A 112,497-nucleotide genomic window follows, 5' to 3' on the forward strand; every position below is an offset into this window, starting at 1 on the left:
GGACTGCGGGCGGGCGGGGCGCGGGGCGGCGGCCGTGCCCTCGGGGCGGCTTCGGGCGGCGGCGGGCGCGGGTGCAGTGCGGCGCGCGGCCGGCAGCGGGCGCAGGCGGCGGCTGTGGCCGCGGCGTTCGGCGGCTGGCGGGCGGCGCCGGCGGTGCCCCGGGCGCGCTCACACACGCGCTCACACACACACATACACACGGCCTCGTACACACTCACACACGCTCCGGCGCGCACACGCGGCGCGCAGGCCGGAGGGAGGAGGCTCGGCGCTGCTCGGCGGCGGCGGCAGCCTGCTCCGCGGGCGGGCGGGAGGGCTGGCGGGCGGCCCCCGCTCCCCGGCTCCGCGGCTAGGTGCAGCCCGCTCGGCCCCCGCCCTCGGCCCCGCCCCCGGGGGTCGCCCGGCCCCATGCCCAGCGGCGGCGGCGGCGGCGGAGCAGCGCGCGGCCGCGGGCGGCTCTGAGGAGCCTGGAGGGAACCGGCGACGAGGGGACCATGTACCGGGACCCGGAGGCGGCCAGCCCAGGTAAGCGCGGCCCCGGCGGGCTGGGTCGCCCCGCACCGGCGGGCAGGACGGCGGCAGCGCCGGACGCCGTCTCGGAGCCCCAGCCTGGGGCTGCTGTCCGCCCGGAGCCGCACGAGCTCCCCCAGGGGTCATCCCAGCCCCGGGGGGGCGGGATCGAGTGGCAGCGGCTCGGACCCCGGTCCCCCGCAGTCTGGACACTGCCAGGCTGGATGTCCGGGACCGGCTTCTCAGTGTCCCCACAAGGACCTCTCCCCCACCCCCCAACAGCCCAAGGACAACGTGTGTGTCGGAGCGAGGAGCCGCTGCCCCTGTGGGAGCCGGGCAGTGCCCTCAGAGGCACCCGCGGCTCCCCAGCACCGGTGCCCTGGGGGTGCCAGCGCTGGCGGACCCCAGGGTGAGGATCCCGGCAGCTCTTGGCCAAGGTTGTGGGTACAGGGGAGCGGAGTGGCATCGCAGTGCCAACTGTGAATTGAGAGGGTGCCAGGGGGCAAGTGGGAATCTGGTGCGGCAGCTGGGCAGGGAGGCTCTGGGGGGTGGGGAACCGCAGGGGCGTTGATGGGTGAGACGGGGGTGCTTGAAGGGAAAGAGAGCAGGGGCTCATGAGAATGGGGGTGCCAAGAGAATGTTCTCCTAGGTTTGGGGAGGGGGAAGCAAACAACCCCAAACTCTCTCCCGTCCTGGGGGGGGAGGGCCGAACTCCTTTGCCTTCTGCTTCGCCCGCCAGGGGAGTGGCCTGGGAGCCCACTGTCTGCTTGGTATCCTCTAAGCCAAAGCCGAAGAATCTTCCCGTCTTCCTAGGAAATTGCTCTGCCATTTCCTCCTTGGCTCCTGATGCCTCCTCACCCAGTGCCCACCTGTAGGCAGGTCCCCTGCAGCTCCTGCCCAGGCTCCATCCCCGCTCCCACCTGGGGTGCTCCACCCAGTCCCAGCACCCCCAGTCTGCCATTTCTGGCATCAGGGTCTGTTTCTGGGCTTCTCTCTGATGCTAAAAGCACGACTCCCCAGCCCAGGATGTGCTCCCAAACGAAGAGCCTCCGGGCTCCCTGCTGCCAGCCTCCTGGGGGCGGCGGTGCTGTGGGGAAGGAACGGCTCTAAGACCCTGCACAGAAGGAGCCTGCAGCCCTGAGGCTCCTGAAGGCAGTCCAGTGGGTGCTGGCTTTGCCCACTGTTGCCCCAGCCCCACATTTGCTCTTTCCCCTCTAGGGGCAGCCTCAGCCTGTCCCTGCCTCCTGAGGAATCGGCTCCCACCCCCCATCAATTCTTTTCAGCCCAGTCGATATTGAGGACGACCCACTGGGCGCCAGACACTGCCCTCACTCAGCACTTGGATATGAGGGTGAGAGATTCAGTCTCCTTCTCTGGAACCTTGCGCCCTTTTCTGAATGTCCTCTAGGGGAGGGCTGAAGGGGCATTGCCTTTGGAGAGCCCTCCCCTCATCTGTCTGGACCTAGGTCACCTACCCTGGCATCTTCGTCAAAGAGGCCGCCGGCTTCCAGCCCATGGCCTGTGGCAGGAGTATTCTCTTGCTCTACTCACCTTCTTAGAAGCCAGTAGCTTAGTTCAGAAGCCAGCTCTGGGGTATGAAGATGGAAGGTAGGGAAGCAGTAAGGACACTCTCCGCCCCTCGCCCACCAGGCTGGCAGCCTCCCCTCTGTCCTGTTAGGCCGCTGTCCTGGGGCCATGTCCTCTCCCCTCTCCCTCCCTCCTCTTCCCTCCCATGCCTGGGCACCATGACATCACCACTCCTCCAAGCACCTCTGCCCTCACCACGGAGGCCAGCTTGACGTGCTTGGCATCTTCTAGGCAAAGGGTCTGGAGTCCAGTGCCATCCCTGGTGTACTAGCAACCCCCAACTCTTCCCTCACCCCCTCCTTGAATGGGCCTCTCTGGCTGCAGTTGGGACCTGTCTTGCCCACCCCAGTTGCAGCTGCAGGACCCACCAGTGCCTGTGGTAGGGCAGCTGTGACTGGGAAAGGGGCTGGCCTGAGGCTGACTCCTCTCCGGTGTGGGCATGGGGCTGGGTGGGGTCAGACATAGGCTGGAGAGGGCACAGTCTGCCTTTGAGCCTAGTCATCTGGGGTCCTTGAGGAATCAAAGATCTCATTCTGGCCTCTTCCCTCTGGCATCCCTGCCCACCTTTGTAGGCTCTATAGTTCCAGGTGAGATTTCCCTTCCCCCCAGCTCCCCCGAGGCTCCCCAGACTCAGCTCCCCAAGCCAGGGCTCTGTGTCCCCCATTTCTGCCTCCCCATCTCCCCTTGGCTGGTACTGGTTGGGACTGAGATATGCAAATTGACTTATGTGTAACTCAGGCCACCCCTCCCCTCCCCTCTGGTCTCCCAGGGGCCAGTGCCTTTTACATCCTGATCCTCTCATCCCACTCTCAGGAACACCTGCGACCCAATCCTTTAAAAAAAAAAAAAAAATCTGTCCTCTCCTGCTCCCCTTTGCCTCATGCTGGTTCCAGAAGATCCCTGTGGTACTCCCTCCCTCATCCCACTTACTGTGTAGGTCCCTAAGGGCTCAGCTACTGCTAGGACCTTACCTGACAGGTGTGGTTCTCTCCCTACTTGGGCCCCAGGCCCCCAGGCCCTTGGTTTCCTGATCTATTGTGAATGAAGAAAGGGACTGTGGGAAATAATCGGAGTCCAATGAAGAACCCAGACCAGCCCCCTCCCATGCTCACCCAGGCTCCAGCTCCACGCTCTGTCCAGCCTCCCTAGGCCATACCTGCAGCCTCCCTTCTGCCCCCTCCTAGACTTCAGGACCTCTCCCTGCCCTCAGCCTTCACCCTCTGATTCATCCTGAAGTCCCTGTTTCTCTCAGATCGCTTGTCCCCAGGCCAGGCAGGCCCCAGCAGGCCTGCAGGGGTCAGCGTTGCAGTGGGCAGGCAGGACAGCGGCAGGAAAAGAGAGAGGGAGGGAGAGGTGACCTTGCAGTGAGCTGGTAAGCAAGGCCAGAGAGGGAACCACTGGGACAGAGGTTAGGTCCTGAAGGCTGCCTGCCCTGCCCCCAGCCCTCTGTGAGCTTGTCCCTGGGCGTAGTAGTGCTTGAAGCCTTCTTTTGTCCCACCTGTTAGTGGGCTCTGTTCCCTACAGACACTCCACCAGGCAGGTCATGCCTTGGGGACATGCAGGGCAGGGGGCCTTGGCACAGCGGGCCTCCTCTCTCAAGGCGAAGGATCCACTAGATTGTCCAGGCCAACCCTCCACTCACTGGGCACAAGTTAGGGGCAGAGGCTGATGGCGGGTGAGGGAGTGCAGAAGTTAGGGGTGTGGCTGAAAGGGCAGATCAAGGGTATGCCCTGAGGAACAGCTGGGTTAGAGGCCAGGCCTGGAGCATGGGAAGGTCCAAGGAGGCCTGACAGTGTCCACCCATTTCACCAACAACCTCTCTCCTCCCACCTACCTCCCCCAAAGCCTGCCCCATCGGCACATGCCCGGGCCTCCCTGGCCTGCATCCTGGGCTTGAGTCAGAGTCCGGACTGAAGATCGAATGATCTCCCCACAGGCCAGGACACAGTGGAGGACCTGAGGCTGGGCAAGTCTAAAACCCAGAGGGGGCGAGGATGGTTTCAATGGGGCATGGGCCGGGGTAGCCAGTGCTCCCAAGCTGTTGTGTTACCATGGAGACAGGCCCCCTCCATGGCCCTGGTTCACACTGTTCTGTGGCCTTGCAGGGAAGCTTGATCAACAAGCTGCCCGCTTGAGGGCTGGGGCCTAGTGGGAAGGGAGATAGCCCCAAAGCCCCTCCTCATACTGGGGAGGGGGTTAGAGCAGGCGGATTGAGGTGGGAACATACAGGCCAGTAGGTGACAGGTAAGGGGACAGCTGGAAGGCAGGTCAATAGGTGGGTGCTGGGTGAGCAAAGACAGGCCCTGGGCAGCTGGATTCTGCTCCTGGCTGACCCCAAGCTCAGGCTTAAGGGGCATTGGGGGCAACATGGAGTGCCAGTGGGGGCTGTCTCCTTGTTACACCCTCTAGCCCGGCCATTGCAGGATGTTGTGTGGAACAGGCAGAGGAGCCGTATATGGTTCCCTCCCCCTCCTGCCCCTCCTGAGTCCCCCCATCCCACTCCTCACCCACCCCCTATTCTCTCACGGACTTGGAATCCTTATTGAATCTGATGGACCGTTTTCATTTTCAATAACTGGTTCCCCCAGGGGAGTGAGCACAAGAACAGCAGGGAGAAGAGCTGGGAGGGGTCATGTGGGAGCGGGAGGCCCAGTCCGGAGCTGATGACCCCCAGCTGGAGAATGAGTTGGCTTGCTGGCTCCTCAGAGCACTGTGGCATCCCAGGTGGGCATGGGCAGCCCTGTATAGAGCTGGTCCTCTGCTCCACAGACAGTGCCCGGTAGGTGGCATATGTGGCCGAGAGGTCAACTTTCTCTCGTCGGGGCAGTCACTGGTCTGGCCAGGTGCTGGCACCAACCTGTGCCAGGCCCAGCCCGGGTGCCTGCCTGCCTTGCCAGGGAACCCCAGCTGGTGAAGCCAGGCGAATTCTGCCAGTTCCATGGGCATGGAGGTCCCTGACCTTCCAGGCAGCAGGGGCAGCCCTGCTGGGCCCTGTCCAACTAGTGTCTACAGGGCAGGGCTTTGGTCTCACCCAGCAGAATTCCCCAAGGGCTGGAACAGAGTTGGCAGACAGCATGGGACCTGTGGAAGGGGCTGGACTGTGCCCAGAGCTTCGGCCTGGAATTCCAGGTCCAGTTGGTTGGAAGGTGGGAGGGTGCATCCGGCCTGCTCTGGGGGGATCTCTGCAGCCTCCACCTGGAAGGACCCCTTGGGATAGAATGGACCAGGAGCTGAGGTATTGTGAGCTGGAACCCCTGCAAAGCTGCATGTTTGGGGAATTGGTATCTTCATGTGATTGAGCCCGCGGGTGGAAGGGGAGGGCGGAGCCGGGGGGAGAGGCACTGTCTGTATGTGTACCTAGTGTGTGTGCGGGTGGCAGCTGGATGGCCATAATATCTGTGCTCATTGAAGTGCCGGGACCGCTGTAAACAGCAGCTAATGAGTGTATTTGTAGCGAGGCGCGTTGAGGTGCGTGGGGAGCTATGACGGAAAGCTTTAGGGGAGGGCCCCTCCCCCGGCCCTGTACCTGGCCAGGCAGGGCCTGTGTGCCAGGGACCCTGCCTAACCCCTGCCACACCCTCCCACCTGCTGGCATGGCCATGAAGTCCTCGTCTGCCCGGAGCAGGGCCTTACCTGGCTGTATGGCATACATGGGTGTGGACGGGGCTGATCATGGGAGCTTTCATATGTAAGATACAAGCATTTCCATGACAGTGTGGGGCTGTTAGTATGTGTGTATGTGTCTGGGTCAAACTGAGCTCACCTGTGTGTTTGTAACTAGGTCTGGTCTGTGCGTGTGTTTATGCACTGCTTCCCCAGACCCTAAGAGGAGGGCTGCCCATCGTCTCTGTAGTGACCCTGATAGTGACAAACCCTGATAGTGACAAAACCAAAGATGCTGGTAAAACAGGCATATGCTGCTGGCCCTGCTCCTTCAGTGTCCTTCCTGGAGTGCAGAAGGCTGGTGGCTTCCATGGCTGACCGAAGGAGAAAGGGGGGTGACCACTCTGCCCATTAGAGGAGACAGGAGGGAGAGGTCTGAGCTCTAGCCCCAGTGGGCTCCCATAGTTGCTGCTTGCATCAGAGATTGGGGAGAACCTGGGACCTAGAGAGCCCTCTGGTTCTAGAGCCCCCAGGAGCCCCAGGAATGAGAGAGGAACGGTGCCTACCTGTTAGTCCTAGCTGGTTGGTGGAGCATGCACCCTGCCACCAGCCTGGGTAGGGTGGCATGAGGGGTGGGAGGCAGAAGGGGCGCCTGCATGAGGCTCTGCACGAGGGGAGTGGAGGAGAGAGCATGCAGCTAATGTGTCCAATTAAATTACTTCAAACCCTGCCGCGGCAGCTGCTCCCGGCGGGGCCCTGGGTACAAATTGGATCCGTCTCATTACCATGGGGTGGTGGCAGCGGTGCCAGAGAGCGGCGGCCAGCATGGCTGGCACATAGCAGGCTCTCTCCCGCTCTGCCGGACCTGGGCCGGGGAGGGACCCCTCAAGCATTTGCTTGCTCCAGCACGCCTCAGAGGAAGTGCCCCGGGTCCAGATACTGGGGCTCCCTGCACACCCCCATCCAAGGATGGGGGTCAGGGATGGCAGCCAAGGGACCCTTGGAAACACTTTCTCCAGGAATGGGGGTTTTGTGCTTTGCAGAGGGACCAGCTTAAGGAATCCCATCTCCGGTCACCAAACACGTCCTGTGTCCTCCCCTGATAATAACAATAGCATGATAATAGCAAGCCTTGTGGAGCACTCAGTATGTGCTGAGCACTTTACATATGTGCCTCCAGGGACAGCTTGCTTGAGCTAGCGCTCTAGGGTCAAACAGCTATTGATTTGAATCCTGGCAGAGACACTTGCTGCTGTGTCTCTGGAAGCGGGTCAGCCCACCTCTCTGGCCTTGGGTTTCCTCTTCTGTTAAATGGGTATGATGATGGTTCTTACCTCCCAGGTGGTTGGAAGATGAGGTGAGATAAGGCAGAAAAAATATTTAGCAGAGAGCCAGCCCATAGTAAACACTCAGCCAGCGGCAGCTGTTCTCAACATTGTCCTGTACCAAGCAATTGATGTGTGGGATGAGGGTTCTGGATCCTCCAAGGAGAATATGCCTGCTACCTCCATGGTGGAGGAGTTGGGGAGGACTTCATAGAGGCAGTGTCAGTTAAGTTACCATCAGAATAGCAGAGACATGTTGTGTGCTCACTATGTGCCAGGTGCTGTTCTAAGCACATAACATGCGTTAGACCCTCCATCCTCAGAACCACCTTGGGAAGTGCGAACTTGCAGTTAGAAGTAGGTCTGGGATCCCAGCCACACTGCCAGACCTAAGGGTGTGAGCTTCAGATACAGGGCCTTGAGTCCTGAAGGAAGAATAAGAGCTTTGCCATGTGAGCGAGTGGAGGTGAGGCGGTCGGTGAGGTGGGGACAGCACATGCAATGGCTCAGAGGTTCGAGGGATCTTGGCCAGTTGAGGCAGCAGTGAGTGCTTGAGCATGGCCAGAAGGGAGACCTTTGGGGCACAGTAGCAGGAAGTGAGGCTTGGGAAGGTGTGTTGGGCCAGATTATGAAGGAGTTGGCATTTTGAAATAGGAAAACTGAAATTCTTTTAAGAAGTAAGGCATGGAGTGCCATGGATGGCTTTTGAGCAGATCTCTATAAAGAACTTTGACAGCACGGTAGTGTGGAGGGGTGGGAAGTCAGGAGGCAGGTGGGTAGATGGAGCTAGAATCTCAGCCATTAACATATCTGTCCCTACCTCTGCCAGGATATCTGCAGTGTCCGGCCAGCCTGGGCCCCTGCCCTTGGAAAGCTTGCAGCAGATTATAGGCAGTAAGGGGGTAGCCGGGTGCAGGTGGGCATGAATGAACACCCTGAGGGGGCTTCCCAGGTGCCTAGGGTATCAGAGAAAGCCTCCCTAGTGAGGGATATAGAGCCAAGATGGGCAGGCCCAGGGCCCTGTGGACACAGTTAGTCCTCTTGAGGATGTGTTCTGTACCCACATAACCCCCCCAGGCATCAGGGCCAGGCCCGGGAGGGGCCACACAGCTCCTGCTCCAGCTGCCAGGCCTGAGCTCCAGAGCCCCACCAAAGCCAACCTGTCTCCATGGCAACTAGGCAGGCCACCCCCCTCTCCATGCCCACGGCCCCTGGCACAGGGACCCATTCACAGCGGGGCCTGGGTATGTCTTCCCACTTCCCTTGGGGGTCGTCCCAAGGCAAACGCCCTCACACTGAGGTGCTGGCAGTACACATGCATGTTGGCATTTGGGTACGTGTGCACATATGATGTGTATGTGTGTGTGTCCTGCAGCAGGAAGCAGGGAGGCGGGGACCGTCTGTGTTGACTACCCACCTTAGTTGGAAATTTGTTCCCCCTGAACGGGGGTCAGATAGGTGCCAAGGGCCCTGATGCCAGGATGAACTGTGGGCTCCTGTCTTGGAGATTGCAGTGAGAAAGCCAGCCCAGAGAAGGGGCAGCTAGAAGAAATGGAAGGTCAGGGAAAGCTGCAAGGGAGAGGCTCCCAATGGTGCCTGGTGGGTCCACAGACCACCTTGTTCTTTCCATTCATCATGTTATGTCATCTTCACAGCTGTCTTGCAAGAGAGATATCCAATTCACTGCAGTGCAGATGAGGAAACAGAGACTCAGAGAGGTTGAGTGTCTTGCCCGGGTCACTCAGTAGAGCAGGAATAAGATTGCAAGTCGGCCTCACTCCAAAGCCTGGGTCTTAACCACTGGGCTGCATTGCCTGGTGCCTCCTTATCCTACTAGGCTCTAAGCCAGCCTGTCTCTCAGCCCGTCTCTCAGAAGGGAGCACTACGAGTTGGTACTGGCTGCAGAGCTGGACTCAAAGGGTGTCCCAGTGCCTCTTCTAATTCTAGGGTATCCCCTAAAGCCTTTGTTCTTCCTGGAGTGGAGGGGAGTCTCCTTACCACCCTGTCTCCATTCTCTCTACTGGCAAGGTGGAGGGATCCTCTCACTCATGCAGGAGGTTCTCAGGAGAAGGGGAGGAACCCCTCTCTCCCTCCTTGGCACCTGCCAGCCCTGGAGGAGCCTGATGAATTGTCTGTGTGCCCCCCCCCCAACCTCATTCCTCCCTCTCCAGCCCCCGCCTGGTTGGGGAGGTGCGAAGGGAGTGATTTCACAGCCTGTCAGCTGAGGCCTAAAAATACCCAGAACTCTAAGATGCTTGGGCAGGGGGAGGAGAGAGCAGGGACCAGGGATAGGGTGGTGAAGGGTGCAATGGTAACTTGGTCAGAGGAGCCCAGGTGGCACCACAGTCCTGCTCAGGAATGATGGGAGACCCTCTGTCCCCGAGGTCCCCATCTGACCCCATATCTGGCAATGACAGAGAGGGCCAGTGTCTCGAGGGTCTTGAGAGCTCAGCTCTGGCACTCAGACCTAAGGGAGGGCTTAGTCTCAGACAGGAGCCGTTGTGGACCCCAGGGTCCCTGGAGCCTCTAGTTGATGCCTCTCTCTCCCTCTCCACCCCCAGGTTGGCTGGCATCTTTGGGCCGTGGGAGCCAGGCTGTGCCTGAGTCTGCTTCCTTCCTGGAGAAGGTGCCCGCTTCTGCTAGGGGAGAGGCGTGAGGAAGGCAGTGTGGATGGGGGTGCCGGCAGGTGCGGGATGTGACGTGCCAGCCACCCAGGCACTAGAAGGAAGCAGAGGAGAAGGGGTGTGGTGGTCCACGTCACTGCCACATGGCTGTGTGCTGCAGCATGGCACATGGCCCCCACAAGTCAACCAGTGCTCAGAGACGGGAACACGTGTATATGTGTGTGTGTGCATGCACCTGCTAGAGTCGGCTTGTTCTGGTGCTGGGATGCTTGTGGACGTATGTGACCCAGCCTGGCTACTTCAGGTAGCAATGGGGTGGAGGCACAGGAGTGGATGTGGGAGCATGAGCTAACACACCTCACTTCATGCAGATGCATGACTGTGTGTGTGCTTCCCACGTGGAAACACGATGGTAGGTGTGTCTGTGCAGAGGCACATGGGCACACGTCACTGGGGCGCCAAGCAGGGGCTGAGAGGGTTCTTAGGGAAAGAATGCAGAGTGGTGGCCAGGGCACAGGGGCTCTGGATCAAAAGTAATGAGGCTCAAATCCCAGATGTGTCTTGTGCTGACTTGCTTTGTGGCCTTGGGCAACTGACTTAACCTTTCAGTGCTTCATTTCCCACCTGTAAAATGGAGGGAATGATAGCACTGTCATGGGGCTGTTGGGAAAATTCGATGAGTTAATATCTGTAAACCACCTAGAACTGTGCCTGTCACAGAGTTAGCACCATGTACGTAGTAGTTCTTATTATCTGGTCCTACCCTTTGATGGTACAGGTGGGAACATGAAGGCCCAAAGAGGGACAGTGACCTGTCCAAAGTTACACAGTAAGTTAGTGGCTGAACCAAGACTAAAAACCAGACTCTAACGCCTTAAGACAGGGCTTGTTCAAGTCTTGGACCTCATGGATTGCAGTCCTACTGGAGTTTGGGGCTTAGATTGTGCCAGGGCTGTTCTGGGACCTTGGGAACTCAGGGACCTGCACATCTTCAGATAATGTTGAGGGGTCTTCAGGGCAGTGGCCTCAAAATGACCAGCTGCATGAGTCAGAACCATGCCACTGGCTAGCTGTGTGGACTTGGCCAGGTCACCCAACCCTCCTGAGTCTCAGTTTTTTCCCTATAATGGAATAATAATGATACATACTTTATAGGGCTGTTGGGATCAAATGAGATCCTGCATGTAATGTCTTAAGTGGCTGGCACACTGTACCTAGTAGGTGTTCAGTAATGTTTGTTACAATTATAACCCTTGCAGAACCCTCTCACCCTGTGCTCCATAAACGTGAGTTCCTTTGGTTCCCTTGCAGCCCCTGGCCACCCTCACTCCCTTCTGCCTGCCACCCCACACTCCAGAGGGCTTTGATCAGGACTGACTTGCTGGCAGCCATGACTTGTCTTTGTCTCCTGTTGTTGCCCATTGCCCAGAAGGGAACAGGACCCACCAGTAGGACTTAGCCCCTGAGCCCTCTGCGTCTGGCCTCGTCACTCACTTGACCTTGGACAGGCACTGTTTCCTCTCTGTGCTTTGATCCTCCCTCTGAAAAGTAGAGAGGCTGGACACAGCCCCAGAAGCTCCTGGTCGTGTTGCTGTGTGGCCCAGGAGGGCCCCTGGCTCAGCCTACTCGAGGGGGTGGCAGGTTGGCAGGGAGGGAGGTCAGCTGGCTGCCCCGGGTGAGTGGAGCATCTGGGGCCTGAGCCGGCTGGTGGCCTGCCGTCATGCCCGCTCGCACCTGTGGCTGCGTAGGAGGGTGTGCAGGCCCAGCTGGCTGGGCACTGACATTGGGGGAAGCTCAAGGACAATGACGTAGAGAAAGCCCTTCTTGGGGCTCTGGGAGCTGCCACTCTAAGCCGTCCTCCCCCGCTCTCCTCCCCCTTCACCCTGGGGTTTTCCTTCAGCAATTCCTCCTTCCTCCCTGTCCTTCCTCTCCCCTTCCCCTTCCGGAGTCTTCCAGTATCTGTCTCTCTGCCTCTGCCCCTTCTGTAATCTTGACCATTTTCTGGGGCACCTTCTCACTTTCTCTCTCTCCATAGAGGGGAGATTCCTACCCCTTCCTCTCTCTCTGGTTCCTGAGATTCCTCCTTTCTTCCTTCGATGTGTCCCCATTTTTCTGGCTCCTCCTGGCTCCCTCTGCTGCCCCAGAGCCCAGGTCTTTCTCACTTACTCTGCATGGGCATGTTCAGGCTCCTTCCAGCTTTTTGTCCCCTTGCTCCCTCTCACTTCAGAGTCCCTCCCTCCCCAGCATCCCTGCCTCCCTTCTTCCAGTTCTGTGGAGCTCTTTGCTCCTCCGTCAGCATCCCCTGCCCTGACAGAACCCTGACCCAGGCAGTTTCTGTGGCTGGAGCTGCTACCCAGTACCTCCACAATCCCCCTGCCCTCTGTGGGTTGAGAAAAGGGTCAGTCCAGGGCCCAGGGACTGGCAGCCCTGCCTCCTAATTAGCAGGAGGTAATTGCCTGGAAAAAAAAAATTCATTTAGAATGAGACTCCGAGACTCCAAGTTAAAGCTGAGCCGACCAGTGGACCCCAGGGAGGAGGAGTGGGGAAGCAGCCCAGGTCATGGCCTCAGGAAGCCCCTCAGGAGATGAAAGCCCCTAGGACTCCCTGCCTGGCTTGTCCCCAGCACACCAGCCTTGGGGAAGTGGGAAGAGTACACTGGACTGGGTGTCCCACCGTCTTTGCCTGAGTTCTGGTTCCACAGCTCACTGTGTGACTTGGGGCAAGCCATTTATTCCTTGGAGCCATACTTTTCTCTCCTACAAAATCAGAACAGGGCCATCCCTGCCCACTTCACCCCTCAAGATCATGAGGGTCAATTCAGACAGTGGCTCTGAAAGCATTTGGCAGGCTGTAAAGTGCTACAGAGTTCAAGGTGTTACTCTCTTCCTCCATGTGGCTCTCAGCCGAGAGGTGAGGATGGTGGGGGGCTGGAGTGGTCTTGGAGAAACCTGAGGGATAGTGTGGCCTCTAGAACATGGAAGGATGGTGAGGTAGATCCAGCTGAATGGCAAGAGTAAGGGCAGATGGATATGCTCTCCCATGCCCGTCTCAGCACTCACTGGCTGCACCAGCCTGAGTGGTCACCTCCCTTTCTGATCCTCACTTTCCTCATCTGTAGGAGGCTGAGCATGATGCTCCCTCCTGGGGAGGCAGGGTGGCTGGAAGGCTAAATGAGATCATGTTTGCACAGCTCTTAGCACAGTGCTTGGCATACAGTAAGTGCTCAATAAATGATACATACCAGGTATGTCTACTGTAATTGAAGGCTATTATCTTGACTCCCTTAACTCCAGAGAAGCTGTGGTTTTGGGTGCTGTCTTTTCAGGTGGTATTATTTGTTTTGCTTTTTGTTTTTGGAAGGGGGAGAATCTCTACAACCCAGTAAGGTTCATATCAAGCAGCCCCTAGAAACACCAAGCAGATCTGCCCTTCAAAGAGCCCCCACCTGTAGGGTGGGGGAACAGAAGTGGGCTGCAGTTATGGCATTCTCCCTCAACCCCTCGCTTTTTCCTGGGGCGGGTGTGGGCAAAGTTCTTGTTTGGGTGGGGGAGAGGTGTGGAGCCTCTGCCCTGGGGGAGGCCTTTGTGTTCATCTTGGCGAGACTGGCCCTGCCACAGAGGAAAGATTGGTGTTTGTTTAAACAAGCCTTCTCCACCCACCTTGGAGGAGGGAGCAGGAAGTTTTGCCTGCCCCAGGTCTGGCCAGCTGGGTTAAGCCTGCACTGTGACCCAGGCAGCCCCAAAGCGGCCAGGACGCAGTCAGACAGGCTGGAGTGTGCGGGTGTCGGGCAACGCCGCAAGCTCTGAGCGCCAGATTGCCCCGGGAGCGGTGAGGGGGCGGCGGGGACCGGAGAACCGTCTGCCGCTGCTTCCCCGCCGGCCCAGGCCGCCGCTGGGAACTGTCTGTGCGCCCGCCGGGGTGCAGTGCCCGCGCCAGCCACCAGGAGGCAGTGCGGCGGGCCCCCGGGAGGGAATGGGGCGTGGTATTTACCACGTTCGCCGGGCGGCCCTTTTTGTCCTGAGTCAGGACTGGGGTCTTCAGCATCCGAGGACCTAACTCGAGGAAAGGGGGCTCTTGAGGTCGCTGGTTGCTGCCATAGCTTCAGCTGAGGGTTGATCAGGCAGGCATTGGCAGAGGAAGGCGGAATCACTATGCAAAGTCTCGGATCCTGCTCGCTGGGAGCTGAGCAAAGGGCGACCTGGAAGAGGGCGCAGCCCAGGACTGAGTTCTGTTTCAGCACCAAGGACAAGGAGCCGCGTGGCCGGCAGCTGTTTCAGCACCTTGGAAAGCTCGGGGGGGGGGCGGGGCGCTCAGTGGCTCCATCCTCATATTTGCCGTGTAAATGATACCCCTGAATATGATAGAACGGCATCTCGTAGAGGGAATCTTAGACCCTGCATTCCAGCCAGGAGGCTTAGGACCAGAGAGTTGAGTGGGTAGCCTAAGGTCACACAACTGGAAGTGACAGAACAGGATTCAGATCCGCAGTGGTCTCTCTATCCATTTCTCCCGCCCCTGGATTCCCACTAGTTATCTCTGTCCTGAAACCTCTCTGGGAGCTTCACATTATGTTGCATCCCCAGGAGCCTTTGAGCTTGCAAAAATTAAATGCACTCCCCTCCCCAACCGTAAGCCCTGGCCACGGATTTGAATTCCAGGATGGAAGATTTCTAGCCCTGGTGGCCTTCGCGGCTCCAAGCCTCAGGTGGAAGGGCATTCGGGCAGGTGGCCCGTGAGGAAGCCTATGACTTGGGGAGATAAAGTTGAGTCATCAGCATGAGGAGCTTTTAAGTGCTCTGAGATCCTCAAATGAAACATAGCATACAGTTCCAACCCCAGCTTCTTTGCAGCGTGTATTATTAATAACAATAAGATGCTGATTTAGGCCAAGGCACAACAATGCATTATTCATAGGAGTAACTAGTGGTCAAGGCCCACACTTAATCATCACACATCCCTGATCCTGCCTCTGCTTCGCATTCCCGGCGAAGAGCCCCCTCCCCATTCTGAGCCCCTCATTTCTTGGGCTCCTGCTGCTCTGACGGACGTGATCATTTTCACAGCTGCTCAGGTGGCTCATCAGCTTTGGGATCAAGGTGGGTGGGGAGGGTGTCAGGTTCCGAGCTAACTCCTGTCTAGCCACTCTTCAGCCTGGGCTCCCAGCTCAGAGCTGGCACCTGGCCCTTTCCATCCTGAATGGCTTTGGCCTTGATGACTTCTGGGCTTAGCAGCTCTCTGGGGTCTACAGATGGCCAGTCTCCCCTTCCTCCTCTTTTGAGGCTGAATACTGAAGCCAGATGCACCAGGCCTCCCTAGGCCAGGAATTGTGGGAGGTAGGGGTGGCTGTGGTGAGGTGAGGTGAGGGGGTCACTGAGCAGAACATACTGTCACCTCCATTAAATTCAATAATGCATGTGAAACCCTCGGTAAACTGTGGAACACTTTATAAACTGCTCTGCACTGTACAGATGTGAGCCATTATTACCAAGGCCATGTCTCGACTGGAAGAGGCAGCAGAGGTAGGGAAGGCGTGGACAAGGTCCTCATAGCTCACCAGGCCTCGCTCTCTGATAAGGAGTAGGAGTGCTTGTGGATCCTGACATGTCCCTGTCCAATTTCTTGCTGGAACGGCTGCTGGCCCATCCAGATAATCCTTCATTTGCTGTTTACTCACTTGGCATCTCCTCTGAATTCTAAAGCGTCTGCATCCAGCCGGCCTCTGCGGCCCCAGCCAGCACACTCTCCCTAGCTCACTCACACATTATCTGTTTTTGTTACAGTCAAGGTTGAGGAAGCTTGCTTGTGCTGAGCCCCTATTTTCAGCTACTTGTAACTTTCCAAAACAATTCCCCTTGGGCTTCCTCTTTTGCTAGCCTAGTTCCCACCCTGGGTGAAGCCCGAGGGGTTGTGGGCACCTCCACGGCTTTCCAAGGGACACTCAGAGAATGTCCGGAGGGCATGGGGTGGGGGTAGGTCCAAGGCCCTGTTTTTCTGGGAAATAAGTGCTGGGTGTTCTCCCTTCCTTATTCTTTTTTCCTTCTCGCGTATCTCAATTTGTTTTTCCTCTTGCAAGAGAAGAGCTGGCCCTGTTCCCCGGGTGGGTGGCCTGGAAGGGAGAGTCTTACAGTGGAAAGAGGTCAGGAAATTCTGCAAGATGGCAAGACCTGGAGCTTTGCCTGGTTGTCTGGGGTGCAGGGTTTAGCTCACTGCCTTTCTGTTCCTTTCTCCCCAACTCTGCCTCTTTCTGGCTTTCTTGTGTGTGTTGGATTGAGGGGAGGGAGGGAAGCAGGATAGGCACCAAAAATGTCCCCCTTTCCATGCCCAGATCACCCTGGAGCTGGTAAGCTCTGCCCACTTGTAAATGCCTGCCATCTTCCCCCATTTCCATCTGCTCAGCATGCGCATGGAGGGCGCTTCCTATGGAAACCTGTGACTCCAGCTTTCACTGTTTCCCACCTTGAACGTCATCGGGAGCCACCAAAAGATGGGGGTGGGGAAGTGCTGGGGCTTGACGTGTATTGCAGAATCAGGTGGGAGGAGGCAAGCTCAGGATGGGGACATGCTGGCAGATGTAGCCCCAACCACCCCCAGCAGCACTCTGCTTTATCTCCGGAGTAGTGGTTGCACCCTGATCAGTACCAGAGACAGAGCCCTGGGCAAGTCCCTGGGACACCCCATTGTCCTCCTCTTTGCACTCCTAGACTGTCTAGTGCCAGATACCCAACCCCCAACCTGTCCTGGGACCCTGAGGCCAGCTGAGACTCTATCTATTGAGGGTGCTTCTCTGAGGCCAATGCCTGGGCCAGTGGATGGAGGAAGGAGCCCCAGAAAAGGTGTGTGTGTCAGAGGAGTCTTTGAAGTACCTGGGGTAATTTGGGCATGGCTCTAACTGGTAAAATTCTTGGGAGAGTGGGAGCCCTTTCCCTGACTGCTGTTTGTGTCCACTCAGGTTCTTTCTTCTTTTCTGTCTATTCTCAGAGTGTCCTATTTCAAGGCATGGCTCCCCTAGGGTGGAACAAGAGTAAGAGCCACAGGGTTTGAAGTCTTACAGACCTCCAATCTAATCCTGGCTTTACCTCTCTTCTGCCGTGTGTTCCTGGGCAAGCATTTAACCCTCCTGAGCCTCAGTTTCCTTCTTTGTAAAATGGGCATAAGAGTATTTACCCTCAGAGGGGTGCTGAAGTCTGCGGACGTGATTCAGTGCCGAGAATACATTCGTTACTGTGATGAAAGACACTTGGGAAGAAAAGCAGTGGCCTAGGACCTGTGAATGCCTGTAAGAGCCTCCAGGAGCAGAAGCAGTCTAGGTTGGGAGGGCTTGCGGGTGATGGAACAACTCTGGAAGGGCTGGGTGTGGGGAGTGTGCAAGTCACCATCCGAGAGTGTGAGCACACATGAATTCTGGGGGAAAGAGCCTATAGGCACGGATTCCCAGCATGTCCAGCAGCTTCTCTGTACCTTGACCTAGGCTACAGGCTGTGGGAGACCCTGAGCAACTGGGAGACAGGATATTATCCTGTTGCCCCTGCTTGTGGGGGTCAGGTCTATCCCCAAGAAAAGGGGGTTGACAAATGGATCCATTAATTCAAGTTTGGAGAAGGAAGAGACTGCTATGAGTGCCAGTCATTGGGGAGGGCTTCTTGGGGGAGGTGGGCTTATCTGAGACCTTGAATGATTTCATGAATTTGTTTAGCAATTACTTCTCCAACCTCTCCTGTGTACCAGACTTTGGTCTTCAAAGCTGAGTGAGCTGGGGGTCTCAATCCTCTAGGTGCTCCCAGTTGGGGAAGGACACAGAAGGAGCTAATTATTGACCCAAAATAGTTAATTGTCATAGTTACTAGGGAGGCAGAAAGGATTGTAGGAGGGGAGACCATCTTTGTCTAGTTGCCTTGAAGACAGAGAAGGAAAGTCATTCCAGGAAGAAGGAACAGCCTAGGCAAAGCATCATAGGTGTGACAAGGGTTGGCCTGCTTGTGGGAAAGAGGAAAGTGTGGCTAGGTTGTACAGTCTAGCACATTATAGAATGCCATCACATTCGTCAGCTCAAAGGGAGGCCACTGTGGCCAGGCAGGAAAGGATGGGCTCAAGCACCTATTATTCCACATGCCTTAGTTTCTTCCCCTGTGAAATGGAGATAATAATAGTCCGAGGTTGTGGAGATGGTACATGTAAACTTCATGGCACTGTATCTGCCACATTGTGTGCACTCAACTAATGTTAGCTATTATTTGATGGTGACCTCCCCAGCAGGGGAGGTCAGGGGTCATGATCATCATTTGAAGGTAGTGTTCAGGCCCAGCATGGGCCTTGCCCTGGGTAATGTAGTTGGCCAGGGGCAGGGCTGGGGCGTAAACCCAGGTCATCTGCCTCCAAGTCTACAATATATCCCACTGCTCTGCCTCAGAAGGACAGACAGAATCTGAGTAGACAAGTGATGGCAAATTCACGGGGAGAGAATTCCAGGCTAGAGGAAGCGCATGAATGCCTAGAGCTCGTGAATGGCAGAGCTGGCTGGGCATCTGCTTGTGGCCACGGCCATGGGTGTGTGTGCATGGGTGTCTGTGCCAGGGTGAGTCTCTGTGGCTCGTGTCTGTGGCCTGTGTGCATGTGCCTACTGCTCCTGCGGCCCCCCTCCCGTTCCCCTCTGGGCAGCTGGTGAGCTTGCCCTCAGAAAGCCATTCCCTCTCCTGCAGCTCCCCAGGGCATCCCAGCAGCCAGCAGCCCTGTTTGATTCTGTTCATCCATAAATCATGGCTTGCTGAGGAGATGAGAAGGAGTTGGGAGTCGGGGCTGAGCCCTGGTAAGGGACCGGGTTGGGTCGGCATTTCACACCTGAGGCCCAGCCTGGCTTCCAGCTGTCGCCCCTGATCCCATATCCCCATGCCTTAACCCTCCCTCTTCCATACCGTAGGTGCTCACTGATGCTTGCTTTGGTCAAGCCCTGCAGGTCCTGGGAGGGGTCAGGGGTGCACAAAATTGAGTAAGATGTGACCTCTGACCTCTGCCATCCTGTAGAGAAAACTAGAGTGTATCCAGTCCAGTATTTCATTCAACACCATTGAGTGCCAACTCCGTGCCCCAGATATCTCTAATCCAGGGCACGATGTGATAATGCTATGATAATAGCTAGCATTTAGTGCCTACTTATTCCATGTCAGGCACTGTGCTGAGTGCATTGTACATGCTAATTCCTTTAAACCTCACCATAGTCCTATGAGACTATACTATTATCAGCCCTCGTTTACAGATGGGGAAACCAAGGCACACAGCGATTAGGTTATATGGCTTGGACGAATCAGAGCCAGAATTTGAGCCTGAGCAATCTGACTTCAGAGGCCTAGCACTAATCACTATTCTCTAAAAGAAGGATGTAGGCCCAGTATGCTGGGAACTCAGAGGCAGGAGAAATTAATTTCCACTGGGCAGACTAAGGGAGGCTTCCTGGAGGAGGTCTTTTCATCTGGGCCTAAAAAAATCAGGAGTTTGTCAGGCAAAGTTGAGCATGGGGAAAGAACAGAAGGGGTCCTAGTGTATGTGTGTGTGTGTGTGTGTGCGCACGCACGCGTGTGCGTGTGTGTGCCTATGTGTGTGCGTGCATGTGTGTGCGTGTGTGCGCACACACATGCTTATAAAAGAGAGCTCTCAACTCATCACTGCAGCCTCTCCCATCTCTTCTCTTCCATCTTATTTGGGTGACAAATGAGATGACATATACAAGCATTGAACATTCAACAAATATTTGCTGAGCACCCCCTGTGTGTCAGACGCCGAGCTCGTCCTAGAGGATACTGGAGTGAGCAAAGCAGATACAGCCCCTTTCTTTGTGGACCCGGTAGTGTGGCATATAGCAGGTGCTTAATAAATAGTAGCACCTATTATTATCTTTGTTCCTGGAGGCCTGGGATTCTTCCTCCTTCATTCTTTCAATAAGCATTTATTGAGCACCTATTAAATGCTCCACCATTGGTGCTCAGAATACAGTGGTGAACAAGAGACTAAGCCCTGCCCAGATGCTAGAAGGGAAGGCTGTGCATGGACATCTTGTCCACCCTCAGAGGCAGGCCGCTTCCTGGGGTACACAGACCTTACCCTGAGATCTCCTTGGGGGGTGGCATGGCCAGGAGCATAGGCTGTGCCCACAGGACCCAGCAAAGCACACAGGACTCAGTTAGACCCTTCATCCTGAGCTCTAGTCAGCTGATATGCCTACTACAGGCGTGGGCAGAGGGGCAGCAGCCTGCCCCAGCTCATACCTCACTCCCAAGACATCCCGGCATTGGACCTAGGAGGTCTGGCTCTGCCTAGCTCCTGGTTCACCCTGCCTTCCAGGTTTCCTGATGTTGCCTGTCTGCCCTTGTCTATGCTGTGCCTTACCCGCCGGGACCCAGGATGTCTCCTCTGCCTCAGGATAGGTTGTGGCACTCAGCCCTGTCAAAAGGCTGACTAGGGCTCCAAATTTTCTTTCCCCCAGTGTTAATATGCTGACAGTAAGGGGACTTGAAACCATGCATGTCATCTGAGGAGGGGTTAGAGGGCTGGGGCGGCTTTGCCTGGAGAAGACTTGAAGGGGACATTAGAACTGTCGGCAAGGATTGAGAGGCCTGTCATGTGGTAGAGGCAGCCAGCTCGTTCCTGGCAGCTCCAGAGGGCAGGCTCAGGACCAGCAGGGAAAGTTCTAGGGAGACAGATTCAGCTCTGCGAGAGGTACAGCAGCCCTCCCTAACAATGCCCATCCAGGAAGGACCTGCTTCCTGCCTTCTGCTCCCTGCAGAAGCTCCCTGTCACCAACAGGGCTGCCCATGGGCTTTGTGCATCCCTGGGGCCTGACTTCATGACTTTCAAGGTCCCTTCCAGCTGGAGACACAGTGACTCCATATGCAGGGAATGGTTCACTCTGGCTGGTAGGCGAGAACATGCTTGCACCCCTTGATGGCGACATCCCCCTTAGGATCTCCTTAGGGTGTCGGCATGCTGGCCGAGGACATCATGTCACTATTATTCACAACATCAATGCAATTTGCAGTGGCAAGTGTTTGTTTCACCCTGCCTTTGAGGGCTGTCCGAGGGAGGCTGAAGGGTCTGGGGAATCTGTGGGGGCCGTACCAGCTGCCTGGAAGATGACAGCAGCCACCCACACTGTAGGGGACCCTGGGGTCACTCATCCAGAAGAGTTCAACTTTCCTTAGCAACACAACCCCTTCTCCAAATGGAATTTTTTGCAAAAGCTCAAGAACACAGAAGGAAACAGCGCTACTGTGGCTGAAGAGAGCTTGAGGGATCACAGCCTTATCTGCTCAGCCTCCACTCCCCAGAGCCCCAGAGCGACTCCAGGCAACCCTAGGGATTCCAAAGACTACCTCTTGAAAACCAACCACGTACCTCTAGTTGGTGTGATGTCAAAGCAAAGAGTATAGAATCTAAGCCGAATTGCCTGAGTTAAAACCCTGGCTTTGAACTTGGACATGGTATTTGACCCCTCTGTTCCTCAGTTTCCCCATCTGTAAAATGGGGACAACTCATAATGCTTATCTCTGTTGTTGTTGTGACTGCATGTGGAGCACCTGGAATACCTGGCTTGTCCTCTGAGCGGGGAAGGGTCACGGTCAGCTCTTCCACAGATGAAGGCACTGATATCCAAGAGTCGAGTGTCTTGCCTGCCACGTGGCTGGTTAGCAGCTGGACTAGGGTCTCAGCCTAGTTCTCCTAGACCCCAAACCTAGGGCTTATTCTGCTGTGCCCACAGAATGCTAATTGCTTAAGATGAGTATTCTGTTGGGTTTCTGGGGACCTTTCAGAGTGTGCCCACTGGAATCTGGGATCAACAGGCTTTTGTCCCTAGGGACTCTCTGACCTGCAGCAGGGGTTGAGGATTGGTTTTTGAGAAGGATCTTGTTCGACAAAAAAGGAGGGAGCTCCAGGAAGGTCACCTCTTGGAGAATTCCCAATGGCAGAGAGGTATATGGGGGAGGGGGGAGTGTGGAAAGGGCACCAGAGCAGAGGAGCCCACCTGGAGTGTGGCTGTGACCTCCAGCTGCTTCCTACTGTAGCTACCAGATCATGAGCTTGTGAAACACTCCTCTGATCCCATCCTTCCCCTGCTCAAAAGCCTACCGTGGCTCCCATGGTCTACAGAACAAAACAAGCCCCTCAGCTGGATAGACAAGCCCCTTCCCCATCAGGCCCTCCTTTCCTTCCAGGCTGGTCTCCCTGAATTCACTCCCCATACCCTAAGTCCGGCTCCTCACACAATGTGCCTGACACTTTTCCCACCTCCATGCCTTTCCCTCTGCCTGGAATATCCTACTTTCGCCTCACTTCCATCTTCAGACTACGCCAAACACCACCTCCTCAGGGTGGCCTTCCCAGATAGCTCCCTAGTCCCACAAGATGGATAAAGTCCTCATTTGTGCTCCCAGGGTCCTTTGTTTATGCCTGGGATAAAACAAACACCAGCAACCATACTAATACTACCCATCTATTGAGTGCTAACAGCAACCCCTTGGGAGACACTGAGTGGTTAATACACTTGTCCAAAGTCACACAGCTGTTAAGAGGCAGAGGTGGGGCGGGGTGCAGTGGCTCATGCCTGTAATCCTAGCACTTTGGGAGGCCGAGGTGGGTGGATCACCTGAGGTCAGGAGTTCAAGACCAGCCTGGCCAATGTGGTGAAATCCCATATCTACTAAAAATACAAAAAAATTAGCTGGGTGTGGTTGTGGGTGTCTGTTATCCCAGCTATTCAGGAGGTTGAGGCAGGAGAATCGCTTGAACCATGGAGGTGGAGGTTGCAGTGAGCTGAGATCACGCCACTGCACTCCAGCCTGGATGAAAAGAGCAGAGCTCCATCTCAACAAAAAAGAGGCAGAGGTGGTACTCACACTTGGGTCTTTTTTCTCAGGTCTTTTGGAGTCTGGGGCCCCCTGGCTGGGTGTCCTGCTGTTTGATGGTTCTGGGGCACCTAGCATGCTAGGCTGGGTGTCCTGCTGTTTGATGGTTCTGGGGCACCTAGCATGCTAGGAGATAACTTAATTCTAACCTGTCTTCCCCACTGGAGTGGTAGTTCCTTGTGGGCAGGGCCTGTTCCCCAACAAACACACACCCTCATAATTTATATATATATATATATGTGTGTGTGTGTGTGTGTGTATGTGTATGTGTGTGTGTGTATATATATGTGTGTGTGTATATATATATATATTTTTGAGACAGAGTCTTGCTCTGTTGCCCAGGCTAGAGTGCTGTGGTGCAATCTCAGCTCACTAAAACCTCCGCCCCCCTCCAACCCCCATGCCAGAGTTCAAGCCAAGCAATTCTCATGCCTCAGCCTCCCAAGTAGCTGGGACTACAGGCACATGTCACCATGCCCAGCTCATTTTTTGTATTTTTAGTAGAGATGGGGTTTCGCCATGTTGGCCTCGAATTCCTGACCTTAAGTGATCTGCCCGCCTCTGGCTCCCAAAGTGCTGGGATTACAGGCATGAGCCACCATGCCCACTCATAATATATTCTTAATAGATAGTTGCCGAGGAAAGCTCAGCGTAAGAATGGAGTTTACTTTATTTCAAAGTGAGTTAAACAAAGGAAAGTGTGGGCTCATCTGCTTTCAGCCCACACAGCTCCCCTAGCCCTTCCAGTGGGGCTGGGCAGGTTCCATGGGGAGAGCTGGGAAACAGATCTCGTGTCCAGAAGGTACCTTTGCCCATCCCTTCCCTGGAGGCCTGGCCATGGGCGGTGGGGCTGTGGTGGAGTGCCCTGCTCCTATTCTCCCTCGGAAGCTTGGAGATCAAAGTCCTAGTTCTCCCATTTGGCCTGAGAACTTTGACAAATGTGGCCCCTCCAGCCTTGCAGAGCTGTGCTCCTCAGCCCAGGAGAGGGAGGGGCAGGACCTTGGTGATTGCAGGTAGTCCGGGTCCGAGCTCATGGGTGCTGTGGGCCCTGAGGTTGAAAGTGAACTGGGTGCAGGGGCTTCCGGGGGATTGAGGCAGCAGACTTGGTACAGGAGGGGGCTGAATTTGCCTGGCAGGTGGACAGGTGGGAGCCTCACAAGTGTGGTCTTTCCCCACAACTAGGAGGCTCAGGAAGTCAGGAAGGAAGAGGTGGAGCCCAGAGAGGGTTCTAGTAGAGCAGGTAGAGAAAGGGCTGCCCAGGGTGCTGGAGTGGAGGAGGGAGGGAGCCCAGAGGCCCATGAGAGCCGATGAGAGTCATCCCTGAGGGTGACTGCTAGGCCCTCCTCCACCAGGCTCCATGGCCAAGCAAGAGAGACTGGGAGAGGAAGAAAGGCAGAAGCTAAAACCGCAGGAACCAGAACCAGACAGATACCATCAACTCTTAATTACCATGATCACTGGCACCAAAAAGCCCACGCAGGCTCCTCTGTAAATAAACAGCATCTCCTTGGCTTTAGGATGCATCCCAGCACACACAACAGATTGATAGTGCATGTGTGATCTATGTGGGTCTCCACTCACTGCCCCACATGAGAATTTGTCCTCAAAGTTTTTGCCTTCCTTACGTTTGGTTTGGGCTAATGTTTACAATCACCTATGAGGAGGGCGGGGGAGGAGGTCTGATCTGCATTTACAGAGGAAGAAACCAAGTGCTTCTGTGACTGGTGGAAGCCACACAGCCTGGGAAGGGATGGGATTCAGACAGAGGCCTGAGATTTTCCTCCCAGGACAGGTCTCATCTTTGCCAAGGGTGCCAAGGTTTCCACTTCTGAAGTTTATGGCACCTCGGCACTTGGGATGAGAGCATTTAGGAATTACAGATGGGCTGTAGCCATGGCGTGGTGGGGGTGAGGTTGGGGGATAGGGATGTGCAGAGGCCAGTAGGTGGGCTTCCAGACCCATGAAAGCTGGGCTAAAACGGGCAACAGCAGGCCAGAGGGTTCCAGAGATTCCTTTGACTACACATATGGCTGGTGAGTCTTGGGAAACAGGACGACCGGCTAGTGCCATGGGGCAGATGTCCTCAGAGGGGCTGTCAGAGCTAATAAGGACCCTTTGGACAAATTTCACTGGAGTTGCAACTCAGAGTGTGTGTGTCGTCAGGGCAGCGGGTGGAAGAGTGCTGTGTGAAAAGGCCATCCAGGAGCAGTGGCCTGTGGAGGGATTTGATGGACGGGTGAAGTCTGGCTGAGCTGAGGGGCACATTTGGCCTCTCCCTTTGAGGGTCTCAAGTTTGGAGGACGGCACAGATCCCATGGACTCACACAGGGTCCGTGCAGGGAGAGACAGAGAAAGATGCCAACTGGCACAGTTTCCCCATTTACAGATGAGGAAACTGAGGCACACAGAGAGGAAACCACCCAAGTTCATCCAGCAAGGCAGAACTGGGAGTAGAACCTGGGTTCAGAGCTCCCAGTGAAGGGGCCAGATGGAGGGTAGGGTGGTGGTTCTGGAGGGCTCTGGGCTGAGGGAGGGTGGCAGGCCCTGGCCAATAAGGGTGTGACCTGTACCTGTCCTCCCCAGGGGCGCCCTCGCGCGACGTCCTGCTGGTCTCTGCCATCATCACCGTCAGCCTTAGCGTCACTGTCGTCCTCTGCGGCCTCTGCCACTGGTGTCAGCGCAAACTGGTGAGGCTCCTGAGGGCCCCTTGGAGGGTGGTGCCTAGCCCTGCACACTGCCCCCCCCCCCCAACAATTACAGGCTCGGGAATTTTCCCAAGGGTGCGCACAGGTGACTCACCTGTCAGCATAGTCAGGGGCACTTCCATAGAAAATCAGACCACGTGCATACGCATGCATGCATGCACACCCTGCGTTTACCCGGGTCTCGGCCCTATACTTCTGTTTATATACCCAAAGCCATGCATCTAGGGACACATTCGGGGACAGACTTAGGACTCACAGGCATTCGCACGCGAGCAGCTACACACACACACACACACACACACACACGTGCCCTGCCTCCCGCATAAAGCACCGCAGGCACACACGCGCAGACTGAGAATCGAGCCCCCCCACTCTAAGCACCGCGCCCCCTCCCCTCTGCCCGCTCCCCTCCATGGGCGTGGCCGAGCCGGTGGCCAATGCGGAGGCGCCGCCCGCCCCACCCCCGCACATCCATCCTGGCTCTTGGGTTTGTACAAGCACAAACGGCTCCTTTTCATTTTTAACGAGGGCTGGGGAATTAACGAGCAGGATTAGTCCATCAATAAGTAAAGAGACCGTCAGGAGGGACATTCATCCCCTGAGGGCGCCGGTAGGCGGAGCCGGGCTGAGCCGCCCGCCCTGCATCGCGCCGCCCCGCCCAGCCCGCAGCCCGCAGCTCCCCGGGCCGCTGCTCCGCAAGACCTCCACTCCCGTCCCCATTCCTGCCGCCCGGCCCAGAAGTGTGATGGGACTTTGGGGGCAGCAGGGGGCGGGGGGGGGGGCGACGGTGGGCCCGGGGGTGTCCTAGGTGCGGCGCCTTTGGCGGAGTCAGATGAAGGAGGGTCACTGGCAAGCATCCCCCATCTCCCCGGGCCGAGAATGGTGGGAGTGGGAGCAGGGCACCACCTCTGGGAACCCCATTCTCTTCCTGCGCAGCCACAGGGGGGCCTTAAGGACAAGGGGGGAGCACTGTGGCTGTGGGCACTGGGTGGGTAGAGGCTTCATGCCCCACTCCTCTGTAGGAAGAAAAGGGGCAAATACCCCTGGGAAAGGGGTTTGGGGTCTTGTGAGAGACCTGCGGGAAAGACCGGAGAGTCCCAGAACCCAGTATGCCTCCTTCAAGAAAGGCAAACTCAGGACTTGGGAGCATGCGGCTCCATCCTGGGTGTTGAACTTCAGGCAGCTCGGACCCCTGGGGAGGAGCCATAGTGGAGGCCAGCTCTGCTCCCTGTGCGAGTGTGTGTGCATGACCCGATCCCCCTCTGCCTGCAGGTGTGTGGAACCGGGCTGGCTGCCCTGCTTTGTTCCTGGGTCCCCTGTGTCTGCATCTGTCTCAGAATTTCAGGAAAGGTGGTGGAAGAGGCTGGGCCATGTGTCTCTGTGTGTGAGTGTCCTCGGAGGCTGGAGGAGTGGCTGAGCATAGCTGCAGCCCTGAGCATCTTGTTGCGGGGCCCCTTAGGCTGTCTTGCTGTCTGTCTGGATTTGAAGGCCAGGGAAGAAGGCTGCATGAGCAGGCGCTGCTGGCGACCTTGTGTGTGTGTGTTCCATGTGGGGTCTGTGCTGAGTGTGTTGACTTTGAGGGTATTGGTGCACTGTGTGTGTGTCTGTCTGTGCGTGTCCGTTCACCCCTCAGTGGCGGGATGTGCATCAACTCATCAGATCCCTGTGTGAGCCAATGCTGGGGTCTGCCCCACCCTCCTGGCCTCCTCTGCATATGTGCTGCCGTGTGTGTGTGTGGGGGGGGGTGTGGGTGTGGGTGTGTGCGGCGAGAGATGACTTCCAGGACCCAGGTACAACTGAAACTGGTCTCTACCCCACCCCCATGCACCTCCAGTCAGGGGCAGGGCCTGGGGACAGGAGTTCAAAGATAACAGCTTTTGCAGCAGATGGGGGGCTGTCAGCACAGGAAGGACCTTGGGAGCTGAGAGATGCAGAAGCAGCCTCTTCCCTGGTCCCAGTCCCTCCCCACAATCCCCAGCCAGGAACCCTCCCAGGGTCCAGACCACAGGCTGTCCCTCTTGACTTGCTGTGGATAGAATGCTACTCTCCCCAGTCCCCCAAGTCCTGCCACCCCCTCCCCTCCGCCTCAGGGGTTCCAGAAGCCAGGGAGCTCGTTGATCAGGCTGTCTTCTTGCTCCATGGAAGGGACTTTAAAACGCTGTCCCCTCCCCCAACACACACAGTTGTTGGGCTCTCCTTGCCTGCCTGTCCCCTCAGCAGCAGTGACGTGATACCCTGACAGCCCAGATCCCATTTCCAAACATTAATAACTTCCTTAATCTCCAGCTGGCTTTTTCCGGCTCAGCCTGGCCACCCCTCCCTGAGAAGCAGGCTGGTGGTGTTGGGCTGCTTTGGAGCTGCCTAACGTCACCTGGACCCTGCCTGGTTTCCTGTTAACTTGGGTTGTCCCCCTGCCCTCCAAATCAAGTCCTGGCCTGGTTCCTGTCCCCCATAGCGCCTCGGCTCCTGCTGCAGAGCAATAGTCGAAGCCAGAGGGGAAGGTTCTCGGAGTTGGGGAAGGAAGAGGGGCAGACAGAGGCTCCCAGAATGTCTGTGGGGGCACGGCTCGGAAAGGGCTGACCGTGCCCTTCCTGGCCTCGGGGAAGGGGCAGCGGACCTGCCTTATGAGAGGGTGCTGGCCGGGGCAAGCTCTCCTGCCAAGCCAGAAAGAAGGAAGAGAAGGGCAAGGGGTGGCATGGGATGCCCTCAGCAGCCCTGCTCTTGACCCACACTGCCTGTGTGCTGGAGAATAGTGGGGCGGGGCTCCTGCCTGAGGGTCCTGCCAAAGGGGGCCTGAGGTCACTGTGGCACAGCCGCATAGGATCTTCCCAGTTGGAACTGGGAATTGTTTGAGATTTGGACCTCTGGGTAGTGATGGGAGGGATCGGAGATGGAGCTGTGAGTGGCTGCTTTTGTGAACCCAGGGTGTCCGGCATCTCTATATTTCAACTCTTAAACTTCTGACTTAGAGGTAGCTGCTGGAGGCCCAGACTCTAGGGTGGGCGGGGCCGTAGAAGGGACACTTCCAGGTGATGATTTCTGAGAACTGCCCAGTACCAGGTTGCACCCTAGGTACCAGAAACCCACAGCCTTGCCTCTGTGGGAGCACGTGCCGGGAGATAGGAGCTGAAGTAAGTAAACAGAAATACTCATATCTGTGATGAGAGCCTGGAGGGATGAGGAGTCTTCCTTCTAGGGGTTCATATGGTGACACCATTTCAGAAGGGAGGAAAGAGGCCAGAGAAGGGAAGAGACTTGGCTAGGATGAAGGGGGAACATGCAGCATTGCTGGAGCCAAGCCCCAGGCAACCCTGAGGTGTAGGGCACTGCTGGTGGGATGAGGGAGCTTTGCTGCCGGTCTCCCTAGATAGGTGGCTCCCATGCCTGGGAAGGGGCTGCCCCTGGCAGGAGCATCAGGGAGCATGGCTGTGACAGGAATCATGGCAGTGGCAGTGACAGCTCTTACTCTGCTTTAGAGAGGATGGAATAATTGACTGTTGTGGCTGTGGTGCTGGTGCACATGACAGGGTGTTGGGAAGCATTTGTGCGCGCACGTGTGTGTGCGTGTGTGTGTGTGTGTGTGTGTGTGCAGCTGGGGAGGGGCAGGCCAGTGCTCAGTGGCAGAATGGGCTGGGAGAGGCAGCCCCAACCCCCACACAGCCCCTGTCCCCCCACTACCCATATCAGCCCTGGACCTGGCCTAGGTCCGTGGCCCATGGGTGTGTGTGAGGACGCTTGGTGGCAGCCAGGAATGTTAATGGGGCTAGGCTCTGCATGAGCTAAATTTAGAAACCCAAACTGAGAAGGTGAATGGTGCTCACCTTCCCGTCAGCAGGCCCAGTTGCCGCTGTGGCCACGGACCTTCCTTTAGCTGGAGGACCTGGGGTACCCACCCGCTGCCCTGCCCCCTCCCTCCCCCTGCTAGTGTGAGGGACTCTGGGGGGCAGGGGCCCAGGCTGCCTCCCCGCAACTGCCTCTGAGTCAGCGGGCAGTCTCTCTTCCTAAGACTGCCTTCCTAAAACAGCCTTGCTCCTGCCTCACAGCCCCAGGGCACAAGGACCCCCCAGAGAACCCCCAGACAGTGGTGGACACAGCCCCGAGCAGGACTGGGGACATGGCCTTCTCCCCGCCCCCACTGCTCACATCACTGGCCACTGCCAACCTTGCCCTGCAGGATGCCACCCCCACCATCTGGGGGCGGTGACGTGGACAGTGTGACGTGGCCAGGCGCCTGAGAGCCGTCTGTCCGTGGCAGAGGGAACTGTGTTTCTGGGAGCTAGGCCAGAGCCCCAGGAGATAGGCAGACAGGAGGGGCTGATCCCTGGGAGTCAGGGATGAGGTTTGGGTCGAGGTGGGTGGGGCAGGTCCTAGAGCCCGATGGGGCCCAGGAGCTGCCAGCCGGGGAGCAGGCATCCAGGGGATTGGCCCCCACCGCGGTGACAGCCTCGCACACTGGCCTTGTTGCCACGGCCCGACTCCAGTCTATCTCCTTCCCCCCCGGGTCCCTGTTCTGGGGAGGTGGGGAGGGTACAGTCCTGTTCCCCAGGAGTGACACCAGTGCTATCTCCACAGGGCAAACGCTACAAGAATTCCTTGGAGACGGTGGGCACGCCAGACTCAGGGCGTGGGCGCAGTGAGAAGAAGGCTATCAAGTAGGTGCCAGCCTGCTAGTTTGGGATGGGGCCACACAAGCAGCCCAGGTGGGAGGAGCCCCTTCTCTCCCCCAGCCCCACAGACCTGACCACACTCTTTCACTTCCCCCACACCCTGATGCCATGCTCTCTACACCCTCCACACACCCCCAACAACTCAGGGGCCCCGTCTTTTCTGCCTGTGCCCAAGCCCCTCACAGTGCTCCGGAGTCCCTGGCCTCCGTTTCCGCTGCCCTCACCGCCAGCACCGTCTGCGCCCACCTCAACCCTGGTTGCCGCTTTCTCATCCCACCCTCCTGTCACACACACTGTGCCCACCACCCGCCGGCTTCCCTGGACCTCTAAGACCCTCTCATGAGGCCCCTGCTGCTAGGCCGGGGAGGCCCCTCCCTAGCGGGCCCCAGGTTCTTTTCTCAGATCCTGCCAGTGTTTGAGGATGACCTGGAAGTGGGGAGGCAGACACACCTGTGTCTGGGCCACTCAGGGAGCAGAGCGCTGGGGAGCAGTCCCTCCCTCCCCGTCAACCACACCGGCCGCTGCGTGTCTGGCTGTCTCTGCCTCACCCAGGTCTCCTTGTTCTGCCGTAGAGCCCTCTTCAGGGAGTCTGCCCTCCCACTGCAGACCACCTTGGCCAGCCCTCTGCTGAGGTCACTGGGAGACACCAAGAGAAGTCCCCCACCCACCTGGCTGGGGACTCAGGCCACCTGGGCTCTGGAAATGGAGGCTTTTGCTTGGGGGGAGACCTCTGTGCCCACTGGCCAGTGGCCCCAGCCCCTTCCTCTCTGCTGAGCCCAGAGGTCAAGGTAGGGGTGGTTGCCCCACATCTCAGCCTGGCCTGGACCAAGCCTGCCAGCCAAAGGGCTCTGCCTGGAAGCCGAGCGCCCCCAGCCCTCCCTACCTCCACTCTTCCTCTCTCTGAAGGCCCAGCCACCCTCCCCCTGCCCTCTGGCCCCTGCCCACTGCTGGTCTAGCCTGCCTTCCCCTGTGTCTTTCCCCTTCCCTTCCCTTCCCTTTCCTATTTCTCCACCTTCTCTTCTAGATCCTCTTCTGCCCCATTTTGTTCATCTCTTGCACTGATCCTGTTTGGGGCCTTGGTAGAAGCTGTGTGCATGTGTCTGGGGTGGGGCAAGAGGAGGGGTGGGCCAAGCTGAAGCTAGGGGAGGGCGGGAGGCTCAGGAGGAGGCTGCGGGAGCCTTTGAAGCTAGGTTGGTTGCGCAGGCTCCAGTCTTCAAAGCCAAGTGCTGGCAGGGCCCAGGGGCTCTTGCAGAGTGCAGGCCCGGGCTTTCTGGAGGCGAGGGAGCACGTGGGGGAGCGTGGCCAGCCCAGCACCTGTGCCTTCTCCAGGACAGGCCGTTTACAGCCGTGGGCCAGGGCTGGGGGCCTGCCTCTGCCAGGTGATCATAACCTTCCTGGATAGGGGTGTGTGTGGCAGGGCCCGGAGTCCTGGAAAGGGCCCATGAGAGGAGACAGGATTCCCAACCAGGGGGAGGGTGGGCAGCAGGCTGTGCCAGGCTGGGACCAGTGCCCATGAGGGCTCTCTAAGACAAAGTGAGGCAGCAGCAGCCATCCAGCCTGCCTCTGTGTGGTCCTGCAGCCCCTACACTCACAATCCTAGCCTGCCCCCGATGCTGCTGAGTGGTCAGGCCCTCTGCCCCGAGGGACGGAAGCCACCGTGTGTGTCTGCATGCACCTAGGCCTTTGCTTCTTTCCAGAGAACAGAAAGATCCCAAGTCAGTGGAGTCACAGGAGGTGGAGCCTCCTTCCTGCACAGCCCTCCATGGGCTTAGGACCCCTGACAAAGGATCGTCTTATCAAGGATTCTGGAAAACTGTGTTCTTTAACAGTGCTTTCCAAACTGTGTTGTTCCTCAGGGCCCGTGTGCCCCACAGATGAGTCATAGCTATTCCACGAACCAAGGGTCTCATGGCCAACTAAGTTTGGGGAACAGTGCACACTCTATCTCCCTCTTGGTGATACTGATATTCCTGGGCACATTAAAGGCTCTGAGAAGTCCTGTGGTAAAGGAATCAGTGTTTCCCAAATTTCTTTAATCAAAGATCCTTTTTTCCAGTACCGCAGTGGAAAAACCTGAGAGACCCTGGAGCGCTTCAGAACACAGGGTGGGAGACAAGTCTGGCAGTGGTGACTCTGGGTGGATTTTTTTTCTGGGACCTCAGGTTGGATGGCCCTAGATTCTGGAGATCTGGAGGGAGCGGGAAAGAGAGACTCCCACCTGCTCCATCTTTGTTATACCTGACACAGGGAGACCCCATCCATACCCTCGTGTGAGGCTCTGCTGGGAAGGGACATCTGTGGTGGGAAGGGGGTTTTTTCTCAAGGGATTAGGTTCCCCTGGAGCCTGTCCTGCCTCCTCCATACCCACCACGTACTGCCCCTGTGAGCTGGCTCTGCGCTTTGGCTTTGAACCCTGTACACAGAGTCCCCTGTGAGACATTTCCAAGGTCTACTCTGGACAGAGAAATCTGTCTACAGCAGGGATGCCCAATGCCACCATCTCATCTGGGCCTATGGTGGCAGCTCAGCCTCTCTTCATCTTTCTCACTTTTGTGCCTGAGTCTGAGGTTGAGAACCAAGGTCAAGGTCAAATTCTAAATGGAGGAAAAAGCAGGTCCCACAAGAACATGTTTGCTTGATCCTGGGGGTGAGTTGTGCCCCCGCCGGCACCCTTCCCCACACTGCCCCACCTAGGCTTTGGGGAGCAGCACAGCCTCAGTCCTCCCCAGGCCCACCCCAGCGCTCTTCCTGGGGCCCGTTCCCTAGAGGCATTCCCGTGCCTGAAACATGGCTGCCTTCCGGAATAGTCACTGTCTCTATTCCCCCTGTACTCCCAGTCCTGCTTCTTGGGGTCCCAGTAGCCTGATGAGCTGGTGGCGCCCCTTGTCCTTGGCTCCCAGGGTTTCCAGGCCATGCCCTCCACTGGCCAAGGCTTCTGCCACCCACCCCACCTGCAAGTCCCCACGTTCTCAGGAGAAGGTGGAGAGTCCGGGGCGAGGGTCCCTTCCAGACCCAGCAGCTCCACCTTGGAAAGGGACAGGGACCCAGGGAGGGGCTGCCCCAGCAGGCAGGCCAGGGACACACCCAGAGAAGGACAGGTTCCCGCTACACAGGCCCCAGAACAAAGGACCGAGGGGCCCCCTGGTTACCTTAGTGACACCCTCAGCAAGGTCAGAGGCCCGGGAATGCTCCCCTTTCAGGGGAGTGGGGTGACCCAGCTGCCACATTTGCAAGGAGTAGAGATGGTCTCCAGCTCAGCTGAGATCCCCCAGTCTTAGGTTAAGGCTGCAGCCCAGCCTCACGGGGAGTAGAAAAGTGCAGAGGAAGCCAGGGAGCCCCTCAGGCCAGTGGGAAGAGGAGGAGAAAGATGGGCAAGGGGCTGGGCCTGCCCCAGGAGGGCCTCAGTGGAGAGAAGATGGAAGACAAGAGAACCTTGAGTTCTCCAGTACTAGAGCTTTTATTCTGCAGTGAGAGAGTTGATAGTATAGCAGTTACAGCCAGTCTTCTCCTTTGACAGGCAGGGAAACTGAGGCCAGGAGAGGTAGGGCCCAGCAAGTTGGCACCTGGGCCTGATCTGCCTTTCAGCTCCGTCTAGCCAGAAACCAGCACTCTCCTTCTCCCACTCCCCCTGCTCACCCCAGGCCTCATCCCCAACCCTTCTCCCCTCTGTCCCCCTCCTCTCATCATTTTCTCTCTCCCACCAGCTTCCCAGGTGCGAGGCTCCGGTCTGCCGCCTGCCGCTTGCCTCCTTTCTGTGTGGCTTCCCGGCCCTCGAGTGCGTGCGTGTGTGCGTGGGTATGCTTGCACATGTATGCGTGTGTGTGTATGCGTGCATGTGCCAGGCACAGACTGCGGTGCCCGCCTGCCTTTCTTCCTCCCGCAGGAGCTGACCCACGAAGCCCCGCCCACTGTGTGCCCGGCCCCGGGGTCCTGGTCCCTTCTGCCCCCGCAGGACTTGCAGTTCTTGTTTCTTCTTGTATCTCCCTGTTTTCTCCCCTCTCTCTCTGCCCCTCCAGTGATCTAGACAGAGACTTTTGGAATAACAATGAGAGCACAGTGCAGCAGAAATGGAGCTCCTACCCTCCCAAGGAGTTTATTCTAAACATTTCACCCTACGCCCCTTATGGCGACCCACGACTGTCCCTCAAGTGAGTGACTTTACCTGGTTTGATCATATGTACCGAGTATCCGCGCACGCCCTTCTTCCCTCCTCCCGCCCCCACCCACCTCTGGCCCCGCTCACTCCCTCTCTCCTCTCGCTCCTGTCCCCCAACTTCCCCACTCATCCACCCCATGGGCAGGCCGACCATGGAGACGAGCAACCCCACCTGCCCCCACCCACCTGCCTGCCCGCTCCTGTCCCCTCCCCCAGGGCCAGCCTTGCAGGAGAGCCCCCTCGGCAGCCATACCTGGCCCCCCCAGCTGGTCCCGGGGCCCACCCCACCTTCTGTGCAGTCAGGATGGGGTTGCCCGTTTGGGTCCCGCCCCCTCGGTTGTGGTCGCTTCTTCCTCCCCGCTGTGTGCTGCCGTGGCTGCTCGGTGGTCGGTGGTCGGTGGTCGGTGGTTCGTGGCGGTGGTGGCGGTGATGGTGGTGGTGGTGGTGATGAACTCTGACTAACACGGCTTTCTCTTTCTCCCTGCCTTGGGGCCTCCTGGCCTGGACAGCCCGCTCTTCCTCCGTCGTTAACCCTTCGTTGTCCTGTGGGATAGAGTTGGAGGTGGCTGCCCTCCCCCAACCCCCGCCGCCCCTGCCCCAGGCGGTGGGGAGGGGCCCCCCCTCCGTTGTCGTGGTGCGTTGTTCTCCAACCCCCAGCCCGCCCGGTCCCCCTCTCTCCTCTCTGCAGGCTCCGCTGTTAACCCATTTGCAGTGCTGATGTCTCTCTCTCTCTCTCTGTCTGTCTCATGTCCGTCTGTCTCTCTCCTCCTCCTCTCTCACTGTCTCTTTCTTCCTTTTATCTGTTATTGTTTTTCTTCCTCTTCCACCCCCCGACCCCCACGTATGGCCTGCCCTCTCTCCCCCACCGCCACCCCCGGTGCCCCTCTGGCCTGGCTGCCTCGTGCATGCCTCCAGTGGCACCCTCCTGTCGGGCGCCAAAGTGGCCGCCGCGGCGGGGCTGGCAGTGGAGCGGGAAGGCCGGCTGGGGGAGAAGCCGGCGCCGGTGCCGCCACCCGGAGAGGACGCCTTGAGAAGCGGCGGGGCTGCCCCCAGCGAGCCGGGCAGCGGTGGCAAGGCGGGGAGAGGCCGCTGGCGGACGGTGCAGAGCCACCTGGCCGCAGGGAAGCTCAACTTGTCCAAGTGAGTGATGGCGCCCCATGGCTGCCGGAGCCATGAGCTCAGGCCTGCCCTGCCAGGGTGGACAGCGGGACCCCTGGCATGCCCGCTGCTGCCCCCAGAGGTGCCGTCCTCGGCCCCTGGCTCATTCCATCCCTTCATGAGACTCTCTCATCATCTTTGCCATCTGGCACGACGAACTCAGCCATACAGTGATGCATTTCAGCCTCTGGCTGATGCCCCATCAGTCCCTTCCTTTGCCAGTGACCAGGTCATTCCATTTTCTGCCCCCAGGGCAGCTTCATTTCAGTCCCCGGGTCATCCCATCCTCTTTGATTGGCCACCCCATCTCAGCCACCAGGTCATCCCTCCATGGGCAGCAGGCCTGTGGTTGTTCCATCTCATCCTGGGTATCTGGCCCACTCTCAGCCTGACAATCACCCATCAGCTCCCAGGCTTTCCCTCTTACAGCCAGCAGATGGCTCTAGACCCAGAAGTTGAGCCATTCCATTTTTGACCATCGGGTGACTCCAATGGCTGTCCCAGTCTTGCTTGAACCATACATCATCTGTTGTGGCAGCCACTCACGAGCAGCCGCAGGCTGCCCCATCTGTTCATCCTCATCTCAGCCATCCCCGTTGGCTGTCCCAGTCTTGGTCACCGAGCTATCCCACCACTGGCTGTCGGGACCGTGTATTCCTGGAGGTTGGGTTGTCAAACCCCAGCTAGCTTCACTCACCAGATGTCATGGGGTGTTCTAGACATCAGGCAGAAGGAGCCGTCCCCTCTGTTAATAGCTGTCTGAGCTTGTCCAACAGTCAGGCCCACTCTTGGCTGATGGACGTAGGATTGGCCCCTGTTTTCCACAGACAGTATATCCCCTCTCATGGGGCAGCTTTATTCTCATCTTGGCCTTTGGAAACTTCTGATTCCCCTCATCAGAGCCCTTCTAGGCCCTGAGTCCTTTGAGCTGTGACCAGTCTCCCTTGGGGTATAAATTCCATTTTCAGAAGTTGGAACTCCCAGCTAATGGAGCAGCCTCCCACTTAACAGGCCAACAGCCCTGCCCCTTCCTACCTGTTGGGCCATCCTGTTGCCTCAACTGAGGGCCCTCCTGATTCTCTTCAGAAGACCTGTGGTTCCTGCCATTGGGAGCACTGAAGGCCACCGTACCGAGATCTCTTTCACTAGTTGGCTTGAGTGCACACAAGCCAATTTCTCCCAATGTCTGGCCCCAGGAGGGTCCCACAGGGAAGCCACACACCCCTTCAGAGAGCCCGGCCCAGTGCCCCACCCTCCCAGTCTGCCCCAGCCAGTCTCCAGGCCGGTTAGGCCTCCATGCCATCCGCTGGCTCCAGGCCTGGAGGAACCAATTTTAGTTTCCTGTGACTGAGAGGTTGTAAATTGGACTAATTTTGGATGTGATAGGAAACCAAAATGAGGTCACCAAGGAGGGGGAGGAGGCAGCTGCCAATGTGCCGCCCTCCCTCTGCCTTGACCTGCCCCCAGGGAGCTGTGGGCCTACCTGGCCGGCCAGACCTGGGCCTGCCCCTGGAGGTAGCCCGGATTTCAGGCCTGAGTTAGGCAAGGCTGCCACCCCTCCAAGACCCCAGCTAAAGCCACATTTTGCTTTCTTCTCTCTTTCTTTCGCTCTCTCTTTACTATACTCTTTCTCTCCCTCTTTCACTCTCTCTTTTTCTTTCTCTCTCTCAGCCCACAGGGGTAGCCTAACTGTTGTCTTTTGGTTCCCAGGGTAGGCTCAGAGGGTGAGCAAAGCTGAGGTCTGGTTGCGGTGGTGAAGGTGGCTCCCAAGGGCTCTGGGGCCTCCTCCCTTGGGCAGCCCAGGGGATACTTGGCTGCCCCATGGCCCTAGACCAGAGGTCAGCAAACTTACTCAGTAAAAGGCCACTTGGGAAATATTTAGGCTTTATAAGCCATATAGTCTCTTGCGCAATGACTCAACCCTGCCACTGTGGAATGAAAGCAGCCAGAGACACTATGTAAACTAATGCCAATGGCTTGGTTCCAGTAAAACTTTATTTACAGAGACAAGCAGCAGGCTAGATGTGGCCCACAGGCAATGGCTTCCCAACCCCTCCCCAAGACCACTGGATTGAGAGGTGGAGGGAAGGGACAGAGGAGGAGAAGATTGGAACCCCTGAAGTTCCAAGATGAGAAATGATTCACCCGAAGCTGCTCATTCAGCCCAGTCTCTGGCTCCGCTCTGGTGCCTGGGGGCAGCCTGGCTCTGGCGCTGCCTGTGGGATATGGTGAAAGCTCCAGCCAGCGCATGAAGCAGACAGGTTCTCCAGGGGAGGCCAGGGACTTCTGACCCCAACCACTGGCATGGGGAGTTTTTAACCAATACAGCATTTTCAACACAGCCCAACCTCATTAGATCCTCATGGCAATTCTGTGACAGAGGAAGCTCGGGGATTATTTCATTACTCCCATTTCATAGATGAAGAAACTGAGGCCCAGACAGGTGGAGTCACTTTTCCAGAGTCCCATATTTAGTAAGTGGCAGAGGTGGGGTTTGAACCCAGGTCTCTCTGAGGCTATACTGCATCTGACCAGCCATGTCCTAGTTCCTCTCTGCCCTTGCCCCACTTCCCAGTGCATTTCAGAGATGCCGATGGGCCCGTGGGAGCGCATCCCCTTGCAGATGCATCAAAGACAGTCACCCTGTTCTCGTTAGAACTGCGGTGAAGTGTCGGATGAGGGGATACTGGGTTCCACCCTGTCTGCACTCTTTCTTGGTCCAGTCCTCTGACTGGGAGATATTTCCAAGGTCCCAGGAAAGGACGCTGGACCTCGGAAACAAAGAACCCTGGAAAGAGGGCAAAGATCCACGCCAGAGCCTGAATTCTAAGGCTGCGCTGGCCACAGGGTAGAGGTCTGCCGCTTCCTTGCCTCTGTGGACAAGGTATAAGAACTGATGGCTTCCCCGGCCTCCCCAGGATTACTAGGCCAGCTCCGCACTGGCCTGGATTTCTTCCTGTCTCCAAAGGATGCCAGTACTTGGAACACAGAGGCAGACTTTCCTGGTGTCCCCCAGCGAGATAGCGGGAGGGGCCACAGCAGCTCCCTCCACCCCTCCCACTCCAACATGACAGGCAGCCTCAGGGCCCAGGGGACCTGCCTTCACCACGTAGCCTCGGCAGCACTCGCAGCCCACTCAGACCAGCAGGGAGGTCGGCCTAGCCAGGAGGTATTCTGGCACTAGCTGAGCCAGGGCCAGAAGGTGGGTGGGCAGAGCCGACCTGGGGCCTCAGGGCGGGCGCGAGGGCTTTGCAGCCTCCTGGGCGAGGCAGTGGCGGCGACGGCGGTGGCGACAGCTCCGATGGAGGCCTGGCGAGGTCCGGCAGCGCACACCCTGCACTGGGGCCTCCTAGTCCTGGCCCTCGGCTTCTTTCTCTTCCACTGTGATCCCTTCATCTGCTTCTCCTTTCTCTCCTCTCCTCCACCTGCCCCAAGTTTCGAGGACTCCACCCTGTCCACGGCCACTACCCTTGAGTCTATCCCCAGCTCCACGGGAGAGCCGAAATGCCAGCGACCCCGCACCCTGATGCGGCAGCAGAGCCTGCAACAGCCGCTGAGCCAGCACCAGCGGGGCCGGCAGCCCAGCCAGCCCACCACCAGCCAGAGCCTGGGCCAGCTGCAGGCCCACATGGCCTCGGCGCCAGGCCCCAACCCCCGGGCCTATGGCCGGGGCCAGGCTCGGCAGGGCACCTCGGCCGGCTCCAAGTACCGGGCGGCGGGGGGCCGCAGCCGCTCCAACCCGGGCAGCTGGGACCACGTGGTGGGGCAGATTCGAAACCGAGGCTTGGACATGAAATCCTTCCTGTAAGTCCTCCCCTTGAGCGGGCCGGCCCCCACCTCCCTGACCCAGCCTCCTGCCCCCCAGATCTCCTTGGGAGCAGCTGGTTGTGTGTACCTCTCGGCCCTCCATCCCCTTGGCAGGGTGCCAAGCAGACTTGGCAGCCCCCTCCTTAGCCTCTTGTGGCTCATGCCTGAAGGCCACCACGGAAGGATTCTCAGCCACCTCCCTATGAGGACCCCTGCCCCCCTCAGTGCTCTAGGGCTCAGGGAAGTTCCCCCTAAAAGTTAAGTGGAGACACTGGACAATGCCCTGAGATACATCTCTTCTCCCCAGCTCGTCCCAGGCTGCTCTTGGCCTCCTGGCCAGTCTTCCTTCACTCCTGCGACCTCTCTCCTCCCCCTTCTGCTCCCAAACCCATCCCTTTCACTCATCTCCAGCCCTGCCTCCTCCCTGCAATTTACTTCTCCCCTGTAACCCGACTCTGCTGGCCTTCCAGGCCCACACCCCTCCCTCCCTCCCTCTCACTTCCTCCATCCCTGTCCCTGCCACCAGCCCTCCCCCATCTCTCTGACCTTCTATAGCCACCTGTCCTCCAGCTCCCGCCCTGACTTCCCAAGTCTCCTTCCTCCAGTAATGACCCATCCCCTGAGGACAAATCTGAGATGTTGCCCCAAAGCTTTAGAAAAGGTTGTTTCTAAATTGGAGCTTTCTTTCAAGTATACAGGTCTAAGAAGTAACAACACACCGTCAGTGTCTAACCTTAACCATTCCCTCCAGCCATTCGCCCACCCCCTGCTCTCCCTGGAGGGGCCCCACCCAGGAAGCCCCCTCCCCAGCATCTCTCTGGACATCTGCCCCCGACTCTCAGAGCCTAAGACAGGTCTGGGCTGCCATCCCCAACATCACCCCCCTCCTTTGCCCTAACATGAGCTTCCTTCCAGGCCCTGGGGATTGTTCCCATCGCCCAGGTCTTCCCTGGGAGCACTTTTCACGGAGCAGGAGACCAGCACACTAAGCCTGGGCGAGGAGAAAGGGAGGAGGAAAGGGAAGCATTGGCAAGATATAGGGATTCTGAAGGCAAGCAAGTTCCTCGGAGCATCGTGTCTCTCCTCTGAGGCCTCAGCCAGGGCTTCCCGGGCAGATGGGAGCGCTGCCCTGGGAGAGGCACCCCACCCGAAGAGGCGCTGCCATGCCAGCTTCCCATACCCATGCGAGTGGCCCATGGCCAGCAAGACATGCTGCCTGTGACTCTTTGGCAAATCAGGACACCATATTCTCTGGGGCTCTACCCCACTCGAGGACCTGCAGGAATCTAATTGGATGCCTGCACAAGATGAGATGCCCAGAAGAGCCTCCTGTCTTCCAGGAGGCGGTTTGTTTTGGGACAGAGGCCGTGATCCAGGTGTGGATCTTGGAGAGTCGAGGGAATTGGTTCTGCGTGGCTTGAACAGGACTGAGAGCCTGCTGGGCCCCTGCACGTCCCTGCTCCTCCCCACCTCAGACTGTCTTATCACAGCTGTCACCCTACTTCCTGTTCCAGCAGCCATCAGACTGGGCCAGGGGCCTGCCAGGAACCTGGGTACCGTCTCTTCCCTGCCTGCTGCCTTCTCAGCTAACCGGGATTGGTCCAGCATCACGCATGCAACAGCATCCTCTGTCCCTGCTCTGTGCCCCAGGACAAGTCTCATGTCCCCCTAGTTGCTGGCAACCTCCAGAGCTCACCTCAAGGGTCGGCCAACTTTTCCTAGAAAGGTCCAGATAATAATTTAGGCTTTGCAAGACGCATGTGATCTCCATCACATATTCTTTTTTTCTTTAAAACAACCCTCTAAAAATGTAAAAACCACTCTTAGCTCGTGGGCCGTAATTTGCCCCTTGCTTTACAATTTAGCTGCCCTGTTTCTGAGGCTCTTTTCTTGCCCAAACACTGGTGGCTCCAGTAGAGAGGCAGGTGGCGAGGGTTGTCCCGACCCCCCATGATCCCACCCACCCCTTGCAGGGAGGGCAGCAGCCCTCTGCTTGATGGTCGTGACTCCCCTAACATTGCCAGCTTCTCCCTCCACTCTCCAGCCCCTGCCCCTCATCCTAACCCTCGTGTCCTGCAGAGCTGGAGAGAGTGACGAATCGGGAATTTATGCAGAGGAGCTGTTCTGGTTTTAAGAAGAGAAAAAGGAGTATCTGAAAAATGCATTAACTGGGGAAAAAACATGTTGTTTTCACTGAGTTTGCCTTCCCCCAGCACAACTAGCTCCCGAGCAGCCAAATGGAATTTTACCAACTCTGAAACAGTACCGGTGGGCAGAAAACAAAAGGAGGATTTGTCCTGAGGGAGGGGACGGAGTTGTTTCCCGAAAGTTAGATCCCAGCACAAGGGTCAGCCTGGAGTAACTGTGCCCAGGACCAAAGACACAAAGACAGGGAGGGGCACAGCAGCCACTTAGCTCCCTCCGTTCACTGAGACCCCAGAGGTAATGTCCCATTTTCCAAGACCCTCGTGCCCTCGCCCCTCACCTCAGAGGCTATTTCTCGCCTGTTTGTTCCCTGTTTGACAACTGCTCTGAGAAGTTAGAGCAAGCTCTTCCTCTGTAAACCTCGCCTCCCTTCACAGTGGTTGAAGTGGTAGACTTCCTGACCCAGCATCCTCTCCCTTCCAGAATACTCCGTCAGCCCTACTGTCTTCCCTTTGGCCCTTCTTGAGACAAGCTTTCCTGCCTGGCCTGTCCAAGAACCCCTCCCTCTCCTTTTGTTCTGATGAGAGGCCCAACGCTGGAGGAGCTCCACAAAGCACCCAGAAAACGCTCGCGGACTCTGATGGTCTTCAGGGACAGCAGGGTTGCCAATGATGCTCCCTTCTCCCCTCCTGGCAAATGCGGGTAACCTCGCAAAGACCCTGGCAAGTTGCCCGATGGTTCTCTGAAAATGCCTCCTACTAAAGGTGTCACACCTGGCCTCATACGGCTGCCCACATGTCCACTCCAAGAGAGTCTCGCCTTCTTGCCTACCCCCTCTCCGTTCAGCCTTGACTGTGCTCCCTCAAAGCACCATCTCTCACTGCAGGCACAGGCTCCCTGCAGTCCTGCCAAAACTTCTCCAGACCTTGCCAAGTTCCTGCACTTTCTCGCCGCCTTGGCTTGTGGTGCCTTCTGGACCTCTTCTCCAGTGAAAGGCCCTTGACCTGGACTCAGCGGTGGTGCTCATTCCCTGGATCTCCAGCAAAGAGGACACAGGAGACAGCCACTATGGCCGAGCTGCCATATACCACAAAGGACTTTCATTCTCCTCTGATGGGCTTGTGTATCCAGGAGCCTAGGGGAGGTAGCTCCTTAGACCCTACCTGGCTTCAAGGACATCTGGTTGACCATGACACAGCGTTGTCTATGAAGGGCTTTCATAAGGACAGGGTGCAGTGCCCATTGGATTTCGAAACTTTCTAAGCCTGCGCGGTGCCGGTGCAGGATAGTGACGGAGCCCCTCCCTCTTCTCCCAGTGGCCCAGATGGTCAGAGCGAGTCCAGCTGGGCATGCATTAGCAGTTGGAAATCTGTGGGGTCCCAGGGCCTATGCTCCATTCCCCCCACCCTATCCCCCGTGTTCCCTTGGGACTGTCCCAGCCACAGGCCACCTCTGCAGGCCTCTGCCCAGCCCCTTGCAGTTTAGCTCTGGAGAATCTTGCTCTTGGCTCGGACCAGTGGAGTCTCAGGCCGTAGTCACCTCCCCTCCCTCCCTGCCTCCACTCTCCCGACTCTATCCTGCAACTGTTGACACTGCTGAAGTTTGCTTTCTTTCCTGCAGGGCCAGTTTCTTACACTTTTTTCTTCTCTCTCTTTGTCTCTGTCTCTCTCTCTCTCTTTCTCTCTCTCTCTCTCTCTCTCTCTCTCCTTCCCCGCTGCCCCTGCCCACGGGGCCTCCTCGTTTCACCCTGGCCTGTGGGCTGCCCACCCCGGGCAGGGAAGGCCGGATGGTGGTGCTATCCTTGGTCTTAGGGCTTTCGGAACAGGATGACTTTGCCAATATCCCTGACCTGCAAAACCCTGGAACCCAGCAGAACCAGAACGCTCAGGGGGACAAGAGGTACGAGCACAGGCGAGGGCCTGCGGCGGCGGCGGCAGAGAAGGAGGCGCGGAGAGGCCGCCTGCCTCGACCGGCCCCAGCTGCTGGACGAGGTGGTGGTGCCTTCAGCGGATGCTGGAGCAGGAGGACAAGCCCCCTCCCCAGCCGGTGCCCTCACGCACAGCCACCTCGGTGGTGTCCCTGGGGTCTGAGGCCACTTGCGGCCATCCTGGGACCATTCTGGATCAGGCCTGTTCTCTGGCATGCTTGCCCCGGCCCGGAGCAAGCGCAGCCTTTTCTGCCCCATCTTCCTGCTTGGCTCCTCTCTGCTGCCCCTCCATCTTTCATCTCTGTCCCCACCCCAACCGGAAATCCCTGTTTCTCTGGTGGTTGGTGGGTGGGGGGGATGTCAGGGAAGGGGCGCCAGCCTGTTCTCCCTCATCCCCACCCCCTCAACCTCCCTCTTGCCTGGAGGTCCTGTTGGGCTGCTTGGCTGATGGAAGAGGAGCCCATGGTGGGAGGATCTGGAGCGTGGGAGAGGCCTGGTGACCAGAAATAACCAGAAGGCTCTCCCCTGAGCCGGGGCACCAGGAGGGAGCTGGGGAGGGCCCGGAGCGGTGCAGGCAGCCGTCCTGAGCAAGGGTGAGGCCTGGCTTTGTTGGGCTCCCTGTCACTGCGGCTGGCCTTGGGACCCTGTGGAGACCGGGCATAGCCTGTGTGGCCACAGCACAGGCCAGGCAGAAGGCTGGTCACTTAAACTGCCACAGCCTCAGCTATCAGGAATTCAGGGAAGCCTCTCCTACTGTCCCCGTCTCAGGGAGGGGGCAGGGCGCTGCTCATGGGCACGGGGTAGGGTGGGAGGTCCCAGGGTTCAGGCGGCATCCCACAGCTGGAGCCAGTGGATGCCTGACCTTAGGTTGGGTTGACCACACCTGTGGTTTCCAGGATGAATTAGCCTTTGGGAATCACGGGAGGAGGGCTTGTCACCTTGATGGGGTCTGCTTCCCATCAGACCAAAGGCTTGCAAGGGGGCATGTGGCCTGGCAGCCAAGACATCTGCCTTCCAGCTCTGGTTCTGCCAGAGCCTCATTTTGCAGCCTTGGGCAAGCCACAGCCCCTCTCTGGGTTCTCTGCTCACTTATCTGTCCAGCGAAGAATTGGACAGGCTAACCTCTAAGGAATGGCCCCTCAGGCTCAGATATGCTAAGCTTTTCATGAGGGAAACAGGCCTTTGGGCTGGGGCATGTGTCCTGTGAACTGGGCAGGGACTGTTTGGACAGGCCATCCTGAGGCTCTTGAGAGGCCCCTAGGGGCCAGAAGGGACTGTCCCAGGCTGCTGCCCTGGGCTTGTGGGCTAGGGAGGGTGGATAGGCTGAGAGGCAAGATGGCTGGCTTGCCTGTCCCTCTGGTGGCTCCTGGGGACCACCCCTCCCAGTTTCTTCCCATCCTGAGTCCACAGTTGCATGGTCTGTGGGGGGCAAGGCTGAAAGTCCCCAGAGAGTGGGGTCAGGTCTTTCACTGAGTGGCACAAATGGTGTCAGGCGCTGAGCCCAGGTGCAGGGGTACTGGAGGAGTGGAGTCTGCCACCCCTGACCCACCTGGGCACTACAGGAGCTGTGACCTCCTGAGCCAGGGTCTCAAAGCTGGGCTGCAGGGCAGTCAGAAGGCCACTGGGAGAGCCAGGGGCCAGGGGCGAGAAGGCACACAGCGGGTAGCTGGAGTCCTCTGAACGCCCACTAAGAAGCTGAGACTGGTGCTGGGAAAGGTGTGAAGCGTGAGGGAGCAGAAGCAGGCTGGAAACGAGATTTCACATCACCCATGTGTTAATGAACCGGCTCCATTGTCACCCACAGTCTATTTTTACCTCCTTGCCACTTAGGTCTCACTCCATATTTAACACACCCATCCCTTCTGATCATCACATCAGCTTGTCCCCTGCCTTCCTGGGAAAGGTGGGTGTGGGGGTGGAGGCCGTGTGCCCTCGCCACCACCCAGCCTGACTTTCCAAGTGGACCATGCCATTCCCGCCTCGTCATGCCCACACATCCTGGAAACATTTCTCATGGCCACTGGGGTGCTTCTCGGATGGTGGGCTGCCACAGGGGTCCAGAATCCAATGCTTCCTTCCCAGCAGACTCTCCCCTTCCCAAAGCTTGGCACCAGCACCACCCACTGGGCACCAGGCAGCTTAGGGCCCCACCCCTCTGAGCTCCTGGACCCTCAGACCTTAGAGTGGTGGCCTTGGAGCGGCTGTCCCTCCCTCTTCAGCCTTTCCTTCTAGACCCAGGGTCTGCCCTTCTGCCCCCAGCCCCGTCTATCCCTCCCCAGCTGACCCCTTGACCAGATGTCTCTGGAGGAAGGGGTGGTGGCCCTTGGCTGTCACCGGGGAGGACACTCAGCCCCCTTGGTCTGTGAGCAGCAGGCTCATGGGAGACAGCGTCCCGGGAGGAGGAGTGGCCATTCCAGGTTCCAAGCAGCGTGGGAGTGTGTCCAACAAGCAGCAGGAGATGGGAGGGCCAGTCACTGCCTCTGTCCCCACGATTCTTGGTGTCCCTGAAGTCCCCCATCTGGGATCCTTCAGCTCCTGGGTCTCAGCACCACACTTCAGACTGCGCTCCCGGGAGGGAGGGAGGGAGGCCCTGGCTCCACGCCCTGCTGTGCCCATTCCACCCTCAGCCACTCTGCTCGTGTCCACCCCCTCATGCTGTCTGCCATCGTTTCACCACTGCTCTTTGGGATCCAAATGGTTTCCACCGCGGCCCACCCCCACCCCAAGTGGGGGACAGGGCAAGGCGGGGACCAGGCCACCCCCATTGCTCTCCCTACTCTGAAGCCACCATGTTCCTCTGTCACGGTGTGTGTCCCCCGCCTCCTCTCTGCCTCTCCTGTTGGCCGCACGCTCCTCCCTGTCCCCTAGTCCACCTGGCAGCCTTCACACGTCTCTGACTAACTTTCTTGGCCTCTCTCTCCCTCTGTCTCCTTTCTCCCATCTGCTCCTCACAGGGCTGCCCTGGGCCGGTGATGGGCCCCTCGGCCTCTCCCTCTGCCTCTCTCTGTGCCTCTCGCCTCTGTCTCTCTGTCCTGTGACCTCCGACAGCTTCAGTGGCGCTGACCATCTTTCCCAGGCTGCTTGGCAGCTGTGCCGACGCTGCGGCGTGGCCAAATAACTCTAACGTTCTCATATCTTCAGCAGTCAATCTCACACTCTCCCTGCTCTCCCACTCTCTTTCTAACCTGACTTTACCTCTCCAGCTGTTTCAGGCTCCTTTCCTTCCCCCTGCCTGCCCGTGTGAGCACGTGTCCTCTCGTGTGTGTGTATGTGGTGCGTGCGTGTCCACATGTCCATGTGTGCCATGGCCCTCTGGGAGGGGCACCCGCGTGTCGTTGGGTGGAGTGGGCGTTTCCGTGTTGTAGAGGCAGGGCCAGGTTTTCACAGCAGGTGTATCGTGCTTCTGATAGTTAGGACGTTGGGCCCTGAAACCACTCCCTGCCCTTTCTGTTTCAGTTTGTCCCCCTTCACGTGCACACGTGGCATGCCTGGGTCTCCCCAGTGCGTCTCCTCTCGGGATCTCCGCGTGCCATCGCTGTATGTGTGTTGTCACTGCTGCTGTGGTTGGCCTGCCTGTGGCCTCTGCCATCCTCTCCCTGCCCCTCTGGATGTCTGTGGGGCTCATGTGCATGTGTGTGTGCATGCGTGTGCGTGTACGCGCGTGCGTGTGTACGTGTGTGCGCGTGCGTGTGCGTGTGTGTGCACGCACGTGCACCCTGCTTTGGGATCCTGATGTCTCCCCTCCAGGGCCTGGCATATTCCGTGCATGTCTGTCTGTGCCCGTCGTGGTCACCTGTGTGCTGGAGGCTGGTCTCTACCAGAGGGCCGTGGCTCATGTCCACCCTCAGCGTGTGGCTCCCAGTTTGTGGCTGTGTGCTCTCAAAGCTGTTCTATTTTAGCCTGTCCTGAGCCTCATGCTACTGGTCTTCCGTCTCCTCCTCCCTACCTACCCCTACCTCTCTTCCTCCTCATGGGACATTGCATCCTGGTCCCTGGGCAGGCTTTTAGAGCCCCCTTCCTGACCCCCAGCTGAACGGAGCCTGGTGGGTCAAAGAACCCAGCATCTTGGGAACGGCATGGAGTCAGGTGCAGACAGGGCTTCTCGGTGGTGCCCATCTTTCTGTGACCGTGGGTGAGAGCCTTACCAAATGCACAGTCTTCAGCAAGTGGGAGAAGGATGGGAACTGGGGAGCAAGGGGGTGTAGGCTCACCCTATCCAATATGGGGCCATTAAACCTAAATGAGCTTACATTCAACAAAATTAAAATTTCAGCTCTCAGCCACACTGGCCACATTGCAAATGCTCAAATGCACACGTGTGGCATGTGGCTGCTCCACTGGACAGCACAAACACAGAACAGTCTGTCACTGTGGAGAGTTGTCCTGACCTCACCTGGTCAGTCTCATGTCTGGAGGGTGGGAAGAGGATTCTTGATGAGCCCAAGCAAACACAGGTGGGGCATCTGGGAAACAGACATTCTGGGCGTGTCTGCAGAGGGTAATGACGCAGAGAGGCACCTGGACACACCACACCACGGTGGAGCCTCCCCCTTCCAGGCTGGGGGCGGATGGGATAGAACAAGCCTCTGGGGAGTGGGGGCGGTGGCCAGCTCAGAGACCGACTATGCAAGCCAATGACTGGAGGGTGGGGGGTTTCTGGGGAACAGGAAGAATGGGGACACCCCCCAAAATATCCCCTATAGGAGTAGTTAAGCCACAGTCGCCTGGGGTAGAGGCTGCAAGGAGAATGGGCCCCGGGCATGGGTCTCCAGGGAAAACCAGGTGTCCACGTGGACTGGAGTACCGCTCCTGCCGGCCCGCCGGGGATGGCAGCTGCTGGGGTCTGAGAAGGTCTTGCCACCCCCCAGGCCGGGGTGCCCAACCCAGCTCACTTCCCAGCCCAATCTCATTTGGACTCCCCTGCCCCCAGGTTGCCTGCAGGAGGGAAGACAGTGAACACAGCCCCGGTGCCAGGCCAGACACCCCACGATGAGTCCGACCGCCGGACCGAGCCACACTCCTCCGTCTCAGACCTCGTCAACTCCCTCACCAGCGAGATGCTCATGGTGAGAATGAGGGAGCCTGCGCTGCTCCGAGGAACTGGGCTGGGAGGCCAGGGACGGGAAGAAGAGGGACGTGTGTGGGAATGGGCAACGGCATGGGAGTGGCCAGGCAGGGGAACCGGGTCAGAAGCAGCCTGGAGAGCCAGGCCCAGCATGGTGGCCACTCGGCGCTTGGTGACTGAGTGTACAAGGCCTGGGTTTTCTTCCCAGCTCTTTCACCAAAATATCTTCTCCATGTCTCAGTTTCTTCCTTTGACAAGTGAAAATAAGAATTCCCATCCTGCTTGGATCCCTCTGTGGATTGAGAAGGGGCCAAAGAAAACCCACTCATGCAAGATACTTTCAGGATCCTAGAGGGAAAGGCTGGAGGGCAGAGGACTCAGGGCAGAAGGTGTCCCCTCCCGAGAGTGATGTCCCCTTAATTGGAGGTCTGGGGTGGAAGGCCTAGCCCAGCGACCTGCCCTATTCCCATGGCTGACGGCCCCTGAGAACAGGAGAGCAGGAATCCACTGGTCCCAGCTCCTCTGAGGGGACAGCTGTGATGGGGTGCTCCTGTCCACACCCACGCCCCACCAGAGGCGCCAACCCTGTGGGATCCTAGTTCTAGGTTGTTTGGCCCAGACAGAGGTTGTGGTTCCCATGGTGCCCCCAGGGGGGCAGCAGTGAGTCACAGCCACTTGCCCCACCTGTACTTTCCAAAGAGGCCCTGGGGGGAGAAAACTGGGGAGATTGGCAGGCAGGGATTAGCTCAGAAGTCTCAGGAAGGCTTGAAGAGGCGATGAGGCTGGGAACCCAGCACCTGCTCTGTTCCTACTGGACTTGACCTGGGACACTTCATCTCCTTGGATTGAACCCCTCCCTTCTGTAGAGAGAAGGAAGTAGGCTTGGGAGCTCGCAGCCCTCCCCACTACCCTGGCACCAGGGCCCCCACCCTTCTGCCATGTAGGGTTCCAGCCAGCTCTAACCATCCATCCCCACTGCCCCTTCTAGCCTGGCGTTTCTCAAATTGCTACGTGCACAGGAATCACCCGGGAACCTTGGTAAAATGCAGATTCCTGGTCAATGGGCCTCAGGTGGGGCCTAAAAGCCTGCTTTTTTTTTTTTTTTTTTTTTTGAGACAGAATCTCACTCTGTCCCCCAGGCTGGAGTGCAGTGGCACAATCTCAACTCACTGCAACAGCTGCCTTCCGAGCTCAAGTAATTCTCCTCCCGCAGCCTCCCAAGTAGCCGGGATTACAGTAGTACACCACCACGCCCAGCTAATTTTTCTATTTTTAGTAGAGACGGGGTTTCACCATGTTGGCCAGGCCAGTCTCAAACTCTTAGCCTCAAGTGATCCACCTGCCTCGGCCTCCCAAAGTGCTGTGATTACAGGCATGAGCCACTGCGCCCAGCCTATCCTGTGGTTTTCTTGAATCCATATTAGAACATCAGATTTTCCACATCCTAGATCTGGTCACCTTGGGCCTCCCCACCTCTCCCCTTCTCCCTGCCCACCAGGCCCCTGTGTGTCTGGCCCTCCACTGCCCTCCTTCCATCTTCCCCCACCCAGGCAGACTGGCCCTGGCTGTCCTCTCTTCTGGACGGGCCATTGCCACAGCCCACCCTGCCTCCCTGCACAGCCTCTTAATTGGTTACAGCTTCCTGGCAGCCAGGTTCCCAGAAGGGACAGCCCCTTCCAAGCCAGCTTGCCTGCCCCTTGCTGCCCCCAGGGAGGAGCCGACAGCTGCAGCCAGCAGAAGGAAGGGCAGGCCTCATCTCCCTCTCCTGTGCTGGGAGGATGCTCAGAGGTGGGAGGGCAGAGTCTAATTGCACAGCTCTGTGCCAATGCTAGGTCGTTGACGTTAACAGCCGTGATAAGCTAAGCAGGGCAGAATCAGCCCACTGTGACCTCAGCCTGTCCTGGTCTCTGGACCCTGGGCTGTGGAATCTGGGGGTCAAGAGACAAGAGTTAAGCACCCAGAGCTGGCCAAAGAAGGAGCTGAGGGGCAGAGGTGTCTGAGAAGAGGCGAGGCCACACCTGCTTCTGGGCACCTCCTGCCCTGATACAGGGGTGGCTTGTTGCTTTTTGAGGCTGACTTCTGCTGGTGCCAGGGCTCAGGAAGCACCTTCCCTGACTGTGATGGGGTGGCCAACCTGGTTGCCATAGAGATGGCTCTGTCCCAGCTGAGTAATTAGGGCTCAGGGTTGTGGCTTAAGAAGGCTGGGAGTGGGCATAGAGCTGCCACCCCTTTCCCAGGTGAAACCTACCGGGCTAGCCCAGGCCTTCCCAAGACCACACCGTTTGGCAGCCAGGAGCCAAGGGACCAGAGGGACCTCAGGTGGGGCTAGGGCCAGCTGGGCTCCAGTCACCAGCAACTCTACCCCAACTTCAGAAGGAAGGGGGAGGGCGAGTGATCTTTGCTGGCAGTGTCTACCCATGCTATGCCCCAGGTGCTCGGTCCCTTTGCCAGTGGGTCAGGCCACGGGGCAGAACTCTAGAAGGAACCCCTTCTAGCTCTCCCAGGACCCCTCAAAGTAGGTCTCATGGTCCCCACTCTGCAGATATAAAAGCAGGGTCAAAGGGTGTGGGGCTGGCATGAGCAGGGAAAAGAGCGTCGGGAAAAAGCAGGCTGTGGGCAGGGAAGCCACATTCTCAATGGGCCTGCGGTGGGGCTTGCAGGTTTATCTGGATCGGCCAAGGGGTGGGGGCTGGAGGGAACATCTTCTGCTGAAAGGCAGCTCGGTGCTCCCAACTAGGCAAGACTGGGGTAAAGCCTCAGACTCTAGATCTGAGGGCAAGAGCAAGGCGCAGGTGGAAGGGCTGTCAGGATTCCTGGCTGCTAAATACTGGGTTCCATTCCCACCGGCCATTCAATCGCAGGTGACTTGAGGCAAGTGACCTAACCTCTCTGTGCTCGCAGCCACAGTTGGAACACCGGGAAACTGTTCCAGCTGTGTTCCAAGTGTTCCAGCGGGCATGCCTGCCTCATTGGGATGTTGTAAGAGGTCAGTGAGGACAAGGCACAGGGCACAGGGCAGAGTCTGGTGAGGTGGGCGGCCAGCCAGTCCATGGTAGTTATTATTGTGAGTGTGAGGCCGGGTGCGTGGCTCATGCCTGTAATCCCAGCACTTTGGGAAGCTGAGGCGGGCATATCACTTGTGGCCAGGAATTAGAGACTAGCCTGACCAACATGGCGAAACCCTGCCTCTACTAAAAATACAAAAATCAGCCAGACGTAGTGGCACGCGCCTGTGGTCCCAGCTACTCAGGAGGCTGAGGCATGAAAATTGCTTGACCTTGGGAGGTGGAGGTGGCAGTGAGCCGGGATTGCACCACTGCACTCCAGCCTTGGCAACAGAGCGAGACCCTGTCTCAAAAAAACAAAAGCAAAAACAAAAAACTTATCATGAGGGTGATTCCGACGCTTTTCACCTGGCACGGTGAGTCCGTGGGTCTTTGCCGGCTTGAGGGGAAACCTCAGTGTTGCCCTGGGGTGCGGGCCTGCTTTAGTGGAAAGAACAGGATTTTGAGTCAGAGAGGGTTCATACTGCTGTGCAGTCTTGGCCATGTGACTTAACCTCTCTGAACCAGTCTCCTCAGCTAGAGGGTGGTGACACCTGCCTCGCCTGGCTATTGTCAGGATTCCATAAGGAGATGGCGATGCGAGAGTCACTGGTCATGGTAAGAGCGCACTGGATGCATTATTATTATCTGTATTATTTAGTCTTTCAGAGCCTAGGGCTGCCTCTCCAGGATGAAGGAAAGGGCACAAAGCAGGTTTCTACAGGAGAAGTTGGGGAGAGAAAAGATGCCTGCAGTTTTTCTTAACTGTGGTACCCAGGGTCCTACTTCTGTCCCTCATCCAGTCATCATGGGAGATTTTCGAGCCAGGGGTACCTGAGCCATAGAGCCCCCTAACTGGGTCTGTTGTGGTCAGTGGTCTGGGGCTTCGCTCAGGCGGCTGGGGGGTGGGTAGGGTTCTAAAACCTCCTAAGTACTACCAGTGTGCTCACAGGTTCAGACCCTCCTCGCAGCTGCTTCCTGTGGTTCGATGTCAGGATGGGATGACATGCCCACCCTGCCTCTATGTGACTGTCTATTGCTGGGTCAGCCCATGCGCCCTCCCTCCCAGCAGTCCTCAGCCCCCATGGACGGTATAGTCATCTGAGGCGCCTTTTACACAGCACTGATGCCCAGGCCCACACCAGCCCCATCGTCAAACTGCTTGGGGACGGGGCCTGGGGAGTCTGCAATTTTCTTGTCCTTAGTGATTCTGCCTTGCACAAACAGACGTTGCTCCTGAAAACTTGCCTCTCTCATTTTGTAAATCACATCATTCTCCGCACCCTAGAGAGTCACTTTCCAAAGAATTGTTGTGGTAAACTCTTTTGTGATGTGAACAGCCTCCCTCATCTGCTGTGTAGCCCGGGTTTGTGTCGGTGCATCCCACAGTTGGTCCTACCGTGCCACGAGAGGGCAGGGAGGTCTGGGGGGCTCAGGAATCCCAGCACGCCCCAGGGCAGCTGCAACCAGGAAGGCGAGGCAGCAGAGCTGGAGCTTGGGGCAGGTGGCAGACCCAGGGCTGCGGGGAGAGCCTGGGAAGTGAGTGTCGTGCATACCGCTCTGAGGTTCAGGAGACAGGGCTGTCTCAGCTCTGCCCTCCCCCTTCCCCTCCCCTCCTGGGAGACCCTGGTCAAGGCACCTACCCTCTGAGCCTGAGCAGCATCCGTGGGATGTGAGTGTGGGCTGGGCCACCACCTCTGGCCTCTCACCCGTGCTAGCCAGCGGTGGGGACACGGGGGAAGCAGAATCCTCCCCAACCCTGCCGGCCTCTCCCCCACCCCCAGCTCTCCCCAGGCTCCGAGGAGGATGAGGCCCACGAGGGTTGCAGCCGAGAGAACCTGGGCCGGATCCAGTTCAGCGTCGGCTACAACTTCCAGGAGTCCACGCTCACCGTGAAGATCATGAAGGCCCAGGAGCTGCCGGCCAAGGACTTCAGCGGCACCAGCGACCCCTTCGTCAAGATCTATCTGCTGCCCGACAAGAAGCACAAGCTGGAGACCAAGGTGAAGCGGAAGAACCTGAACCCCCACTGGAACGAGACCTTCCTCTTTGAAGGTGAGTCTAGTGCCACCTTCCCCCGCCATGCTCACCTCTTGCCGTCCACCATCCCCCTACCCAACCACACATGTGGCCACATACACAGACACATATGTGTACACACACCTGCAGGCCCACAAATGCACAAACACACATGCAAGCAGATACACTTATGTGCACACCTGCATGCGTGCACAGGCACAGATCCACACACACGTGCTCTTGCACACGCCAACGCAGCCAATGTCCTGGCCCGGTTAACCTGATGCATTTTGTGTCTAGTTGGGATCAGGTCACAGGAGCCCAGTGGAGCCAGCATCACAGCCAGAGGCTGAGGAGGGAAGCTGGGCCACCGCCTGGTGTTTCAGCCCAGACCCAGAGCTCATCCTGAGGAGGGCAGGGAGGGAGGGAGGCACCCGTAGGACTCAGAGCTGGAGCACTCTGGAGCCACCAGATCATAGTGGTTCAGTGCACAGGCTGTGGCCCAGGCTGCCTGGGTTTGAATCCCAGCTCTTGCCACTTACTCGCTGCGTGACTTTGGGCAAGTTCCTGAGCCTCCCTATGACTTGGTTTCCTCATCTACCAAATAGAGATAATAATAGTGAGGGTTCAACAAATGAGTGAATTGTAAAAGCACTTAGAACAGTGCCTGACACCCAGCAAATGCTTAATACCAGGTTGTTAAACACACTCCATCTGTTGCCGTTCTCTGACCCCCTCCCCCGCATGGGACAGGAACAACAGCTCTGAACCATGCCTGGAGGCCGCTGAGACAAATGTCCTTTCTCTCTCCTGCAAGCCCTCTCTGAAGGCCGGTCTTTATCTGTTATCTCTGAGGATTCAAGGTAACCAGGAAGCTGGGCGTGTGATTAAGGAGTGATTTCTATCCCAGGGCCTTTGGGTGCCAGGACCCCGCTTAGACAAGCCGTAACTCTTCGCCAACGGCCCCCGGTTCAACCAGGGAGAGTAAATCCCTACTCCAGCTGCCCCAAGCCCTAGCCTTCCAGAATCTTCACCGTGTACCCCAGGGACCTTTCCCCACCTGCCGTCCCAGCCACTTAGCACCCCACCTCTTCTGCAAGATGACAGCCAGGTCACCCACTAAATGGCACTGAGGGTGAGCAGTGAGTGTCCGTGTGTTTCTGGACGCCCTCCTTTGCAGGCACCATGAGGGCCCGTTTAGAGATGGCTCAACCAGCAGGAGGTTCAGCTGTCTGGAGGTATATGTAGGCAGCTGGCAGGGTGAAGTTTTTGAGCAGAACTCCAATCCTCTGGTCTCTTCCACGAGCATGTACCCAGCAACAGCCATGAGCTGGGCACTCTTCTAGGTACTGGGGGTGTAGAAAAGAATGAGGCACCATTATGGCCCTCAAGGCATTTCTGGCCTAATGGAGACACAGATGTGTAGTTAACTCAGCCACACACAGCATGACAGGAGCTGCAGGAAGTCAGTATGAGCTCCCTTTGGTGGTGCTGAAGAAAATTTCCCAGAAGAGGGACCATTCAAAATGGGTTCTGATGGATGAGTAGGAGTTTGCCAGGTAGGAGCCTGCCTCCTCTGGTGTTGATGAGAGCTGACTGGGGTGCAGTGACCTCTTGGAGCTTCCAATATTCCCAGAACACTTGTCCTCGTGCATTTTACCTGAATTGATGCCAAGGGTCCCCTGGGCAAGGTCCCTGGGAGACTCTGAAATAAGCAAGACACAGCTGCCCGCAATATGAGGAAAGGGACCCTGAACAAATTCAGAGAGTCTCCTCTTCCAGCTCACCTGCTCCTGTCAGAGCTCCTCGGTGATTCCAGAGTCTCTGGGGGAAGGTGCTGGAATCCTCTGGAGCTCCTCCTTCCCTTCATCTTCTGCACCAGCCAGGCTGAGGTTCCAGGCGTCCTCCTTCCTGCTCATACCTGGTTTCAGAATCTCCTCACCTCAGGCCTCCGGGCTGGCCTGCGGCTCCGGCACCTCCTGGGCCAGTCCCACCTCTGACTAAGCCTCCAAAGAGCTCATGACTCCTGGCTTCAGATCTTCACCTGGCCCCGTCTTCCTTTCTGCATCCCATTCAAGCCCCTTCTGCTCCTCTCCCTCTGACCTTAGCGGCCACCTCACCTCCGCACAGTCCTGCTGCTCCATCAGGCCATTTCATTGGCATTGATTCATCTGTTCAATTATGCATTCACTTAACAAATATGTATCGAGTGCCTACTATGTGCCAGAAGCGGTGTTAGACACCGAGATCCAGTGGTTGGTAACAGAGAGGCCTTTCTGGGAATCCTTGCCTTCCGGGAGAGCCAGACAAAAATCAGGGAAAGAGACAGAGAAATCTATTACCGCGTGTGATACGTTTCTCGGAAAAAAAGGTGCTAGAGTGGATAATGGGATCCGACACTGTCTGGGGTGCCAGGAAAGAATGCTGAGACCTGAAGGATGAGAGTAGCCAGGAGGGGGTCATGATGGGGCCAGTGTGCGCCCGGCCCTGAGGCGGGAGGAGTCGGGGTGCTGAAGGGCCAGGAAGGAGACCGATGTGGCTGGAGCCCAGTCATTGAGTGGAGAGCGGTCACAAGCCAAGCAGGGAGAGGACAGCCGGGCCAAATTGTGGAAGGACTTGAAGCCAAGGTAGGGTGCCCAGCTTTTATTCTGAGTGCACTGGGAGCCATTGAAAGGCTTTAAGCAGGAGCACATTATGATGGAATTTCTATTTTTAAAAGATCTCTGGCTGCCGCGTTGAGAATGGACGGTAGGAGAAAGCGTGGACGCGGGGAGGGCGGTTTGGAGACGCTTGCAGCTGCCTAGGCAAGAGGTGCCAGCGGCTTGGATGAGGGAGGTGGCAGTAGAGAAGGGGATGCTGCGGTAGGAAGGATGGAAGCACAGGCAGGAGGAGAGGGGTGTGGAGTCACAGGACACTTGTCACCTCCTGCTTCTGTGCCTTTGTCTTTTCCCTCCCACCGATGCTTCCCCATGTCCCTCTGCCCTGAGTCCTCCTGGGGCCTGCGTACTGGCAGCTGTGGCCACCTAGACAGAGCCACTTGCCCAGACCCGCCTCGGGACGATTGGCAGAGGCTGCTCAGCCACTGAGATGGACACAAGGTACATGGGTGAATGGATGATCGCAGTTCTACTCTTTACTAGCTGGGACTCTGGGCAAGTACTTTAAGCCGTCTAAGCCTCATCTGTAAGATGGATGAGATGCCATTCACCTTGGAGAATTGTTGAGGGAATCCCATGAGACAGTGACAGTTCTTGCTAGCATTTCAGTAAGGTCTAATTGCAATCCGGTGTGCCTGCTGGCCCGGTGGGGTGGCAGCGGGAGGGCACAGGGCCTGCCTCCTCTTCCCAGGGCCTTCCTTGCCTCCTGGGCCCCGTGCGGCCCCTCTGTCCCTCTCTTCACTCACACTCATCTATACCCCCAGGTTTTCCCTATGAGAAGGTGGTGCAGAGGATCCTCTACCTCCAAGTCCTGGATTATGACCGCTTCAGCCGCAACGACCCCATCGGGGAGGTGTCCATCCCCCTTAACAAGGTGGACCTGACCCAGATGCAGACCTTCTGGAAGGATCTGAAGCCATGCAGTGATGGGAGTGTAAGGCCCCATGGGTGGGCCTTAGCTGGACAGGCAGCAGGGCAGGGCTGGGAGATCTGGTCCTAGACCATTGTCAACCTTAGGAAGGCCAGGAGGGCTGTGGGAGAGGGTGCAGCCCTCACTAGCAGTCAGAGCATTGGTGCTTGGCACTTGGGGGGACCCACCCGATCTGTAAGAAGGAACCTAGGGCTATGTTCAGGGAACAGAGAGGCGATGGTGGCCCTGGGAGGTGCAGTACACACACCTGCCAGATGGGGGGAGACAGAGTGAGACAGAGGTGACAGACAGGGGCATGGGTAAGCGCCAAGGTCGTCGTAGAGGGGGCCTGGGGGCAGCTAGGCCAATCAGAGAGCTCTGCTAGCCTAGTTCCCCACACCCCTCCTGTTGTACCTCCCAGGGGAGCCGAGGGGAGCTGCTCTTGTCTCTCTGCTACAACCCCTCTGCCAACTCCATCATCGTGAACATCATCAAAGCCCGGAACCTCAAAGCCATGGACATCGGGGGCACATCAGGTACGGGGCTTCTCCAGCAGAGGACGGGCGGGCTGGGGAGGTGCTGGTGACACAAGGGTTACACCGGATGTAGAGAGCAGGGTCTGCAGTGGTCCTCACCCCAATCCGCCACACCCCCACCTCCAGTCCTCACTCCTTACCCTAGAGACCCTGGGGCCCCCCTTTGGAGCACCCTCATCTTGGACTCTGTTCAAGAGTCAAGATGTCAGCATCATCCTGGACTATGTTCTTCCCAGAATCAGAAAGAGAGGGAACATTGTGGGAAGACCTGGGTTCTATCCCCAACTCTGATGCTACTTGTCTGAGATTTTGGGCAAGACCTGGCCTCTCTGGGGCTCGGTTTCCTCGTTGGTAGTAATAGGAGGGCCCCACGTGATCGCTAAGGTCCATCTGCTGATTCTCCCAGGTCCCTCTTGTTCTTGCCTGGGTCTCTTCTTGCCTCTGGGGAAAGCACACGGCCCTCCTGCCTCAGCTTCCATTCCTGGAAGGGGAAAAGGATCCTAGGAAGTCCCTCCCCCACGGCCCCTCTAACCCTTCCCCACTCCCTCCCCCAGACCCCTACGTGAAGGTGTGGCTGATGTACAAAGACAAGCGGGTGGAGAAGAAGAAGACGGTGACAATGAAGAGGAACCTGAACCCCATCTTCAATGAGTCCTTCGCCTTCGATATCCCCACGGAGAAGCTGAGGGAGACGACCATCATCATCACTGTCATGGACAAGGACAAGCTCAGCCGCAATGACGTCATCGGCAAGGTAGGGGCAAGGCAGGTGGTGTGGTGCACCTGCTGGCGACAGTGAGGCTCCGTTCCTTAAAAGAAGCAGCGGGAGTAGTGGACGGGCACAGGCTGGACACCAGGAGAGATTGGGATCAGTCTCCTCTCCTCTCAGGCCTCTGTTTCTTCATCCGAAAATAAGGGGATGAGATGACCCCCTCCCTAGGGTTCCTCTCTGAGTGTCCTCCTATGGGTAGGTCAGCTCAGGACAGACCACCAGCTGGGCAGGGAAAGAAGGAGTGCAAGAGAGGAATGGCCTGGATCTCAAAAGAAAGGTTTACTGGACAGGATGATGACTTTGGAGCAGTATTGCCCGGGATCCCGTCTGCACAGGGTGAGCTGCGTGGGGCAGCGTTGGGAGCTGCAGTCAGACTCCAAAGACCTCGTTTCAGTTCCCACTCCATCTGCCGATAAGCAACCATATAACCTTGGGCAAGTGGCTTGGCCTCTCCCAGCTTTAGTGTTCTCATCTGTAAAATGGAGCAACTAATACTGTCCCTGTAGAACTTTACAGGGTGGTGTAAGAATTGCTTGAGGTATGTGGATGTTCTTCTTGTAGAAAGTTGGCCGGGCACAGTGGCTCACGCCTGTAATCCCAGCACTTTGGGAGGCCGAGGCGGGCGGATCACCTGTGGTCGGGAGTTTGAGACCAGCCTGGCCAACATGGTGAAACCCCATCTCTACTAAAAATAGAAAAATTAGCCGGGCATGGTGGCGGGTGCCTGTAATCCCAGCTACTCAGGAGGCTGTGACAGGAGAATCCCTTGTACCCGTGAGGCAGAGGTTGTAGTGAGCCAAGATTGCAAGACTGCACTCCAGCCTAGGCAACAGAGCGAAACTCTGCCTGAAAAAAAAAAAGCGATCTCTTCATATCACGTAACCAAAAAATTCATACCTGACCTTGAGTTTTCCCAGGATGGGATTCTGTGACATAAACCCTTCCATGTTGCTACCTTAAAATGTCTACTCCTGTGTTTACTTATGGTTTAGTGTTGAGAGCACGGGCTCGGGAGTCAGATTGCCTGGGTCCAAATCCTGGCCTTACTTTTTAACGCTGTGACCTCTCTGAGCCTCATTTTTCTCCTCTCAAAATGAGAGCGGGATGGTCCTACCCTCACAATGTGCTGGGAGGATTACGTAAGATCACACAGGTGAGCTGTTTAGCATAGGACTTGGAACATATGTTAGCTAGTATGATAATAAAGGGGCATGTATATCCATTCAGGCAGGACAGTTTGACCAGGAGTATGTGAGGAACCAGTGCTCAGGGCAGTCACGGAGGAAGGGGAGATGCCAGGACTGAGTGAGGGGTACACACCTGGGCATTACCCTGTGTGGGGGAAAGGGAAAGGGGGACTAGATACCCACAGGGAAGGGAGCTGAGTTGGAGGCAACCCTCAGACAGATGGAGAACTCACCTGCTGGGGTGAGGGAAGCAGCCTGGCCTAAAAGAGGAGAGCTAGCCCTGCTTGTCATCAGGTATGGCACGGGGAGTATGACTGGCCAATCTGTGGTCACAGGTGAGACAACTCCCCAGGACATTGCCACTCATACTCCAGAAAAAGTATGTGCCCCTGCCTGGCCAGGGCTTGGGTCCTGCCGAGCACCCCCTTGATCAGCCCAGCCCAAAGGCCAAGTGACCATATCTACTTTGATATTCTTTTGAAGCTTAGCCTTTTGGTGTCAGATGTTCCTTAGATACCAATTAGAGCTCCTTTTGAAACAGTCCTACCTTCTGTTGGCTGAACCAAAGCAAATGTGGATTTGTTCTCACTTTGGCCTGGAAACTTACGGAGCCCAAGGATCTCTGAATCCTTCTGACTCCTGGCTCCTGCTCAGCCCCTGGAAGCCAAGAGTCTGCCCCTTGTCTGCCTGGCATCATCCAAGGCTATCGGTATCATGCTGGGCTGAGGTTGCAATGGGGGGCACTCCCAGAGCAGGGCAGGCCCATAGTGGCCCCAGAGCTCCGTGACTTCCAAATAGTTAACCAGCTCCAGCAGGATGGAGCCGCTGGCTGAGAGAACTCACCACACAGAGGCATGCCACTGTTCCCAGCTGAGCACATGACATGCAGCATCCCAGCTATCTGTGAGGCAGGTACAGTCATCAGCCCGCTTTACAGAGGAAGGTCTGGGGCTAAAAGAAGTTCCACCATATGTTACAGAGCTGGGGCTTGCTCCCCATCCTTTTTGTTTTGTTTTGTTTTGTTTTTTGAGATAGAGTCTCACTCTGTCTCCCAGGCTGGAGTGCAGTGGCACAATCTTGGCTCACTGCAACCTCTGCCTCCTGGGTTCAAGCGATTCTCCTGCCTCAGCCTCCCGAGTAGCTGGGATTACAGGCATCTGCCACCATGCTGGGATAATTTTTGTATTTTTGGTAGAGACAGGGTTTCACCATGTTGGCCAGGCTGGTTGAACTCCTGACCTCAAGCAGTCCGCCCGCCTCGGCCTCCTAAAATGCTGGGATTATAAGCATGAGCCCCCGTGCCTGACCTCCCTATCTTTTTTTTTTTTAGACAGAGTCTTACTGTAGTCCAGGCTGGAGTGCAGTGGCACAATCATGGCTGACTGCAGCCTCGACCTCCCCAGGCTCATGTGATCCTCCCACCTCAGTCCCCCAAGTAGCTGGGACTCCAGGCACGTACCACTGTGCCCAGCTAATTTTTTTGTATTTTTTGTAAAGATGAGGTTTCACCATATTACCCAATCTGGTCTCAAATTCCTGGACTCAAGTGATTCTCCCACTTTAGCCTCCTACAGTGCTAGGATTACGGGCGTCAGCCGCTATACTCATCCACTGAGGCCACAACCATCCTTTTTCTTTTAAAAAAGAAAAAAAAACACACTTTATTGGCTGGGCGTGGTGGTTCACACCTTTAATCCCAGCACTTTGGGAGGCCAAGGCGGGCAGATCACGAGGTCAGGAGTGGCGAGACCAGTTTGGCCAACATAGTGAAACCCATCTCTACTAAAAATACAAAAATTAGCCGGGCATGGTGGTGCGCACCTGTAATCCCAGCTACTCGGGAGGCTGAGGCAGGAGAATCACATGAACCCGGGAGGCGGAGGTTGCAGTGAGCCAAGATCGTGCCATTACACTCTAGCCTGGGCGACAAGAATGAGACTCGGTCTCAAAAACAAACAAACGAAAAAAACCCACTATTTTTGAATAATTTTAGATTTCCAGAAAAGTGGCAAAGATAGTAGAGAGAGTTCCCGTCTACCCTTTACCCAGCCTCCCCAGTTGTTAGCGTCTCACATTTGATAGGACATTCGTCACAGCTTGAGGAACCAACATGGGCAGTGCATTGCTGTGAACTAGACTCCAGCCGTTATTTGTATTTCACCAGTCTTTCCGTTAATGTCCTCCTTCTGTCCCAGCATCCAATTCAGGACACCACATTGCATTTAATAGTCACGTCTCCCCCATCCCCTCTGGCCCATGACAGTTTCTCAGTCTTTCCCATTCTCTATGATCTTAACGGTCCTAAGGAATACTGGCCAGGTGTCCTATAGAAGGCCCCATATATCTGTTTTTTCTCCAATGCTCGTACTCTTAATCACCCCCAAGTCCCAAAGCTGAGGTCAGCTGGGCCAATCCTGGGGGTTCCGGAGGGATTCATGCATGCAGCCCCGTGAGGCTGCGAAGCAGGATTAGGCCGGTAGCATAGAGCTCCAAAGACCTGGATTTCAGTCCCTCTGCGCCACTTATAAACCCTGTGACTGTGGGTAAGTCTCTTAACTCTTTGCACCTTAGTTTCCCCATCTGAAAAATGGAGATAATCATATAATCCTACCTCACCCTCACCGTTGTAGGATTTGATGATCTATGTGTATGAAGTCCCTAGCTCAGTACTCACATGTAGCAAGTGCCCAGGAGTTGGGAACGATTATAATTAAGGGGGGCTGGACAGCACCCAACAGATAGGGCAGGGAAGGCCATGGAGACAAGCTGCCTCCAACCCCACCTTCCAGACCCCACTGCAAAATAGGTTGGCAGTCTAATTCCGAGAGATCTGGTGTGCCCAGGCTTGGGGGTGTGGGGGTAGACAACCAGGAAAATAGATCAGGCTGACCGGGGGAGGGAGGAGGGCGCCTCTGTGGGCTAGGTTGTCACAGCATGTGGAGGCTGGGGGGCCACAGGCTAGGGTATCATGGTGGAGTTGGGGTGTCACCCCTGTGGGGGAAAGGGCCAGTGCCCTGGAGCCTGTGCCAATGCCATCGTCTCCCCTTTCTCCCCAGATCTACCTGTCCTGGAAGAGCGGGCCAGGGGAGGTGAAGCACTGGAAGGACATGATTGCCCGTCCCCGGCAGCCCGTGGCCCAGTGGCACCAGCTGAAGGCCTGAGTGGGGCCAAGGGAGGCCCAGGGGGCCGAGGGCCCAGGTCCCCATCATGCCCTCACCACTTTATGCACAACGCCCGGCCTGAGCCCCCTGCCATAGGGAGGGGAGGACCCTGAGGGCTCAGCCGGGGGGGTCCCAGGACTCAACTGGGCCCTGTTTCTAGGAAGTACCAGCCCCATCCCTCACAGTCCAGCTCGGGGGAAGGGGCTCTGGGAGGCATTTTCCTGCTTTGCCCCTTTTCTTCCTGAATTACTAATACTAAAGAAGTTGGGGGAGCTCGAGAGCCAGACGGCCAGACAGGCAGACCCCTCCAGAGGCCCGCCAGGTGGGCATGGTCCCCCGTTTTCTTTAAGGCAGCACCTGGAGTGGAGAGAGGCCACTCCCTCTCCAGCCCCCGATGTGGACCCAGGGAGGGGAGGCTGAGGCGTTTGGCTCTGCTCTGGCCGGGAGAGGCCCATCCCCAGGGCAGCTTCAGGTGCCGGCTGGGCCCTGAATGCCGAGGATAGTATATAGCCCGCTCCTGGGTCCTGGAGCTGTGGCCCTTTGTACTTGTGTTGTGTCCATTGTGTGTGTGCGTGGGGACAGAGGCCTGGAAGTGCAGAGGACTATACAGAGAAGGCAGGTTTCGTGAAGGCCAGGCAGGGTTGGAGGCTGGGGTGTGAGAGGAGAGGCCTGTAGGGCTGAGTGGGGTAGGGTGAGGCAGAGGTCGGAAACAGAAGAGCTGCAGTTGCTGGAGCTGGGCTGAGAACTGGGCTGCCTCCTGCCATCCCCCCATCTCCTCCCCTTCTCCCCTTGGTGCCCCGCTCTGCTCACAATCTGAAGTAGTTCCCTCCTCAGCAATTTCATCTCTTGAACACTGGCTTACACCTTTTAGGCACCTACTGTGTGCATAGCATTCCACCAGGATTCATCTCCCTTCCTTCTCAACGGGTCCTGAGCCCGACTAGCTTTGCCCTAACTCCTTCATCAAAAGACCCCCCGCCAGCTTCCCACACCTCATACGCAGCCACATCTGCCCTATTCTCCATGCTTTCCAGCTTCCCTGCCCTTCCTCATCTCTCCCTGCCTGTGCAGACCCCCACCCTTCTTTCCTCCACCCCTCCATCCCCCGATGCTTGTAGACCTTCCATTCATTCCGTCTCATCGTGCGTGCTCTCTGATCTTCCATCACCTGACCTTCTCCAGGACTGTCTTCTCACCCTTCCCCGCTCCCTGGTCCCCGGGAGCAGCTCCTTCTGCCTGACTCACTCACAGTGCAGGGAAAGGAGGCAGAGAAAAGACCAGGATTCTGTGAGTTCTGAGGTTGCCACACACAAGCTGTGGTTTCTCTGCCTCAGCCACTGATGAGACTAAAACTGGCTTCCCCTTGGAGACGGCAGATTTCAGGCTGATCCCTGCTTAAGCCCTTTCATCCCCACGCTGGTCCTGGTATTGATACAAGACCCAGCTGGTGACAAAGCTTCCAATCCTGGGGGTCCACGAGCCTGGGCCTGACATTCCCAGAACCACCGCCAGGTGGCGCCAGGTCCCCACAGTCTGTGGCCGTGGTCTTAGCCCACAGTTCCACTCTGGATGGGCCTGTGACACCCCAAAGAGAAGTGGACTCTGGATAGGGTCCCCACATCCAGGGCGTGGGGAGACCATAGGCATTTGGGAACCATTTTCCTTCGATCGGCTTCCCCTTGAGCTGAGCATTCTGCTTGCTGCAGTATATGGGTCGCCTTTTGCCCATACCGAAATTTTCTGAAATTGAATCGCACACCCCCACCATTTCCTCTCCCTGGGATCTGGAGGAACATCATACATAGTAGGTGAATCGTTTTGTAGAGTGAAGAATGCTAATGTAAAGCAAATAGTCACCCACGTTCCTTGTAAATCCAAATGTTTCTATATTGTAGCTTTGCTTAAAATGGGGTCGGCCCCAACTGCATCCTCCTCTTTGGCGGGCTGGGGAGCGGCCCCCAGCCGGGACGGGAGGGCAGCGACCCCGAGGCCCCGTGGACGTGGGAGAGAGTGTGGTGGGAAGTCTTGAGCGGAGGAGGGGATCTGCCCTTCTCCACTCCTCCCTTGGATCCGCCTCGGTTTCCTGTCCCTCCACCACCCGCCTGCCCCGCGGAAGACCGCCCAGTGAGCCAGCCCCCGCCTCCCAGGCCCCTTCGCCTGCTAGGGAGTCCCCTGGGGATCCAACCAACTTGTATCGAGTGGGCGGGGCAACGGCTCCCCCTTTTCCCGAGCCCCGCCCACAGAGCTCTTAGCCAATCCTATGCAGAGAGCACCTCCTGGCAGGGGTCTCTTCCCAACCAGACCCCACCCAGGCACATTAGCGACCAGGCTTGGGCTTCCCCAGCGCCCCACCACCACCACGTGCAGGTGGAGCTCTGGGATGCTATGTTGGGGCGGCAAGTGGTGGGCCGAGGGCCGGGTAGGCTAGCACGGGAGGCAAGGGTGGTATGGGATGGGGCGGGGGCGGTCTAGGGCAATAGGAGAGCAGAGAATGGGGGAACTTGAGGGTGGGGGGAGGGCACCGGAGCCCTGCCACCATCCCAGGACTTTGGGCAAGTCACCCGCACTCCCTGGGCCTCAGTTTCCCCATCTGTAAAATGATGGTAATAATACTTCACCTACCTCATAGGGGAGGTTGTGAGGCCACCATCACCTGACCTGGGGGTCAAGGCAGGAGGACTCCGAAGGTGCTACCCGTGAGCAAAGTGTAATTACCGAATCCTGACTGCAAGGCCCACCTGCCCCTCCCCCACAGAGCCTCCAGAGCTAGCTGAGGCCAATGCAGGCCCATCCGTCTCTTCACTGTGTCGCAGGCCCTTTTATGGGCCTCGTCTGCCATCTTTGTGGGTGCCCTAGACTTAGTCCTTATCTTGTCCTGGTTTCCTTTCTTGTGACCATGTCCCCATGAAAGTGCTGTACAAATTCCACCTGCCCCAGGACCCCCGCACCTGCCCTCTGGCACCAGATGCCAGGGAAGGGACAGAGGAAAACAGCCACAAACAAGCCAGGGGGGCTCCCCTGAGTCCCCCAGGGGTGGGGATTGGTGGCCACTGTTTGTATGTCCTTGAGTGCAAGTGTTTTATAAAAAATAAAACAAAAACCCACCATCACCAAAAAAAAAAAAATTTTTGCAGCGAAGAGAAATGAAGAAAAACTGAAGAAAAAAAAAAACAGGAAAAAAAGAACCATACAAAATTTTTCCACCACACATACCCTCTAAGCCAGCAAGATTTCCTCTTTGCAAAATCATATTTTTGTGGGAATGGGCCCTGCTTTTTGTGGCAAGGCCTGTTCTGATTAATAAAGGATCGTGAAAAAGTAGGGCCTTGGCTGTTTCCTCCGTGGCTTCCAGCCCTCCCTCACCTCCCTGGGGGCAGAGGCAGTGGGGTGAAGGGGATGGGGGCCCCGGGGCTGAGCCTCCCCTCAGTGTGTCACCTTTGGGATTTGACTTCACTGGTGACCAGGCCCTTCCCGAGCGTCCAGCCATCCTCAGATCTCTATAGAATATGATCCCACTGGCTTCCCAGAAAGCAGAGAGGCAGCTACATCTCCCACATCAGGCCTGACACAAGGCTTTTTGGGAGTAGAGTCCTCTCTAGGCCTCAGGGGTGCCCTCCAGGGTCACCCAGCCTGACGTCCCCTCCTTCCGTTCCCAGAGGACCCTTGCCACCCTCCAAGGCAGTTCAGACAAACCAAAGGGGGACACTCCAGCTTTCCCACCACCACCCACGGGGCCACTGTAGTTTCAGGCCAGCGCCTCCTTCCTGGTCCCTGAGGTGGGAAAAGCAAAGACAAGGAGCTCTGTGTCTATTGGCTGGACCTGTGGCTTGTCTCAGCCCTCTTCTAGTTTCATTCTTTAGGATTAGAAAAGTCTCTTCCACTCAATAGAATAGGTTCCAGCCTGAGGTGTGGGAAGCTGGGTTGTCATCCCCTCTGCAGCCTCTGTGGCCCTGGGCAAGCTCTTTCCTTCCACCTGTTTCTTCTGGCCACAACAAAGCAATAACCATCCCCATCCTCTGCCCTTCCTTCCCCGCCCAGCCCAGGGGAAGCTGAGCCCCCACAGCTCTCAGGGTACTTCAGAAGGAAGGTGCTACATCTGGTTCAGACACAGGCACAAAAGGAACGAGCACATCCCCGTTGTCATGTGTCCACCTGCTGGCCCCTGCCCCCGCCAGGAGTGAAGCGGGCCATCCCGTCAGCCCCCTGCTCCCAGCACCTGGGGCCAGCAGCTGCCTCCCGGAACGCACCAAGTACCCCATCCAAAGCTGTCTGTCCCTCGTTTCCCACAACCTGGTTTAGATATCCCTTCTGATCTCTGTTCCAGAGATCAGAGGAAGCCCCGGGGTCAGGTAAGTAGCCTCAGGGGCGCCCTTGGCCAGAGCTTCTGTTCAGGCGCTCTCCCGTGAAAGCAGCCCTGGAAAACTGAGCCTGAAGTCAGAGACAGCTCAGGCCCAGCACAGAGGGCAGTCCCTTGCCACTGGCTCGGGCGCTTCCCTGGACTTTTTGCCTTCCTGCGTTTTTACTTCTCTGGGTCTGTCTTCATCCATGCCTGCTCTGAGATGCTCGCCCACCCCTCCCTGTACCTGGGACCATCGCCCTCTGGTGTTTTCATTCTCCTGTAAGTCCCCCGCTGGATACTGCTGCTTTCTGGAAGGCTGTCTCGGGTTACGTCCTGTGCTCCTCTCCCTCCCACACAAAGACAACCAGAAGGACAAGGCTTGAGCACGCCGATGCCCCAGCTCGTGGCTCCCCAGACCATCTGTTTCCCGTGAACATGCCCCGCTCCCCGTGTCTGTGTCCTGTGTGTATGTGTCGTGTCTTGTTTAGATTGTGAGCCCCCTGGGCAGGGATCCCTGTCTGCATACGTGTTCCATGTGGCACGTCCGGGTGTGCTAATAAACGTTCATCTTCAGAACAAGATCGCCAGGTGTCTTGAGGAAGCTTTGGGACAGACAGCTGAGTAAGCCAGTGTGGTGGCATTGGAGGCAGGGAGGGACTTCTGGGTAGGGCCCCCAGCTCCAAGAACCTGTTCTCCCGCTTTCCTGAGTCCCATGAGGGTGGGTGGGAAGGGGGTGAGGAATGGCATTGACAAGGTTGGAAAAGGCTCCAGGCCTGGGTCTCTGCTGCCACACTGGCCAGCAGGGCTGCTTGCCTGGAGGCTGGTGGGGGCGGGGGCCGCAAGAACAGGCGCAGTTCTCAGCCATTCCACTCACAGACCTGACTGCCAGCCAGGGACCAAGCAGTTCTTCTGTGACACAGTGAGCACTGGGTTGGGAGTCCTCACACCGCTTACGGGTGAGTCACTTGCCCCCTCCCCCCGCCGTTTGTTGCCCTGCCGCCTCCTCCGCCTTTCCCTCCGCTTGGTTCCCACAGCAGGAAGGAAACTTCTTGCTTTGACCGCCAGCTCCCTTGGCCTCTGCCCCTGAATCCCTGGTACACACATGACTCTTGCAGAATTTCCCTGCGCTATTCCGCCATGGCCTGCCCACCTCTGACTGCCCCAGGACGATGTGGGAAACCGCAGAGGCAGCCCATCCATCCTGTCCCATTGTTATAAGCGTCCCTTCCAGTCCCCCCTGCCCCCTGCTCCCCAGAGGCCAAGTGGGAATCACAGGAAGTTGTGGGTGGGGCAATGCTAGGACTCCTAATACAGTGCTATCTCCATCACCGAGGGGAGCTGTGACACCCAGTTGTCCCTGGCAGTAGCTCCCTCCCTACTCACATGGAGACAGAGACCCTCAATCATGCTCTATAGCATCAGCACCCAATTTAACCAAACTCAAACTTTCCAGAAGGGACTGGCTTCTGAGGGTGGAGAGCAAGCGAGTAGCAGGGCCAGGGACAGAGCCCATTCCCATTCCCCGGGGGAGCACCTGCTCAACTGGCAAGCAGTCATGGCTGCGAGTGCCACGTTTGACAAAGCAAAAGGGTAAGGCCCTAAGGGCCTCAGGGTGGCCCGGGGGACTCATTGCCAGGACTTTGCCCCAACCTAGAGTCCTCAAGTGAGAGCAGCAGGGGAGGAGGTACAGGGAAACAGACCAGACAGAGGGAGGAGACCTGAGCTCACTCATGACAGCAGTTATTGCAGGTGACCATGGCTACCTCTGCACCCTGCTGCTCCTGTGTCTAAGATTTGCATGAAAGGAAGGTAGACAAACCCCTTGCACGAAGTATTGAGATGCAGCATCAGATCTAAATAAACCCAATTCCTTGGGCCAGGTGCGGTGGCTCAAGCCTGTAATTCCAGCACTTTGGGAGGCCGAAACAGGCAGATCTCCTGAGGTCAGGAGTTCGAGACCAGCCTGGCCAACATGGTGAAACCCTGTCTCTATTAAAAATACAAAAATCAGCCGGGTGTGGTGGTGTGCACCTGTAATCCCAGCTACTCAGGAGACTGAGGCAGGAGAACCGCTTGAACCTGGGAAACAGAGGTTGCAGTGAGCCAAGATCATGCTGCTGCATTCCAGCCTGGGCAACAGAGAGAGACTCCATCTTGGAAAAAATAAAATAAAATAAAAGTAAATAAATAAATAAACCCAACTCCTCGTGTACAGATGAAGAAACTAAGGCCCAGGGGGTCATGACTTGCTCAAGATCACTTGGTAAATAGCAGAACTAGGCCTGGAATCCCTGCCTTCTGATTCTAGGCCCAGGGTGTATTTTCCCTATGCTGTGATACAAGTGGCAGGTCAACAGGAGAGTCCCCAGTCAGCTGCAGCTCCTACCCCACCTGCAGCTCCTACCCCACCTGCAGAGTGATCATCTCTCAAATTACTTTCTCCAAGTTTCCAGACCCCTGGAAGGCCCACTGGCCCTGATGGAACCCCAACAGGGGGAACTCTGGGAGGGACAAGGTCTACAACAGCCAGGCCCCAGACCCTCTTCCTCCTTGGGAAGGTGGCAGTCTCCAATCTTCCCCACCCACCACCTCTTTCTGTCCGTTCAAGGCCTTCACTCTTATTTGCAAGCTGACAGCCCCAGACCCATGCCCAGCCTCCTCCCCAGCCTGGGCCCAGCCTCCTCCCCAGCCTGGGCCCAGCCTCCTCCCCAGCCTGGGCCCAGCCTCCTCCCCAGCCTGGGCCCAGCCTCCTCCCCAGCCTGGGCCCAGCCTCCTCCCCAGCCTGGGCCCAGCCTCCTCCTCAGCCTGGGCCCAGCCTCCTCCTCAGCCTGGGCCCAGCCTCCTCCTTAGCCTGGGCCCAGCCCCGTGTGCCAGCAGAGCTGCTGGGCAGGGCCTGAACTTTTGGCCCGGTATGCCCCTGTTGCCTGGTGATGAAGACCTGGCAGGATCTTCTCCGGGGAGATGGGCCTCCAGCCTTGAGGTTTTACAACTTTCTTCCTTTCTTTAAATCGTTATTTATTATTTTCCTGAACAACAAGAGGAGAAAGAAATGCCAAAACTGAGCAAAAAGAGACTAAGGAGAGACAGAAAGAGGAAAATAGAGCGAGAGAGATGGAGGGAGGCAAGTCTAGAGTCATGGAGGGGTGGAGGGGCAGTGCCAGTCAAAGAGTAGGGAACGATCGGCCCAGCTTGAGGGTGACTCAAAAACATACAAAATCTTCTGCAGAATTAAGCTGTGGGATTCTGCAAGACAGGAGAGCAGCTTCGAGGGGCAAAAGCCACCCCTGACGACAGCACTTGTTCCCCAGACAGACAGCACACAACAGTTGGCAGGGTCGGTCTGATATGGAGCGGGGGGGGGGGGGGGGGGCACGTTGGGCGGGGGCAGTGCCAGAGGGAGCCCAGGGTCCCCACAGCAGTGGGTTCCAGTGCTCCCAGGGATTATAAATAAACAGGCACATGGGAAATGCACATTCTTTCTCCAAGAAATATAATTTACGTTTACAGCCAGTTGTTTTTTCTTCTCCCTAAAGAAAACGTTACCATGTGGGGCCCCTGCCCCAACAGTGTCCCTGAGTGTCCTTGGCCCTGGCTCCCTCGTCCCGTTATTGCTTGGATGAGGAAGATCTGGCTCTGGGAATCGCAGAGCAAGGCCCCTCTCCTCACCCCCTCGGGGCTGTCCCTGGTGACGGAGTGGAGGTACAGAGTGCCAGTCCCGTGCCAGCCACCCTGGCTGTGCCCATTTAAGGGAAAGGAGAGTGCAGGCCGTGGGAGAGGCGCTGAGCAGCCTCCCAGAGCAGAGAGCCCCTCTCTGCGGTGCAGGAGGCCCTGGAGGCACGGTGGCTTCTTTTCAAACTTGACAGCTGGAAGGCTCAGGCTATGGGGTGGGGAGTGGAGGGGGAGCTCTCTCTTCCCAGCAAGATTCCAGGCACATGCTGGGAGGCTGGGAGAAGAGAACAGAATAGGGTGGGGGTGACCCCCTGCCTTCTGTGCCCCATACCAATCTCAGGGGGCCGAGGAGGGAGGTATGTACGATCAGCCCTGGTGGAGTGGTGAGGGCAGCTTCGGTGTTGGGGCCCCCATCTGTTTCCCACTTCCGTCCCTGGCACCAGCCCCACTCCAAGCCCCTGCTCCTGGGCCAGGCCCTCCTCGCAAGGGCAGTCCGGCCCCACACAGGCACGCAGTCCACCCCAGAGGTAGCGACTCCTGTCCTAGAAAGGGTGGGCCTAGGAGACCCAAACCCCAGAAAGAGGGAGGGTGTTGGGCGCCCTGCATCCAGACTCAGGGAGACGTGACAATTCTGTGGTCCCCAGTGACCCTAGTTCCAGGAGGAAGCTGGTGCCTCTGTTATCAGTGGCTCCATCGGGGACTGGACCCAGCCCAGACTTCTTGGTCTGACAATTGCCCACAGATCAGCCAGGGTATAGTCAGTCCTCTCACTACCTAGGAGTGTCTGAAGATGAGCCCCAGCCCTGCCTGTGCCCGGCAACTCGCCAAAAGTGGCCGCTCCATTGACCTAAGCAGGGGCCCACCGGTCCCGCAGGTCCAACCAGCCAAAGCTTCCTAGAGCCCCTCCTCTCAGAGTGGCTGAAGCCCATCAGCCAGAACATAGGCTCAGGTGCCCAGTCCTGGAGTGGCTTCCAGGGCGCGGAGGCTGCCCCCGGGGGCGCCCAGAGCCCGGGAACCAGCGCCGCCTATAAGCAGGTCTTCCTCCTCCTCATCCTCAAAGGCCCGCGCTGGGCGCCGGGGCGGAGGCCGGGGCGTGGGCTCGTCGCGCTCCGCCATGCGCTCGACGGCGCCCTCGCCCACGAGGAACACGGTGTCCGCGACGCGCGGGGGCCCGGTGACGGGGTTGTGGTCATAGGAGAAGACGCGTAGCGCGCGCAGCGGGTGCAGGTCGGGGAAGCCGCCCAGGCGGTTGCGGTCGAGGTCGAGGATGTGCAGGCGGCCCATGCGCAGCAGCGCGGGCGGGAACTCCTCGAAGCGGTTGCCGTAGAGCCAGAGGCCGCGCAAGCCCGTCATGCGCGGCAGCTCGGCCGGCAGCGCGCGCAGCCGGTTGTCGCCCATCTGGAGCGACTGCAGCGCCACCAGGCGCAGCAGCGGCCGCGGGAAGCGCCGCAAGAAGTTTCCCTCGATCCAGAGGCAGCGCAGGCTCTGCAACTGCGCGAAGTCGGCGGGCAGCGCCAGCAGCCGGTTGCCGCCCAGGTAGAGGCGCGTGAGGCGCGGCAGGCGGCACAGGCCGTCAGGCAGGCGCTCGAGCTTGTTGAAGTCCAGCGCCAGGATGCGCAGCTCGCGCAGCTCCTCGATCTCCTCCGGCAGCTCGCGCAGCCCCGTGCCGCTCACATACAGCTTCTGCAGGCGGCTCAGGGCGCACACTGCGCTGGGCAGCCGCCGCAACCGCCGCCCGCTCAGCTCCAGCTGCTGGTCGCCGCTGCGCAGCTGCTCCTCTGCGTCCGACGGCAGCTCATCCGGCGTGGACTCGGCGATGCCCATGGTCACGGGCCCCGGCCGGGGCCGCCGCCACTGCCACCGCCCGGCATCGCACCGCCCCGGCCGCCCCCCAGCCGCCCCGACGGTGCCGGAGCCGCGCCGGCCCCCGGGCCCCCCGCCCCGGCCTGCCCCCGCGCCGGGAGGGGGGCCGTGCGAGGCCGGGAGGAGGCACCCACTTGGGGCACCGCCGCCTCGCGCCGCGCTCCACCGCCCGCCCTCGGGCCTCCCCCGTTGCCTCAGCCGGAGGCCGACTGGCTAGGGTTCGTGCTGACTCGCAGCTTAGCGACCCGTCGCCCTGGCAACCCCGACGCGCGTGCGGCTGCCAATGAGGCGGAGGGAGGGCGGGGCGGGGCGGGGCCAAGGCGCCACCCTAGTGGGGTCCCAGCGCCGGAGCCCGCCCCCTACCTGCCCATCCAGCCCACCGCGGAGCAAGCGCAAGCAGAGAGATTCCCCACCCCGGCCAAGCCTGGCACTGAGACCCGACGCCCGACGCCGTTTGGTGTGCGGTTGTGTGCGCCCCAGAGCCGCGGGTCCAAGAAGGCGAAGGAAACGTCGGCGGTGGATCAAAGACTCTGGACGACAGGCTCACAAGGAGGGATGAGGGGCGCGGTCACTGCCGGCCATTCACGTCCAGCGGCGTGCGGCCGGCCTACCTGCTGGGATCACTTCAGTATGGTAACTCGAAACAGTGTTACTGTCCGGCCCTTTTCACATCTGCTGGTTTTACCGGGACCCAGGGCTTGGCTCCGCCCTGCCTAATTGCCCTACAGCTTCCTCATTGCTACACTCACACCCCTCTCTCCTGCTAGGATCCCTCCACCGACGCTCAAAGTCTGTGTGTGGCTGCGGTGGACAGAGGACTGGGACACGTGAACGCCTTTGAGCCACCAATCATGGCCACTCTCATTCCATGACTCTTCGTTCGCCTGCTACCACCAGCAGCAGATCCCCCCTGCCTTCTCCCCCCACCTCCCATCCGGAGTCCTGCCGGAGCTCCTAGCAGAAAAGCACTGGCTGTCATTGGCTTCGAGCCCACGTGTGCCCAGCACTATGCTGAAAGCATTGCGTTGGGTCCTTGGCACAGCCTATGAGGTAGACACCCTCATCACCCCGATTTTAAAGATGGAGAAACTGAGGGTCAAAGAGACATGACTTGAGCTGGGTCAGTCTGAGCTGGGTGAAGTGCCCAAGGTCACCCAGCTGATGAGCAGCTGGATTCGAAGCCAGGTAGTGTGACTCGAGAGCCTGTGTTCCTAACCATAAACCATACCGATAGATGGAAACAGGGGTCACTCCACCTCCAGCAATGAATTTTCTCACAACAGAGCCTCTGATTCTCGGGACAAAGCTACAAAGACAGCATTATAATCCCACATGAAAGATGAGAGAAGTGGCCTCGCGGGGATTAGGCACCCTGCTTACGGTCACACAGTTGCATAGAGGTTGCAGCCCGGGAGCCAAATTTTCGGGCTCCAAGCCTCCTGCCTCCTGCCTTCTCTTGAACCCGGCTGGTGTGACCCATGTAACTGGCTGAATGGACTGACTTCAGGACAGCACGCTGCCCTTTGGCCCATGCCCGTTGCCATCCCCACTGCAGGGGAAGGGGGATGGAAGACAGCCCAAGGGCAGAGAGCAGTTGCCAATGCAATGGGAGGATGGGAACCATCCCCACTGGAATATAAGCTGCCCGGCCAGGGAGGTTTGGGCATCTCCTTCCCTACTGGCACAGGCTCTAGAGCATACAGTAGACATTCAATGCAAATTTTTTTTTATTTATTTATTTATTTATTTATTTTGAGACAGAGTTTTGCTCTTGTTGCCTAGGTTGGAGTGCAATGGCACGATCTTGGCTCACTGCAACCTCCGCCTCGCCTCCTGGGTTCAAGCGATTCTCTTGCCTCAGCCTCCCAAGTAGCTGAGATTACAGGCGCCCACCACCACGCCCAGCTAATTTTTGTATTTTAGTAGAGACAGGGGTTCACCATGTTGGTCAGGCTGGTCTCGAACTCCTGATCTCAGGTGATCCACCTGCCTCAGCCTCCCAAAGTGCTGGAATTACAGGCATGAGCCACTGCGCCTTGCTGAAAAAAATTTAACGTTAAAAAAAGTGGAGGGAAACATTGCATACAGTGAAATGCATAGATCGTGTCTTCTTGGATGCATTTTCACAAATGTACACACCCCTGTCCCATTTCCATCAACCCAAGAGTTCTCTCAAGCCTCTTGCGGTCAATCCCCACCTTGCAGAGGCAACTATGATCCTGACCTCTACCCTCATGAATCAGTTTTCCCTGTTCTTGAATTTCACACAAATGAAATTATTCAGCACATGCTTTTTTTCAGATAATATATATTTGTTGGATAAATGAATGAAAGGACAGAGCAATAGCAATTCTAATGTGGCAAGAGGTGTTAGGCGGCGGACAGATGATGGGGGGACACAGAGGCAGATGTTGCTCTGAGCCAGGAACCAGCCATGCACCCCCATCCTGGGAGAGACTGGCAGAATGAAAGCAGGAATGCAGGCCAAGGTAGAGGACCCAGGTGGAAGCCAGACACCAGACCTAGGGTATAGGAGTCTCAGCCCCACCCGGAGGGGCTTCAGGCTCCTCCCAGATGTCACTTAAGTTCCAATCCAGCTCTCTCCCTTCTACTCATTGGGGAGGACTTCTTGGAAGAGGTAAGCCTCTCAGAGAGCAGAAAGGTAGGGAATACCCAGCCAGGCTAATGGGATGAGGAGAGTCCCTCCCCCAACCCCCGAGCAGTTTCACCGAGGGAACATTGGCTGTGGAGGAGGAGGCTCAGCAGCCCAGCCTCGCCACATGCTCAGGCTGGCACCCAGCGCCAGGCTGCCCTCTTGGGCTCCATCAGCACGGGCAGCACCACATGAGCCCACATGAGCCTCTCCACCCCGGCACCAGCCTGGCAGAGCTTCCTGGGGCCGAGAGCATGGAGGACCAGCCCTCTTCTTTCTCAGAGTCTTTTTCTTGCTCTCGGCAGATCCTGTACCTTCACCTCCCACCAGGCCCTTCTCAGTGGGTAAAGGTAAAATGTGCTGGCGTTCCAGGCCCACGCAGGCTGGCAGTGGGGCAATCATCATGATGAATCACGCTGGCACTGCAGGCACCCGGCCCTTGTTGAGGCGTAACTAATGAATTAGCTTCGTCCCCCAGCACGGGGCCTCTCAGCCTTTCCCCACTTCCCAGGAAGGCAGGAAACTGAGACCTGGGAGGGGGAAGCAGGGGAGGAGAGAGGACTCTGTCAGCTCCAGGCATGGGTCCCAGACCCTGGCCAGCCCCTCTGCCCCCACACACACTGCAAAAACACCCAAAGTGCAGGTCCCCCAGGGCCCCAGAAACTGCCTCTCTGTTACTAATCATGAGCTATAACTATTAGTGCCCACCCCCAACTCTGTATTTTTTAAAGGATTTCTTAAAATATAGGAAAAGTGTGGCACTGTGATAAACACCCCCATGCCCAGTACCCAGCATTGACAATTGTTCACATTTCATCAAACTTGCTTTAAACCTATTTTCTTTTAAATAAAAGGAAGAAAACGGCACACATAATATACAAGTCTCCTTTGTCTCCCCTCCAATGTCCCTATAGGCACTACTGCCCCCTCCACACTGACCCTGCCAAAGTCCCCTCTGGATTCCCCTCCCTGCCTTGGGGCCAGGACCCCCCTGGCTGCTGAATAAGATGATGGGATCTTAGCATCCTAGGTTCTTAGAAAACAAGGATTCAAACCTGTTAGAGCCAACTACGCGATGTCAAAGCTGGGAGCGTGCTTAGCTCCTCTGGGAAGTCACAGGCTCTGTTCAATGTCTGCAAGAAGGTAGGGACCCTTGTTCCAGAAAAATGCATGGAGGCAGAGACTCACCCAATGATGTGCGCAATTCCCAGGGGTTCACGGTCTCTTGGGTGTCTAGGAAAGCGATGATGTCCTCACCTCATGGCCCACTCCCCTTACCTGCACCAGCCAGAACTTCAGTTCCTGCCATCTTTCAGGTATTCATTCAACAAACCTTAAGCACCTACTTCTATGCCTAGGCACTGGGGATTACTATGAATGTAAACATAATAGACAAACCCTCTGCCTTTGTGGAACTTATATTCATGCGAGTGGAGATCATCAACAAAACACGTGTCAGGTCATGATCAGGCTACCGAAGAAATAAAGCAGGGAAAAGAAAGGAGGAGGACTGGCCGGGCGTGTTGGCTCACACCTGTAATTTCAGTTCCTTGGGAGGCCAAGATAGGCGGATCACTTGAAGCAAGGAGTTCAGGACTAACCTGGCCAACATGGTGAAAGTCCATCTCTATTAATAAAAAATTTAAATTTAAATTTAAATTTTGAAAAAAGAGAGGGGAGGACTGAGAAATGTGGGGGGTGGGGAGGGGCTGTCCTTTAAAACTGAGAGGCTAAGGCCAGGCGCGATGGCTCATGCCTGTAATTCTAGCACTTTGGGAGGCCGAGGCAGGCAAATCACCTGAGGTCAGGGGTTCGAGGCCAGCCTGACCAACATGGTGAAACTCTGTCTCTACTAAAAGTACAAAAATTAGCCAGGGTGGTGGTGGGTGCCTGTAATCCCAGCTACTTGGGAGGCTGAGACAGGAGAATTGCTTGAACCCAGGAGGCAGAGGTTGCAGTGAGCTGAGATTGCCCATTGCACTCCAGCCTGGGCAACAGAGCTGGACTCTGTCTGAAAAAAAAAAAAAAAAAAAACCACCTGAGTGGCCAGAGGAGGCCTCATTGAGACCATGGCATTGAGCAAAGACGGCAGGGTACACTCCCGGCAGTGGAGATGGCAGTGCCAAGCCCCTGGGGCAAGAGTGTGTCAGGGACTTTGGGAGCAGCAAGGGGCCCAGCCCAGGGAGCAAGGGGAAGCATGGCGGTCGAGGAGATCAGAGAGAGAAAGTAAGGACTGGGCAGGCCGAGGAGGGCCCCTGTCCTTCATGAGGACTTTGGCTTTGACTCTAGGTAAGAGGTCATGGGGGAATTTTGCATAGAGGACATATGTTTTAACAGGATCCCTTTGGCTACAGCTGCAGGATATTGCGGGGGGGAGGTGTGCGTGCACGCGCGTGTGTGTACATGCGTGTACGTGTGTGCATGCATGCGTGCATGCGTGTGTATGTGTGTGTGTTGGGGAAAGGATTTTGTGCAACTTTAACCTCTCTCCTCTTGGTTCTCTCCCACAGGATAATGCTAGCTGTCGTTTACTCAGCACCTACAGGTTGTCAAATTTATTCTTCACAACAGCTCTGCCGAGCAGGTACTATATTCCCCACCACCCTCTGGCTCTACAGATGAAGAAACAGATTAGATTCAGAGAGGTTAAGTAGTTTGAGTTTCAGTGTGGTTAAACAGCCACTGCCGAGCTACAAGGTCACACAGCCAGTAAGGGGCGGAGCCAGGATTCAAACCCAGTCCATCTTATTGCAAAGCCCAGGCTTTGTCGACTATGTCTCATTGACTCTGTGGGCTGGGAGAAATTAGAGAAACCACCCTGGGTGCTCAAACGCTCACCCCCATCCTGCAAACAGCAAAAATATTTCTAGGGGTGCCCTGCTTGGAGATTTTGATGTTGTCAGAGAGGACAAGAGTGGCTACGAGCCACACCACTTCCCCTTTCCCATCCCAGGTCCCAGGGCTCATATGTTTGCCTAACTAGGGGGTATCCTGAAATCCACAGGGCAAGCCTAGGAACCCCAAATCAGGTCCCATAAGACAGAACAAAGAGGTCCCCAGGTCCTGGGTCATCCTAGGCCTGTGATCTGGGCTCACGGCTTATCTGATACCAAATTCCAGGCAGTCTCTGGCCCACCGTTGGCCTAGACCCCATCAGTGATAGCCAAACTCACCAGGCTGGCTCAGCCACTGCCAACCTACTCTTCCCATCCTGCCTAAGAAACCAGAGCCCAGGCATGGCCTGGGGATCATGTTTACCTGGAACCCTAACTCTGTGAGTTACCTGCCTGATCTGTTGAAAGCTGAGAGTCCTCCCAGGTCCCCCTCAGAGACGCCAGAGCTGGAGCAACAAAGGCCACGGGAGTGTGAGGAGGGGGAGAAGCTGACTGGTGCCCAAGGCCACATTCCAGAATGTTGTAGATGGAACTCTGACCACCCCAGTGGGTTCTGTTAGGCCATCAAGCTGCAAAGTGGACTTGACGACTCCTTCCTCTTGGGAGGAATGCTGGGGTCATGGCTGGCAGCCGCCCTTTATGTTAATACCTTCTTGGATCTGTGGCCAAATGCAAATCAGATCATCTGCTCCAAGAATACAGATCCAGGTCCCAACCAAGACTACCAAGGACTTGTCTGGCCCGGTCCTCCTGCGGCAGAGGCTACTGAGAGTGACCAGCTTCTGTTTTTCCCCCTCTTCTTCCTGAGCCCTCAGTAAAACTACTTTTCCTAGCCGAGAGGGTTAGACCCTGGGATGACTGCTGGGCTAATAGATGTGGGCAGAAGTGACACATACCACATCAATGCACAATCCTCCATGCTCTGTTTATCTACTGTGATGTTAAAGATGGAAAGGATCCTGGATCCCAGAGTCACCACTTGCAGATGAGCTAACCATGTTGTACCTGAGCGAGTTGAAGAAAACGCCACACTTTGAGACGAATTAAGAGTCCGTTTATTTAGCTGGCGGCCAAGAGACGGCTAATCCTCAAAATTCTCTCGGCCCTGAAGAAGGGGCTAGATTTTCTTTTATACTTTGGTTTAGAAAGGGGAGGGGGGTCTAGTTAAAACAATTTTAGAAAAATAAAGTAGGAAAAAAGTTAAAAGGATAAATGGTTACAGGAAAGTAAACAGTTCCAGGTGCAGGGGCTTTAAGACTATTACAAGGTGATAGACTCGGGGCTTTGGGTGTTACCAATCAGACGAATTTCTGGGAATTGCGGATATTGCTCGTCACAGTATCTTATCAGTTAATTGCATTCTTGGATGTGCTGGGAGTCAGCTTGCACAAGTTAAGTCCTTGAGGAAGGGGCTGCCAGTGAAGGAGCCAAGATGGAGTCTGTCTGGCTCTCTTAGCTAAAGGAGAGTCAATTCAGGTGGAACCAAGGCTAGGCGATTAAAGGAAAGAGGGAGAGTCCAAAAACAGGATTGGTAAAAACAAGGTTGGGCATTACAACCTGACGAGCTTCTTTCCACCCCCAGGACCTTTGGACATGCCAGTCCCTCTGCTTGGAATTCTCTTCTTCCCATTCTGCTTGGTTCACACTACTCATCCTTAAGGTCTCAGCTGAAACCTCCTGATACGGTTTGGATGTTTGTCCCCTTCAAATCTCATGTTGAAATGTAATCCCTGGCTGGGCGCAGTGGTTCACACCTGTAATTCCAGCACTACGGGAGGCCAAGGCAGGTGGATCACCTGAAGTCAGGAGTTTGAGACCAGCCTGGCCAACATGGTGAAACCCCGTCTCTACTAAAAATACAAAAATTAGCCAGGCGTGATGGTGCACACTTGTAATCCCAGCTACTCGGAAGGCTGAAGCAGGAGAATTGCTTGAACCCGGGAGGTGCAGATTGCAGTGAGCCAAGATCATCCCATTGCACTCCATCCAGCCTGGGCAACAAGAGCAAAACTTCATCTCAAACAAAAAAAAAAAGAAAAGAAAAAAGAAAAAGAAATGTAATGGCCAATGTGGGTTGTGGAGCCTAGTGGAGGTATTGGGGTCATGGAGGCAGATCCCTCATGAATGGCTTAGCACTGTCCCCTTGGTGATGAGTGAATTCTTGCTCAGTTCACTCAAGATCTGGTTGTTTAGGAGTCTGGGACCTTCCCTCCTATCTCTTGCTCCCTCTCTCACCAAGTGATAACGCTACTCCCTTTTAACTTCTGCCGTGACTGTAAACTCCCTGAAGCCCTCATCAGATGCAGATATGGCACCATGCTTCCTGTGCAGCCTATAGAACCGTGAGTCAAAATAAACATCTTTTCTTTTCTTTATCTTTTTTTTTTTTTTTTTTTGAGACAGAGTTTCTCTCTTGTTGCCCAGGCTAGAGTACAATGGAGCAGTCTCAGCTCACTGCAACCTCTGCCTCCTGGGTTCAAGCAATTCTCCTGCCTCAGCTGCCTGAGTAGCTGGGACTACAGGTGTGTGCCACCATGCCCAGCTAATTTTTGCGTTTTTAGTAGAGATGGAGTTTTACCATGTTGACCAGGCTGGTCTCAAACTCCTGACCTCAGGTGATCCACCCTTCTCGGCCTCCCAGAGTGCTGAGATTACAGGAGTGAGCCAACATGCCCATCTTGTCTTTTCTTTATAAACCACCCAGCCTCAGGTATTTCTTTATAGCAATGCAAGAACAGACTAACACACTTCCCTTCCAGGATCTTTCAGAGCACGTCAAGCCCCTGTTATAGATTCTTGAGCTCCCACAGTTCTCCTTCAAAGTAATTATTCCAATCATACTAAATAAATAATAACTGTGAATTATTTGCTTGAAGTCTGTTTCCGATGGACTAGGATGTGAGCGCCATAAAGACCAGATCAGAAGGCCAGGCGCAGTGGCTCATGCCTGCAATCCCAGCACTTTGGGAGGCCGAGGCGGGTGTATCACAAGGTCAGGAGTTCGAGACCAGCCTGGCCAAAATGGTGAAACCCCGTTTCTACAAAAAATACAAAAATTAGTCAGCCTCGGTAGTGTGCATCTGTAATCCCAGCTACTCGGGAGGCTGAGGCAGGAGAATCGCTTGAACCCAGGAGGCGGAGGTTGCAGTGAGCTGAGATCACACCATTGCACTCCAGCCTGGGTGACAGAGTGAGATTCTGTCTCAAAAAAAAAAAAAAAAAAAAAACCAGATCAGTGCCAATGCTGTGTGGGGCCATTATTGGAAACTTCGGGCAAAGGAAAAATCAGTAACACGAATCTCATCTTCATTTAAAATTTTGATATTTTGTTCATCATGGATTTTTGGCAATAATTTTCACTTTTACAGTGATTGCATCAAACTATTACTTAATTATGGAGGTGGGTTTTTTTGGCACTTCTTTAAATGTGGTGTCTAGAGCAAGTGCCTTGCTCCCCTCACCCTAGTCTCAGCTCTGGATCGGGCAAAATCACCCTTTCTCAAAGGATTATCACAAAGCATCAGTGACAGCGTATGGGAGCTGAGTGCTGTCATTTTGAGATACTAACTTATTCCACTGTAGACAATTTCCTTATATCTATTGACTTGCATTCATATGCTAAGTTGGTTTCCTATATTCCCTGCTCTCCAGGGAAACTCAGAACAAAGAGTCAAATCCTTGGCTTTGAGTTGCAAAAGAGGCTTTGAAATCCAGAGCTGAGACTATACCCTTACAACAGCCGGTTTTGAAAGAGAAATCTTTTGTGTAGGTCCAAAAAAGCTTGGCTTTGAACTTCGAGAGCAGAGAGCTGATGCCATAAGCCCTGGAAAGGGGAAGGATGCGTCATCCCAGAAGATAGCACCCAAAAGGAGATTAAGGTTCAACTGGCAGGTGGGAGAGAACAGGCAAGCAGCGCCCGGAAACACGGATGCCGGCCCAAAAACCAGTCGTCAGCCCCATCTGGGCAGAGCCTGGGGGTGGCATGAGAAAAAGTATATACCCCCAGGTATCCTGAGGGGGGCACCAGGGCAGGTGGGACCCACCTGCGCTTCCCTTACCAGGTGTGGCCTGAGGATGTAACAGGCCTCTCACAAGTCACTCTACCTGTAAGGAGAGGCCTCAGTAGAGTAGACATAGAGGTGAACTCACAAGGGCGGGCATCCAGAAGTTTCCACATCTGCAAGACAGACATGGGTGTAGCCGAGAGGTTAGGCTGGGGGAGTCCACATCTTTGCTAAATCCAGTTGTTACTGATAGACCAAGATACGCTTTTTTTTTGTTTTTTTCTGTCACCCAGGCTAGAATGCAATGGCGCAATCTCGGCTCACTGCAACCTCCACCTCCTGGCTTCAAGTATTCTCCTGCCTCGGCCTTCCAAGTAGCTGGGATTACAGGTTTGTGCCACCATGTCCGGCTAATTTTTGTATTTTTAGTAGAGACAGGGTTTTGCCATGTTGGCCAGGTTGGTCTGGAACTCCTGACCTCAGGTGATCCACCTGCCTCGGCCATCTGACGTGCTGGGATTATAGGTGTGAGACACCACGCCCAGCCCCAAGATACGCTTTTGAGGTCTTGAGTATGGCTTATGAAGTCCATACTCACATACACCTGCTCTGTCTGGCTATACAAGTCATGCCATGTACAATGGAGCCATATCTAACGATTCCTTTTGACACCAGGATCCTACACTGGAGGTAAGTATCTCGAGGAACAGCACCTTTGATCCATGTCCCATAAAGGGTCTTCGCAGGCCAACAGCAAACTCCCTAGATGTGTAAAAGCAGCGAAAGCACCCCACTTACAGAACGTACCCCACAAATGCCCTTCTTAGTGATGGTAACTCACGTGGGAAGGATATTTGAATTCTTTGGGCCTCCCAGCATCTGAAGCCCCTGGCTATGTTGGAGAATCCACCTGCCTTACAAAACAGAGCCCACTCTCCTCCCAAGGCAGCTGAAAACACTGGGAGCTCACTTTCCCGGCATCCCTTGCAAGCGAGGTGGAAGCCTGTGACCCGGAAGTCGCCCCCAGGTACACCCACGTCAGATTCTGAATAGGAAATGAGAACTGCTGAGCAGAAGGGGTCACTCAGATCCCTCCTGAGGGTGGTGTGAGGAGCGGCAGCAGGGGCTGTGTCCCAGGAGCAGCGGTGGGGAGGCCTGGGGTCTGTGTGGTCCCAGGGCCATGGGGCGATTTTCTTTGTGCTTCCTGGCTGGGTGGGCTCTAAGTTTTGTGTTTTTTCTTTTCTTTTCTTTTTTGAGGTGGAGTTTTGCTCTTGTTGCCCAGGCTGGAGTGCAATGGCGCCATCTCAGCTCACCTCAACCTCCACCTCCTGGGTTCAAGCGATTCTCCTGCCTCAGCCTCCTGAGTAGCTGGGATTACAGGCGCCTGCTACCACGGACCCGGCTAATTTTTGTATTTTTAGTAGAGACGGGGTTTCTGCATGTTGGTCAGGCTGGCTCGGAGTCCTGACCTCAGGTGATCCTCCCGCCTCGGCCTCCCAAGGTGCTGGGAGTACAGGCATGAGTCACCACGACCAGCCGTGCTCTAAGTTTTATTCTCAGGTCCACCTGAAGATTCTGTGAGTGACCAAGTCCTTTTAAGAAATTCCTTTTCTGCTTAAATTAGCCAGCTGTGGTTTTTGTTGCTTGTGATGAACTCTGACCGATAGCCTCCATCGTCAGACCTCATCATCAGCCTGTGACCACTCAGGGAGTCGCGTGATCATTCTGCCCCTGCCCCTGCTTCCACTGTCCTCCCAGGAGCCCCACACTGTCAAATGCTGTTCTGTGCTCAGGAGAAGCTTTGCCCGTGTTCTTCAATGCCAGCCCCCCGCCCCCAGTGCCAGAGCCCACCAGGAAAGCATGGCTCTGCGCCGAGGCCGTCTGACCATAGGGACCACACCTTGTCATCAAGCCTTGGGGCTCATTTAGCCTTTTCTGAGCACAGCGCCTTCAGCATCTCACCCAAGCTTAGGCCAGGTGAGTGACACACACACCTTCCTGCCCTGGCCCTTTAACTGGGGACTCTAAAGACACACACACACTCACACGCTCTCCCACCTGACTCACACTCTCACACTCATACACTCACACACCCACACACATACACACACTCACACATGTATACACTCACACACTCATAGTCACACTCATACACACTCATACACTCACTCTAACACATATACCCACAGATATACTCACACATACACTCTCACACACACACATACACACTCACTCTTACCCACATGCTCTAACACACACCTACACATCTACACTCACACACACACACACTCACACACACTCATATACCGACACACTCTAACACACACCCACACACGCAGACACATATACAAATACACAATCATCTTCACACACATACATACACACACTCACACTCACACTCCCACACATACACTCACACTCACATATATACACTCACACACTCATATTCACACACTCATATACGCACTCTAACACACACCCACACACGCATACACTCACACTCATACACATACACTCACACATATATACACATTCTCTGACACACTCATATTCACACTTATACACACTTATATACTCACACTAACACGTATACTCACACCCACAAACACATTCACAAAATACACACTTACACATACACTCTCACACACACTCATAATCACACACTCATACACTCATATCCCACACACTTACATACCCACACATATAGACTTACACACATAGACACACGCATACACACACTCATATGCCAACACACTAACACACCCACACACACAGACACATACACATAAATACACAAATCGTCTTCACACACATACACACAAATACACACAAATCATCTTCACACATATACACTTTCACATATACTCACACACTCCAACACACACCCACACATACACATATACACTTACACACCACACTTACATATACACTCATACATACAACTCTCACACTCACATTCACACACACTCATATACTCACACTCTCAGGCACATACACTCACAGTTCCAAACTCACACTCATGCACTTACACTAATGCTCTCTCACACACACTCACATTCACACACTCTAGCACTCACTCAAACTCACACACTCACACTCTCACACAAGTGCGCTCACCTCTTTAGCAAAAGAAATTAAAGCCCATCCCTATCACTGCCTGGCTCTCCCAGGAAGTTCCCAGGCCCCATTCCTGCCCATCCGAGACCCCCAGGGGAAGTGATGGGGTGGGGAGAGGCTTGGATTCAGAAGAGAGTGCGAGCGCCCTCACAGGGCCGGTGCCGCGTGGCTTTGGGCAGGTCGCCTCACCTCTGGTCAGGTTGACCTGCCCATCACAAAGGTCCTGGGCAGAGCCTGTCTGCAGCAGTGTGGGGAGGAAGCGAGGCGTGGCAGGATGTCCCACAGGCCCTGCCAGACCCCTCTGATCTTCAACAGGGGCCCTCAGTGGGACCTGCTGGGTCTGATTCATCCTCTGCCCTTGCATACTTGCTTGTTCGGGGAACAGTTCCTCGGGAATGGGTGGCCCTCCAGATGGTCAGAGAGGAGACTGGGGAACCGATTCAGAGCCTCACACACTCCATCTGTCTGGATGTACCATATCCCCCGTCCTCAGCCTCCCCACGCAGGGCCTCCCACCACCCCCAGGCCTCCAGTTCCCAAAGACAGATGCCTCTAACCGCCCCCACCCCCAGGAGCCCTGTGTTCCCAGCTGGACAGCTGTCAAGCCCACAAGCCGGTGGAGCTGCCTGCCACCACGTGACTCAGGCCAGATGGCACCTGTCAACATCAGCCGCCACCAGGCCATGATGAACAAACAGCAGCCTCACACGCGTCCACACGCGTCACAAGCCGTGTCTGATCTCACGGCGCCCAGCACCCGCCGCACCTGCTGTCCCGTCAGCCCCCTAGGCTACACACCCCCACACCAAAGCCGTCAGCGCCGCACCCACCTGCGTCCCTAAACTTCCCCCAGAGGGAGGCCCCTCTGTGTTCTTGTTGGAAAGGTGAAGGCCCACGGATATTCTCAGCACCCGCAGGCTGTGGGGGCTTAATAAAGGTTAATCATCATCCCTGTACACCTCGGCAAGTTTTTAAAAATATTCGTTGAGGAGCGGGCAGGAAACTTCTGGCAGCAACTGCAATGTCACCCGCTGGAAGGACTGACTCTGTGAACACCCAAAGCCTGGTTACCAGGTGAAAGGAGAAGCAGGCAGCTGCCAGGAGGGCCTGGCAGAAGTTGGACTTAGGGACGGGGGCTTAAGTGGGGGTAAACCCCTGGAAGGGCAGCCGAGGCCTTCCAGGTCAGGCTGTGCAGGTGATCACCCACCCTTGATAGAGAGGAGGCCTGCTCTCAGGGGAGGGTTTTGTTTTGTTTTGTTGAGACAGGGTCTCGGTACGTCACCCAGGCTGAGTGCAGTGGTGTGAACATGGCTCACTACAGCCTCAACTTCCTGGCCTCAAGCTGTCTTCCCACTTCAGCCTCCCAAGTAGCTGGGACTACAGTCACGTGCCACCACGCCCAGCTAATTCTTTAATTTTGTGTAAAGATGGTCTCACTTTGTTTCCCAGGCTGGTCTCGAACTCCTGAGCTCAAGTGATCCTCCAGCCTCAGCCTCCCAAAGTGCTGGGATTATAGGCATAAGCCACCTCGCTCGGCCTCAGACAAGGGTCTTGAGGGGGCCCACCCAGGGCCAAGCAGGAGACAGAGGCCAGACCCTGTGACAATCTGCAGCGTGGCCTTTTTTTTGGGGGGGGTAGGGGGGAGGGCACGGTGGAGTTTCATTCTGTCGCCCAGGCTAGGGTGCAGTAGCGCGATCTTGGCTCACTGCAACCTCTGCCTCCCGGGTTCAAGCAATTCTCTGCCTCAGCCTCCTGAGTAGCTGGGACTACAGGCACCCACCACCATGCCCGGCTAATTTTTGCATTTTTAGTAGAGACAGGGTTTCACCATGTTGACCAAGCTGGTCTTGAATTCCTGACCTCGTGATCCACCTACCTCGGCCTCCCAAAGTGCTGAGATTACAGGCATGAGCCACCGCGCCCGGCCTGCAGTGTGGTCTTGACCAAGTCTCCACCTCTGTCTTGGCCTCTGTTTCCTCTGCTCCAGCATCAGGGCAGCTTCTATTTGTGTTCACTCTGTGCATGTTGGATTTTATCCAGAAGGCAGCTGCTGCTATTAGCTGAAGCTCAGTGTGGTTAAGTGACAACTGGAGGTCACAGAAGGGTTAGGTGACCTACTGATGGCAGGGAGCTGCCTTGGGTTGTGGACAGCTGGTATCTGAATCCAGGCAGTCGGATTCCAGGGCTCAGGCCTGTGACAGGTACACTCTGCGGACTGCCTGGGCCTGGAGGGGAAAGAGCTCTGGGCTGATGCTGTCTGGGAGCAAGGGGATGAGGCCACTGAAAATGAAGCCACGTGGTCAGCGCCCCTGGCCTGCTCCTCTGGGCCATCCCCTAGGGGCTAACTGCCTCACATGTCTTCCAAACTCTCATGCTGAGAGACCGGAACTCTCCCACTGTCCCCTGACATCACAGAGCAGGAGAGGGAAGCCACACAGCAAGATGTCCTTTCCATAGGGACTGGCATCCTGAGGAGCCACCAGATGGAAAGTGTCCCCTCCTCCTGTCCTGGGGACACGGAGAATTTCCCAGCACTGACTCTGCCCTGGTCTTGGCGCCTACCAGGGTCCAAGGTTGGAATGTAGAGGCCCTTAGGCCACTGCAGGAGAGCTTAATGACGTTGGTCAGAGGCTGGGCTCCGTGCAAGGGGAGACCGGGGGCACACTCAGAGAGGAAAGGTGCATCCTGGGGGAAAGCAGTGGTCCCTAAGGGCCACGGCCATGGCAGCTGGGCAAGTAGGGTGTAGCAAAGCAGGAGCCAATTGCATGGACTCAGGGAGGCTGGGCGACTGACATCCTAGTAAGGTGTGTGATGCCCAGAAGCCCACATCTGCCATATTCATTCATTCATTCATTCATTCATTCATCTGGTATTTACTGAGCACCTCCATATGTGCCAGGCACTGTCCTGGGCTTTGGACTTTCAGTGTGAACAAGGCATATATTGTCCGTGCCCTTGATGAGGCTCATAATTGAGAAGGGCTCCTTAGCATGGCCTTTGAGGCTCCCCCAAATCTGACCAACCTGCCTTCTCTGGTGCAGTGCCTCATGAATTATCCCCCTGCTCTGGCCAACCTGCTGCCTGGTGCAGGACAAGGGAGGTGGAGACGATGGAGAGGGTGTAATCAGGCTCCAGTGTCCCTGGCACGATAACCCCTCCACCCCACATTGAGCCAGATAGAGGAAGGATAGTTAGGAAACATGAGCTGTAAAAGGACACTCGGAGGAGAAGAAATGAAGACGCGAAATAGAGATGAGGGAGGTGCCGTGTGTGTGTGTGTGTGTGTGTGTGTGTGTCTGTGTGTCTGTTCTGTAAGTCTCTGTACATCTGTTTTAGTGTCTGTGTGTCCAGCATGGTGGCTCATGTCTTTAATCTCAGCACCTTGGGAAGCCAAGGCGGGAGGATCGCTTGAGCCTAGGAGTCTGAGACCAGCCTTGGCAACATAGCAAGACCCCTTCTCTACAGCAAATACCAAAAGTTAGTTGGGTGTGATGGTGTGAGCCTGTAGTACCAGATACTCAGGAGGCTGAGATGAGAGGGTCACTTGGGCCCGGGAGGTTGAGGCTGCAGAGAGCCATGGTTGCACCACTGCACTCCCACCTGAGCAATGGAGGGAGACCCTGTCTCAAAAACAACCAACCAACCAACCCTGAGACTTGGTAATTTCTAAGAAAAAAGGTTTAATTGGCTCACAGCTCTGCAGGCTGTATAGGAAGTATAGCAACAGCATCTGCTTCTGGGAAGGCCTCAGGAAGCTTCCACTCATGGTGGAAGGTGAAGGGGGAACAGGCATTTCTTTTTTATTTATTTATTTTTTAGATGGAGTCTTACTCTGTTGCTCACGCTAGAGTGCAGTGGTGTGATCTCGGCTCACTGCAACCTCTGCCTCCCAGGTTCGAGCCATTCTCATGCCTCCTGAGTAGCTGGGATTACAGGCACTCACGCACTCACCATCACGCCCAGCTAATATTTTGGGTTTTTAGTTTTTTGTTTTTTGAGACGGAGTCTCACTCTGTCGCCCAGGCTGGAGTGCAGTGGCACGATCTCGGCTCACTGCAACCTCCGCCTCCTGGGTTCAAGCGATTCTTCTGCCTCAGCCTCCCGAGTAGCTGGGACTACAGGCACCCGCCACCACGCCCAGCTAATTTTTTTGTATTTTTAGTAGAGACAGGGTTTCACCATGTTGGCCAGGCTGATCTCAAACTCCTGACCTCAAGTGACCTGCCTGCCTCAGCCTCCCAAAGTGCTGGAATTACAATCGTGAGCCACTGCGCCCAGCTGGGAGCAGGCATTTCACACACAGGAGCAGGAGCCAGGGGTGGGGGGGGGGGTGCCGCATACTTTTTAACAACCAAATCTCAGGAGAATTCACTATAGTGAGGACAGCACCAAGCAATGAGGGATCCACTCCCATGACCCAATCACCTCCCATCAGGCCCCACCTCCAGCACGGAGGATTCCAATGCAACATGCGATTTGGATGGGGACAAATACTCAAAACTATATCAGTGGTATAGGCTGGCCATGTGTGTGTCTGCGTGTCTGAGAGTCTTGGGTGTTTATGTGAAGATCTGGTGCTTGTGCCCGTTTGTTTGTGTTTCCGTGTGTGTGGTTGTGTTTGTCTGTGTGTACTTCCGTTGGCGTTTATGTGCCTAGATGTGTGTGTGCGTGCATTCAGGGGTCTGTGTGCACGTGTGTTCGTATTTGCGTGTGCTTTTGAGTTGAGAGTGTGTGTGTGTGTGTGTGTATATCTTTGGGCAGGGAGAGGCTGGCTGATCCCACACTCGCTCACTCTCCGCCTTACTATGGCCGTGGCTGGGGCCCAGCCCAGTCCCTTTGGAGACTCACTCCTAATGCTGGGGCATGGACTGGCAGGTCGCCACCCACAGTCTGGGCTGTCGCTGGGTCCTGAGTCTGGCTCTGAGACTCTGTGTCTTCTGCTTCCCTCCTCTCATGCTGGGACCAGCTGGAGCCACCCACAGCCCACATGGAGCCCCAGCCAGGCTATGGACAGCCCCCGGGCCTGCTGCTCAAGACTGTGCTGGGTACAGCCAGGCTCTGGGGCCAGCAGCACTGCTCCACAGACCCCCACTAAGGAACACAAGTGGAGGCAAGGGGTCGGAGGACACCCCTTCTGCATGCCCAGACAGGGCTGCAAGGCACAGGGGACATCCCCAACCCAGCGGTGCTCCTGCCTTTCTGCCGTGTGACCCCGAGCAGCTCACGCACCCTCCTGGGTCCACACTTCTCATTTATAAGGAGCTGGTGCTAGCAGGGCCACACCACAGCATAGAGTTGTAGTGTTGTGCACTGCACAAATGCACCTGGCTGAGGTGACAAAAGGTGCTGAGAGCTGGCCCAGATGCTGTCTTGCAGGCTGGGGGCCTGTGTCAGGCTGCAACATCTGGAGGAAGAGACGCCCTTCTCTTCCCACGCAGGATGTTGGCTCATCAGGGCCTGCGCCCACCTGGGACATCCGCCTAAGGGGCAGCTTGTTCTCTTTCTCACAAACAGGTGAACTGCTCTGGTCACCTTGGCTGGGACGGAGACTGGCACCAGCCTTTGTGATCAACCCCCCCCCGCCCCCGTGTTGGTGTCCAGGTGGCCATGCATCCAAAACTCTCCTCTGTCCCCTTGCCCTGCGTCTGCTTCCCTCCCCTTCTCTGGTCCACCTGCCCCTCCCCTGGGGTTCTTCCACCCACACTTGACCAAGTACTTTCCCAAACAGCACAGGCCTTAGAGGACCCCTTTACAGGACAAGAAACTGAGTCTGGAGAATGAAGTGCCTATCCATGGTGTCATGGTTCCTCAAAGGTTCCAGCCGAGCCCCTCCGACTCCAAATCTGGCCCTAGCTCCTCCACCCCTGCACCCACCGCCCCAGCTCACCCCTCCTTTTTCCAGCCACCCTGATAGTGATGTTACACTTCTCTGCTTCAATGCTCTTTATTTCATTAGGAAAGTAGCTGGGCGGGGGTGTTCCCCTGGGGGATGGAGTGGGGGTACAGACAGTAGCCTGGCTCCTGTCCCCTAGGGTTGACAAACCTGTGGAGGAGAAGCAGAGGCGAGGCCTGAGCGAGGGGCTCCGGGGTGGTTCTGTGTGCTTGCCTGGCACAGAAGAGGTTCTGAGAGGCCCCCTGATCTGTCACCCCCCACTCAGAAGGGGGGTCCCCAGGCAGGACTTGCTTAACCCAGGGCTTGGGAGGCAGGGCTGGCCCAAAACGGTTGCCCACACACCCGGAGTAGCTGAGTGTGGGGGTCCCCAGCCCCTTACCAAGGGCTCAGGGCTCAGCTGTGTGCCACGCAGCGGCTGCTGTGAGGTGCGTTCTGGTAGAAGGGGTCGGCTGAGGTCAGGGTTCTGCAGGGAGGCAAGAGGAGAGTGTTGGGGGCATTGGCAGGCAGGGCATGGACCTTGTCTTCTTGTCTTCTGCCTGACCCTCCCTGAGAGAGCACAGCCAGGATTCAGCCAGGGTTCAGCCAGGGCAGCCAAGCCACAAACATTCTTTGCCTGCCAACTCTGGGCCATCGTTGATATAAATGTAATTTCTGAGGAATTGAATTGAGCAGAAAGGAGCTGAGTGAGGCCGAACCACAGTCCATTCATCTCTGGATCCATCCCCCCATCCCCCTCTGGATCCGAACCACCCCAGAGCCCCTCGCTCAGATCCTCCCCCTCCAGTCCACCCAGCCTGGAGTACAGGGGCAGGAGAGGGTGGAGGAGCCATCTGAGGGAGGGGTCACTGGAGGGAGAGGAGGGGAGGAGCCTGTGCTGGCAGGAGAAGGACACCAGAGCCAGCCAGAGGAGATGGGCCTCTCATAGGAATGAACTGGACTGACAGAGCAAGAGAGGAGAGGAAGGGAAAGGCCTGGCGCAGGGCCTGCATGAGGGGTAGGGAGAAAGAACAGAGCCGAGGGGGGGGGTGCCACCTTCCCACGTGGGGATGCAGGTGCCGCAGGCTCTCCGTGGGGTTGGGGGTGGCCTCCATGCAGCTGACCGGCTGGCTGAGGGCGTAGCCTCCCGGCATCTGGGGCTGGATGCCACCTCGAGTCCAGCCTTCCCGGTCTAGACCCTTGGGGATGTTCTCGAAGTACCTGGAGGAGAGGAGGGGTCCTTGGCTGGAAGCTGGACTCCGCCCACCTCTGCAGCCCCTTCTGCCCTTCTCCGTCGGCCCTCAGATCGCCCAGCCTCCCCACCTTTGCTCATGCTGTCCTCCTCATCTGGCTCTCCCTAAGCCCATGTCCACTGGGGGAACTCTTACTCAAAAAGCCTGCCCTCCCCTCCACCTGACACTGAAACACTCTTTGGAGTGTAAAAGGACAGTTTCAGTGATGCCCCTGTCCCTGGCCTGCCGGTACCTTGGGGTGGGGACCCCATCCCATCCACTTCTTTAGGCAATTAACTTTCCTTCCATTTCATTTCCATTTCCTTCCATTTCACTGAACACAGCCAGGTCCGGAGGGTGCAAAGACAAGTAAGAAGGGGAGTCCCACCCTTGAAATTATGAAGAGGGGGTGCAGACAGATCAATGCAGAAATCAGCGATGACAACCCCGGGGCTCTGCGCGCATCAGGAAGCACCAGCAAGTGTGCCTGACAGCCAGCAGGAGCTCAGGACATGACAGGACACGACAGGCTGGAAGGACCCAGCAGACAGGGCTGGAGCTGGTCGCTGCCAGAGCCACAGGAGGAGGTGTTTGCCTAAGAAGGGGTCAGAACATCGTTGCCCCTCACACCCTCACACCCAGACTGAGCCTCTGGCCCTCCCCCCACCTCCGTGGGAACAGGAGCGGCCACTGTGCTGTGAATCTGCTGTGCGGGGCGGAAGCTCTCCTCCTCCCCTCTGAGCCTCAGGGTTTAGGCCAGAGGACAACAAACGGCCCTTCCAGCTCAGACTCTCTGTTGCTCCTCCAAGCCACCGCCCTCCCCTCTTTTCAGTCTCAGTTCAAACGTTACCTGCTCAAGGCCACTGATTTCAAATCCGACCCGTGCGCACTGCAGCCCTCCCGATCCCTTTCTCTTTGCCCATTGCCTAACAGCTCTCGCTAACTGGCTGCAGCCATATACATGTCTCCTCCTGTGCAGAGGTCTGAGCTCCGTAGGGCAGGAGCTGCACACACATTCCCAGGGCCTGGAGCAGGGCCTGGCACCCAGTCAGGGCTCAGTTAAAGTCTATTCCATGAATGGATTCTGGGAGGTATCCCAGAGCAGGGGGTGGGGCAGGAGGAGGAGACAGAGAGGTGGCAGGGACACCTTGAAGGACCAGGAGTTGGAGAGGAAGCAGGGTGGACACAGGTGACTGATGTTGTGAGGAAAGCTTGCGCTTCCTGGCTCAGAGGAGTTTGTCCTAAGAATTATACTTCCTGCAGGCAGGCAGATCACGAGATCAGGAGATCAAGACCATCCTGGCTAACACAGTGAAACCCCGTCTCTACTAAAAATACAAAAATGTAGCTGGGCGTGGTGGCAGGTGCCTGTAGTCCCAGCTACTCGGGAGGCTGAGGCAGGAGAATGGCGTGAACCCGGGAGGCGGAGTTTGCAGTGAGCCGAGATCATGCCACTGCACTCCAGCCTGGGCGACAGAGCAAGACTCCATCTCAAAAAAAAAAGAAAAAGGAATTATATTTCTTGGCAGGGCGTAGTGGCTCGTGGCTCACGCCTGTTATCCCAGCACTTTGGGAGGCCGAGGCAAGCGGATCACTTGAGGTCAGGAGTTCAAGACCAGCCTGGCCAACATGGCGAAACCCCATCTTTACTAAAAATACAAAAATTAGCTGGGCATGGTGGCACATGCCTGTAATCCCAGCTATTTAGGAGGGTGAGACAGGAAGATCACTTGAACCCATGAGGCGAAGGTTGCGGTGAGCTGAGATCATGCCATTGCACTCCAGCCTGGGCGACAGAGTGAAACTCCATCTCAAAAAAAAAAAAAAAAAAAAAAAAGAAGAAGAATTACACTTCCTTTATACCACTCCTATAATGCTTTCCCCACCCAGCCCTGGCCCCAGGAGGCCTCCCCATGGCTCTGGGGCCACCTCCTCCTGGAAGCCCTCCCTGATGCCCAGGACAGTCATTCCTTACCCAGGGAATGCACAGCACAGAATTTACCTTCTGAGGGAGCATCAAGCCCACCAACCACTGGCTGGATGGAATGTCTTAGCAGATGCTGCTGCTCCAGACCCCCTTGCACTCCCCTGTTCTTTCCATGCCCACCAGCCTGGCCACCAATGCCCTGCATCTCTGTGGGAAAGCTACCCTTGGGATGCTAGAAGCTGCTTTGCCTGAGCAAGGAGGCACCTGGGATTTAATGTTGCCCTGGGGATAGCCTTTAACCAATAACCGATGGATGTGGGGGTATAAATACCCCAGCTCTCTCACCTTTGACTGGGGTAGTTCTGAGTTGTGTGTTTTACACTGTTTTCTAGAGTTTTCCCAGTGGGATAGCTGGCCTAGTAACATGCTCATTATTGCTGCCTTCCCTCCCTCATCCCTCTTCTCCACTCCCACATGCCTAATAACTGCCTAATAACGTGCTTGCACTCCAATCCTTGGCTTAGGGTCTGCTTCTGGGGAACCCACATTCACTCAGCATTGATCTTCTCCGCGAGGCTGTGAGCTCATTACTTATCCCAGTCTCAGTCTGTTTCTCAAATGGGTTTCAGCTTTGGACCAGGAAGCGGACCTCACCCTTGGTTGTAGGTGGTCAGGTATCGCTGATCCCTGTCAGGATCACAGGGGCTCCGGACATACATGGGGTTGTTAAGGCTGAACCCTGTGGGCTCCTGCACAAGGGCGGTAGACAGGGGAATTGTCAGATTAGAAGGGGTGGGGATTTGGGGGTGGAGGCTGGGTGTAGCAGGTCTCACCTTTTTCCCCACAGTCTCCCGGCCAAGCAGGGCAACGTTTGTCTGTTGCATCCGATGAAGTGGCTGAAACTGCTGGTGGCTCACGCTGCTGGGTTCTGGGCAGAGAGGGGGCACCTGCAGGGCACAGAACCACCAGAAGGGAGGCTGAGGTGGCCAGGCTGAGGCAGCAGGGATGGAGAGGGGAGCAGGCAGAGGCACACACAGCTGTGACCTGTCTGCAGCCCCAGCGACCCTCCCTTCCCCTTCCGGCCAATTCTGTTTCAGACCACACCCCTCATCTTCCAGCCCCCAGGAAGGCCCAGGCTCTCTTCACCCTCCACCTGGGGCCCTATTTCCACATCCCCAAATATCCTAATTCTTTTCATTCTTCAACGCCTGACCCATATGCCACCTCTTCCCAGAAACCTCCCTGTCTTCTCCCTTCTCTAAGCAAGACGCCAAGGCCACTCACTCTGGGGTTCAGAATCCTTTCATTCCCTCGGCTGAAGGCTGTTTCCCGCCTGGAGCCTCTGGCCAACACAGGTAGGAACTCATCTCCCTGGAGGGAGCAAAGCAGCCACTGGCACCAGGGTGTGGCTGCCTCCCCCACCACCTTCCAGAGCCATGTTCTAACTGCTCCCCGCCAGGCGGTCCCCAGCCTCCCCCTAGCTCAGCTTACATGTAGGTGAGTCTTGGGGAGGAAGTCTGACTTGGTGACACTCTGGCCTGGGAGGAGGGCCTGGAAAGAGGACCACAGAGGATGTCAGCCCTGAAGAGGTAGGCTGGGCCCCTGGCGGCTCCCACCCACTCTGCCTCCAGGCCACTGCTGTGCTGAGCACAGAGGAGGACTCAGCTCAAATGGGTATCATTGAGAAAAGGGAAGTGTTTGGCAAGAAGATAGGGGAAGGCATGACTCTGAATGGGACCAGCAGGCCAGGGATCTTGTCTGAACTCTGAATGAACTTGGCTACACCTCTTCATCTCTTTGGACCTCAGTCTTCTCATCTATAAAATGGGGGACTTGGACCAAAGCAGTGGTTTTCACCTAAGCTCTTTCATCTTGTGTTTGAACAAAGGGCTCTGCAGCTCACATTCTTTAGGAAAGCTAGAAACCCTGAGACTGGAGGGCTTCAAGCCCCCTAAAGTTCTAGCAGGAGCCCAGCCGACTTACAGGGTCCCCAGGGAGGGCCTGTGAGGGCGGTTGGAAGACAATGGGGCTCTGGTGGGACTGTTTGGTGAAGCCGCTCCCCTCCTTGGCGCCGATCGATTTCTTCTGCAAGAAATCTGCAAAAGAAATGCCCTGTGTGCTGCCAGGCCACCTGGCCCACCCATGTGTCCTCCAGAGGCTCAGTGTCCCGGCAGGTATGGAGGGAGTGGATCCCAAGATCCTGGAGACCTGCGCCATGAGGATCGTGGGTGGCAGGGTGAGGATTCCAGAGTCCAGGCCGGAGGACAGGAGAGGGAACAGCAGGAAGGGCATGCACCGGCCAAGCCACCCTCCTGAGAGGCCCAAGGTACTGAGGTCAGCCCGGGAGAGGCGCTTCCCTCCAGCCACGTGTGCATCCTTCTTTCTTCCACTGGTGCCTTCTCAGTCCTAGGCCAGCTCCAGGGCCCCTGGGGTAGGAAGTAGGGAGGTGGATTGGAAGGGAGCTGTGAGTTCAGACAGGGCCTACCTGGCTGGTCTAGAGGGTCCCTGAGATATTTGGAACTGTACTCCGAAGTCATGAAGCGTGGGCCCTGGAACAGAGAGGTTGGAGGAATGGGGGCACTGGCCCACCAGGGCCCCGAAGGCGTGTGGCGGCGCTGGAGTGGTGTCTCGGTTATCTGTGCTCTGAGGAAGCCTGCGTGGGCCAGCACAGCACCCTGGACACAAGTCTCTCTGGGGTGGGGCATCACAGTGCCAGGAATTTCAGCACAAGAGCACAGTTCCCCTGTGACTATGAATACCACGTCACACCCCACACCAGACTCCTGTTAATGAGTAGGGGGCCCAGAGGGACCGAGACCAGGAGGGGCCGTGAGCGTGAGGAGGAAGGCTAGGGGAAGAGGAGGAGCGTTAAATCGCGAGAAGCCACATTGATGCTATTTTGGAAATAGCCAATATCAAATCCTTTGCTCTCCCGTCTTTGTTGGCACCCTGAGCCCACCCTGAGCTGGCTTCTTGGGTGAGTCAGTGCAATACTTGTCTTGAGGTGGGAGGAGGAGGTGGGTGTGGCCCCTCTGCCCCACCCCGAAGCCCTTAGCCAGGCTGCCACTCACATATCGGAAGTTCTCCCGCTCCAGCGGGTCCTGGCCCTGCTGCTGGTGGAGCAGGGGCACTTCCCTGGGCTCCAGCCCCGTGATGGCCTGAGGCCCGTGCTCCTGGGTGTCGAAATGGACCTTCCGGACCTGGGAGGAAGAAGGGCCAATTACCGGTGAGGGGGCGGCAGTCACTCCCTGACTCTGCTTCTGCCCTTGACCTTTACATAGCGCAGTATCTGCAGAGCAGTCAGAGGGGGTCCCTTTACGATGAAACCTGCACGTCCCCCCTCTGCTTAGAGCTCTACAGCCTTCCCATCACACTCACAGGGAATTCCACGTCCTCCTGGTGGCCTGCAAGGACCTGAGTGCCTCACCCTGCTCTAGCTGCTTGTCTCCTTTCTGTTCCCACCTCGAGGCCTTTGCACTTGCTGTTGGCACTGCCTGGACCACTCCTCCCTCAGATAGCTGCATCTGGAGGAGCTGGCCTCCCTCAAGTTTTTGTCCAGTGTCTCCATAGCAAGCTCTTTCCCGACCCTCCCGATTTGCAGTTGCAACTCTTTCACTTCTTATTTATTTATTACTTATATTTTTTGAGACAGAGTCTCACTCTGTTGCCCAGGCTGGAGTGCAGTGCCATGATCTCAGCTTCCTGCAGTCTCCACCTCCCGGGTTCAATCAATTCTTGTGCCTCAGCCTCCTGAGTAGCTGGGACTACAGATGCAAGCCACCACACCTGGCTATTTTTTTTGTATTTTTTTTTGTAGAGATGGGGTTTCACCATGATGGCCAGGCTGACCCAACAGCAGTTGGCCTCAAGTGATCCACCTGACTCAGCCTCTCAAAGTGCTGGGATTACAGGTGTGAGCCACCACGCCTGTTTTTTTGTTTTGTTTTGTTTTTGTCCAAGTCTCATTCTATTGCCCAGGCAATCTCAGCCTCACTGAAACCTCCACCTCCCGAGTTCAAGCGATTCTCCTGCCTCAGCCTTCCAAGTAGCTGGGATTATAGGTGCGTGCCACCATGCCCAGCTAATTTTTGTATTTTTAGTAGAGATGGGGTTTCACCGTGTTGGCCAGACTGGTCTTAAACTCCTGACCTCAAGTGATCTGCCCGCTTCAGCTTCCCAAAGTGCTGGGATTACAGTTGTGAGCCATGGTGCCTGGCCTGCAACTCCTTCACTTCTCTTCCTCCCTGCTTCTCCCCGTTGTATTTCCTATCCCCCGCCCCACCCCGCACTCCACAGCTCTTATCATCTTCATATATGAAGGAGATATTCAGAACATTTTCGCTGGATGAATGAATGAGTGTCCATTCTGGTGGTGGTGCTGATGATGAGAAGGGTAGTAATAATGAGGATAGAAATGAAAAAGATGGGGCTGGGCGCGGTGGCTCACGCCTGTAATCCCAGCACTTTGGGAGGCTGAGGCGGGCAGATCACGAGGTCAGGAGATCGAGACTATCCTGGCTAACACGGCGAAACCCTGTCTCTACTAAAAATACAAAAAATTAGCCGGGTGTGGTGGCATATGCCTGTAATCCCAGCTACTGGGGAGGCTGAGGCAGGAGAATCGCTTGAACCCAGGAGGTGGAGGTTGCAGTGAGCCGAGATCGTGCCACTGCACTCCAGCCTGGGCAACAGAGTGCGACTCCATCTCAAAAAAAAAAAAAGAAAGAAATGAAAAAATGGGGTGAGGATGTCGATGGTGGGGGGACAGTGATGGGGCTTGCAGGTGTGGACGGGAGTGTGAGGCTCATGGGAATGGGGACAGGGATGGGGATGGAAATGGAGGCAGAGGTAATGGTGGGGCTGGGGCAGGGAATGGAGGTGGTGGGGATGGTGGGGACAAGGATGAGGACAAAGGGGAGAAAGATGAGTGGACCCCATCCCTATAATGTGGCTGCTCCATGCCCTGTCACCTCTGCCTTGACCAACTGTTGGCAGTTCAGCCCTAGCCCCACCCCACCCTGAGGCTTCCCTCTCCTGGCCCTGGCCCAGCACTGACCTCCTTGGTGGGGGGACCCGCACTGGGCTTCTCCCGCCTGTAGCCTGAGCTGGTCTGGTGCATGCTCCAGGGCAGGGGATGCTTGCCGTCAGGCACCTCCAGGGGGCGGTAACTCTGGCTGGCCACGGACTGGAAATGGTCCCGGGCTTGTTCCCTGAGGGTGAGGAGGAGCTAGAGCCCCAGGCCGCCTGCCTCTGTCCTCTGCTAAGGAGCCTCCCTCCTCCCTGCACCCTCCCACAGATGGCTCAGAGGTCCGCCGTGCCCTGAGTCACCCAGGACCCCCAGCCTAGGCCAGGCAAAGCTCAGGGTCCCCATCCACGGAGCCTGGAGTTAGTCTGATGAGCAGGGCAGGGGCTGGAAAGGGGCCATACAGACCATACCCCCTGGCCGGGTTGTCTAAGGCTTCCAGACTGGCTTGACACGAGACCACGGGCTGGAAATTTGATTTGTAGCCGGTGCCTACGTGACTGCCCACACGGGGCTTGAAATCCTCCCGACCTGCCAGAGGGGTAATGGGGAGACAGACCCCAAGGTCAAAACCAGGCAGGGCGTCCCAGGCAGGGCCAGCGTCCTCCGAGGGGCACAGGGGTCACAGTGACAGGGGAGAGCTCAGAGCCACCGGCAGGAGCTTTGCAAGCCTGCCCTTTCAGGACTCTGATGGCAGGAAATGGAGTGGGTGGGCTGGGGACAAGGTCAGTGTGGCAGAATCACAGGACAGAATTGCAGGGACAGAACCAGAGAAGGAAGCAGCCGGGCAGGGCTCAGGGGACAAATGGATTCAGTGTGACGGGGTTGCTCTGCAGTGTGACAGCCAGAGGGGCGGCTCCTCCCTCAGAAAGAGCCCCTCCCTTCCTGCCCAGGTCCTGGCGGAGGCTCCTGCGCAAAGGCGCCCTCACCGTAGGCTGTGCAGTAGCTGGTGGCGTAGAATTTCAGGGGGTCCGTGTAGCCCCCCGAACTCATCTTCACATAAGGGGAGACGACCCCCAGGGGGAGTTTCCCCATCATGATGCTGTGGGCCAGGGCCCCGAGGGGCCTAGAAAGGAAGCACGGGGAGCCTCGTGGGTCCCAAGCCCGGCTCGGAAGCCCATAGGGGTGAAGATCTGCCCCCGCCACGCAGCTGGCACCTTCTCCCAGGCCTCTGTCTCTCTGCCCCAGCTCTCATGTCCCTAAACTGAGGACGAAACCGGTCATCCACACTTATCCCAAGAGTCCTCATGTCACCTCTCACTTTCTCACACCTTCTTATTAACTCTTCCTGTCCCCATTTACTGCTGGGACAGTGAGGTTCCAAGTGATAAAGGATTTGCTCATAATAGGTGGTAGCGCTGGGATTCAGACCTAGGTATTTGACTCCTCGGCCTCCGACCTGAAACTTACATACCCACCTCTCAGAATGAATGAGCCGGCAACCCGCTACCTGGGGAATTCTTGGCCCCCACCCAAGAAGTCAGGCCGAGACGCTCACTCCCAGCCCCCGGCTCCTCTCTCTCCCTCATCTCCCATGGCCTTGCCTGCCTCCCCTGGGAATTGGCTCCACTCTCCCTGAGGCCCAACCACAGCGGCCCCACCCTCACCTTTCCTCTGCAGCGGCTCTGAGGTTGGGGAGAGGCTGCAGGAAGCAGAGCTCTGCAGCGAAGCCAGCCCTCCTGGAGGAGGCCAAGCAGGAGAAACAATGTGTAGCCTAGCAACTGGTGCCTAGCAACAGCGTCCCCATGCTTCTGAGCCCTTCTAGGGCCAGGGCCCACTGAGGGGCTGACCTGGCCAGGAGGGGAGGGTCAGGAGCTGCCTGAGCAAGGCCCTGCTTCCAGGGCTCCGGCTCCAACCTCCGGCCTCCTCCACAGGGCTGGGAAGAGTTGCTGTCTGCATGACATAAAATAAAAGATAATCCCGGACACTCACTCCCATAAAGTACCCACTTCTCGGCAGATACTTTACATCCTCTATCTCCGTCCTCTGAACAGCTCTTCAGTAGCTATGATTATCCCCATTTTCACTGGGGGAACATGAGGCTTAGATAAGCAAAGTGACTTGACTCCAGAGATCTCACAATCAGAAAATAGCCAAGTTGAGATTCAAACGTGGGTGGATGTGGATCCCGCTCTTCTGCCTCTCGGTAAATCAATGTTTACTATGTTCCTCTGGAACCAAATCTGTACTAAGCCCTTTAACACACATTACGTCGTGTAATCCCCCAAACCACCCTGTGAACTGGGCACTATTATTGTAGGGCCAATAAACCGCAGCAGTTAAGAGTGTGGTTCAAATCTGATCTGTCACCTTTGATGAGGTACTTATCCTCTTCACGCCCCCATATCCCCATCTTCACAAGGGATGTGACTGCACCCACCTCACAGGGCTGCTGGCAGATTTAGCAAGAGCATGCATTCAGCACCGGGCAGGTAGTAAATGCTCATTTTTTTTTTTTTTAAGAGAGACAGGATCTTACGCTGTCATCTGGGTTGCAGTGCAGAGGCACCATCATAGCTCAGTCCAGCCTCCAACTCCTAAGCTCAAGCAATCCTCTTGCCTCAGACTCTCAAGTAGCCGGAACTACAGGTGTGCTCCCCCATGCCTGACTTGCTTATTTATGTATTTATTTGTTGTAGAGACAGCATCTTGCTATGTTGCTCAGGCTGGTCTTGAACTCCTGGCCTCAAGTGATCCTGCTGCCTCAGCCTCCTGAGTTGCTGGGATTGCGGGGGCAAGCCACCACACTCAGCAAATGCTCAATTTGTAAAAGCTGCTGTACTTTTAGTCTTATTTTGCAGATAGGAAAGGCGAGGCTCAAGGGGAAATAGCCCAGGCCCCACAGTGGGTGGAGACGGAGCCTGGACTCAAATCTGAGTGTGCAAACTGCACAGTGACAAGCCTCTTCCATGACAGCCTTTTTGCCTCAAATTGGCTTTCAGGCTTGTAAATGTTGTAACAGTTAGATCTCTGGGTGGGGTGGGATAGCCCTACCTTGCAGCATTTGCCAATTTCTGTGATGTCAGTAGTCCCATCAGGGCTGCTTTCAAACCACCACTACAATGTCTTTGAACTGGGACATGGGAAGGTCGCTCACCACTGTACGGGAGTAGTTCCATCATGCAGACATAATGGGCGTAAGTAACCTCGACAGCACAAATAATAGAAAAATGTATTCACATAATTAAGGGGTGATGAGTTTTAGGTATGTATTTTTTTGTTTTTAATATAATTCATTAAATTGCAGGTTTATTTATTTATTTATTTATTTATTTATTTATTTATTTATTTGAGATGGATTCTTGCTCTGTCTCCCAGGCTGGAGTGCAGTGGCGCAATCTCAGCTCACTGCAGCCTCCATCTCCCGGTTCAAGCAATTCTCTTGCCTCAGCCTCCTAAGTAGCTGGGATTACAGGCGCACGCCACCAAGCCCGGCTAATTTTTGTATTTTTAGTAGAGATGGGGTTTCACTATGTTGGCCAGGTTGGTCTCGACCTCCTGAGCTCAAGTGATCTGCCTGCCTCAGCCTCCCAAAGTGCTGGGATTACAGGCGTCAGCCACCGAGCTCGGCCAGTAATTTAATTTTTAACAATGGCAGAGTTAAAAACCAGCTTGCCAATTTCCTGGAAGTTTCGCCTTCAGCTCTCCTGAGCCGGTAGAGCTGGCTCCAGAGCACCCCTGCTCTCAGGGAAGAGTGAGGTATGAATGAAGGCTGAATAAAGGGAAAGGAGGCATCTCCTTTCCTCACCCAGGAGATGCCCTTGCCACATTCATCCTGTAGTGACCTGGCCTGCCAGAGTGGAGGCTCACTTGTGTCCTCACCCAGCCCCCAATGGGAAGGCAAGCTGAAGCACATTTGGCACCCACCCTCCGGACTAACGATTCTGTTCAGGGATCACAAGGCGCAAAGACACAGGAGTGAGTGCACACAGCCCTGCCCTCCAGCAAGTTGCTCCCATTCTACTACAGAGGCTCATGGGAGTTCCACACATGAAGCACAAAGGGTGAGACCACCATAGGTGAGGTGCTCACAGGGTGAAGGGAGAGAGGGGCCCTCCTCTAAGTGTGCCTGGATAAGTGGCTACCAGCAAGAGCTGAGACTCTGAAGCCAGATGGTGTGGGTCCTGTCTCTGCCACTAGATAACCGTAAGACACTGCATGTTCCTTGTGCCTCAGTTTCCCCTTCTGGAGAATGCGTATAATAATGGTAACTACCTGCAGAGTTGTGGTGCGCATGAAACATTTAGCCCAGTACCTGGCACACGGTAGGTGCCATTTAAAAGTTAGGGAAAGAGGTGCCTTTTGAGTACTCACTGCCTGCTAGGCAAAGGGTTGGGCCCAAGGGTTATAAACAGGAAATCCACATGGCCCTGGCCTCAGAGAGCCCACGGTTTAGGAAGGATCTCAGATGTAGCAAAAGAAAGCTCACTGTGGGAGTCCGAGTTCAAAACCTGCTTCTGCTGTGTGTGACTCGGGGCTTCCTCTCTTTGAGCCTGTTTCTGTACCTGCAGGCAGGGATAACTGTGTCTACCTAGCAGGGTCGCTGGTGGATTTGAAATACCCTACGCACAAGAGGTAACAGGCCTGCACCAGGCAGAGATAAGGAAGGGCCCTCTACGTGGAAGGCCCGACAAACACAAAGGCAGACAGGTGTCCAGCAGGCTGGGAGCCCTGACTGGTGCAGCGTGGCTGGGAGCACTGCGTGGGGAGGAGGGGCTCAGCTGGGAGAAGCAGCCCCCAGGTAGGCTGTAGCCAGGTTTTCCTTTTTGCAGGTGGAGGGGGCAAGGAGGGGTGGTAGAAAGGTTTGAAATCATCCCTTAGGGCTTCTCTTAGGGAGGCTCTAGGCTGTAGCCGACCAAGGACCTGGGCCGGAGTTCAAGGGTCGGGGATCAGGGTCTGGCGGAGCTGTCCCATAAAAGCTCCCATTAGGTCCCGTCCTCCCGGCGGCCGGTGGGTTTTTTGCTGTGTGGCGACACCCAGCGGACGTAACTCGGAACTGCAGGAGATGCCGCAGATGAATCCCTAAGACCGGGGTCGGGGGGTCCTAGGAGTTGGGGACAGAGCAGCTCCGTCGACCCGACCACAGCCCCACCCCAAGCCTCACTCACCCATCCCTCCAGAACAGATGGGTTGGGTCTGGGCAAGGAGTGTTCCGGGAGGGCAAGCCCTGGAGCCCACAAGGAGCAGGAGCCCAGGTGCCAGGTGACCCAACAGCAGCGTAACTTTTGGACCTGTCACCTGTGGACCTCAGTCCTTCTATCTACAAAATGAAGGAACAGACTAAAAGTCCTTCCATACTGGAAAATGTAGGCCCACCTCATCCCACTCCCTTCCCATACCCGTCCCCATTTATTCAGCACTTCGTTGTGCCAGAGCTGAACTACGAATCACCTCATTGCTTTTCACTCCCGGCTCTATGTGGGAACTACTATAATCATGCCCATTTTACATGTGAGGAAACTGCCTGAGGCCTTGCAGACAGGGAGGGGTGGAGCTGGGGTCCAAACTCAGCTTTGACCCTGGAATCTATGCCCCGCCCTCTGGAACACACCGGCAAATTCTCCAGAAAGCGCCAGGACCTTAGCACTGGGCTTTTCCAAAGGGATGATTTTCCAAAGGGATGGGCTGCCCTGGCCAGATGGGTAACTGCCTCCTACTTTCTAGCTCTGCCCAGTCCTGGGCAGTAAGATTCCCCTGTTTCCGGCCGGGCACAGTGGCTCACGCCTGTAATCCCAGCACTTTGGGAGGCCAAAGCAGGCAGATCATCTGAGGTCAGGAGTTCGAGACCAGCCTGGCCAACATGGCGAAACCCCGTCTCTACTAAAAATACAAAAATTAGCAAGGCATGGTGGTGGGCACCTGTAATCCCAGCTACTCAGGAGGCTGAGGCAGGGAGAACTCCTTGAATGCACGAGTTAGAGGTTGCAGTGAGCCGAGATTGCACCACTGCACTCCAGCCTGGGCGACAGGGCAAGACTCCGTCTCAGAAAAAAAAAAAAAAAAAAAAAAGATTCCCCTGTTTCCTTCCCATAGGAAGGCAGAGGCTACAGATACACTAGGTTAGCAGAGAGGACCCAGTGAGAGGACGTGCTGGGTCTTAGCCCATAGAGTTCCTTGGCTGGGATCAGTGGGGTAGGCCCTAACAGGCTTCCGAGGCCAGAGCACACCACCGCTGAGTGCTGAGTCCTGAGCAGAGACACACATCTGCACTCTGTGCTGGGCTGTGTGGGCTGCAGTTCCCTAAAGGAGGATTAACTCAAGTGAATGAGCCACACACCACCAAGTGTGTGTCATTTTGCTTTGGTTGATGTGGGTCTTTATGGCTGCCTTCAGAGGGAAGCCAGGGCTCTTGTAGGGAAGAGACAGGTTGGCCTACTTCAGCTTAATGGATAGAAAAGCCTCCTAACACACAAAATAATCCAATAGGGGAACAGGCTGCCCTGGGGGGAGTGAGTTCCCCATCCCAGGAGGCATGCAACAGCTTGACAGGATGACAATAAGAGCAAACTTTTCACTGGTTCATTAGGTATCAGGGACTGTTTCTAAGCACTTCCCATGATTAGCACAATTAAACTTCACCGCATTCCTACCTGGTGGGTGCCATCAGCTCCTCCATTTTATAGATGAAGAAACTCAGACACAGAGAGGCTGCGTAACTTGTCACAGGTCACTCAGCTAGTAAGGGGAAAAGCCATTATTTGAACCCAGACATCCTGGCTTCAAAGGTCATGCTGGTGACCACTTTGATATTGCCTCAAAGGTTGAGCTAGAGGTTCTCTGATCTATTTTCAAAATCTGACCTCCGATGACTTTTAAAATCTCTTTTTAAACCTCTTTTTAAACCTGATTACCTCTATAAAGAAAAAAAAATAAAAAGTAAAGATTTAAAAAAATTTTTTTATAGAGACAGGCTCTTGCTTTGTTGCCCAGGCTGGTCTCAAACTCCTGGCTTCAAGGGATCCTCCTGCCTCGGCCTCCCAAAGTGCTGGGAATACAGGTGTGAACCACCATGCTAGGCCTAAAAATCCTTTTAAAGAGTTCATCCCTCTCATGGTCCTCAGTTTGTGCTGGGCACTGCTGGGTGAAAAATTCACAGAAGAAAGGTCTGAAATTGTTCGAATCAGCTAAGATGATTGAGAAATGGGAAACAGATCCCTGGGATGCAGCTAAAGGCACTGAGCCCTCCCAGCCCAGGAGGCTGGGGGTGGCAGGGAGAGGGTAATTATACTCCTACTTTTGAAATTCCCATGCTGGAGGCTGGGACAAGCCTAGAGTAATGTTTCTTGGCTTCAGGTGATCTGAGGTTACATCCCTGCCCCTTTCTGAGCCTCTTCTAGGCTTGAGTTTGATCTGGCTCTGGCACAAATAGTGCTATGTGACCCTTCTTAATTAACTGCCTCCCTCTGATCTTGTTGCCTGTGAAGAGGGGATTAAGCCAGAATAAGAGGTTTGGCTTGCTTTAGTTTGAGATGTGTTGTTTGGCCTGGAGAACTTGGAGCTCTGTCTTCGTATACTGAAGTGATGGCTGGCTCCACGTCCCCTCCCCCTGGGCCCCTCACCTGCCATCTGTGAAATAGCAGGACCCCAGCCTACCCCCTTCCAAGGTCCTTATTACAGCGGGGCATGGAGGGGAGTTGGCCTCATGCCAACCCACACTCAGCCTGGCCTCTAGGCCTGCTGGACCTGCACAGGGAGTTTCTCCCAAGCCAGACTCCAAGGTGCCCACAAAGGACACAAGAGCTCACTGAACCCCTCATTCTGCGCAGCAGAGTACCGTCTCCCAACCCAGATTCTTCTGAGCCCACCAACAAAGCTCACGCAGGTGAGATGCCCCAAGCTCAGCTGCTCCAACTGACCCTTTCGGGGGAGCAGTTTGAAGCTGGGACGCAGCATAAAGGGGATCATGGCAGAGAAGAGCTGGCTGGGAGGACACCAAGTCTGTGAGGCCCTGTCTTCCCTACGATGGGGAAGAGCATGGAGCCCTGGATTCGTGCAACCACCTTTCCATCTAGTCCTGGGGGTGGGGGCTGCCCTGCTTCATGGGCTCAGCTGTGTGAGCACCAAGGAGTGATGGGTGACGTAATGACCGTGGGGGCGCAGGTTGGGTCCAGGGAGTGGCCCGCAGGCAGGCCTGTTATCGATTTTGCCCATTTCCAGTTTCTCTGCTCTGTGACTTGCAGTGATTAAGGCAGGAGAACTGCCCAGGACTGGGGCCCCCCTTCCGAAAGTGCTTTGGGGGTTCTATTCACTGAGCTGTGTCATTACCAGGAACTGAAATAGCCCAAGTCTAATGGCTAAGTCCCATCTCTCTCTCCTTCGTAAAAGGAGATGATTCCCCTGACGACCGGATTGCTTTCCCTCCCAGCCTCCCACAGTCCTGGCCTCACTTGTGGTTCATTTCTCCTCTCAGTAGGCATTTCCTGGAAGACTCTATCCTGTGTATCTGATGGCTGTTCTGTTCCTGCCTGTTCTGTTCTTTTACTGTCTCCTCTGGGTGAACTTGTTGATCTCACACAAGGTTTAAAAATTCATGACTCGCGGGGAAGATGAAATGAGATGAGGCAGAAAATAAGAAGCCATTCCCAATCCTCAGATGGAATGAAGATATTCCTGGCAGAGATGAGCAAGGAACAAGGACAGGGGTCAAGGGGGTGGGTTTCCAATGCACAGAGATCTGGGTTCAATTCTGCAGCCCTGCCTTTAGGAGGTATGTGCCCCTGGACAACTTCCTTAACTTCTCTGAGCCTGTTTCCTTGGCTGTATGATTAGGTCACAGGAGAACTTTAAGAGACTTAGGCTTGGAATACAGAAAAGACAATATTTACATGCTTAGCACACAGCCTGGCATAGAGAAAGCACTCAAGAAATGTTTATGATTATCATTGCATTTTCCTGACTTCCTTGCAGTTAGATAAGGGCCACGTGGCTGGTTCTGTGGGTGGAATTGAGCACTGCCACTCCCAGTCTGAGTAGTTAGGGGTGGGTGTGAGTTTTCCATTCTCTGTGGGTAGAAATCACACTTGGGATGGAAGAACCAAAAGATGGAAGCAGGCTGGATCTCTGAGTCACTGCATGGAGTCAGCTGCCCTGGAGCTGCTTTTTCTGCAGCGAACTGGGATGTGATGGAGAGATGAACCTTGCTGCTTTAAGCCTCTAAGGTTCGGGGTTTTGTTTGTTACTGCGGCATAAGCAAAGAAACGAAGATTTGAGAACTTCTTAGGAAATAAATTAGGATGTGATTCTGTATTAGTCAGCATTCTCCAGCAAAACAGAATGTGCACACACACACATACACAAGAGACAGAGAGAGACAGATTTATTATACGGAATTGGCTCTACCTGGGCCAGTGATGCCTGTAATCCCAGCACTTTGGGAGGCTGAAGTGGAGGGCTGCTTGAGCTCAGGAGTTCAAGACCAGCCTGAGCAACACAGTGAGACTCCGTCTCTACAAAAAAAAAAAAAAATTTTAATTAGCTGGGCATGGTAGCGTGTGCCTGTAGTCCCAGCTACTTGGGAGGCTGAGGTGGGAGGATCACTCAGGCCCTGGAGGTTGAGGCTGCAGTGAGCCATAATCGTGCCATTGCACTCCAGCCTGGGCAAACAGAGCAAGACCCCATCTCAAAAAAAAAAAAAAAAAAAAAAAAAAAAAGGAATTGGCCCACGTGACTATGAAGGCTGGCAAGTCCCAAGATCTTCAGGATGAGTTGGTTGGCAAGCTAACGACCCAAGAGAGCTGATGGCTTAGTTCCAGTGTTAAGTCCAAAGGCCTGAGAACTGAGAGAGCTGATGTAGTTCTTGTCTCAAGGCCAGCAGGCTTGAGACTCAGGAAGAGCCAGTGTTCCCAGGCGAATCTGAAGGCAGGATAAAAGCCTGTGTCTCAGTTTGAAGGCAGCCAGGCAGAAAGAATTCCCTTTCACTCAGGAGAGTGTAAGTCTTTTTGTTGTATTCAAACCTTGAGCTGATTACATGAGGCCCACCCCCGTTAGGGGGGACAGACTGCTTTACTCAGTCTACCAATTTAAATGTCAATTTCATCCAAAAACATCCTCATAGAAACACCCAGAAGAATACTCGATCACATATCCAGGTATCCAGTCGCCTAGACAAATTGAGACACAAATTAACTGTCACATTCAGGCATATGAAACTCACTGGAAGCAGACAGATGAGAGGCCTACTGAAATTCTGAGAAAACAGTAATGCCCAAAAAAACATGTTTTTTTTTTAGAGAAAGGGTCTTGCTCTGTCACCCAGGCTGGAGTGCAGTGGTACAATCATAGCTCACTGTGACCTCAACCTCCTGGACTCAAGAGATTCTCCCGCCTCAGCCTCCCAAGTTGCTGGAACTACAGGCATGAGCCACCGCCCCTGGCCATGAGCCTGGTCTTTAAAAAGATTGTGACTATTTGAAACTTAAAACTTCCATGGGCAGGAATCCACACAACCCTCAAGGAGGGTGGAACACACAATCCCTGCTTCAGATATGATCGAGTAAAGTAAGGTAGGGGAAAAAGAGCCTTAAATGAGGGAGCCAAGCAGCCCTGAGAGCAGTGATGAAGGTAGTTCCTTCCAGAAACTTCCCTACCCCTCCACAAGGTCTGCCCAGAAGGCCTCAGCTCCCACTTCCCGGGGTATCCTTACTGTGGTTATCCTGTCCCTGCCCCTACTCGGCCTTTGTGTATGGCATGGGGGTGGGGAGGGGGAAGCAGGTAACTTGTCTTTTTTTTTTTTTTTTTTTTTGAGCTAGAGTCTCGCTCTGTCACCCAGACTGGAGTGCAGTGGCATGATCTCAGCTCACTGCAACCTCCGCCTCCCAGGCTCAAATGATTCTTGTGCCTCAGCCTCGAGAGTAGCTGGGATTACAGGTATGTGCCACCACACCTGGCTAAATTTTGTATTTTTTAGTAGAGACAGGGTTTCTCCATGCTGGCCAGGCTGGTCTCAAACTCCTGTCCTCAAGTGATCCACCTGCCTCGGCCTCCCAAAGGGCTGGGATTACAGGTGTGAGCCACTGTGCCCAGCAGGTAACTTTTTAAATTTATTTTTTGAGATGGAGTCTTACTCTGTCACCCAGGCTGGAGTGCAGTGGCACAGTCTTGGCTCACTGCAACATCTGCTTCCTGCGTTCAAGCGATTCTGCTGCCTCAGCCTCCTGAGTAGCTGGGATTAAAGGCACGTGCCACCACACCCGGCTAATTTTTTTTTGTATATTTAGTAGAGACAGGGTTTCACTGGGTTGGCCAGGCTGGTCTCGAACTCCTGACCTTAGGTGATCTACCCGCCTTGGCTTCCCAAAGTGCTGGAATTACAGGCGTGAGCCACCGCGCCCGGCTCCCAACAGGTAACTTTTTAAAATTCCTACATCTCTGGACCAAAAAGGGCCACCTCTAGACCTCATAAAGAGACCCTAGGGCAGCCCATGAGATCCTGGCTGGAGGCAGGAGCTGCACATCACTCTGGGTTTTCTCTCTTGGAAAGGGGTTTCATGTTGTGTGTTGTGTGTAGCAAGAAGAGCAAATCCAATGCGGTACATGGAGACCAGCAGAACGGACTGTGGTAGAGACTTCAGGCTCAGCCAGATCTGGTTCTCTTCTCCTTCCTGGGTACCAGGGAGAACCACACCTCCCAGGCTCCTTGCAGTTCCACAGGAACATGTGACTAGCTCCGGCCCAAGGGCTCTCAGAAGTGTCACGTGTTGCTTCCGGGTTGCAAGTGAACATGAGTTATCCGCACTTTCTCATTCCCTTTAGTAGCAACCGTGGAGACCACATGTTGAGATGGCAGAGCGTGGATCTCTGGGCTGCCACAGAAAGGACCTGTCCTGAACAGCTGCCCAGTTCACATTGGACTTGGCACAAATAAGAAATAAGCGTTGCGTTGTTAAGTCGCTGAGATTTGGAGGTTTATTTATTATCATAGTCTAGCCTAACGTGACTAGTACACCTTTCTATTAGAGAGTGGCTAACTATATCATGCATAGGAGGGAAAGGAAACATCTAGAAAGTATGGTAAGTTTGTGGTTTTAAGAGAATCTTGTGGCTGGGTGCAGTGGCTCAGGCCTATAATCCCAGCAATTTGGGAGGCTGAGGTGGGAGAATTGCTTGAGGCCAGGAGTTTGAGACCACCCTGGCCAACATAGCAAGACCCTGTCTCAAATTTAAAATTTAAAAAAGTTAATTAAAAAAAAAAAAAAAAGCCCAGGCACAGTGGCTCATGCCTGTAATCCCAGCACTTTGGGAGGCCAAGGCAGGTGGATCACGAGGTCAGGAGTTCAAGACCATCCTGGCCAACATGGTGAAACCCCGTCTCTACTAAAAATACAAAAATTAGCCAGGCACGGTGGCAGCTGCCTGTAATCCCAGCTACTCGGGAGGTTGAGGCAGGAGAATCGCTTGAACCCGGGGGGCAGAGGTTGCAGTGAGCCAAGATCGTGCCACTGCACTCCAGCCTGGGCGACAGAGTGAGACTTTGTCTCAATAAATAAATAAATTAATTAATTATTTAAAAAAAAAAAAAGGCCAGGCACAGTGGCTCACACCTGTAATCCCAGCACTTTAGAAGGCCGAAGTGGGTGGATTGCTTGAGTCCATGTTTGAGACCAGCCTGGGCAATGTGGTAAACAAAAAATTAGCTGGGCGTGGTGGCACATGTCTGTGGTTCCAGCTACTTGGGAGGCTGAGGTGGGAGAATCGCCTGAGCCTGGAAGGTTGAGGCTACAGTGAACCAAGATCTCGCCACTGCACTCCAGCCTGGGCAACAGAGTGAGACCCTGTCTCAAAAAAAAAAAAAAAAAGAGAATCTCATAAAACACTCAAAACATTTTCCACTAACTTGTTGAGTCTCATTAACAACTTCCATTTGCAACAGATGTCAGTGGTCTTGGATCCAGCACAGGCAGCTTCATAAAGAGCCTCTACCTTCATTTATTTCATCAGTCAATTAGTCATTCAATGAACATTTAATGAGCACCAACTATGTGCCAGGCACTGTGCTAAAACACGGAACAGAATGGAACGTAATGTATGTATGGTCCTTATCACCCATGGAACTAGTAGTAGAGAGAGTTACGCATAATCTCTCTGGGCTGCGCTTGCTGGCTTGCACCTATAATCCAAGCACTTTGGGAGGCTGAGGCAGGTGGATTGCCTGAACTCAGGAATTCAAGACCAGCCGGGGCAACATGGAGAAAGCCCATCTCTACCAAAAAAAAAAAAATTAGCCAGGTGTGGTGGTGTGTGCCTATGGTCCCAGCTACTTGGGAGGCTGAGGTGGGAGGATTGCTTGAGCCTGGGAGGTAGAGGTTGCAGTGAGCTGAGACTGTAGCACTACACACCAACCTGGGTGACAGAGTGAGACCCCATCTCAAAACAAATTTTTTTAAATAAATAAATAATCTCTCTGTGCTAACCTAAGGGCCGTGTAGGGTAACAGTACAAGCATGCTTACTGGAG

The 112,497-nt window shown here is 55.9% G+C and overlaps 3 protein-coding genes and 1 long non-coding RNA gene across 12 annotated transcripts; 1 reads left to right on the top strand and 3 right to left on the bottom strand.

Moving 5' to 3' along the window:
* Positions 1 to 231: 231 nt before the first annotated feature.
* Positions 232 to 65,774, top strand: SYT7 (synaptotagmin 7). Of its 6 annotated transcripts, XM_054524265.2 has the most exons (13): positions 232 to 525; positions 25,123 to 25,226; positions 29,817 to 29,896; positions 33,928 to 34,059; positions 34,983 to 35,207; positions 38,661 to 39,029; positions 42,954 to 43,076; positions 48,035 to 48,170; positions 52,998 to 53,268; positions 56,654 to 56,823; positions 57,221 to 57,335; positions 57,890 to 58,089; positions 62,351 to 65,774. In XM_054524265.2, the coding sequence occupies exons 1-13, from the start codon at positions 495 to 497 to the stop codon at positions 62,453 to 62,455; spliced, it is 2,061 nt and encodes a 686-aa protein (XP_054380240.1). In that variant the 5' UTR covers positions 232 to 494; the 3' UTR covers positions 62,456 to 65,774. The 6 variants fall into 6 exon arrangements, with proteins under 6 accessions (XP_054380240.1, XP_054380242.1, XP_024111665.1 ...); XM_054524266.2 differs by lacking the exon at positions 33,928 to 34,059 and having other exon boundaries at positions 391 to 525; positions 62,351 to 63,454; XM_054524267.2 differs by lacking the exons at positions 38,661 to 39,029; positions 42,954 to 43,076.
* A 4,493-nt stretch (positions 65,775 to 70,267) lies between these two features.
* LRRC10B (leucine rich repeat containing 10B) lies at positions 70,268 to 72,537 on the bottom strand. Its single transcript, XM_003777742.4, has one exon. It carries the CDS (start codon positions 72,285 to 72,287, stop codon positions 71,409 to 71,411), a length of 879 nt encoding a protein of 292 aa, XP_003777790.2. The 5' UTR covers positions 72,288 to 72,537; the 3' UTR covers positions 70,268 to 71,408.
* Positions 72,538 to 74,031: 1,494 nt separating this feature from the next.
* On the bottom strand, positions 74,032 to 78,450 carry LOC129048587 (uncharacterized). The gene is made up of 3 exons (XR_008511028.1): positions 78,263 to 78,450; positions 76,035 to 76,112; positions 74,032 to 75,509 (listed from the first exon to the last, which is right to left on the bottom strand). It is a non-coding gene; the product is annotated as an uncharacterized LOC129048587 (long non-coding RNA).
* Positions 78,451 to 90,919: 12,469 nt separating this feature from the next.
* Positions 90,920 to 100,777, bottom strand: SAXO4 (stabilizer of axonemal microtubules 4). Of its 4 annotated transcripts, none has more exons than XM_024254878.3 (14): positions 100,653 to 100,775; positions 99,975 to 100,111; positions 99,459 to 99,576; positions 99,079 to 99,232; positions 97,094 to 97,222; positions 96,508 to 96,571; positions 96,006 to 96,118; positions 95,514 to 95,573; positions 95,307 to 95,393; positions 94,856 to 94,969; positions 94,677 to 94,771; positions 91,920 to 92,084; positions 91,267 to 91,350; positions 90,920 to 91,037 (listed from the first exon to the last, which is right to left on the bottom strand). In XM_024254878.3, exons 2-13 carry the CDS (start codon positions 100,081 to 100,083, stop codon positions 91,281 to 91,283), a joined length of 1,278 nt encoding a protein of 425 aa, XP_024110646.2. In that variant the 5' UTR covers positions 100,084 to 100,111; positions 100,653 to 100,775; the 3' UTR covers positions 90,920 to 91,037; positions 91,267 to 91,280. The 4 variants fall into 4 exon arrangements, with proteins under 4 accessions (XP_024110646.2, XP_054380244.1, XP_054380245.1 ...); XM_054524269.1 differs by having other exon boundaries at positions 99,975 to 100,249; positions 100,653 to 100,712; XM_054524270.2 differs by lacking the exon at positions 91,920 to 92,084 and having other exon boundaries at positions 100,653 to 100,776.
* Positions 100,778 to 112,497: the final 11,720 nt, after the last annotated feature.

Source organism: Pongo abelii, chromosome 9 (genome assembly GCF_028885655.2).
Source record: "Pongo abelii isolate AG06213 chromosome 9, NHGRI_mPonAbe1-v2.0_pri, whole genome shotgun sequence".
NCBI classification, from domain to species: Eukaryota; Metazoa; Chordata; class Mammalia; order Primates; family Hominidae; genus Pongo; species Pongo abelii.

Bases quoted from the DNA above. Each gene is read 5' to 3' on its own strand.
- LRRC10B (XM_003777742.4), bottom strand. From the start codon at position 72,287: ATGGGCATCGCCGAGTCCACGCCGGATGAGCTGCCGTCGGACGCAGAG.
- SYT7 (XM_054524265.2), top strand. From the start codon at position 495: ATGTACCGGGACCCGGAGGCGGCCAGCCCAG. The intron at 34,060-34,982 runs GTGAGTGACTTT...GCATGCCTCCAG, and splicing joins GACCCACGACTGTCCCTCAA to TGGCACCCTCCTGTCGGGCG. The intron at 35,208-38,660 runs GTGAGTGATGGC...ACCTGCCCCAAG, and splicing joins GGGAAGCTCAACTTGTCCAA to TTTCGAGGACTCCACCCTGT.
- SAXO4 (XM_024254878.3), bottom strand. From the start codon at position 100,083: ATGATGGGGAAACTCCCCCTGGGGGTCGTCTCCCCTTATGTGAAGATG. The intron at 96,119-96,507 runs GTAGGCCCTGTC...TTTCTTTTGCAG, and splicing joins GGACCCTCTAGACCAGCCAG to ATTTCTTGCAGAAGAAATCG. The intron at 95,394-95,513 runs GTAAGCTGAGCT...TGCTCCCTCCAG, and splicing joins TCCCCAAGACTCACCTACAT to GGAGATGAGTTCCTACCTGT.